The following is a 122,059-nucleotide window of genomic DNA, read 5'->3' as shown; positions in this document are numbered from 1 at the left end:
TCACTAGTAGTTTTAAAGTCATATTTTAGCAGAGATATCAATTGGGCAAGGTTCTCCCACTGAAAAACCCTGGGGCGTGGTGGAAAAAGTGGCTTCGGAAAGTCAAAATAATCAGATGCAGGTGGGAACATACTCGTTGGCAACAAGGAAAGTCTTTAAACTCTCGGTTTCTCCTTTTGTGAAATGAATGTTATACAGTACTAACAACTTCATTTGCTGTGAGGATTACAAAAGCTAATTTATAGAGCTGTACTTTATACTTTAAAAAAATTTTTCTCATGTTGTAAAATGGGGAACCAAACTACACAGTACTAGAGATACGTATTTCTAACCTAGCACTCTAAATTATATTGAGATACAATGCTTCAGGACTCCATTTCTTTACTGGAATACCAGTCACATGTCTCTATCACTTTTGGTACCAAGTTTTATAACATCCTCGCTGGTAATTCTTGAGTTTACTGAAAGGTTAACTGCACTATAATTTTTAAAACTAATTTTTTCTTGCCCCTATTATTGGGTCTGTCACAAGTGGACCAAGCACTTCAATTGTTACATCCCTGTTAGGAGAAACACCTGTTGGATGTGCACATCAGCACACTTCATGATGTAATGAACAATTCTGCAGGAAGCAACCTCATACAGACAGGGGCAGGAGAGCATAGAATTTAAGAGAAAAACCTTTGAAACCACAAGCTTGGTTAATAATCCCAGCTCCACAAATAATCAGGGGTGTTATCCTGGACAATTCACTAAGTCTTGTTTCTTCGTCTGTATAAAATGGAGACAAGAGCACTTACCTTATGGTCATTACCAGAATTGAGTCACTATTTGCAAACTGATTACAAAGCGCTTGGCAAAAAGTACTCACTTGATATATGTACCTAGTTGGGTGCATTAATTTCAGATACGGTCAAATCTCTAATATGTAAGTTGTTTCTCCCTATGTCCCATTAGGCCAGTAATTTCCTAGTGTGGCAGATTGCTGAATGTTACTCCAGGTCTTTCCTCCATTTCTTTTGTGGTAATATTTTGTTGTGCTCATGACCACACAGCTATGCTTACTCTGCAGCTAAAAAATTTAGGCCTCAAGACTAAGAAAAAGCTGATCAACAGGATATGAGAATACAATGCCAATTCCATGTATTATCCTAAGTATTTCAGCATATACTTCCCTGGAGCTCTCTTCTGTTTCCTCAGGATAGATATGCTTGCAGAACAAGCATCTTTGGACCCAGAAATGGAAACTAACCAAATACTTACCTCTGGACTGCTACCTGAAAGAAAATAAAAGCTGATTTAGTTAGGCCAGCAATTTTCAACCAGTGTGCCGCCAAGAATTTTTAAAATATGCAAAATCTGACTACTTCATCAGGGGCACTGACCTCTTTTCCCTTAGATTGCCAATTAAAAAACGACAACGGCCCCGGGTCCGGGTGAGGCCGCGGGCCCCTGGATCCGGGTGAGCCTGGCCCCGGGTCCGGGTGAGGCTGCGGGCCCCTGGATCCGGGTGAGCCTGGCCCCGGGTCCGGACGAGGACGCGGGCCCCTGGATCCGGGTGAGCCTGGCCCCGGGTCCGGGTGAAGCCGTGCCCCTGGGTCCGGCCGAGACCAAACCAGAGGGAGTCGGACCTGCATTACCACCATTTGTCCACCATCCAGAGCTGAGGGGTCAGTGCCGACATGTACTCATAAGGAACTGGTGGACATTGATATTGGGTCTCAAAAGAACTGTTGGTCCAGAAAGAAACTCACTACAGACTGATTCATTTGCCTGTCAGCATAATATTATTGCTCGTCGCACATTCAATTCTTATAAGTATATCTCCAGTGACACATGATTTTGCTCATCTAGGGGAAATGATGAACAACATGGACTGATGAACAAGAACAGAACCAGAAACAAGGAGGCACCGATCGGACTATCGGGCCTCAGAGGGAGGATAGGGGAGGGTGGGGGGAGAAGGGAGAGATCAACCAAAGGTCTTGTGTGCATGCATAAGAGCCTAACCAATGGTTAAGTTCAACAGGGGGTTGGGGCATCCAGGGGGAGGGGTGTGGGATGGGAATGGGGGGATGAGGACAAATATGTGACACCTTAATCAATAAAGAAATTTAAAAAAAACAAAAAAATAAAAAATAAAAAACGACAACGGTCAACACAATAGCTGTCTGGTGTGAATGCCCTGCCTTGAACCATAGGTAATATAACAAGAGTTGCATCTTATTGGCTACATTGCATCTGATTGGTTAATTCTTGGTACCAGGCATCCTTTTATACAAGTATAAGCACCTAATATTTTTTAAAAAGTCACCTTGGAACAAAAAAGGGTAATTACTATTAATTTTTCTTTGTATAAATAAAAAGTATACCTATTTTTTGTCAGATTGGCAAAAAACGTATTTTTGTTGTGACACAGAATTTTAGTAGTTTGTGTGCCATGAGATGAAAAAGGTTGAAAATTGCTGACTAATGTATTTTTGTGGGTCCCTGTTAACTGCATTTTATAATCTGAAGCCTACTATGCCAGTAAATAACTTAAGATGAATGCCAGAGACAAAAGAAATAAAGCATGTGCCAGGGAGGGAAAAGGGGGGTGGGGGAAGTCAATATCCAGTTTGAAACCATACTTTATTTTTAATGTAGCTAGAAATATCCAACAACCATTTATTTTTAAGCAGGAAAAACCGTTTACTTTTTTCTTCTTACAGCATTATTAGCACACAAAAAATAACATTTGTTTAAAATGATATAGAGTTTCTATGAAAATGAATGTATTTTTTATTTGTGGAACTTAAAAGTCTAAAAGCACAGAACACATTTTCAGAAGACCAGTTTTAGTTTCACCCATTTATGGTTAATATTTGCAATGTTAGAATATACTTAGGTAATGTGTAGTCAAGTAAGTAAATCAAATAAGGAATTCAAAACCAACTGGTCTTCTTGAGTTATTATTCACAGCCTACATTGGAAATTTTGAGAAAGGAGAACACACATTAACAAAAAGAACACTGGCAAGCTCAAACGCTAGTTTATATGCTGAGTATTTTTAAAGGGTTTAAAAAGCATGCTCAATTAGCATACAGCCTTTTCTCACTTATATAAGATGCATTTCTAACTGCTTGTGTTCAGCAAAGGATTAGAATCTGAATCGACTTATGATTTCAGATGTGTGCTATTTAATAAATGTATTCAATGGAATTACTTTACTGTTCCTACCACTGATTCTTCAAATAAGCAAAGTACATTAGCATTTAATTGAAATATAGGTAGAAACCTAAAAATTCCTTGTACAGTGCCTGGACTTAGTCTCATTTAGTATAGGAACTGAATATACAACAGAAAATTTATCATTTTCTTTTATCCTTGGAGAGACAAAAAGAGGTGAAAATATGGTTGCAGTATTTAAGAGCTGATTAGGAGAACAATGAATTATTTATAATACCAACAACTCCACAATAAAGAACCATGGATCTCATCAAGTTTATAATTCATGATGGAGCAAAAACTTAGGTTCCCCTCTATGTATCTCAAGTAATTCAAACCTCAGACTCTCTCCAAAATACAAAGATAAACTCAACTGATATTTCCTAAGTAAAAGACCAAACACCAAGGGAATCCCTCCTTCCAACATCTTTTGATATAAGATTTCACAAAAGTAGAAATCTAATACTTAAATATGAATTCTCTTGGCCAAGTAGGAAACTACAGCTGTTGTGGGTATTACCCTACATAGTCAGTCACTATATGTATTACATATTAAATTAAACCCAGCATTAAATATGCTTGCACAATTATGCTGTGAATTATTCACTAGCAGTGATGATGCTAGTGAAAAAGGACTATCTTTAGCCCAAGAGTAAGGGGGGAAATGTAAAAACAAGTAGAAAGCTGACAAAGAGTTGGGTATTTTCTGACCAGAAAAGGTAATTTTAAACACAGAAATATAAAAAGAAAAGTATTCCTTATTTCCCCTACGTGGAAATAATATGAAACATTTATCTATCAGACAAGAACAGAGCTAAGTAATCCAACTCTACTGCAGCATTATAAAAAAATCACCCCTTCACCACAGTGTAAGATTTAAATGCATCTGCACAAGGGTATGTGTTATATAAAATGTAGTAAGATTGCTGCTGCCCTGCTTAGTACTTCCAGTCCCTACCCAGGTCCTAGTACTTTTATCGAAGTAAATCATTTTTTTTAAAATAAAGCATTTAAAAAGAGAAATCGAAATGGTTACAATATATGGTTACTGAGGTAAGCCATATATCTAACTCAAACTTTATTTAAATGTCATATTTGCTTTCCACTAATAAACCTTTACTTCACTCTGAGCAATAAATCTTCCATCCTGAAGTATCTTTTGCCCAATTAATTCAAAAGAAAACACCAAAATGATTAGTAAAGAAAAATGTAGGGTTTAACACACCCTTTTAATTTGTCTTTAAGTATTTTTAAGATTTAAAGTGTTTAAACTTTGTAATTCCTAGTAGGAAAACATTATCTGAACGAATACCATAATGGCAAACCACTGTAAAATGTTACAGCTGCATTTGGGACAGAGGGGTAGGGATTCTCTTCAAAGCACCCCAGCTTTCTTCATGAGAAGGTCAGAGGTACACTGGTTTGTATTATTGCGACATCCATTGGGTGATCCAAGTTGCTTTTCCTTCAGCAAGGGCTTTATTTGTCAGAAGGGCATTATGCTTGACCTCCAAATTTGGCTGACAATTTACTGATGAGATTCATAACCTTTGGGTTGCTCTGATATTTTGACATATTTGCTGGGTTCTGAGCCACATCCTGGAAGGCCACCATAACTTCTGGATCCTGCAAAGAAAGGTTTTCTTTTTAAGTACTTAAGAATTTTATGGGTCAATTAAGTCTTTATATTAAATCCTACCTATTTATTTAGACCTATAATTTTGTCATGGTCAAGTTATTTGGGATTTGGACAAATCCCCAAACTAAAAATATTATTAAATGTGCACGTCAACCCTAACTGGTTTGGCTCAGTGGATAGAACATCGGCCTGCGGATGGAAGGGTCCCAGGTTCGATGCTGGTCAAGGGCATGTACCTTGGTTGCGGGCACATCCCCAGTAGGGGTTGTGCAGGAGGCAGCTGATCGATGTTTCTCTCTCATCGATGTTTCTAACTCTCTATCCTTCTCCCTTCCTCTCTGTAAAAAATTAATATCTTTTTAAAAAAATTTTTTGAAAATGTGCACGTCAAAGTCAAACTCAACTATATCATTTTACTTAATGAAAAAAAGCATATAAAGTCTTGATATAAAGAAAAGGACAACAACCAAATATAATTACCAACTATTACAAAGTATTTCCTATAAAACAATTTTTAAAAATTTAAATGCCCCGGCAAGTGTGGCCGTTGATTGAGCATTATCCCGTACACCAGTAGGTTGCTGGTTCGATTCCCAGTCAGGGCACCTGTCGGGGTTTCAGGCTCCATTCCTGAGAGGGCCTGCAGAAGGCAGTCAATAAATGTTTCACTCTCAGATCAGTATTTCTCTCTCTCTCTCTCTCTCTCTCTCTCTCTCTCTCTCTCGCAGTCAATAAATGTTTCACTCTCAGATCAGTATTTCTCTCTCTCTCTCTCTCTCAAAATCAATAAAAAATCTTTAAAAAAAATTTTAAGCTACTCATTCTAAAAGAAAATGAATATCACAAGCTATTTGGCAATTCAGATCAATACAACTTGGCTAACAGAGTAACCTTTGTCCCCACACAGAATTATGAAAGAAATGCCTTAGTGATATAAAGTTCCACTCTGTTTTTCTAAGTCTTACCTGCATGGCTGCAAGAACCTCTGGATCACTAAGAATTTCATTGAGCCCAGGCATTCCTGCCATTCCAGGCATGCCGCCTCCCATTCCAGGCATTCCTCCAGGAAAATTACCAGGCATTCCCCCAGGAAAGCCACCTACAAAAATAAGTGAAAAGATAATATAGACACAAACCATGTTTCAAAGTAATCTAATAGTGTACTATTTTCTACTATGGATGAAAAAGGGGATTTATAGAAAGTAACTTCACAGGGTGATCCAATCATAAATTCCTAACTGGGTAGGTCACAGTGGGTAGTTAGGCCCCAGGTATGTAACTTCTTTAGTAAAAGATTTATCTTTGCCCTAAGCCAGCCCTTTCTAGGTTAAGATACCTTTGAAGTAAGTAGCAACCTTGCACAAGAGAGCACATAATTTTTGTTAACTCTCCTGTAATCCAATTCCCAATTTTGCTTTTTCCCAACTTCATGTAATGTTCCCTCAACTTCAGAAAAGAAATGCATAAAAGAAACTACAAAACTGTCCTTCTCCAAAGCATGAGATGAGCAACTCTCATCAGTTTTGACTCAAACACTTATAAAAAAGTCTCTACAGGTTTGGCTAGAGAATTATAGTATGGTTCAGTTGGTTTGAGCATCATCCCATACATGGAAAGGTTGAGGGTTCAATCCCAGTAAGGGCACACACCTAGATGTTTCTCTCTCACATCACTGTTTCTCTCAAAATCAATGAACATGTCCTTGGGTGAGGATTAAAATTAAAAAATTCTCTACAGGTTTGGGCGTTTCTTACGTTCACTACCAATTAAAATAACACACACGTACATGCACAAAGAAAAGGGATATTACGCTACTAAACACAAAGTAGTCTGAACATTCTAACTGGATGTAACAAGATAAAATTTTTTTGATTCAATTTTTTTTCTAAAAAATGAGGCTGTAAATCAGACTTTGTTACCTTCTGGGTTCATTTTTTCCCTGGCAATAATACTCTTAAAAAAAAAGAAAGAAAACTAATCTTACCTTAAAATAAAAAGAAAGCTAACAGTCCCTTGGAATTACAAAATTTCTTTAATATTATTTCTGTCTCAATTTAAAGTTAATTCATTCAAGTTTAGTTATTCCTTAAAAAATAACAAAAAACTATATATTCCTCAAGAGCAGTTATTCCTTTAAGAACTATATGGAATGCTTGTTTTAAAAAGCTGTGGACTTTTATCTCCACAACAGACAGAATCAAAAATTCTCAAAGTGAAACTGAAAATCTGCATTTTTAACAAGCACTCCTGGTGTTTATTCTTTACACTGAGAATAATGCTCTAGCAAAAAGGATTTAATTCTCCCAGCATGTTTTTTAGATTATAAGCCAAAATTATTTTCTATTCAGTTTTTCACTATCTTTAAGTCCACTGGAAGTATTCTGAAATAACAATTATACCAATATAATTCTAAAGGGAAATACAGGTAACATCAATGTATTCTACAGATCAAGAGTCACTGTAATAAAGCCAAAAAAATAATAAAAAATATGGATCACAAAGTCATTACTATCTGGCTTAATAATTTAAACATGTGCATAAATAACTAACAATCACAGATAAGGAGATCTAAACGGTCTAAAAGCTTCTCTTCCTGCTCCTACTAACTGAAAAACTAGATTATACCCATAAAAAAATTATTGATCCAATGCAATAATCGTTAACTAGTCTGCTTGTCAATCTAGGTAATAAAAACTACTAACAAAAATTATCTCTACACTAGTCTACATTAGTGGTCACTTTCTAAAACAAAGGTACCTGACATAAAATCATTTATTTTAAACAGGAAGTAAACTATGAACTAAAATTTTATTGCCTTTTCTCCAAATTGCACTCAGCCCCAGTATATGTTCTTTCTTTTCAGTTGTTTGGCACATGACCTTTTAGAATAGAGGCTACCTGTTTTAGCCAGTGGCAGGCATATAAGCATAAGCAGTATATGGCTGCCTTTAACCCCCCTTAAGAGGAAGCTGGTTACTATTAAACAGTTGATTCCCCACTAGAATTATGAATGTTAAAAAAAAAAAAAAATCTCTTCCTAGTTTTTATATAAATTTCAAACTGTCTCATTAAGGAAGTATTCATTCATTCTGAGTGTCCTTTTAATTGCTCTTCTACTTGTATTATACAGGATTGGTATCATTCAAGGCTTTGTCTTGCTGGTAATTTCAGATCACATGACATAAGAAAGGGAAGAGTGTGTATTATTTTTACACTGGACTTAAAAACATTTTTTGTGCTTAATTCCACACAGCACTTTTACTTACTATCACACGAATAGACAAAATTCCATTATATTTAGAAATACTTTGAATCCATCACAATCATTATAGTCTTAATAAAGGTACAATGCTTGGGCCTCAATAATATAATAAACATATCAGAGCCCTCAGATCAGAACATTCTCCAATTATTTACAATACTAATAGGCTTAATTTTTATTTAAAAATACCTGGAAAAGAGCCAAACTGAGCTCCTGATTGTCGTCTGGCTTCTTCCTCCTTTAATAGAAAAACAAATTATGTAACAGGGAGGGAAAAAGTCCTGCTGTCCACCCCTACCTTATCCATGCAGAATCATGGAAAAATTTGTAAAAATAAGGTAGTTATAGTACTTACAAGAATGAAAAACTTCAAGTGGAAATAATGAACTAAAGGATACACACCTTCACAATCCCCCCCCCCCCCCCAAATTTCCAATTGAATTTCTCAATGAGCATTACTTTTGATAATGATTCCAAGTAGTGTTTTCCTTCTACTTGGAAAAGGAAAAAAACCCTGGAAATTTATAATACTGATTTGTTGGTCCATGTTTATAAAAACTACATTCTTATTATTTTTAAATTCCAAAATAAAAGCACATGGTTAGATTACTAAAACTGCCATAACTTTTGTTTCCCAGGTTCATCTTTCCTATACTCTCTCGATGTAATTCAACAACAAATACAACTAGAGATTTACTGAATGATTTTTGTTTTCTTAAACACAAAAAGAAATATAAATAAACTTCCCTCATAACCAATTATAAAGTCACTAGGAGATATATATAAATGTAAAATTACTTTTGAAGATTATAAACTATAATCCCCAAAATCAAGTATGATGCTTAAAAATATTAAATGATAACAAAAATTAGGGTATAATCTCTATATATAAAAGCCTAAGTGATCAAGTGACCAAATGACCGGTTGCTATGATGTGCACTGACCACCGGGGCAGATGCTCAACACAGGAGCTGCCCCCTGCTCAGCTGACCGACCAGGGCCAGACGCAGGGCACACAGCTGGTAAGCACTGCTCGGGAATGACTGGGTGTGAGCCCGCGGTAGGCACAGCGGGGCGGGGATGAGTGGGAGCAGCAGACAGGAGTGGCAAGCAGCGCTGCACTGCCAGTTTCGGCCCGATCCCCACAGGCCATGCCAAGGGACCCCACCAGTGCATGAATCCATGCACCAGGCCTCTAGTGTTATCCTATCCTATATAATAAAGAACCAATATGCTAATTAGACCGAACAGCAGAACGACTGTCTGGACACCTTCCGGACAAAGCCAGGACTGCGAGGGCCAAGCCCCTTGCACGAATTTCATGCATCAGGCCTCTAGTATAATCATAATACAGCTTTATGTTCTTTTATCTAACAACTAGAGGCCCGGTGCACAAAATTTGTGCACAGGGTGGGGGGGGCGCGCCCTCAGCTCAGCCTGCACCCTCTCCAATCCGGGACCCCTCAGACAACCCTCTCACAATCCGGGACCACTGGCTCCTAACCGCTCACCTGCCTGCCTGCCTGATCGCCCCTAACTGCCCCCCCCCACTGGCCTGGTCACCCCCAACTGCCCCCCCTTGCCGGCCTGGTCGCCCCATGCAGCCTGCTGTTTGGTCATTGTGTGAGGGTGTCCCAACCAATTTGCATATTACCCTTTTATTAGTATAGACTAGAGGCCCCGTGCATAAAATTAGTGCATGGGTGTGGTCCCTAGGCCTGGCTGGCGATCGAAGCGCAAGCGTCTGGCATGGAAGGGCAGGTGCCAGCTGACCTCTGGGCCCTGGGCGGGCCCTGGGCAGCACCTGGACCCCCTCCACACCCACTCCACCTGAGTCACGGCGCCCAAGTCCCCACACACAGATGCGGTGAGCCTGGCCAAATGCTGAGGGCTAAGGCGCAGTGTGGGTCTCTGGGATGCCTAGTGGCGCCGCATGGAAGCCAGGCAGGCAGTGCACTCTCTCCTGGCTGGCCTTGCAGACCAGCTCCTCCACAAACCCACGAGGAGCCTGACCAGCCCCTGCGGTCCCGGCTCCTCACGGGTGCCTGGCACCTGAGCACGGGGGCTTCCCCGATGCACAAGCCCTGGCGTCCTGGGGGAGGTTAGAAGGGGGAGTGAGCGAGCTCGGCAGACACCCCATATTCTCACCACACCTCTGTCCCTGTCACCCTCACCCCCAGGTAGCCTCAAGAGGTCGCAGCACGTTGCCGACGCCTGCCATGTTCCATACTTCCCCCTGGTGGTCAGCACACGTCATAGAGAGCGGTCAAACTCCTGGTCTCCTGGTTGAACGACTGCTCGAGGGGACAATTTGCATATTAGGCTTTTATTATCTAACTATGTTAAAAATAAATAGATGAAAACTGACAGCATCAATGCAAAAGGCTAGTAATATAGAAAAGGACCAGGAGAAATCTTAATAACAACAACAGTATTTTATAGATAAATTATGGATAACTTTTTTTTTTCTTTTTTATATAACACTAATGGCCCAGTGCATGGATTTGTGCACAATGAAAGGAAATTAATTAGAAGAAATATTTTAATATCGCTATTTGCCCTTTTCTATAATAGAAATGTCAACAAAAACAACCAAATTCACGATCGACAACGACAGATCGAAACACACGCACGCGACTGGCACTAGCGAGAGCTTTAGAAGTATTATGCATGCGTGAGTCAACGTTTATTTTTAAATTGCCAGTTTGTGTCATATGTATCCTCCAGCCAGTCAGACATATGTACATACATATGGTCGATCACTTAGCCTTTTATATATATAGATGACTTTGTAATTAAAAATAAACAGCTAGCATCAATTTTGAATAGCTATGACTAAACAGCTGGAATAGGAGGAACCACAACATCTACACATCAGGGCAAGCATCTTCAAGAAAACAAATAATTACTGACAAGTTTTCATTATTTGACGGGGGAAAATTCCTGATTTTAGGAGAACACCAGAATATAATTAGTGAAATACAAACTCACTTAAGAATTTAAAGACTAAAAGTATTCCCACAAATTTGCCCTAGTTGGTTTGGCTCAGTGGATAGAGCGTCGGCCTGCGGACTGAAGGGTCCCAGGTTCAATTCTGGCCAAGGGCACATGCCTGGGTTTCCGGCTCGATCCCCAGTAGGGGGCGTGCAGGAGGCAGCCAATCAATGGTTCTCTCTCATCATTAATGTTTCTATCTCTCTCTCCCTCTCCCTTCCTCTCTGAAATCAATAAAATATATTTTTAAAAAATAAAAGTATTCCCACAAATTAAAAGGAAAGAAAACCCCCTTTATCATTATTGTACAGAACTGCATGCAGCATGAAAGAAGAGCCAAGAATTAGAATGATATCCTAAAAGCTCTAATCTACTGTATTTTCCATTAATGGTTTAGTTATAGAAACTTTACCCTCTGGGCTTTCTCATGTTCTTCCCGAGCCTTCTTAACCCTTTCCATTCTTTCTTTGATCTCTCGCTCTTCCCGTTTCCGCTCATACTTTCTCCGATGTTCTGCAATTTTCTGGGCCTAGGAAAAAAGAGGCACAGAAAAATGTTCTAAAAATTGAATAAAGTCAATACACATCTACAGTTTTGTTAAAGAATTACTTTTCTTTGTGGAGAGGTGTTTGACATAGTTTTGACTAATGACAGATTTGCCAGATAGAAAAACATGTGAGGTAACTCAGGCTTTAACAAGTCCACTGTGAAATAGTCTAGGATTTGAAGTTAGAAGTATTATAAATCTCAAACTATTAAATATGGCCAGGAAGACAATTAGGTTTCAAATTGCACAACAATTTTCATCTATACCTGCCCTGGGAAGGCAGAAACTGGAAACACATATACCAGTTATTTGCCAGTCTAACGATACTTAACTTGCCTCATCCATAAAATGAGGGGGAAAGGGGTAGAAACATGCAAGTCTTATAGAAATGCTGTAAGAACTAAGAGAGAGCCCTAACTGGTTTGGCTCAGTGGATAGAGCGTCGGCCTGTGGACTGAAGGGTCCCAGGTTCGATTCTGGTCAAGGACATGTACCTTGGTTGCGGGCACATCCCCAGTTAGGGGGTGTGCAGGAGGCAGCTGATTGATATTTCTCTCTCATTGATGTTTCTAACTCTCTATCCCTCTCCCTTCCTCTCTGTTAAAAAAAGAAAAAAAAAAACACCAATAAAATATATTTTTTAAAAAAAGAAGAACTAAGAGAGCCCTAGCCAGTTTGGCTCAGTGGATAAAGCTATGGCCTGCAGACTGAAGGGTCCAGAGTTCAATTCGGTCAAGGGCACATGCCCGGACTGCAGGCTTGATCCCCAGTAGGGGGCGAGCAGGAGTCAGCCGATCAATGATTCTCATCATTGATGTTTCTATCTCTCGCTCCCTCTCTGAAATCAATAAAAATATATTAAAAAAAAAAAAAGAACTAAGAGAAAATATATGTACCAGGCACTAGTACATCATTCACAGCAAATTCTTGAAATCTATTCTTTATTCAGAGAATAACACTAATTAAATGATATTCATATTCAACCATTAGTTTACTTGTGATTTTTAAAGAACCTCACGTTCTAGAGTATCTCACATAATAATATTGCTGAGGTAGCCCTGTTATGAGAAAAAAAAAGAAGTAACAGTCTCTAATAGTAGCTAAATTAAATAAAATTTGCACTACCTTAAAACCTTTGGGAATGAATTCTGGATAGTATACTACCCACAAAGCTGAAGGATTTACCATGTGAATGCATTAAAATTAATTTCACTGACAAGTTTAGACAGAAATTATCTTGAAACAATATTCTAGCTTTTGGATTCAATATTATCATTTTTTCAAAGGTTGAACTTGTTAACTATCACAGGGTCCCCATATTTTATAATGTGGCTATATATACCTATGATAAATAAAGACAGATCAAACTCAATCTTGGCTCACATTTTATACATTTTTCCATTTGTCCCTTTTCATTTGTTTTTAGTTATAATTCTATTGAAGGCGTGCAAACAAAGTAATAGAGCTTCCTATAATGCAGAATGAAAAAAAAGCATGAAAACCAAATAAGATTTCCTGAGTTGAGCAAAGTTCAGTGATTACAGATGGTAATTTCCAAATGTTTGTTTCTTTGCATATGTTTTGCAGATAATTTACTGCCAGGGGCTAAGTGCTTAGAGCCATGGAGCATTACAGTAATGACTTTCCTTTCTCGATTTACCATACCTTTGGCTGAACTTCTTTCAGCATTGCACTAGCATCTTCATCATAATCCAATTTACATGCAAGGGCAAGATCATGGGCTGCTTCTTCCCAGTGGCCCAGAAGTCTGAAACAGATTGAAATTCATTTTAGAGTATTTTATACATATTCACTTAAGCAGCTCGGTGTCCTTGTTTCTCATTATGAGAAAGGATTGTTACAGCCTGGCCAGTGTGGCTCAACAGCTGAGGGACAACCCATGCACTGAGAGGTCTCTGGTTTGATTCCTAGTTAGGCCACATGGCTGGACTGTGGACCCAATCCCTGTAGGGGGCAGCCAATCGATGATTCTCTCTCTCTCATCAATGTTTCTCTCTCTCTTTAACTCTTCCTTCCTCTCTAAAAATCAATAAAACAAAGTTTTAAAATAATAATTCAAGTAATTTAAAGGACTTTTCTCAAAATTATCTCCAGGAAAAGAGATAATGACATATCTTCAGTGGGATATAGATAAAAACTGCAACAACAAAAACTTTAAACTTTAAAGATTATATTACCTCCTAGGGTATGATTTTGAAAATTTTATGTATATGGTAGGATAACACCAGTAAGTAAACATATTAGGGACAAAAATTTTGACTTTAGGATAACAGTATCAAAAATACAAAGTACATTTAATATTGAATTTTAATGAAAAATTATCAATATAAATTTAAAATTTATAACTTTTCCCTTAAAATTATTATTTAAAATTTTTTTTTTCTAATTCTGTCCACTGAAATGACAGAAAGTAAGGACATTTGGTGACCCAACTTTAGTTTCTATAAAAATCCCCACTAAAATTAACTAATGTTTCTTGAAGAAATGGTTTACTACAAAATCTGGGACAAGCAAAGTACAAGATGAGCCCATTCTATGTTCTACCAGAAGACAAGGAAATGCTCAAATACTATTGGGATCTCAAGGATCAATGGAAATGCATAAGCTTTCCTGTACTAACGGAGCATTAATACATTTTATTCCAACATTTTACCTATATCTTGACATATGTCTTAAAAATCTCTAAAGCTACTTTTTTGAGTCACCTAAGCACAGTTGGTCCAAGCATATCCATCTTCATCTCCACTCACAGTTAAGTACTTTTTCATTCCATGAAAGATGTCAATGTCAATGGACATTTCATCTCAAACCACAAATACCCATTTGTATACCACTGTTTCGTTTCCAGGAATGATTGCTAATCTAGGCTAAATTCACCTCTTTATTTGCTCCCTTTCCTGATATTTCAGATGACGTAGCATTGACTGAAGTAGATGGAGACTAGTGAATTCCTTCTTCTATAATATACTGGTTATTTAAAGTTGCAGAGAGATAATCTGAAAATAAGAGAAAATCTGATACCACGTGAGGAATAGAGTGAAGAAATAAAATGGAGTCACTATGATCAAGCTTCTAAATTATTAACTTCAAGTGGGCTGAGGCACAAAGAAATAATTATTCTTGTTTTAACTGACTCTAGGAACGTCCCATAAGATGCTTGAATAAATCTTTGTCATTTATTTCCAGACAAAGTCCTGACTGTGAGTTTGGTCGATAAAGGCCACTCTCCTTTCCTGGAGATAATTTTTTTTTAAAATATATTTTATTGATTTCTTACAGAGAGGAAGGGAGAGGGATAGAGAGCTAGAAACATCGATGAGAGAGAAACATCGACCAGCTGCCTCCTGCACACCCCCTACCGGGGATGTGCCCGCAACCAAGGCACATGCCCTTGACCGGAATCGAACCTGGGACCTTTCAGTCTGCAGGCCGACGCTCTAGCCACTGAGCCAAACCGGTTTCGGCCTGGAGATAATTTTGAAAAAAATCCTTACCTTAAATCTGGCTATATGTGGTCAAAAACTGTAACAGTGGTTTTCTTTGAATAAAAGGAGTAAAGAATTTTTTATTTGTTCCTTACGATATGAATTCTTCATGTTGAGTACATATAATTATTACTTTGAAATTAAATCTTTAGGCAATTTTGTTTTTATAAGAAAGCATATTTAAAAACACCAGATTTAAATAAAGAGTTCTGAAAATAAATAAATTCCATTACTTACCTGTGTGCTTTCCCTCGCCACTTGTAAGGCTGAGCTGAATCAGGATTTATTTCAATAGCTCTGTCACAGTCTCGGATAGCAGCATTTGGCTTCTGTAATTTGATGAAGACACTAAAAAATAAGTGTGATATTAAAAAGTACTCATTTAAAACAGTAACACCCTTGGGATTGCTACAGAAGCAAGTCTATTTAAATAAATGATCAGAAATTATTCAAAGGGGCTCAGCCAGTGTGGCTCAGTGGTTGAGTGTTGAGCTATGAACCAGGAGGTCACAGTTCGATTCCCAGTCAGGGCACACATGCCTAGGTTGTGGGCTCAATCCTCAGTGAGGGTCGTGCAGGAGGTGGCCAATTAATGATTCTCATTATTGATTTGTCTACCTCTCTCCCCCTCTCCCTTCCTCTCTGAAATCAATAAAAATATTTTTTAAAAAGAAAAGGAAATTATTCACTAGGGGATGCTATTTTGTTTAGCACTCTCACCTGGCTCTCTTGGCATACAGAATGGCCAAACGAGGATTCAGCTTGATGGCATCTGTGAACAAGTCTATGGCTTTCTGTAGTTCACCTAAAGTGAAACAAGAGTTATTGAGAAATAGTCAGAGGATAAAAAATATTAAGAAAAATTATTGATCTCTTGTCTGATTCATCTTTCACATACTTTATTTAGACCAGAAAAAAAGACTAGTTTCTAAATTAGTATACAAAATGGGCTCTTCAAAGCAAACCTTTACCAAACCTATACTGTAAATCACTCAACACAGAGACAATAGCACACTCTTAGGTCTCTTATTGATTTTAATTAAGAAAAAATGGATAAAATTTAAAGAATAAATCAATTTTATTCCATTAATTAAATTTTCTTTTATCCATTAAGTTAAAAGGATAAAATTTAACTTAACAAAAAAAGTATTCTTACTAAATTCACAGAGCTTATGAAAAAATTTGAATTCATAAGAATGTTATAAAAATTCAAGAAAACTAGAACTCATTGAAGACCATAACCCTCATCATTATATCTATTCACATAGTTAGCTTCTTTATTAGTTCGTTCAGTGAAGTCATTCAACAAATAAAATGTACTATAGAATTAGAACAGTTCTTTGCATAAAGTCTAATTTACTTGGGCATAGAAAACATGGAAGGCAAGATAAAAACCAAATTTTAAAGTAAATGCACAATTCACTTTGAAAATATATTGTATAAATAACCTTAACAGAACTCATGAAAAAATGTTCAGTTTTATTAGTTATTACAGATGTCTAGTACAAGTTATTACTCTGGGATGTCTAACAAGCAACTCACATCAGGATCTGTCTATGCCCTGAGGCAAGGTGATTGATACTTGAGTGATTTCAGCCTCTTTATTAATGGGGAAGGGTTGGGTGGAAAATAAGCACTTTCTTCTCCAGTATAAGATATTCAATAAATTTAAAATCCTTTTCCCTTTCCCACTATTTAACAGTTACTACTGTATAGAAGAGAAAATCCGGAATATCACAGAAATGTAGCAAAATATAAAAAAAATCACTCACCATCATTTAGGGCATCAATGGCAGCCACTTTTTTATCATTTGCCTGATCCATCATCTCGTCAGTTATCTAGGGGAAAATTGAAGGCAGACTTAGAACAGTAAAGAGAGCAAACAGAAGAAGAAAACAATTTGGACTTTTAGGAAGGAGGTAGTCACAAACCCCATTTTTATTCATTTTTCTCTAGTCTCCAGAAAGCCAAGAGAGTAATTATGACAACTGAATAACATAGTATACAGAATGAGTTTTAATCTTTTACATGAAACAACACAATTTCCTCCCTACATTCGGCCTTAGATATTACCTTTGCTCCCCCCCTCCATCCCAACCTAGCAGGTTGTTCTGCCCTTGTCTTACCAAGTCCTTTTTAGTTATTCACAAATACCAAAACTCAATCTCCCCACAAGAAGTAACTAAAGCTAGTTCCTTTTAGGTTTGAATTTTCAGAAAAAGAAATACCTCATAATTTGTTTCAACAAACATCTATTGAGTACCTATACTAGAAAGAACACACACTGTAAAAGATGCTGGCAGTAAATGATTAGTACAAAAACTTATAGCAAATATCCTACCTAAAATGGAAAGTCAAGTAGTTTTTTTTTTCTTTTTTTTGTTAATCCTCACCCGAGGATATTTTTCCATTGACTTTTAGAGAGAGTGGAAGGGAGGGGGAGAGACAGAGAGAAACATTGATGTGAGAGAGACACATTGATTGGTTGCCTCTCTAACGTCCCTGACCAGGGCCAGGGATCGAGCCTGCAAACGAGATATGTGCCCTTGACCGGAATCGAATCCGAGACCCTTCAGTCCATGGGCCTATGCTCTATTCACTGAGCCAAACTGACTAGGGCCAGAAGTAGTTTCTTTAACAAAAAGGAAAAAAACAACTCTATCACCATCACTGTGTAAAACATTACTAGAGGTGCTGATTAATTTATTACAATAACTTGATAGGTTTAAGAACTGGAAGGAAAGTACTCAGTTGTCTTTATTTGTATTTCCTAGAAAATTCAATGAAGTGACAAGTTACTAGATCTCCTAAGATTATTCAATAAAGTTTGCAGAAATAAGAGCAACATAAAAAATAAACCCAGAGTTCCTCCAAATCAGCAAAAATCAATTACAAAATAGAACAAGATATCATTCTAAGATCACACAAAACTTTCATAGGGGGAAAAAGTAAAATTCTATAAAAGGACACCAAATATTTATAACATGTTCATGAAAAGATTACTTCGAATATTTCAACCTATCCCCAAGTTACTCAATAAATTCAAAGCAATTCCAACAAAAATTCTTTTTAAGTTTTAGACAACTTTAAAATATTTTTTAAAAGAACAAAGGAAGAAACACTTTACGAGGTAGTAAGACAGCCTACAAAGCCAGAGTAATAAAATTTTTAAAAATGATGACGTCAGTTTGACATGCTTGGTTTACAGCAACATGGTACCCATGATACTCTGAACAAATCTAAAAACCATCTTTTAAAAGCAATCTTTAGAAAACAACAGCCCACAAATCTAAAAACCATCTTTTAAAGGCAATCTTTAGAAAACAACAGCCCTGGACGGTTTGCTCAGTGGATAGAACATCGGCCTGTGGTTCGATCCCTGGTCCCGTGTGGGAGGCAACCAATCATGTGTCTCTCTCACATCGATGTTTCTCTCTTTCTCTCTCCCTCTCCGTTCCAGTCTCTCTAAAAATCAATGGAAAAATAGCCTCAGGTGAGGACTAACAAAATAACAACAACAAAAAACCCCATAACAAACAAAATTAAAAAACAACAAAAGTATATACAAAAAAATAAATGTAAAAAAAAAAGGAAATAAAAGCAATCTTTGACCTAAGAATGTAGAAATCCTCAAGGAACAAGATTAAATAAAGGCTTGAAATCCAGTGAGATAGCCAAGTGCTCCATCTGCTTTCACCCGTGTGGCAGGTGTCAAACCTGGTAACCGTGCAATTCTGTTTTTGAAGGTAGTGCGGGACACAGGAAACAAACGTTAGATTTAGGTGAAGAGTATATGTTGTCTAATCAGATACCCTCCAATATAAATCTGGAACCCCAAATGCCTATAGCTATAAGCATAATGGTAAATCAAAAATAAGCCTACCAAAGAAAGGGACAGTCAAATAGAAAATATCACCTTTGTAAATTCATTACCACAAGCCTGCCTTTCCAGTGCAATTCACATTACTTATGTAAACAACAAAAAAGGCATGCTGAGAATTAAAAGTCGTCCTTGTGGCAGTGCCATCTCAGAGTCTAGATGAAAGCAAGTCTTTTCCTTTTTGAAGGAATATGCCTTCTACCCATACCTCAAAAACTTTCCACAGTGACGTTTCAAAGAACTCACAGTTTAAATAACACACACAAAATCCAAAAGTAAACAAGGTACCTCAATTAGCAAGTGTCAGGAAAAATCATAGAAAAATCAGCAAAAAGAAAGACAAAGTACTTAATGTGTTTAAGAGAATTAAGGCAAGTTCTGAAATGAATAAGGAGCAAGAGATTTATAAATGAACAAGTGGACTTAATTGTTTTTATTATTATTTTTAACCTTATCTGAGGATATGCTAAGAGAAAGAAAGGAAGGAAGAGAGAGAAACATCAATCGCTGCCTCCATATGCCCTCGAGCGAGGAGCAAACCCACAACCCAGGTATGTGCCCTGAACAGGAACCAAACTGGCAACCTTCCTGTGCACAGGACGACACTGTGCACCAACTGAGCCACTGAGGCTGGGCCCCAGTGGACTTTAAAAAGAATCAAAGTGAAATTATCAAAATGAAAAACATAAGCATTCCAATTAAAATATCAATGGAAAAAAAGACAAAGAGAGCATATATAATTCAGCAGAGTGATAGAGATGGAACTTAGTGAAAAAATCTAGCATATATCTAACTAGGACCCCAGGATGACAACAGAGAGAATGAAAAAGAGGCAATATCTGAAAGAGATAGTCACTGAAAATGTTCCAGAGCTAAAGAAAGTTAACAACCCTAGATTTAAGATGACTAATAAATCCCAAGCAAGATAGAGTATTATAAATCTAGACACTCTGAAATAACACAGCACCACCAATAAATGGAACACACAATTTTAAAAATTCCTTTTATCAATAGTGACATAAAGCACTTACATTTGTTCTTTAAGATGCACAAGACCTTTATGGAGAAATGTAAGTTACTGAAAGATGCCAAAAAAGGACCTAAAAATTAGATACTGCCCTGGCCGGTTGCACAGTGGTTGGAGCATTGGCCCGCAGACTCAGGGTCTCGGGTTTGATTCCCAGTCAAGGGCATGTACCTCAGTTGCAGATTCCCCAGCCCTGTAGGGGTGCAAGCAGGAGGCAACCAATCGATGTATCTCTATCACATGGATGTTTTGCTCACTTTCTCACCCCCCTCCCTCCCACTCTCTCTCAAAATCAATGGAAAAAATATCCTTGGGTGGGGATAAAAAGAAAAAAAAATTAGATACCACAGTGATGGATAGTTAATCTCAATAGTGAGATGTATCTTCTTCCTAATTCGATTTAAATTTTAATGCAACTTTAATGGGGGGGGGGAAATCACTTATGTGGAAAAACAAAGAACAGCCAAAATACTACTGAAGTGTTGGGGGACTTTGCCCTACCAATAATATTTAGCATAAAGCTATACTAGACAATGTGTTATTAGTACATGGGAAAATTTAGACAAATAGAACAAAAGATCACCAAAACAGACCCACACACATATGAAAACATTATTGAGGAAAGGAATTCAGTTATAGTGCTGACAGGTGGATAAGGCTTAAAGGCAAACGTATAAAACTTTTAAGAAGGAAAAAGCAATATATTACAATTATAACCTTGAAGTAATAAAGCATAATATATAAAAGAATTATTTAAATGCGCTAAAAAATTTTAAGAAACATAAAGAAAGTGAAGACCGGTGTGCTTCAGTTGGTTGGGTGTCAACCCCTGCACTGAAAGGTTGCCAGTCCAATTCCGGGTCAGGGCACATGCCCAGGTTGTGGGCTGGATTCCAGAAGATGTGCAGGAAGCAGCCTATCGATTTCACTCTCACATGAATGATTCTTTACCTCTCCCTTCTCCCTTCCCTTCTCTCTCTCAAAAAAAGCAGTAAAAAAATCTTAAAACAAAAAGGTCACAAAGACAGCATTTCACTCAGTAAGATCAGTAAAGATGAAATCTAACAGTATCAAGCGTTGGTGAGGATACAGACCAACCTTTTAAGCTGCTATTACTACATTATAGTGTTTCTCAACTCCCAAAGAGCCTTTTTAGAAAAATTGTTCTTAATTTTCACACCCTCTATTTTAATACCACATATTATTTTAATGTATTATGTCTCTTTGGAAGACCAGTAACCATTTTAATATCTAGGTTTTTTTCAATCCCCCTTCCCAAGAATAATTTTTCACCACCTTAAGGGCATGAAAATTAGGAAAACAATTTGGTATTAGACATCCCATTAATAGACAATTCCACAGTCAAATAAAATGCAAATGAAGAAGTCAGGTAAAAAGAAAACAAGGATTTCAGAAATTATTAAAGTATGATTAAAAATAATGGGAATTTTCACAAATATTCTCAGTAAAATAAAATGCTTTCCTAAGTACTTTAAGTCAGAGAAAAATTTATTATGTGCTTCTCCTGGAAGAATTATGTCATAAAATCACTGCAATAGGTGGGATCTTCACATTCCTTATAACAAGCAGAAAATAAGCCATCGAACTTACCTCTACATTTTCATCTCCCATTTCTTGAGGGGCGTCAGTGTCTGGTTCAATCACACCCTCATTGTCGATTTCTGCCCAAGAAAAAAATGACACAGGAGACTATTAAAAACTAATGAACTATAGTTACTGCAACTAATTAACTGAATATTTTACTTTATGTTAATTTTATTTAAACTAATACATTAGGAAATATTTCTCCATTAAACACAACTTTAGCGTTTTTTGTAAGACGACATTTAATTTCAACTGTTAAATTACATTAAGGTGCGCTAACCCAGTGGTCGGCTAACTCATTAGTCAACAGAGCCAAATATCAACAATACAACGATTGAAATCTCTTTTGAGAGCCAAATTTTTTAAACTTAAACTATATAGGTAGGTACATTGTTATTAACTTAATTAGGGTACTCCTAAGCTGGCCTTTGCTAAAAACTCAAGGGGCCAAAGAGCCGCATGTGGCTCGCGAGCCGCAGTTTGCCGACCACCGCCCTAACCGGTTTGGCTCAGTGGATAGAGCGTCCGCCTGCAGACTGAAGGGTCCCAGTTCGATTCCGGTCAAGGGCACATGCCCAGGTTGTGGGCTCAATCCCCAATGTGGGGCATGCGGGAGGCAGCCAATCAATGATTCTATCTTATCAGTGATGTTTCTGTCTCTCTCTCTCCTCTCCAAAATCAATAAAAATATATTTAAAACAAACAAACAAACAAAAAAACAACAGAGAGAGAATAATTTTTTTGGTTCTCTATGCCATTACTGGAAAACTTTTACCTATGTTTGGAACAACTTGGGTACCTGACCCAACTTTTCAACTTCACATTTCATAAAGTCTGAATACAAATCTAGCACTTCAACTAAAAATGTAACATCTGCATTGAGATATGCTAGAAATGTAAAAATATATTCTGGATTTTGAAAACTTAGTATGAAAAAGATCTCATTAATTATTTTTCCATATTGACTACATGTTAAAAAGTTAATATTTATTTATTAGTTTAAATATATTATTGCAGTTAATTTCACCTACTTTTAAAAATGTGGTTACTAGAAAATTTTAAGTTTCATATGTAGCTCACATCATATTTCTAATACACAGCACTGATTTAGTGCTATTAGAAAAATCAACACAGGATCTTATCATGAGGGTTATCAAATACAAACTACCATCTCACCTAGATCACTTTCCTCACTTGATGGTTCATCTGTCTTTATGTCTTCCTCCACCTTCTTACTATCTGTTTTTTCCGCCTAGCAAAGGGAAGGCACACAATACTGTCAGTATGCAATAATACACCCAATATATTTATACTAATTTATACAATTTTATGTATAAACTATTCACATGCATTAGATTTCATGCACACTGCCTTTCTTGTTTTGTTCTGGTAAACGAGTTTTGGTTTTCTGTTTTCATTTCTTTTAACATTTTATGTAGGTTCACCCCTCATCCAAATCGTTTAGATAATGTTTTAGGATTTAAAATACTTTGAATTTTAGAAAGCTAATACAGATGCATATACAATTATAACACCTTCAAAAGGCACTGAAGCCCACAACTCCCCATAATCAAACACATCACTTCTGCAAAATAAAGTTTGAAGTTTGAGCATTCATAATAAGTGGGATTAAAACTATAAATAGCCTCGCCCTGGTCGGGTGGCTCAGTCAGTTGGAGCAACGTCCCGTACACCGAAAGGTTATAGGTTCGATTCCCAGTTAGGGCACACACACCTATGTTGTGGGTCTGATCCCAGGTTGAGGTGCGTATGGGAGGCAATTGATGGATGTTTCTCTCTCATGTCGATGTTTTTGTCTCTCCCTCTCTCTAAAAATCAATAGGAAAACATATCTTGGGAGTGTGCCCTGGAAGGTAGGGCTCAGTTGGTTGAGCATAGTGCCGTGGGCTGGGGTGATAGGGGGCATGCAGGAGGCGGCTGGCTGATGTTTCTCTCTTCTCTCTCTCCTTTCTGTTCTCTCAAAAATCAACAAACACATATTTAAAAAATAATAATAAAATAAAACGTTAAGTAGCCCCACGTTTATTCAGAGGTTTTATGGTCAAACAAATAAACTAAAAAGTTTTACATTTTCAAGAGTTTTTTAGTTTTGGAATTCCCAATAAGGAACCATGGAACTGTAATACAAAAATGATGAAAATTCAAAGAATTTAAAGAGCACATCCAAATTTTCTTCCCATCCTATAAGTAGCCAGTGTGGTTTGACTATCCATTCGTTGAGTCTCTACCATATACAAGGTGCCAGATGCTGTACCATATACTGAGAAACAGATCAGTCATAACTTCTAAGTCAGAATGTTTTCATTACAAAATTTTCTTTAGCAGAGCAGAGGTATAGGGTTAAGTATACTTTTGTTTTAATACATGTTTATCACATGGCAAAATAATCTTACCTAGGGCTCAGAAACTATTAAACTCTGACAAATGACTTCTCTAAGAAAATAATTACTTTTGGAGCTTTGGGCTTTACTTCTTTCATTTCACTTGTTCAAAGATATAACTTCTACTTACATATAAAAATAGATAAACCTAGTTTAGGATTCTAAATAACACAGCAACACCATGAATCATACTCAAAAATATCCCTCATGTGGTAGCACAGAATAAATTGGGAATTACTGATTTTGACTATTTGTTCATTTACTTTGCAAAATTAATAAAGTATCCACAATGCATAAAACACTGTGCTAGATGCTAACTATACAATGTTGAAGACTAAAAATGCACTCAATCACTGAGCTTGCCACTTACAGGTCATGCATACAAAGAGTATTTATTTTTATTTATTCTAAAACACAGTGAACATTCAACCCAAAATTCTCAGTTTTAAATCAGTTTCCAGAGATTTGATATCCAAATAGAAATTTTACAAATATCTTATTTCCAAGTGATCTTGGGGAAATCAGGAGTGGTAATTTGAGAGCAGCAGTTAATCCCTAGGAGCCCTAGCCAGTTTGGCCCAGTGGATAGAATGTTGGCCCACAGACTGAAGGGTCCCGGGTTCGATTCTGTTCAAGGGCACGTACTTCGGTTGCAGGATCAATCCCCAGGCCCAGTCTGGGCTCATGCAGGAGGCAATCAATCAATGTGTCTCTCTCACATTGATGTTTCTCTCTCCCCCCCCCCCCATCCCTTACAATTTAAAAAACAAAACAAAAAACAAAAAAAGGAAAAATATCCTTGGGTGAGGATTAAAAAAAAAAAGAAGAAGTCCCTAAGAAACCTTATAGTAGTTTACTACTGAACAAACAAATAAAACTCATAACTTACCTTATTTTCTTCTGATTTACTTTTATGAGTAGCAGGTGGTATTTTACCTCCCATACTGAGGAAGATGAGAAAAAAAGATATTTGTTTAGAAAAGTAAAATTCACTAAGCCAAGCAACATTTTTTATGCTAGGAAAAAAAAAGTTAGACATTCAGATGATTACCCTTTTCAAACTTTAAAGCAGGGGTAGGGAACTTTTTTTTCCTGCCAAGGGCCATTTGGATATTTATTACATCATTTGAGGGCCATCCAAAATTATCAATTTAAAAATTAACCTGCTATATTTGGTGAAACCTTTAATTAACTCACCCCTTAATGCCCTGGCAGGGCCAGACTATACAACGTTACCCACCCCTTGCTTTAAAGAGTAAAAACTCAGATTAATTTGAATAATTCAGTATTATGAGTTTTTTCAGCTTAAAATTTCATTTTTTAGTGTACCGGTTAATGAAAATTAAGCCTAATGAACAATCACACAGCAAAAGAAAAACATACAATGACAAAATCATTTGAACAAGTTGTTAGTTTAGAATTCAGAAGGTATATTGAAGTCCAGTTAAGAGCACAATTAAATTCAAAAAGGCCATTTAGGAAATAATTATGAAGTCATTGTGTAACAATTCAAAACTTTTGTTTCCTTTGGGACCTATTAAAGATTCTTCTTGCTTACATTCACATGCCGCTCAGATTATAGATTTTCTCATCTCCTCTAAACTTTACCCATCAGTACTTCGTCTTGGAATTGGCAAGCCCTTTTCTCCCAAAATGTTCCAAGGCAAGACCATGAATTACAAACAGCAGGTCTTCACGTAACATTGTTATAGGTGGTGAGATGCTGTAGAAACTTAACTCTTGTTTACATCAATTAGCCTATTGAAAAATTGATTTCATTACATGTCCTCTTGCTTAAAGTTGAAGAATCTATTGCCCAGCCAGTGTGGCTCAGTGATTGAGCATTAACCTATGAACCAGAAGGTCACTGTTTGATTCCCGGTCAGGGCACATGACTGGGTTGCGGGCTCATTCCCAGTGTGGGGCATGCAGTAGGCAGCCAATCAATGATTCTCTCTCATCATTGATGTTTCTTTCTGAAATCAATAAAAATATATTTAGCCCTAACTGGTTTGGTTCAGTGGATAGAGCATCAGCCTGTGGACTGAAGGGCCCCAGGTTCGATTCCGGTCAAGGGCATGTACCTTGGTTGCGGGCACATCCCCAGTTGTGCTATAGTTACTTAAGCACATGTTTAAAAAAAAACAACCAACAATGGATGCTATATTCTAAATTAATTGAGCCCGGCTGGCTATTAACTGGGAGGTCGACACTCAACCACAGAGCCACTATCTCTCCTCTATGAAATCAATAATTACATATAAAATAAAATAAATTCATTGAGGTTAGAGGTTTTCTGCTCATGTCATTTAAAATTTTTACTGAAGCCTTGGCCAGGTAGCTCAGTTGGCCAGGTAGCTCAGTTGGTCAGTTGGGGGTTCGATTCCCAGTCAGGGCACATACAAGAATCAACCAATGAATGAATAAGTGGAACAATACATCGATGTTTCTCTTCTCTCTCAAATCAATAAAACTTACTAAAAAGCACACACAAGATACAAAGTAGACCAAGCTGTTAAATGGGAGAAAAACGAAAATATGCCAAAACATATTTGTTAAAGAGAATATAGTCTCCCTGAACCCCCATTGTCTATTGTGCCAAATATTTTTTCTTTATGTTTTTGTCAAATTTAAAAGCTTGTTAAATTAACAAATTCTCAACATCAACTAAAATGTTAAGCTATAAACAATGGTAGACATGATGACAAGTAAGCCAATATCCTTTGCTGTCTAAGCTTGGGCATCTATGACTAATTTAGTATGGAAAGAACTTTGAAACAGTTTCAACCTGAAGAACCCTCATAGTAGGATTAGGCCTAGGAATATTCCTAGACTAGAAGTCTCCACATTCAGGCAGATCTCCTATAATCTTGGACTGCTTTAAGACTGCTATGAAGGCACACAAGAGAGGAACTAATACATCTCAAGCAAAGGCCTCAGAGAATACAAAAGTTTTAATTTTGATTGAAACACAGATAGCCAACGTCTATATTAATATTTCAATCTAAGTTCAGAATAAGGTTCCTAACACATGCCAAAATGTTTCATCCCATACTTGTGCCATCCCACAATTTAGGACGACACAAAGAAAATATAAAAACTGGAATTACCTATGGGAAACATTAAAACAAAACACATGGTTAACTTTTAGAAATAATGCCTGACAATATTTTCCAGAACTTAAAACTGGAATTCTCTTCATAGCCATAAGCACTCCAAGCATAAGTTACAACATCCTATCCTATATAATAAAAGCCTAATATGCAAATTGACCCAATGGCAGAACGACTGGCCGCTATAATGAGCACTGACCACCAGGGGGCAGACACTCAATGCAGGAGCTGCCCCCAGCCAGCAGGCCCCAGGCCAAACAAGGTGGGTGCGAGCAGGCCACCCCCAGCCGCCCCCCATCACCCCGATGGTCGCCCCCCAGATCAGCCCTGATCCCCAGCCAGGCCTAGGCATGAAAATCCTGCACCAGGCTTCTAGTTGTTCTTACATAAGTTTTAACATTTTCTTCAGTATCCCCTTTTTCTCTCTAGGAATGGAACAAAACATTGTATCCTCTCAGTATAATGTTCATGTTCACTCTAAGTGCCAGCTTTTTCTTCCTGTGGTATGTGTCTGCTTTACCTGGAATTTTAGGAACAATTTATTAATTGTAGGCACTTTACTCGAATGAGTAGTTATAAGAGGACAAAAGTAAGTGACCCTTTTGGATCAAGTTTTATTAACAGTTTATTTAGTTACTATAGTAACAAATTTTAAGTGTTCTCAGAATTTCATATATATATATATATATATATATATATATATATCATGAGCAAAAATCTTATAGTGCCCTGGCCGGTGTGGCTGACTTGGTCAGAGGCTGTTCACACATTGTGGTTCCAGTTCCGGTCAGGAGACATACCCAGGTTGCGGGTTCGATGTTTCTCTCTTCCTTCCTCTCTCTCAAATCAGTTAAATAAATAAGTAAATAAATAAGTAAAATCTTAATAGTAGCTAGAAAACTGGTGAGGGGAATAAGGGCTTAAAAACTTCTTACAGGAAATTATACCCTCATAGACAACACTGAGAACAAGCTTGTTGGAGGAAATAGTCTTTCCAATACTTGTTAAGTATGGGTTCATCTTCCCCTATGAAAACATTACTAAAGTAAACAGACCCATGTTTAGGGTATTACCTCTTAGAAATCGTATTGCCTTGCACCGTCGCTATTTACCACCATGAGGCACAGTGTGTAGGTTATCTCTTTTAAATTCCCCACCAGTAGTAGTGATTTTTAAAAATCATTTCAGGGAAGATCTCCTTTCTGTATTTATTCATCTGTATCCCTAGAGTGTGCTGTTTCCTAGCATCTGGCACAATGCCTATGCAATTAATTGCGTGCACTCTAAAGATAATAAGAACAGATCATGGAAATACACCGGTCCTTGAAAATTCCTTTTCTTCCCTTCTTTTTTTTTTTAGTATTTGGAGTGATGGCACTGCGGAGATAGAAGTGATTCCCAAAATAATTCTACGCGGTTAGAATCGCTGTCGTTTTAAAGGCAATTAAACAGCTATCGTTTTTGCAACTTAGGGAATAAGGAACCAATGTTACAACACGATTTGAAGGCACAGTCCGTAAAGGAGCTGCCGTGTGGCACTGCCACCTGAGCAGGACACTAGAGATTTCAAGAAAAACAACTCCATGCAACTCGTAAGCCTCCCCTCGTGACTAGCGCCCACGTCCCGGCAAACCTTCTGCATTCACATTGCGCCCAAGACACACCCCCGGCGACCTGAGCGCGCAGGGACCCAGCTCGGCCTCGGTGCTAAGGGGCCCGATTCCCCATTCGCCCCTGGAGGGGGCCTCCCTTTCCGGGCCAAGGGAGCGAGCCACCGGGAGGCGGCGACTCCGCGGGTCTCCGCCGCGGCCCTGCCCACGCCTCCGCCCCGCGCCAGCTCCGGCCCAGCTCCCCCGCCACTCGGCCCGGCTCCCACCCTCAACGGCCCTCAGGCCGGGGTCTCACCTCTCCACCCACTCCCTCAGGAAGCGCAGGTCCTCGGTGTGCAGAACGCTCGGGTCCTGCTTACACATTTTCACGAAGGCCCGGAGCTCGCTCACTTTGCGGGGGTCCATGGCGAGGCTGCTGCAGGACCAGGCGCTGCCTCGGCCAGAGCGTGTGGAAGGGGGCGGCAGCCGCGAGGCAGAACAGACTAGAACTTCCCCGGCCGCCGGCTCCTCCCACCAACGGTCTCGTGACCCCGGGTCCTTCGCCGGTTCCTTCCGACTCCCTTCACCTCTACTCCAGCGCACTGGTTAGAACCTTCTAGAAGTGTGGCTGTTCGCGCCGCTGCCTGCCCCTTTCACGCACGCTTGCTGGCATGCTCAACTCGGAGCCAATTCTCTGGGTAGAACAACCGGCTACAGGGTGCCTTCCAGGAGGCGGGAGACAGCAGCCCCTGCCGGGAGTCATTTGGAACCCGACGTCCTGTGACTGGGAGCCCTTAGTGGAGCGTGACGTCATGACGCCAACCAGGCCATCTGGCCAGCGCGGCGGTCACCCACAGCCCCGGCGTGACGTAAGCCCCTGCGCCGCCTCGGGAGAAAAGCCCGGCGAGCAGCGCCGGCCGGAAGGGGCGGGGCGCTTGGCTCGGTTTCCTGGCGACGCAGCCCTGCGGGCCGCCGCTTCCCCCGCCGTTCTCCTCCTCTCCTTCCTGACGCGTGTGCGCGGCCGGCATGCCTCGGCTCCTCTCAGCAGCGAAGCTGGTTCCCGCTGTAGCGAGCGCCCGCAGCCTCTCAGGTTAGACTCCCCTCCCGCGGGGTGTCCTCCCAGGTTTGCTCTGTGCGAAGCCTGAGGCGCCCCAGAGGGACCCAAGTTGGTCTCAGGGCGATCGCTGGTTCGGCGGACCCTTCTGCTGGGGCCCCCACGCCTAAACCCTCTGTGCGCCCCTCGGATCTCTTTACCTGCGGCTCCCGGGAACCGGTGGGCCCCGTGTTCTCTCTTCCGTTAAGGTATTCTGGGAAGCTGACATGACTGCGGAGAGCAGTGTGGCCATCCCCTAGAGGGGCTGTCTTCAAAGTGACGTGGACTCGGGAGCTATGTCAGTTACCCCGTTTGCTTAGGTGTCAGAGTGACTCCTGTCAAGTAGCTCTTGTTTCTGCTAGGTCAACCTAAAATTCTGTTTTCGTGTTGTTCAAGAGTTTGACTTAAAAACCGGGCCCAGAATGTGCAACAAACACGGTTAGAAACACCGATCCTTTGAGCAATCCCTCTCAGAAGAGGTAACGTTTGGAAATAGTCTTTTTATGTCTGAACTCCCTGTTTGTAAAGACAAGGTGAAGAAGTCTAGGAATAAGGGGGCCAATCTTTTAGGGTGTACCTAGAGCAGTTGATAACATGAACATAAAACTTGGTCAGTGAAATCTGAATCAACTACGTTGCAGGTGGATCTGCCATTGGATCAAATTTTGCTTTTTTGGGGCCGATGTGTGAACAATGAGTGAACCAGAACATATGGTATTTGACGTCAAAGCTATGTCTTGGCATGTGTTTCTGATTCTGGTGGTATACTTGAATTTATTGAAGATGGAATGGTAATTAAGTTAAGACTTGCTCTGAAAAATAAAAGGTAATCATTGTCCAGTGCACAGACCTTGCTTCAGTTCTGCAGAAAGCTTCCCCATCTGTGGGAGTGGGTGAATAGATGCGTAGTTAGTCTTTTTTTTTTAAATTGAATTTATTGGAGTTAAATTGGTTAATAAAATTATATAGGTTTCAGGAGTACAATTCCATAATACGTCAAATGTATATTGTATTGTGTGTTCACCACCCCAAGTAGTCAGTCTTAATCACAGAGGCCACAACCTAGGATTTAGAGCTGGAACCATCCTTTGCTTGTGACTTCTTTTGTATTTGTTAAGGCTTTGTGTAAAACCCAATTAATCAAGGTTTAGGACTAGATACTTTATTATACACATCAAGATCTTTCAGAAAGATATTTATTACGCTTCATTTTGCCTCAATAAAATAAATTTAACCACCTCTTATATTATCATTTTTATACTATATACATAGGCTTTTTGAATAAATGAGTGATCTACTTGGTTCTTCACAAGTCCAATAAATTAGGGCAGATATTCTTGTGTTTCGAACTGGCAACTGAAACTAAAGATCACAAGTAGCAAGTCAGGAATGTTGTCAGCTGGTCCTTTTTCCGTTATATCACTGGGTCTTACTCTGGCTTGGTAGAGTCCTTTTGGAACTTTTTATTGAGCCACAATGACTACTAATTCAGTAACCTTTGAGTTAGTAGTCATTGTGGATGAATCTCCACTTCCCTGGAGTTGCTCAAGTCTAGCCAGAGTGATAAACAATAGATCAGTGACAGTATAGCCAAGAATGGTAATATAGAGTCTTGACTCAGGTGACATGGGAGCTCAGAAAAGGCACTAATGGGTTGCAAATCTTATGTTATCCTGAGATTTTACTGAATTCTAGAATTTGAAAACTCCTCTGACTTGAGGTGCTCATAAACAGAACTTTTAATGTCTGTGGTGCTCTTGGTTGCCCTTTTCTAGAAAGGCTTTGGGTACAAAGTTTTAAGTACCATCATAGGAAACTTTCTGTGAAAGTCATGCACTTAAGAGTGTGATTTAATTGGTTGGTATATGTAAATATTAACACAATCTAGTCATCTGAGAAAAAGCAAAATAAAGCACTAATGGTGCATAAATAAGTTGTATTTTAAAATACTACATCTAAGATAAATATAAGACTGAGATGGGGAAGGAAAATATTGAAAATATTAAAGAAGAGCTCTGGCTGGGTTGCCCAGAGGATTGTCCCAATACTCCAAGGTGGTGGGTTTGATCTCTGGTCAGAACACATAGGAGAATCAATAAATGCAGGCATAAATAAGTGGAACAACAAATCAGTTTCTCTCTTTCCCTTTCTCTCTCTCTAAAATCAATAAATTTTTAATAAGAAAATATTAAATAATTTTTAAAAGACTATTTGCAGTTAATTCATTCAACAAACATTAATTGAGCACCACATATGAGCACTGAGCACACCAAGTTTTTACCATCACAAGAGACAGACAAATAAAAGTAAGTAATTATGATATAACATGAAATTTAATCATAGATACCCAGTGATGGGGAGAAGGAAAAAGTGATGGATATTCTCTGGGAGCAGGGAGGGGCTAAGCGGAAATGTGGGCATGCTTTTAAAAATTAGGAGATAATTGATTTAAGACCTGAAAAAAGGCTTTCGCCAAGCAGACTAGAGTAATGGATCTATCCTGGCAGAATGACCATGCAGAGGCACAGAACTCATACAGAATGGGTGTTGCAAAGCTTTGCAATTGTTAATAAGCCTGGAGAAGCCTTTTTTGAAGTATGTTCCCAAGTACATTAATAGGTGTTACACCAAAATGGTTCTGTGGAATAAGTACGGGGAATGCTGCATTTCACAGTGCCCACTTCTGGGTCTCTAAGAGGGAAACGTATTTGGCAGTAATTTGCAAAATGTATTAGACCATGGAGCCCTTTTTCTGTGGTGAGTCTTGAACTGGTATCCCTTGGAGCACATTTTGGAAAAACTTGGGCTCAAGCCTAAGATGTGTAGGAAGAGGTGATAAAAAATCAAGCTGAGAAGGAAGCTGGTAGCTGGTTCCTGGAAGACCTTGTATATTATGGTAAGAAACAATGAACAGAGCCCTGGCGGAATAGCTGTTGGTTAGAGCAGTGGTCGGCTAACCGCAGCTCGCGAGCCACATGCGGCTCGCAAGCCGCGGTTTGCCGCTCTGTTGACATTATAATGAGTTTGCCGACCACTGTCATATACTACCCTTTACCTCTTTGCACACAATATGCCACAATTGCCTAATCCTCACAGCTTCCAACTACACGGTAACATTTAGTCTAGTCCAGTGGTCGGCAAACTCATTAGTCAACAGAGCGGCAAACTGCGGCTCGCGAGCCACAGTTTGCCAACCACTGGGTTAAGAGTATCATCCCTGTACACCAAAGCTTAGGGTTCAATCCTTGGTTAAGGCACATGCCCAGGTTGTGGGCTGGATCCCCGGTAGAGGGTGTGGAGGAGGGCAGTCAATTAATATATCACTATCACGTTGATGTTTCTCCCTCCCCCTTTCTCTTCCTGAACATCAATAGAAACATATATTATAAAATAACCTAGGCTTTTATGATTTTACTAGTGACCCGGTGCACAAAATTCATGCATATTAAAAGGGAATTAGAGGAAATATTTTAATATTGCTATTTGCCCTTTCTCTATAATAGAAGTGTCAGAGATGAAAGAAAATTAGTAAAATGTATATGAAAATCTTTCTCCTGTCAGAGTCTGGGGCACACCACGGGAACCAGAGTCAAGTCCCCGCCCATCCACGTCCGCCTTGAAATCGCACGAGACCCAGACCCAACCAGCCCCACTCCCATTGGGCTATATCCAGACCCGACCAGCCCCACCCCTGTCAAGCCCCGCTGGGTGGAGGGTGCAGCCTCAGGTCTCCCGGCCCGGTGCCGGGGCGGGGTGCACAGCCTGAGGTTCCCAGCCTGGGCCGAGCAGGGGGCACACCTTGAGGTCCCTGTCAAACCCCACCAGGCAGGGGGGCACGGCCTGAGGTCCCCCGTCAAGCCCTGCCAGGCAGGGGGTGCACCCTGAGGTCCCCCATCAAACCCCGCTGGACTGGGGGGCATGGCCTGAGGTCCCCTGACCCAGCCCAGCTCCAGGCAGCCTCAGGTCCCTGCTGATTGCTTGTTAAGGCTTGTTATGGGAACTCAGCCTCCGCTGTGGATGCATCCATCTTGTGTTATGGGATCCCTGCCTCTGCTGTGGGTGCAGCCATCTTATCACTGCATGATGGTCAATTTGCATATTCCCTCTTTATTAGATAGGGTTTTCTGAAAATAAGTTTTAAGTGCTAATTGTCACCAGTACCTCCTATAAAATAATGACCTTTCCTTCTCACCCACCTACCAACTTAAAAATCAAACATAACAAAAATCTTACACTACTATAAATCATTTAAAAATAGTAGAGCCCTGCTGGTGTGGATCAGTGGTTGACTTGACCCAGGAACCCAGGGGTCTCGGTTGGATTCCTGGTCAGGGCACACACCAGGCTTGATCCCAAGTAAGGGGCATGGAGGAGGCAGCGGATCAATGATTCTCTCTCATCATGATGTTTCTATCCTCTCCCTCTTTCTGAAATCAATAATAAAATATACGCCGAGACCGGTTTGGTCAGTGGATAGAGCGTCGGCCTGCGGACTGAAAGGTCCCAGGTTCGATTCCGGTCAAGGGCATGTACCTTGGTTGCGGGCACATCCCCGGTGGGGGGTGTGCAGGAGGCGGCTGATCGATGTTTCTCTCTCATCGATGTTTCTAACTCTCTATCCCTCTCCCTTCCTCTCTGTAAAATATCAATAAAATATAAAAAATAAATAAATAAATAAATAAAATATAAAAAATAATAGATATTATATATTTTTTTCTGGTTTCCAAATTTGTTGCACTGCTAAATACCACTGAACTTTCTTGTGCCAAAGGTGATTGGGTTTTAGTGCTGCTAGGTTATTTGCTCCTTTTACTTACATTAAAATTTAATAATAATTATAGTTCTAAGGGCTAAAAGATTAAAATTATATCAGTAGGTCTTATTGCTTAAAAAGGAAGAATTCAGTGACAAGTAACATGCAGGATACAAGTCAGTGCAGCATTTCTTTCCAGGTGCTTAATAAAATTAAGCGTCTCAAATGTAGCCCATCCACAACTTAACACCTGCAGCCCTTTTCTCAGATAATAGCAACTCCCTGCTTCCAGTGACTAAGGCCAAAAACCTTGACTCTTACCATATTCAACATGCAGCCTGTTAGCAAATTCTGTTTGGCCCTACCTTTAGAATATGTCCAGAATGTGACCACTCTTCACCTTCACCATCCTGGACCAACCTACTATAATCTCTTGCCTGGATAGTGGCAGTAACTGGATGTCTCTGCTTCTATCCCTGCTTACTTTGGGCCTTTTCAATGCCAGCAGCCAGATTGGGCCTGTTTAAATGTGTCAGATTACGTCACTCTTCTGATCAAAGCCTCCAATGGCTTCCTGCCCCACAGATAACAAAGTCCATATTGTGATATAGCAAACACTGCATGACATTTCTTACTTATTTATTTGCTCTTTTAATCAGCTACCACTGAACTTCTCCATTTCCTCAAACAGCTGCCTTAAGAATGTTTCATTTGCTGTTCCTTCTGCCTGGAGTTCTATCTCACCAGGTATACACATGGCCAACTCCTTCACTCTTAACTCAGATTTAACTATCACTTTTCCCTGGCTACCTTAGCTAAAATATCAGCTCTTGGCCTGGCTGGTGTGGCTCAGTTGGTTGGGTGTAGTCCTTTGCACTGAAAGGTTTGATTCCCAGTCAGGGCACATTCCCAGGTTGCTGGCTTGAGCCCCGATAAGGGGGCATGCAGGAGGCAGCCAATCAATGTTATGCTGTCACATCAGTCTTTCTCTCTTTCTCTCTCTCTCTTCCCCCCCCCCTCTAAAAATCAATAAAAGTGTTTTTTTATTTCAGCTCTCATACTTCAAAACCTCTGTCTCCTTCCCCTACTTTATTCTTTTCCTTAGCAACTATGACTAACATTATATATATTTAATATTTGTTTATTGTTTCTCTCCAGTCTGTGACAACTAAGATTTTTGCTCTTTGTTCATTATTGTACCCCAGGTATCTAGAACACTACTTGAAAAACAGTAGGTACTCTCTCTAAAAATCAATCAAAATTCTTTTTAAAAATACTGTTAAATGAGTAGAAGCAATAGGCTGAAATATATTTTAAAAATTAAATAATTGAAGGAAGCTAAGAAGTCATCATGTTGATATTCAACTAAGTTCATTTGAAAGAACGTATTCAAACATTTAGCTCAAACCACTTGGCTCAGTGTCTAATGTGTCGGTAACTTATTATTTATCTTCTATCATAACCCTAAATTATAATGGCTAAAGGTGGTATTTTAGAGTAATGTATCCATAGATCCTGTGTACATACCCAAAAAGAAAATAGAGCCTTGGCCGTTGTGGCTCAGTGGTAGAGTGTGGCCTGTGCACTGAAGGGTCATGGGTTCAATTCCTGGCCAAGGGCACGTACTTGGGTTGCAAGTTTGTTCCCCGGGCCCGGTCTGGCGTGTGCAGGAGGCAACCAATTGATGTGTGTCTGTGTGAGTCTCTCTTTTCTCCCTCCCTCCCTTCCACTCTCTAAAAATCAGTGGAAAAAAATAATCTCAGGTAAAGATTAACAAAAAAAGAAAATAGAAAGTTTCCTATCTGGAGTGATTCACTGATGGCCTAGAACACATGATATAACCAGGTTGCTCTGAGGAATCCATGGTAAGTCTGGCCTTTATTTATTTTTTTTTTTTATTGTAGTAAAATACATATAACATAAAATTTACCATGGCCCTAACTGGTTTGGCTCAGTGGACAGAGCGTTGGCCTGCGGACTCAAGGGTCCCAGGTTCGATTCTAGTCAAGGGCATGTACCTTGGTTGCGGGCACATACCCAGTAGGGACTGTGCAGGAGGCAGCTGATCGATGTTTCTCTCTCATTGATGTTTCTAACTCTCCATCCCTCTCCTGTCCTCTCTGTAAAAAATCAATAAAATATATTTTTTAAAATTTACCATGTTAATAATGTTTAAATATACAGTTGTGAAGCAGATCCCCAGAACTTTTTCATCTTGCAAATCTGAAACTATACCAATTAACAACTCTTTCTTTCCCCTCCCCCTACTCCCTGGTAACCATGATTTTTTCTGTTTCTATGAATTGACTTCAGATACCTCATATAAATAGAATCATAAAGTGTCTTCCTGTGACTGGCTTATTCACTTAGCATAATGTCAAAAAGTCCGTCCACGTTGTAGCATATAACAGGATTTCCTTTCTCTTTATGGCTGAATAATATTCCACTCTATGCCTGTATGTACAGATATTTTACGTATTTACTAATTGGTTGACATTTGGATTGGTTGTACCTCTTGGCTATTGTGAATAATTACTGCTGTGACATGGCTATATAAATATAAGTCTAGCTATTTTTAATTTAAAATAAAATACTTTATACTTTAATTTTTAATTTATAATGTCTTTAAGTTATGTGTCAAATGCTCTACCTCTATTGGGGGAAAAAAGTCATTTCATGAATAATTATATGATCTGAACCTGTATGTCTCAATATAGTTTTAGTTCCTAATGCTATACATATTTCAGAAGTTTGTATAGTTTTAATTAAAAGAAAAATAATGAAATAGATCATAAACTATTAAAAGCCTAATATATAAACATTTAGCTCAAAAACAGAAGCAAAATCATCTTTGCCACTTTCCAAATTCTTAACGTAATTGTCACCACAAATACATCTTTTTCAGACATACCTCCGAACAACCAGACCACAATCCTGCTGATAAATCTTACTCTAGAGTTAAACAAAAGTTACCTACAAAACTGATAAACCAAAACACACAGAGTCGTGTTCCAAATGTTATATGAACATAATGTGTCTGAAGAGCCAATTTAACGATTCCTTTTGGTTGACTTCTTCTTGTGCACCTCTTTATGCTTCTTTTTTTTCCTCTTACCACCTTCTTTGAATCCTGCTGAGAAAACAGGGGGATCCTTGTTGCTGGTGACCCACGGTATACGTTGCTCATTTTCCACACAAGTGTATGGAGGTACATGTTTGGAGCTGTAGGACTTTGGTGAATAACTGTCAAGTGACTGTCTTCTCCAGCTGTGTTCTTCTGCAAAGCCCTCTTCATCTGCCACATCGTTTATAATGAGGAAGGACTCTAACTCGCCATCATCTTCACCTTCTCTTTCCTCAATGATTCTGCTTGTATTGGTCTTTCTGCCGTTAACAGTTTTATGTGAAGTGAAAGGTGTGTAGTTGTCCATCCCACTGTCATCAAACGCCAGGGAAGAGAAAGAATGAATGTCTTCATGGCCCAGTGAATCATATGGTGTATATCTTGTATCATATTCATAAAACCTCTCAAAAACTGGATAGTCACGGGAGGTTGAGAAAAAGGATCTTGCACCTCTGTTTCTACTTCTATAGGAACTTCTTGGACTCCTTAAAAGGTCCTCAAGTGTGTCTTCAAAGAAAAGACATAAAAATGAGTCCCTTTCACCAAAAATTTCTTTAAAGACATCATCTGGCTTATGGAATGTGAAGCCATATTCAAAAGAATCATCAATATTACTTCCGCCTTCGCCATTTAATCCTTCTTTGCCATATTTATCATAAATGTCTCGTTTTTCATCATTTGATAATACCTCATACGCTTCAGCTACTTCTTTGAATTTTCTCTCCGCTTCTTCTTTATTTTCTGGATTTTTATCAGGGTGCCATTTAAGTGCCACTTTATGATAAGCCTTTTTAATGTCCGCACATGAAGCATATCTCTGCACTCCTAGAACTTCATAGTAATCTACCATGTTTTAACGAATTGTTAGAAGGGGGTGCCCTGGGTAGTAAGAACCGTGGTTTCCTTTCCGTCCCGGCTCTGCTGGTGGTGGTGGTAGAGTGACTGCAAATAGGCACATTTTTACATTGAAGACAATGTTCCTGTGGGTCGCTAGGAGATGATAGGGTACTGATTGTGTGGCAAGCAGAGTTACAAGCTTATGTCAGAGAGAGCTGCATTATGGTGTCATTCTGGGGTTGGGGTAGGGACTTGACCTTCTAAATGGAGCTAGTCCAGAGTCATACCAGACCATCCTGAGCCCTCTGGATGATTTCCCCTATATTTCTCTGGAAGCCTCAAACAATACCTCATAAATCAGTGGAACCTGTTGTTACTGGCCACAGCATGCCACTTGCATGATGTGATCTCTAGGTTACTAAGTCTTAATAACTTACTTCCCAGTTCTTGCATGTTTTGGTTTGGAAAAATGAAGTCTAAAAAACATATAAAGATTTTGAAAACTGTGTATTTATATATTCAATACATATTATTGAGTGCCTACTTTGTGCAAGGCTCAGTTTTAGCCACTGGTAATAACAGTATTGAATTGAAAAATGCCAGTTTTCATGGTGTTTACATTATCATAGAGTACCGTGGTCGGCAAACTGCGGCTCGCGAGCCACATGCGGCTCTTTGGCCCCTTGAGTGTGTCTCTTCCACAAAATACCACGGCCTGGGCGAGTCTATTTTGAAGAAGTGGTGTTAGAAGAAGTTTAAGTTTAAAAAATTTGGTTCTCAAAAGAAATTTCAGTCGTTGTACTGTTGATATTTGGCTCTGTTGACTAATGAGTTTGCCGACCACTGATAGAGTACAACGAATAAATGGGAGATAATGTGATACGTGCTTTAAAAAAAAAAAGTAGCGTGATGGCAGAAAGCTACCTTCAATTGGTTTTACAAGGCCTCTGAAGAAATGATATTAGAGCTGTGATGATCCAGTATAATAGCTACTAACCATGTGGATGGACATGTTGGTTTTTCCACTTTTGACCCATTATGAATAAAGCTAGCATTCATTTCTAGTGGGAAGCCAATTTGGGGGGAGGGGTGAATGCATCAGATTTACATTTTTAATGGGTCAGTGTCTGCTATGTGGAGAATCAGTTGTATGTGGGAAAGTTAGGATTAGAAAATCCAGGCAGACACTCTCCCTCTCCCTCTCCCTCCCTCCACCCCATCCTTTCATTCTCTCTAAAAATCAATTTAAAAAATAGCCAGTTAAAAGCAAACTCGACCAAAGTTGCTTTTCTTTGGGGACAATTTAAATTATCAATAGGCTAGGCCTGAATTAAAAAGATGTACTTTCTATTCCTGGCTCATTTTATTGTCCTAGGAAATTGCCTGTGATGATCTGTCTCTGTTTCTCCTCCTCTCTATATTATTTGTTTTATTTTTCATCACACATATAAATAACTTGTTTAAATGATATTCTAGTGACATAGAAAATAATAGTGTACGTTTCTAGCCAGTCTTTCAAGACCATTTGTCAGCTTTGAATATTTTTTACTTTTTGTTTGTATACCAGTTGACTAGAAGTATTGCAAAACTCTTAAACTCAAATCTTTTCAATTCTCTCCAGTATCTGTGCTTATACTATGTATGGTATACATGTGATTTTATTTGCCTGCCATTGAAAATAAATAACAGTGCCGAAACCGGTTTGGCTCAGTGGATAGAGCGTCGGCCTGCGGACTCAAGGGTCCCAGGTTCGATTCCCGTCAAGGGCATGTACCTTGGTTGCGGGCACATCCCCAGTAGGGGGTGTGCAAGAGGCAGCTGATCGATGTTTCTCTCTCATCAATGTTTCCAACTCTCTATCCCTCTCTCTTCCTCTCTGTAAAAAATCAATAAAATATATTTAAAAAAAAAGAAAATAAATAACAGTAATAATAATATTGAACATTATTTGAGTACTATCTTTGGGTTACACCCTGTAGCAAGTGTCTTACATGCAGTTTCTCATTGAACTGTCACAGCATTCCAGCAAAATAAATATTTTGTGTCCATATGAAACCTGAGCCTCTGAAAAATAGTAATTTGCCTAAGGAAACCTAGCTCATTAGTGAAAAATCTGATATTTAAACTTGGGTCTATCTGATTCCAAATTCTACCCTTTCCAACTCTATCTCATTTCTTAGACCAGGATTTAAGAGTTTAGGTTCTAGACATTGCACATTATGAGCCCCCTATGGGGGATTGAACCTGCAACCTAGGTATGTGCCCTGACTCAGAATCGAACCCTCAACTCTTTGATGTACAGGATAAAACTACAACCAACTGAGCCACCTGGCCAGGGCTCTTGTAAGAACTTTAAATTTTTACTCTTTTAGCAACTTTCAAATATACAATATATAATTGTTAACTATAGTTACCATACTATACATTACATCCCCAGAACTTATTTATCTTGTAAATTCACCCCTTTGGGTTTCTATCTTCTATACTCCACTAAAACTGTTCTTGTCAGGGTCTCGAGTGACTTCCATGTTGCTAAATCCAGTAGTTGTCTTTTTGGTCTCCTATTTAGCAGCACATGGCACAGTTAAGTACTTCCCCTCTCATAAAACACTTGTTTCTTTAACTTCCTAAATACCACATTCTTACGGTTTTCTTCCTTTCTCCTGTGCTTTTTCTTCTCACACCAAAATAATAGAGTACCTGGACTTCTCTATACCATCTTCATAGGTAATAATTCAGCCCCAGGACTTCAGATACCACCCATGTGCTTATGACACCTTAATTTATATATCTAACCTATTCCCCCACCCCCCACCCACCGAACTTAAGACTGTTTGACCTCTCCATTGGAGTAGCCAATAATTATCTCAATATTTTCCATTTCATTTAATGGCATAACCTTCCACCCACTTGCAAAAACCTGGGAATCATCCTTAATAAGCTTTTTTTACTCCCTGCATTTAATCAGAACTCAGATTTGTTGGCTTTTTGACCTTCAAAAATATATCCCAAAACTCATCACTGGGAAAAATAAAGTCAAATAACAAATAATCTCTATCTTCCCAAAGTTCATAGCAAACTAATTTAGCAATTATGTGCAGTGTAGTAGGTCTTAAAATAGAATTAATCCCTGGTTGATGTGGCTCAGTAGATAGAGTGTTGGCCTGCGCACAAGGGTCGCAGGTTCGATTCCCAGTCAAGGACTTGTACCTGGGTTGCAGATTCTATTTCCGCCTGGGTCAGGTGCATACAGGAAGCAACCAATCGATGTTTCTCTTTTTGTCTTCCTTCCACTCTCTCTAAAAAATCAATGGGAAACATACCTCAGGTTAGGATTAACAACAATAGCAAAATAGAATTAAGTGCAGTAGCGTTGAGGAGGGGCCTTCATATCAGATGCGGTAGGGATGGGGAATTAAAATCAGGCTTCCTAGATGTTGGAGCTGATTTTTGAGAAGTTGAGTGATCAGAAACAAGCAAAGGCCATTTTAGACTAAGATAACTGTGTACTTAAAGGCAAATGCTGTTACAATACAGACTAATTAGCTGGCTCTTTTCGTAGTTTAGTGCGGTTGCAATAATGTTTTTTGAGGATTAGGCCAGCGAATAGAGGAGTGAGCAGGGGCCAGATTAAGAAGGGTGCTAAGCTAGAGTTGAGCATATTTTGAAAGATAGAAAAATCTAAGCATACGTAGTAGACCAAAGTCACTAAGGGTTAAAATGAGATCACTTCTGTGTTACCAGGGCTCCACACAGGCTCTGGCTGGCACAGAGGAAGGTTCATATATATATTGAAGGTGAAATTAATTTGCATTTTTCTAAAACACCCAAATGCTGGAGAAAGATAAATGTACACCTGTACTGTGAGGACCTTCTAGATTCCTTCTCCCATTTCATCCTCTTCCTTTCTCCTTAGGATGCATATCCTGTTCTCAGAGAAGGTACTCCCTCCAGCCCATCCCAGACAGGAGGGTTCCAAATCGATACTTGGGCCAGCCCAGCCCCTTCACACACCCACACCTCCTCAGACCAGGTAAGGATTTTAACCATAAAAACTGTCTCTCTCTCAGGTGCTTTCTCTAGAGCTGTGCTGTTCAATACAGGAGCCACCAGCCACAAGTGGCTATTGTATACTTACTATGTTGCTAGTGCAACTAAGAAACTAAATTTTTAAATTTTATTTTAAATAATTTAGATTTAAACTTAAATAGCTACATGTGGCTACTGGTACTCCACGGACAGCACTATCTAGAGCCATAAACACTTTATTAAGCCTTACCATTCAGAATTATCAGTGACATATGTACTTAGGATTTTCTTAAAGAAAAGTTCTATTGCTTTCTAAGACTTAGTTTCTACAATTGTGTTCTAACTATTGATTCCTATTGAACTACTATGTTAAAGATTTTAGAAAACATGTTTTTTTTAAAAAAATATGGAATACTTCATGAATTTGTGTGTTATCCTCAAAAACATACTTTTCTTGAAAGTGTTAAATACTCATTTCAAACGTTTAACAAAAATATTCCTGTATAGATTATGCAAGATTTCCAGATCTGACTGTCGTGGCTTTGAGAGGTAACAGCACTGTAAAGATGAGGCAAAAATTGGTGTTTATTTACTTCTCTGGTTTTTGTACTTGATAAAAGTTGACCTCCCCAATATTTTTTTCTGCTATGAGACTCCAGTGTTGCTACTAGATATGTCATCACTATCGCTCAAATTCATGCCTAAATGTTTTTATTTTGTTTTATTAAAAGGGCATGAGGGATGTGAGTGAATATCATCCCAAAGAGGTAGGTAGAGTAAAACCACATGCTTTGTAAAAAACCAGCCCGGGTTTCGAGGGAAATGGTTGCTTCTGCCATGAGAAGTTAAATCTGTATTTTCTGTGTAAGCATAGATACTAATAATCTAAACTGCCTTCAGAAATATGTTACTCTTTCACTGTCTCCACTCAGTGAACGATACCAGTGTGTCTCTCAGTGAGGGCTTCTTTTTGCTGATTCTTCATGAGACTGGAATTCCTGCTGGAAAGTCGGCTGAGACTCAGGAAATGCAGCTCACCACTGAAACACACGAGAAATCAGAGTTTTTCAAAGCTGTAAGGTAAGCTTAATAGCAATCCAGCTGATATAAATTTAAGTATTTCTCTACCCTATCAACCTACCTTTGGCGTCAATCTTTTTTTAAATGTAGAACTGATACTAAGCTTTACCAGCTTTGAAAATTATTGATTTCTTGTGGTGAGATACTTTTATGTGGTGAGCTGCATTTTCCAGGCCTTGAAACTAGTAATCATATTGTCAAAATGATGGTCTCTGTATCTAGAATGTTTGCTATGTATGTTATATACATGTTAGCAAAATAAAAAATGAATGTAGCCTTGGCCAGTGTTCTCAGTGGTTAGAGCGTCGGCCCACACACCAATTGCTGGTCAAAGGTTTCGAGTTCGTCCCTGGCCCAGTCAGGGCACGTGTTAGAGGCAACCAATCAATGTGTCTCTTTCACATGGATGTTTCTCTCTCTGTCTTTCTCTCTATCTCTGTCTCTCTCTCCCCGCCCCCTACTCCCTCCCTCCCTTCACTCTCTAGAAAACAATGGGAAAAATATCCTCAGGTGAAGATTAAAAACAAAAAATGAATGCAAATAAATATACACACATACATGTTCATACACATTCACGTGTTCATCTCAGCTATATGGGGAAGGGATGCCTATCATAATTTTTATTCTCCTAGACATAGGCTTTGGACATTGGGGTAAGTGAGAAGGGAGAGAAGATAAAATTTTAAAACAGAATTATCAGTTATACAGTTTTTAGAGGCAAGAACTATGTAAGTATTCAAAGTATTAATCATTTGTCTTTCTCCATGTAGAGATGCAAAACATATGTGTTAAAATGTTTGTGGGGTGAAGAAAGAGTAAATTACTAAGAAAAATTAAAAGGCATGTAATACTGAAAAAAAAATTTTTTTTCTTTTACATAGCCAATTTGTTAGTTTAGGATATAAAATTGTGTTGTCTATACTTCAGTTTGCTCCAAAAGGTTTCATGTTTGGCTTAGTTATTTTCTCAATACTTGCCAGTACTTAAAACTTTTTGAAACTGTCTCAATCCCATTCCTAATTATTATACAAGTTTTATATATATTATAGAAAAACTAGAGAATACAGCTAAGCATACATTTTTTAAAAATTATTCATAATCTGCCCTGGTTGGGTGGTTCAATTGGTTGGAGCATTGTCCTGTACACCAAAAGGTTGTGGGTTCAATTCCCAGTAGGGATGAGTATGGGAGGCAACCAATCAATGTCTCTCTCCTCTCAAACCAATAAACATATACTTAGGTGAGGATAAAAAAAATTAATCATAATCCCACCACTTCGAGAAAACCACTGTTGAGATTTTTGTATATGTATATTTCTAGACTTATTTCTTATATAAAAATTGTGTGTGTGCGTGTACATTCTGTATAATGTTCAATTATTTTCTTAAATTCTTAAAAGTGAAACTGCTGTGTCAGTTCCTTCTGAATTTTTGGGAGCTGATTTCTCTTGGCCATACCTACTCAAGTTTCCTGGAGCAACAGTAACTTGGAAAATATTCAGTAGAATAACATGGGAGATAAAGGGACTCTGTTCTGGCTTTACTACTACTATTTTAGATGGAAATAAAGAGTCAGGTTGACTCACCCAGGCCCTCCTAGTGACCTTTAAAAGTTATCATTTTCTTAAAGAAATCTGGGCATTATAGACCATTTCTTCTTTTTCATGACATTGCCATCCCTGTGTCTGTAGAGACAGAAAACATCAGTTCATCTTTTTCAATCACTAGTATTCCCTCCACTTACCACCTGGGGGAAAATAAAAATGTTCCCATGTAGGAAGGCAAGTGGCATTCTGAGCTATATACTATTATGAGCTGTGAGTCTCCTTTTTATATCTGTACCAGAGAGACACTTACATAGTTCCCGGACATTGCCACAGGAGTATGGCTGTCACCAGCACAACAGCAAGGTGTTTAGTTCACACAAACACTGAAACTCATCAGGGGATAGGAAGATTAGTGCCTAATGTAGCATTTGTTCCAAAAACCTGTATTTCTAAAATTTATACACTTCTAACCAAAATAAATTTTAGAATGTGAAGTACAGTTTGGAGTGCTTTACAAGAGGACTATTCAGAAGCTGAGCTGTCAGAATGACTTGTCAGACATATCCAGAACCACTTTTTTGTTTTCCTATCAAGTGTAATATTTAAAATAATAAAAAGATTGGTTCTAGCCTGGCCAGTGTGGCTCATTGGTTGAGCGTTAACCCAGGAGGTAACGGTTCGATTCCCTGTCAGGGCACATGCCCAGTTGCAGGCTTGATCCCCAATTGGAGTGTGCAGGAGGTAGCCAATCAATGATCCTCTCTCATCATTTCTATCTCTCCTTTTCCCTTCCTCTCTCTGAAATTAATAAAAATATATTCTAGATTGGTTCTAGAATGATTTAAAGATAATAATCCCCAAATCTTCCCTTAAAAGTTTCATAATCAGTTAGGTGTCCATATTTCAGTGATTGTTTAGTTGTAGTTTTTTTTGTAATTTTTATTTATTGATTTGAGAGAGAGAGAGAAACATTGATTTTTGTTGTTCCACTCATTTACGAACTCACTGGTTCACCTTTGTATATGCCCCAAACAGGGATTGAACCCACAATATAGGTATGTGTCCTGAAAGGGAATCGAACACGCAACCTTTTGGTGTACAGGACAATGCTCCAGCCAGCCAGCCAGGGCTTATTATGTCCACTTTAAAGATGATGAAACTGAGGCATAGAGCAGATTGGTAGCTTTCCCCAAGTCAGTTCTTAAGCCAAGATTTCAATTCACAACAGTCTGACAGAGTTCACACTTAACCACAAAACAGTATAGCCCCGCTGTTGTGGCTCAGTGGTTGGGCGTCGACCTATGAACCAGAAGGTTTGGTTCGATTCCCGGTCAGGACACATGCCTGGCTTGCCGGCTCGATCCCCAGTGGGGGGCGTGCAGGAGCAGCTGATCATTTTCTAACTATCTTGTTTTTTTTGTGTCTTTGTGTTTTTTTGTGTGTGTATGTGTGGGTGTTTTTCAAATTTTTACAATAGAATAGAAAATTTAAACCCGGGTTATCCCGTAATTCTCCATATGCTATGAAGAGATGTGGCCTAAATTGAAGAAATGAACTTGGGTATCTTTATCTAATATTAACTACCTTGCATACTTTGGCATTAATAGAAATGCAAAGCATCACTGTTGTTTGTCATTTCTAGGGGAGGTGACTCCAGGACTATCCCAGGTGGAATATGCACTTCGCAGACACAAATTAATGTCTCTGATCCACAAGGAAGCACAAGGGCAGAGTGGGACAGACCAGACAGTGGTTCTGCTATCCAACCCTACATACTATATGAGCAATGATATCCCCTATACTTTCCACCAAGACAACAATTTCCTGTACCTGTGTGGATTCCAAGAGCCCGATAGCATTCTGGTCCTTCAAAGCCTCCCTGGCAAGCAGTTACCAGCACACAAGGCCATGCTTTTTGTGCCTCGGAGAGACCCCAGTCGAGAACTTTGGGATGGCCCTCGATCGGGCACTGACGGAGCAATAGCTCTAACTGGTGTGGATGAAGCCTATACGCTGGAAGAATTTCAACATCTAGTTTCGAAACTGAAAGGTAACCACTGGGAGCAGAAGTCAAATGATAGGCCAGATTGGGATTAAGACCTTCCTTACCTATTTAGACACAGTTCTTAATGTCCTAAAATGATTATCCATAGCAGTGGTTTCTCTTAAGCACCAAGAAAGGAACATAAATTTTTACCACAAGACTGGTCTACTTTAAAGACTTCATTTATTCATTTGCTAAATCTTACTAGAGTATTCATTCACATAGACTGTTAACTGTCCTACTGTGAAATCCCAAAGAGTGAATTTCCTTCTAAAGTGGAGGATGGGCCACTCTTTAAGATTACTGACCAGTCTATTGACCTTTGATCCCTGCTTTTGCCAATACTTCAAAATGAAGTAGTATTCTCAAAAAAGGATCTAAGCATCACCAGCATCAGAATCACCTGGTGATGCATATTAGAATTACAAATGGAAAAAAAAAAGAATTACAAATGCATAGTAGATATTGGAAATGTAAAATCATAGGCCCCCATTTCATACTAACTAAATCAGAATCTACATTTTAACAAGATTCTTAGATGATTTACATATACAGTTCATACTTCTCAAAATAGTCACTTTCTCTACATTAATTCTGGTGAAATTATGATCACTCAGAATATTTTGGGATTCCTTTTCTTGAACTTTGCAGAACCTACACTACAATATAAACTATCCTTAGAGATTTTTGTAAATCTATAGTTCTGGAAGCATTTTTAAAGTATCCAAAGTCACTTAGAGCCAAATGTGTTAAATAAGATAGATGATCAGGTTGGAAAATACTGGTTTTAGACAAAATAATGCAGGATTGTCAAAAAAATTTTTTTTAAGATTTTATTTTATTTTTAAGAGAGAAAAACATCAATGTGAGAGTGAAACATCAATCAGCAGCCTCCTGCATGCCCCTACTGGAGATCAAGCTTGCAACCCTGGCATGGGCCCTGACCAGGAATTGAACTGGCAACCTTTCAGTGCACAGGACGGTGCTCAGCCAACTAAGCCACACTGCCAGGGCAAGGATTGTAAAATTTTAGTCTGATTTTTCTTATGTGGTTTATAAACCATTTCTGAAGTCAGTTTCTAAAACAGAATTCTAAAATAGTTTCCAACATACATGGAATTTACTGGACTTGTTTCCTACTAAGACTCCCTTGAAAGAAAATACTTGCTCAAATATGCACGTTCTAATATGTTTCAATTCTTTCCATTACTTTATAAAATATTTTGTATTTTGTAGAAATGATTACCCAACTAAGCTAGTGGAACTTTCATAATCTTCAAAGTCTTCATGAATGTGGGCATAGAATCATTTTCTTTGTAGCTATTCTATTTCTTGAAATTACTTTGTCCCTTGCCCTGGCTCAGTTGGTTGAGCATTGTCCTTTGTACCGAAAGATTGCCAGTTTGATTCCCAGGTAGAGCACATGGCGGGCTTGATCCCCAGTAGGTGGCATGCAGGAGGTAGCCAATCGATGTTTTGCTCTCACATTGATGTTTCTCTCTTCCTCTCTCTCAAAATCAATTTTAAATCTTTTTATTAAAACACACAAAACAGCCATAGCCGGTTTGGCTCAGTGGATAGAGCGTCAGCCTGTGGACTGAAGGGTCCCAGGTTCAATTCTGGTCAAGGGCACATGCCTGGGATGCGGGCTTGATCCCCATTGTGGGGCGTGCAGGAGGCCGCCGATCGATGATTCTCTCTCATCATTGATGTTTCTATCTCTCTTTCCCTCTCCCTTCCTCTCTGAAATCAATAAAAATATTAAAAAAAAAAAATGACAAACAAAACATACAACCCTTTAGGCATAGTTTGAGAATGCAGTAGTTCATTAGCTACTGTCAGAAAAAAATAAAAGAAAGGTATTATAGAATTGCATACCTGAAATCTATAATAAAATAAAAATGTAATATGTTAATATGCTAATTAGACCGGACGTCCTGTCCTTCCAGACGAAGCCGGGGCGGCAGAGGCCCCCAGCCACCACTGTGGATGGGGGCCGAGCCCCTTGCGTGAATTTCATGCATCAGGCCTCTAATATAATTATATTAACCATGTCACCCCAATAAATTCTACTTAACAAAATAAATAAATAAAAAGAAAAAAATGAAAGGAAATGGAGACTTGGTGTAAATGGAAATCATTTTCATAATGAGCCTACTTATTTTATGTTAGGCAAATATAGTTAAAAGATGAATAGTGCTTGTCTATAATGAAAATAGCACATGGGAAAGAAAATGTTTCCTGGATAAGAGTGGATTAGCACATACTATCAACTATAGCATTTCTATAGCCGTGAAGAATTGCTCCTAACTGAGAGAACTTCCTTTTACCCATGCGGAGAGTGTTGGCGAAGAGATGGAATGCTTTTAACCTTTTAATGATCTGAGTACAATTTTCTATCCTTTTCGTTCAGTTATTCAACAGTGCCTCTGGCTCGGTGGTGGTGTGGAGAACAATTATTGTAATTTTTCTTTAACAGTTAATAAATAAAACCAAAGCTTGAATAAATGTTTAATTCCATCTAGGTAGTTCCAAAACTTTGTATTGGGGCAGAAAAGCTGTCAGTTCAGTCTTAGAATATCTTGCTATTTTTCAGGGAATGGCCTTCCCAATGATTTATGATCAAACCCTTCAATTACTTCAGTCCTGCGAGAGTTTGTGCTCAACCCTTTAGAGCAAGCCGCGAGTTTGACATTCTCGTGTTAGCATTTCACACCACATATTACAGTTTTGACTCTTGTTTAAGTCATCATGACAGTTGGTATTTGTTGTTGTTGCTGTTAGTTTTATTTTACATTGATTTTTTGGCATCTTACTTTAAGCCGAGACAAATACACTTTGGTATGACTGGATGAGGCCCGCTCACGCACAGCTTCACTCGGACTATATGCAGCATCTGACTGAAGTCAAAACCAAGAGCAAGAACAAGGTTCGGGCTGTCCAGCAGCTGGTACAGCGCCTACGGCTGATCAAATCTCCTGCTGAAATTGAACGAATGCAGATTGCTGGAAAGCTGACGTCACAGGTGTGATTCCTACTGCAAAAGCTGTTTTCAAATGAAAAAATTCTAAGCTCTTCGGGTTCAGTGGGCACTTTGAGGTTGTGTACTTAATGCAGTAATTTCATGGCAGGTGAACATCCAGCTTCAACCTTGACATTTAGGGAACACGTCTAGAGACTTGCTCAGTACCTTGCAAGGCAAAGTAAATCTGCCGCCTTGCATTTTTTACTCATGATCTCAGTTGTTTCTCCTTGGAGCAACGTAAATTAATTTTATTTCCTTTCCTGACAATAACTGCAATAATAGTAGCAGTTTGATGGTTAAAAAAGAATCATAGGACCCAAAATGATAATACTTACAAGTCTACAATTAACAGGAAAAGGGTGTAGTATAGCAACAGCATTAACATAAGAATACCTGTCACATCCAATGGCTGTCTTACAGCCAGGAACCAAAGAAGCCAAGTTCAAGCTCCTCTTGTCCTGTCCGCTCTCAGTAAGAGCTGGACAGGATGCATTTTGTCTCCTGGACCAGGAACCACAGATGCCTGCATGGAACACCTGGAAACCAGGGAGCCCAAAATGGAATCTCAACTAGAGATTTTTCTGGTTTGGATCGTATTGGCAGATTCCTGCTATGTAACAACAAAGCCTTTTGGAGTTCTCGTGGAAACCAAGTACAAACCATTAATCTCACTGTCACCAATACTGACAAACTGATACAAACTGCTCTGAAACTCCTCTCAACACTATTAATCAGTATGTTTCAGGCCTTAACCAGGACCCATTACATGCAGGACCTTGAACAAAACAGCTCAAGTTAATTCCAGGCCTACTAGAATTGACTTCATGGCATAATAGCACACAAACATTTGAAGGCTATTTTTCTGAGTTCTACCTATAGTCTTCCCAAAGTTAAACATTGTTTCCTGAACTATTCCCTCATCTGTTTCATTTTACCTCATTTGGTGACTTCCTCAGTAAGTGCTCTAGTTTGTCTAGTACACTGTACAGTGTTGTAGCTATGGCTAGACCAACAAAGACAACTTACAACTAATTACAAATGTGTAAAGTATATGTCTTTGTTTTCCCTCAAATCATTGATTTTTAAAATAAGGAAGAGAAGTAGCTAAGAATAGATTGGGATAATATTTAGGGCTCCAAGAAATCGGTGATGAGTGATCAGATGTCTTTGCATAAGATGTAAAATCAATTACGAATTTACCTGGGAGTATTCTGATCTGCACTTCTGTCACTTGTCCACACTGTTAGTGAGAGACTATTTTAAATGTGCCAAAATTTAGAAGTATTAAATCTGAGGTATTGTCTTTAAGTATTCCCAATTCTGGTGTAGAATTATTCTGTAAGATTTTTTAATATTTGGGCAAAATAGTTTTCTTAAGAATAATGATGCTATATTTGTGTTTTTCAGCCCAAATGAAAGTTTCCTATCTTTTGGGGAATAAGCCAAATATAATTTCTGTCTATGGATCAATTGGATTTTCTTGCAGTCTGATTTGGTTTACTAGGTGTACCAGTTAATAATGTGGATTTTGTAATCAAAGAAAACACGATAATTTCAAGAGAAACATCAAAAGTGCTTCATTCAAAGTAATGTCCATCACTAGCTACACATTTCCCCCATCTTCCAGGTAATTTGTGGATACCGTCCCAATAGAACTTTTCTTGTTTTGAGGCAAACCATTCAGAGACCCAATTATCCACTTCTTCGTATGTTTTGAAGTGCTGCTCAGAAAGTGTGTGTGCCATCGATCGGAACAAGTGATAATCTGAAGGAGCAAGGTTTGGTGAATACAGCGGGTGGGTTAATGCTGCCCAGGCAAGATCTTTAACTGGTTTTGAAGTGTGTGATGGTGCATCATCATGAAGCAAAATTACTTTGCCGTGTCTATTGACACGTTCTGGTCGTTTCACGATCAAAGCGTGGTTCAAATTGATTATTTGTTGTCGGTAGCGATCAGTATTAACTGTTTCACCTGGTTTTAGAAGCTCATCATACACCACACCTTCCTGATCCCACCAAACGCACTGTCTTCTTTCCGAAGTGATTTGGCCTTGCAGTCTATGTTGATGGTTGACCTGGATCAACCCATGATTTTGTGCGTTTGGGATTCTCAAAATAAATCCACTTTTCATCGCCAGTCACAAGTCGATGCAAAAAAGACTTTCTTTCGTGCCTTTGAAGCAACATTTTACTGGTGACGTTTCGGTTTTCCATTTGTCTTTCGTTCAGTTGATGTGGCACCCATTTTCCTTCCTTTAAAATCTTTCCCATTGCTTGTAAACGATCGGAAATTGTTTGCTGAGCAACATTTAATCTTCCTGCAAGTTGTTTTTGAGTTTGAAACGCATCTTCATCCAATAATGCTTATAATTGTTGGTCTCCAAACTTTTTCGGTTGACCTGGACGTTCTTTGTCTTTCGCATTGAAATCATCACTTTTAAAGCGTTTAAACCAGCGTTCACAAGTATCTTGAGATGGAGCATGTTCACCATAAGCTTCCCGAAGTATACGATAACTTTTTCTTCAAAATAAAGTAATGAATTAAAACTTCCCTCAAACGCTCTTTTTTTGGCACGAAATTGGACATTTTTAAGTGTAAAAATATCTGTGATGTTAACACCGTCAGCAAATTTGACATATGAAGTTTTGAAGCTTATTTTGCTGTCAATATAACAAAATAGCATACATATTAAATCGCATATATATCAACATATGTGTAACTCCATCTATTGAAAAAATTCGCATTATTAACTAGGTACACCTAGTACAATAAGTAAAGGGCCTTGCCATTAGAGTTAAGTAACCTTTCAAGAGAGGAGAATTGGTAGAATGTATGGGCAGAAGTAAAAGCAGGGTGAGTCAGACCTATCCAGGCCAGATCTCTCTTATGACTGAACGTATATCCTGCCTCCTGGACATTTCTACCTGAATTTCCTGTAATGGTCTAAACTTGTGCTCTGCCAGCTCTACCAGACCTTCCTCTTCTCTTGTATTCTATTTCGTGGTTAATAATAACAACATCAACCCAGCAACCTTAGATAGAAATATGGAAGTTACCTAGATAATTGTTCTCCCAGCCCTTGAATCTAATTAACTGGTCCCCAAGTTCTCTTCTCGGGAGGCAGAAGAGTGTAGTGGAAGACAGACCTGGGTTTAAATACCAAGCTGTGTTATTTCGGCCTGTGCCTAGCACAGTAGGACACCTAGTATCCCTTTGCTGTCTCTTTGCTTCTGCTATTGCCTGTGTCTAACTCTACCCCAGCCACAGTGATCTCTTCCAATCTGACTGCCCTTCTCGTAAAGTTCTTTGGTGGCTCCTTGTTGTTTTTAGGATTACATTTCAGCATGCTCACGCAGGGCCTTTCATGATCTGGCCTCTTCTGCCTTTCCCTTCCAGCTTTATATCTCGTTCTTCCACAGGTGCTTGACGCATACTGAACAGTCTCAAATGTCACAGGCTCCCTACTCTCACGTCAGCTGCATGTGGACATGCACACAAGGCCCTCAGGAAATCATTCCTGCTTTTTCTCTCCACTGTCCCTTCCCCGGAAGCTGTACAGTGTCGACTCATGATGTGTCCTGGTTATAAGATGCACAGAATGAAATGCAAAGAAATCCCATTTTGCATCTTTAAAGAATCAAAATACAAACATTTAAATAGCACCTGGTGAAGTGAGAAGGTCAAGTGTTAACTGAGAGTATGGGCTACGCTGTGATAAGACAACCATAATAAGAAGTGGCAGTCATAAAGTTTGCCCTTGATCTTTATAGGAAAGACAGTGTTTTGAATATTTGAGTAAGCAGAGTAGTTAAAATTAGACTTCTTTTCATCCTCCATTCTATTTGCAGGCTTTCATAGAGACCATGTTTGCCAGCAAAGCGCCTGTGGATGAGAGCTTTCTTTATGCTAAGGTGAGCTTTAAATGATTGGAAAGCACACGGAAAGTAATTTCATTGATTTGCAGGTGGCATCTGGTTGGCTTTTATGGAAGTGACCAGGAGATCAGTGGAGAGGATTTGGTTCTTAAATGTGACTAGTAATTTATTAAATGAGTCTAAAATATGTGGAGTAACAGTTAAACGAAGAAAATCCACAGAGTAGAGCTATTGAAGAAGAAAGGGTTTACATAAATGTAAGATGAGAAGGCTAGTACTGTTTAAGTAAATGTAAAGGAAGAGACTGAGGTCGAGCTGTAGATAGTAGCACATGGTTGCCAGTCTCAAGCTCCATCCTAGGACATAATGAAATTCATAGAGTTTACCATTTGCCTAGCATATTTTTATTTTTCAGAGCTTGTAGGTCAGTAGCTATTTGAAAGGTTGACATTAGTCATTTAGAGCTGTTGTTAAAAATGCAAGCCATATTCCAGTGTTTATCTAAATAAGAATAAACAAACAGTAACTTCACATAACTGTTATCTTTTTGCTCTCCCTTGATCATAGGTTTTCTGTGTCCTCTTTGGACTTAATTTGAAAATCAGAAATTTAGAGTACTCACAAGAAAACAGATTTAGTAATAGGATTGAATAATAGGCTTGGGTGAGACTAAAAGTGGCCTGAAGTTACAGCATTGAAAGTGTTGTTAGGTATGATGAATAGTTTTCCAGTAGTGACTTAAATGGAGGTGAGTGCTGTTGAGGAGAGCCTGGGCTGGGACAGCCCTAAAGAAATCCTTTCTTTTTTGCCGAAACTCGTTTGGCTCAGTGGATAGAGCGTCGGTCTGCGGACTGAAGGGTCCCAGGTTCGATTCCGGTCAAGGGTCTGTGCCTTGGTTGCGGGCACATCCCCGGTGGGGGGTGTGCAGGAGGCAGCTGATCGATGTTTCTAACTCTCTCTCTCTCTCTCTCTCTCTCTCTCTCTCTCTCTCTCTCTCTCTCTCTCTCCCCCTTCCTCTCTGTAAAAAATTAATAAAATATATTTTTTTAAAAAAATCCTTTCTTCAGTCATACTTAGAGTCACACTTTGCTGTGTGTTTTTTTTTTCCCCAGTTTGAATTTGAATGCCGAGCCCGGGGAGCAGACATCTTAGCCTACCCACCTGTGGTTGCTGGCGGTAATCGCTCAAACACTTTGCACTATGTGAAGAATAATCAGCTCATCAAGGTACAGTACTAGCCATCAGCGCTGCTTCCTCTGGGTCCAGATGCCCTAGTAGGAAACTCACTAACGTCGGGTCCCCTAATTTTCAGCTTTAACAAAATGCTTTTACAGACGTTCTCTCATTTGATCCTCACGTTAGCGCTATGAGATTGGAGCAGTTATTAACATGCCTGTTTAATAGGTGAGGAAAATAAACTTTTAAAAATGAGGCAATTAGTAGTGCAGAGGCACATATTCTACCCTAAAGCCTCTGCTCATTTTCCCCTAAGGACTGGTAGCTGCAGTGGGCTAAGCATATGGGAGCAGACAGACTTTTTTTAAAATGTTTTTATTGACTAGGAGAGGAGGGGAGAGGGCGAGAGATACAGAAACATGGATGAGAGAGAAATATCAACATGGATTGGCTGCCCTCGCTGGGGATTGAGCCCGCAACCTGTGCTTGTGCCCTGACCCAGAATGGAACCTAGTGCATGGATCAGTGCTCAACCACTGAGCGACACTGGCCAGGCAGATTTTAAGAATGAATACCTCATTAGCTGTGAGAGAATTTCTCTTTTACGGTTTTCTCCCAAAGTGACTATATAAGTAAAGAATTTTGTACTCCTTTGTTAAGTCCACTTTTAATTATCTATTTTAATATTTGGTATATTCAAAAGACTAAATATAGCAGATGTAAATTATACAGCGTATTTTTAAAGTGAATACCCATGACTTACTGGACTTAAAAGATAGAATATTACCGCCCTGGCCAGTGTGGCTCAGTTGGTTGGGCGTTGTCCCATACACCAAAATGTTGCCAGTTCCATTCTGGTCAGGGCACATGCCCAGTTCGATCCCTGGTAGGGGGCGTTCAGGAGGCAGGTGATTGATGTTTTCTGCTCACATTGATGTTTCTCTCTCCCTCTCCTTTCCCCTCTCTCTAGAACTCAATTTTTAAAATTTTTTTAAAAAAAGAAAAATTAGTACATTACAAATACTCTGTATCTGCTTGTGTGCCCTATGCTCTCCATCCTGCTGCCTCCCTCCCTCAGGTCACTAACTGGTATCCTACATTTTTTGTCATTTCCTTGATTTTTTTTTTAAATACTTGTATTACATGTACATAATAAGCAGTATTATTATGTACATGTAATACATAATTCTGCTTGCTTATGAAGAATACAAATTTATATGTATTGTTTTATTTTACTCATAAGTGTATGATAATATTAGTTGTTTTCTAATAGTAAATTTATTCTACCATTTTGCTAGAAATAAAACCACATGATTCTTCAAAGTTACTGTTACTATATATGCACTCCTTTGATCATTGCGGTGTGCCAGGTTCCGTGTTTATTTAGATGTGAATAAGATATGCCCAGTAACATGACATGTAGTAAGATAGAGATGTACCCAAAGTTTTCTTCTTCCCCCACATGCATTTTGATGGGGAGCAGAAAGGGAAGTAACATTCTAAAGTTAAATGGTTACGCCCTAGCCAGTTTTGCTCAGTGGATAGAGCATCGGCCTTCGGACCAAAGGGTCCCGGGTTCAATTCTGGTCAAGGGCAAGTACCTTGGTTGCAGGCTCCTCCCTGGCCCAGGCCCTAGTGGGGCTCATGCAGGAAGCAACCAATTGATGTGTTTCTCTCACATCGATGTTTCTGTCTGTCTTTTCCTCTCTCTTACACTCTCCCTAAAAAAATATAAATAGTTAAGTGGTTAAGAGTAATTGTATTTTTAATAAGGCTCTAGATAAAATACTTATCTAAGGTTATGTTAATTAATAGTGATAGTGATAATGGTAACATTATGTTGTGCTGATGTTTGCACCTAGTAATTTAAACCCAAGCAGGTTCCAGAGCCAATGTACTTAACCACTAGGCAATGGTACCTTCCTATTTTTTTTTATTAAAAGAACATTTTTATTGATTGATTGATTTTTAGAGAGAGTGAGGAAGGGAGAGAGAGAAAAAAACATCCACTTGTCCACTTGTTATTCCACTTATTTATGCATTCATTGTTTGATTCTTGTATGTACCCTGACTGGGGATTGAACCTGCAACCTTGGCATATCAGGACAATATCTAACCAACTGTGCTAACTGGCCAGAGTGCAATGGCACCTTTCTTAAGCCAATGTGAGTTCATTTGAAACATTTAGATGCTGTTTCTTTTTTTTTCTTTTTCTTTTTTTCTTAATCCTCACTGGAGGATATTTTCCCATTGATTTTTAGAGAGAGGGAGAGACAGAGAGAAGCATCGATGTGAGAGAGACACATGGATTGGTTGCCTCCTGCATGCACCCCGACCAGGGCCGGGGAACCTGCAACCAAGGTACGTGCCCTTGACCAGAACCGAACCTGGAACCCTTCACTCTGCAGGCCCAATGCTCTATCCACTGAGTTACACCGGCTAGGGCTAGGTGCCGTTTCTTATGAGAAGGAACCAGAGAGGATTAGTCTCTTTTAAATTAGAGCTTTTAAAACCTATTCTATGTATATAAAAGCCTAAGCCACCGGCCGATATGCTGACCGTCTGGTAGCTATGATGTGCACTGACCACCAGGGAGTAGACGCTCAATGCAGGAGCTGCCGAGCTGCCGTGACTTGGCAGCTGCGGTTCTTAGGTAACACACCCGGAACCAGAAAGGAGGGAGCCCGATTCCGGGACCCTTCCGGGGATGTGGGAGAGCCGGGTTTGGCCCAATCCCCACAGGCCAGGCTGAGGAACCCCACCCGTGCACGAATCCATGCTCCAGGCCTCTAGTATATATATAACATGAAAGGCCCAAAGGGCTCAAGTTAAAAGAAGAAACAACTGACAATCCAGGGGTCACCGACTTTGACCTATTTTGCTTTTTTTCCAGGATGGGGAAATGGTGCTGCTGGATGGAGGTTGTGAATCTTCTTGCTATGTGAGTGACATCACCCGTACCTGGCCTGTCAATGGCAGGTACGTCTTCTACAGATCCCACTGCTTCTCTGGAGTGTGGTTATATTTGGAGTAAATGGCTAACGAGACAGACAGGTCCCCTTTAGCTCAGGTTAACTGCCTTTGCAAAGCTCCTGATTTTTTCTTTTTAATATTTTTTTATTGATTTCAGAGAGGAAGGAAGAGGGAGAGAGAGACAGAAACAACAATGATGAGAAAGAATCATTGATCGTTGCCTCCTGTACACGCCACGCTGGGGACCAAGCCTGCAACCCGGGCATGTGCCCTGCCCGGGAATTGAACCGTGACCTCCTGGTTCATAGGTTGACACTCAACCCCTGAGCTACGCCTGCTGGGTGCTCCTGATTATTTTTTTAAGACTGTTTAGTCATCATCACAGGATCAGGCACCTAGAAACACCTAGTTAACCCTTTGCACTCGCTTGCTTTTTTCTCAGTTCCTTTATTCTAATGCTAACCGTGTCGAGTCACACTCGACATCCGAGTGCAAAAGGTTAACATTCACACACATACATGTATGTGTATATATATGTATGTAGGTTGGTAGGTAGATTGATTGATAATGATTGATGCATTTAAGGAATTGACTCACGCATTTGTAGGGCAGGCTGGAAACTCACGCAAAAGTTGATGTTGCAGTCTTGAGGCAGAATTCTTTCTCCAGTATACAAGGCAGTTCTGGCATTTGAATTCATTTAGTATAGGGTACCTTATGGCCCATGTTTCAGCCAACCAACCAAATAAACTGTTGGCGCCTTTTTGAACCCTTGAGCTATAACATTGAATCCAGAATCTCTGCTTTGTGGATATACACTGAGTGGCCAAATTATTATGATCTCTGAATGCATAATAAATAATAATCTGGCCACTCAGTGTGTGTGTGTGTATATATATATATATATATATATATATATATATATATATATATATATATGTGTGTGTGTATATATATGTATGTGTGTGTGTGTGTGTGTGTGTGTGTGTGTATATTAGAGGCCCAGTGCATGAATTCGTGCATGGTTGGGATCTGGCCAGCCTGGCCAGGGGGAGGGAACATGGGCGGTTGACTGGCCTGCCTACTGGTCAAATTCCTGGTCAAGGGGACAATTTGCATATTAGCCTTTTATTATATAGGATATACACTGAGTGGCAGGATTATTATGCGTTCAGAGATCATAATAATCTGGCCACTCAGTGTATATCAATAAATTCAGCCTGATCCAACTTTGTGTTCCTTCCAATTATCCCACACATTACTATCCATTTCCACACATATTCTCAGATTTTTATCTATATAAGTAGGAAAAATCATGCAGTTCTCTTTGGATTATCATGCACTTCCTTGTGGGTCACACTTTGTACCTAACCTTTTGGGGCCTGCTAGGAGTACAATCTAGTTAAAAGTCCAGAGGCAAGTACCAAGGCAACTACCTAAGGGGAGAACCTGTAGGTTCAGTCCAAACTAGATTAGTCTCAGATGGTGGTAGAAGGGCTGCTTCTGCCAGCAAAGAAGACTCAACAGAATTTAGGGGGTCAGTGTCCCTAGCTTCATCAGGATCGTTCAGAATTGCACAACTCAGATTTGTGCATTCCAGTGTATGTAAAATTTACATTTAAAAAAACTTTAAAAATAGGTACTAGTACTGTGGTGGCATGGAGTATGGGTATAAACATAATGTTGATAAATTTGAACCTGGCAGTTGGGTATGTAGGTGTTCATTATAGCATTATATTTTTATACTTAAATATTAGCAGACATTTAGATTGTATCTATCCTCCTATATAATAAAAGGGTAATATGCAAATCAACCAAACGGCAGAATGACTAGTCGCTATGATGCGCACTGACCACCAGGGGGCAGACGCTCAATGCAGGAGCTGCCCCTTGTTAGTCAGTGTGCTCCCACAGTGGGAGTGCCACTCAGCCAGAAGCCAGGCTCATGGCTAGCGAACGCAGCGGCGGTGGTGAGAGCCTCTCCCACCTCCGTGGCAGCGCTAAGGATGTCTGACTGCGGGGAGCGGGCCTAAGCTGTTGGTCATCCCCTGAGGGCTCCTGGACTGCGAGAGGGCACAGGCCAGGCTGAGGGCTCCCCCCCCCCAAGTGCACCAATTTCGTGCACTGGGCCTCTAGTTATAATTATAAAAAAACATTATAGTGAACATTTTTGTACATATAGCTTTTTTTGTATTTCAATTATTTTCTTAGGATGGATTCTTAGAGCAGAATTACAAGCTCAGATTTTATGAGCATCTTTGAAGGCCTATGACTTCATTGGCTGTCTTACTTTATGGGAGTGTAAAATAGTACATGGAACTACATATCATATGCCACCCCATTTTTTCCCATCTTTCCTCATGATTGCTGAAGAAATTATTATTCCAAGGACACCTAGAAACTAGTAAATTACTAGTAATCGAAGTATTGACTAGTTTATCCCATGACATGGCTTTGCCTCTAAGAAATAGGTCCCTAAGCTTTTTTTTTTTTAATGGTAAAAAATGGAAAGGATCAAGAATGACCTGGTCTGCCGAAACCGGTTTGGCTCAGTGGATAGAGCATCGGTCTGTGGACTGAAAGGTCCCAGGTTCGATTCTGGTCAAGGGCATGTACATTGGTTGCGGCACATCCCCGGTAGGGGGTGTGCAGGAGGCAGCTGGTCGATGTTTCTCTGTCATTGATGTTTCTAGCTCTCTATCCTTCTCCCTTCCTCTCTGTAAAAAAAATCAATAAAATAAAAAATAAAAAAAATAAAAAGAATGACCTGGTCTGGCCCTCTGACTGCATTCAGGGCTGGGTGTGTCCTCTAGCCTCACCTCATGTATGTCTGCTGACTGAAGGACTGTTTCTGCTCCAGTTTGAAGGGTTATTGCTCTTCCTGTTGAGCATCTAGGGTATGATTAAGGTCCTGTCAGTAATGCTATGTTGGTATGATTAAATATCTACAGTGCCTCATCATCATCGCCTTGGAGTTTTTCTAATGAAACTGAGAAGCAACTGTTAAACAAAACATAATCACACAGCTGAACATTTTTTGCTTGCTTTTTTAAAAGAAAGGGTTTATTGGGCCATGCTGCTAGCCAGCAAAGGACCAGGTCCTGGGGCATGAAGTCTAAACCACTAGCAGCAGGGTTTGGTGGAGAAGGCAATATGTTCGCCATCCTAGAGTTGACGGGCGCTTTTACACATTATGTTTTGGGGAAGAAAGATGTAAGTTGTTTTGAAAGAACTTACATTGGCTATAGATAAGGGTTGGGGGGGATGCAGGAGGGCGTTTAGGATAGGAGCACAGTCTGGAAAAAGAAATATTTACTTCTTTTGATTGGTTGCAGGCAGCAGCCCTGTAAGTTCATGCACATGCTGGCTGCCTTGGTGGCTGGTGGTCAGCTCATAGACCCTGGGAGCTGATTCAGAGCTCTAACATGCATCCAAATATGAGCGGTCTTTGTTAGTTGGCACGATGCCGTTAACTGGTTAACTATTCCTGTCCCTTCCTCTCACTCTCCCACTACTGTAATTTGATTTATAACATCTCAGAATTATTTTCTTGTCACAAACTTCCTGCAACATCAGTCAGTTCCAAATTTGCGATCTTTGGTTTTCCTGTCCCCAGGTTTACGGCACCTCAAGCAGAACTCTACGAAGCTGTTCTAGAGATCCAGAGAGATTGTCTGACCCTCTGCTCCCCCGGAACAAGCTTGGAAAACATCTACAGCATGATGCTGACCCTGATAGGGCAGAAGCTTAAAGAGTTGGGGTTCCTGAAGAACATTAAGGAAAATAATGCCTTCAGGGTACCGCACTTCTTTTGACTCACTTCTCAAGAACACCTTACATGCTGCTCAGTTTTTATGGAAAGCTAATTAGATTTAGAAATGGTCTTTGTGATTCTTCATCTATAAAAGGGATTTACATTGAACCGGGATTACAACAAAGGGAGACAGTTCTTATTTCTCCCAGAAGGTGGCAGCACATTCTGGTTCATTGCATACTGCATAGTGCGCGACATAAAATGAAGTCTGGTGCAGAGGGTGGAAAAGGACACAAAAAGGAGGAGAGGTTAACTCTTGATTCTTTTGGGGTAATTTTGAAAAGGTAGAGGTCGAAGGGGAGGGTGTTTGTTGCTTCAGTGACACTGTTGAGACTTTAACAGTATCCTCAAGGGCATGTCTTTAGTGAATTTCATCTGCATCCAAATGTAATGGTATTCAGTAAAAATGTAAAGCCTCGGCTTTAAATTAAAATGCCGGGTGGTCAAGCCAAACAGACCATTAAGGCATCGCCCATCTCCAAGGTTAGGCTGCCAGGGTTTCTTTTATCGATAGGAAAGAAGCTATAAATTCCTCCTGCTCAGGCCAGCAAATCTTTAATTAATGGATAGAAACATCCAGGCCAGTAAATGCCTAGTAATTGCAGTGTTATTTGATGTTTCAGCCTGCTCCACAAGTTGCTGTGAGATACTTGGGGTCTCCAGAGTAGACTTCCTGAGAGGGATGTGTGAACGTTGAAAAGAGAACTATTCTAACATAATCACCCTCCTTCAAGAAAAGAGATTTTCATTAGCCACAGTCATTACTGGGCTTACCCAAGTCGGCGTGTGTGTAGTATGTTAAATACTGGGAATGGAAATGTGGATTAGTTAGAATGCATCGGCAGAATTTCATTTGAGAGGTGGCAGTGATCAGGTCTCTTAGTCAGTAGCCTAGGGACAGATTAAACATAGTGGCAGATCCGTGGGGGAGCTGTTAACACCTATCTTGCTGACTTAGACATGCCTGACTTCCCCTCAAGGGGCCATTGCTCTAATAATACTGTGGCAATTAACTTTTCCAGGCTGCTCGAAAATACTGCCCTCACCACGTTGGCCATTACCTGGGGATGGATGTCCATGACACTCCAGACATGCCCCGTTCCCTCCCTCTACAGCCCGGCATGGTGATCACCGTGGAGCCAGGTAAGGGGATAGGGAGCATTAGCAGCCTCTAACCCCTTGGGACACGTAATAGTGTCAGGTAGAAAGATAAACACCATGGTGAGAGTGAAGATTGATATGGCAGGAGTCAGTTTTAAATACTGATGCTGTTTTTATAATGAAAACAGATCTCATTCTTAGATTTCAAGTGTTTTTATCTCTAAATTAAGTAATTATAGCTGGGACACGTCTTTCACACCACCCTTTGAATGCAGGTAAACGTTACTCTCTGGCCTTGCATACCACTTAGTCCAGTCTAGTCAGTATGTGGGTGCTTCCTTAGACTTTGACTACAAAATTCTTTGCTGACCTTTTCTTTTTATCACGGAGAAGAAGGTGAATCTGTCTGACTTCATAATTAGAGAGGGTACCTTGGGCTCTTAGAATTTTCCAAATGTTTATTAAAGTTTTTTAATTCTTTTTACTTTACATTTATGGCTTATTAAGAGGGCTTATTTGAGTATTTCTACAGCTTCTGGTTGTTCAGGCCAATCTAAATAAGTGATATTTAAATATGTTTTCAAATACTTTATGTCTTTATTTTAGCAAAGTTCCCTTTTTCCAGGGGACTATTAGGCAAAGAAAGAATACATTTATATAATCTACTGGTTCCCAGAATATGCTGACATACTCACAGTTTAAGTAACTTCAGTGGCCTGATTGAGCCACTAGAATATGACAGAATCATGATCAGCATTACCATATGGAGCCTTAGTCTACTATCCTATATAATAAAAGGGTAATATGTAAATAGACCAAATGGCAGAACAACCAATCAAAGTGTAATATGCTAATGATATGCTAAGGCTGCTCAACCACTCTCTATGACATGCACTGACCACCAGGGGGCAGACAGTCGACCGGTCGACCAGTCACTATGGCATGCACTGACCACCAGGGAGCAGATGCTCTGACTGGTAGGTTAGCTTGCTATTGGGGTCCAGCCGATCGGGACTGAGCGAGATGGGCCAGACACACCTTGGTGTCCCTCCCCGGCCTGATCATGCACCGGTGGGGTCCCTCAGCCTAGCCTGCTCCCTCTTACAATCCAGGACCCCAGAGAGCCGGTTTCAGCCCGATCCCGCAGGCCACTCCCCATGGGAGGATGCCAGACACAGGGCTCATGGCTGGCAAGCGCTGCTGCGGCAGAGCAAGCCTCTCCCAGTCGGGACTGATTGGGCACAAGCCCGTGGCAGGCACAGTGGGGCCGGGATGAGTGGAGGCGGCAGGTAGGAGCTGCAGGTGGCATTGGACTGCGGGTTTCGGCCTGAGGCTTACTGGCCACCCAGAGGGACCCCACCCGTGCACGAATTTGTGCACTGGGCCTCTAGTACAAAATAACTATAATAATAGTTATAATAATGATAGTCAACGTTTATTTAAAAAAACAAAAACATTTATTGACCATTATACTAGACACTTTTATCTGCATTATCTCATTTAATCTCCATGACTCTAGGTCAGTGGTTGGCAAACTCATTAGTCAACAGAGCCAAATATCAACAGTACAATGATTGAAATTTCTTTTGAGAGCCAAATTTTTTAAACTTAAACGATATAGGTAGGTACATTGTTATTAACTTAATTAGGGTACTCCTAAGCTTGCCTTTGCTAAAAACTCAAGGGGCCAAAGAGCCGCTTATTGCTCACGAGCCGCAGTTTACCGACCACTGCTCTAGGTGGATACTGTTAAGATCCTAGCTTTACAGATGGATTGTAACACAGAGAGGTTAACTTACTTGCCCCAAATCATTCAGTTACTGCCATTTATGAACAGCACATTCTTTTTCCTACTTCTCAGGCATTTATATTCCAGAGGATGACAGAGATGCCCCAGAGAAGTTTCGTGGTCTTGGTGTACGGATTGAGGATGATGTAGTGGTGACGCAGGACTCACCTCTCATCCTTTCTGCAGATTGTCCCAAAGAGATCAGCGACATCGAACAGATCTGCAGCAGGGCCTCTTGACCCTCATTGCAGCCCACATGCACCTCAGGTTCAAGGGTGTGCACTGGCATCTGTGCACCTGAGCTTTCTGAGTGCTGTCTGTGTGGGTACGTTTATGTGTGTGTTTCACTTGGGAGTGTGGGACCTGTATGAATGTATGTAATTGTGTGTGTGGTCTTTTCTTTGTTTTAAGTAACTAGAAATCTGGAAAATTGAATTTTTGGACTGTATGTTACTGCAACTTTAGTTACATTAATTCTATAGAATTAATGGCCCAAGGCAAGTTTAACTTTTAAACAGAAAGGTAGATCTTGGTTACATATGTTCATGCATTCCAGTTAACACATTTAAATGTACAGAACATCTCCTCTCCGGGTCTTTTCCTTGCAGTGCTTTTGCTCAGATCCAGTTAATATCATATGGTATTTGTATGATGCTTATATTACACTAAAAACCAGTGATTGTGTGAGGCGGCCCGTGTATGCCTTTCATGCTGGTGCCGACCTATTCCAGGGCCTGCACAACTACCGGAGCCACATGAGCCTCGTGGGCACGGGGGTCCGGCAGTCCCACCCTTCAGCCACCCTCCAGACTCTAGCAACAGTGTATCGAACAAAACAGCTCTGAGCCTTTCTTGCTACTTGGTTGCCTAGGGCCTGGAAAGTATTTAGATTCTTGATAAGGAAGGACATGGAAGAGAAAGAAAAGTATATATGTGTCTGTACAGATCCAGACCTCCATGCATCTGTTCTCAATCTAAAGATGAATCCTGTCCTAGACACCCATGCTTCCTGTATAGATTCTTAGTGCACTGCTCCTCATAGCACATCCTTGAAGCTGCTGCCCTAGCCAAGGGCAGATCCTCTACTTACCCAGTTGAAGTGGGCACCCAATTTTCAGAGAGCTACCCTTGTTATCGTTCTGTGATTTCTAGTGCTAACAAAAACAAAATATGCCTATGCCACCAAGTGCCTAGAAATAGCCTAAGGTCCTTTTCTTTCTCTGATGTTAGCACTGGAAGCATCGTATTTCTCTCAACCCAGCATTGGACACAGTTATGCAAGAACTCGGTTGTACAAGTTTGCAAAGTGAACAGGGCTAGATTATTGCAGATGGTTTATTTGAGACCTTCTGTCAAAAAGGGAAGCTTTTAAGAACTAGTGTGTCCCCCTCTTAAACTTAGGTATGAGCCCAAAATGTATAAAACATGCTGATTGTGGAAATATAAATTTGAGGGTTTTTAAGAAAATATTTGTATTAGCAAAGCACAGGCTCAGGGATTAACACTCCCTGCAGTGATACAGGCTTGCCTGTCTTATCCCAAGGTGCAGAGCTCAAAGCAGACAGATTGTGGCTTCATCAGGAGACAAAGATAATATTATAAACCAAAGTGATGGAGATCGTGTCCTGACAGCATCATCCACAAGTGCTTGCTTTGCTCACCGTATCTCAGCAGCTGTGGGAAGGGATGGCTGCACAGCTGAAGTCATCATCCCGTGCCTGCCCTCCCGCCAACCTCTCAGTCCTGTGCTACTTTCCAAAAGAAGCGGACTTAGAATGAATCCGCAGCTTGGCCTCTCACCCCAGGGCCTCTGTGGCCCTCACGGCCCTTGGGTTGGGTTTCTTTTGTTCATTCACCATCCTGAGAGGAGGTCTTTCCTTTTCCTATTAAATCATTTTCTGTGGTCTTCACTGTTTTAGCTAAACACTTAGGCAGCTTTTATGTACAGCAGCATACTTGGACATGAAACAGACTCCTTCCAGTTAGATTCCAGTGAAACTGTGCAGGTGTTATGAGTAGTTAGAATGGCTGTTGTGGAGTCCCTGATCCAAGAATATTGTCCTTTGAGTCCCAGATTAACCACCACAGCTGAACATTTGATTCAGAGTATCGGAACCATCACAAGATGACATAGTGAACATCTCAGAGCATTGTCTTAGGGGCTGTCGGATATATCCAGGACCTGTGAGCAGATAATCGTGCACAGTGCAGGAACTTCATCCATTCTTCGCCACACCACAGACATACCCCCCTTTCCCTTCATGAAGTATAATAAATACTTAATATATATACCAGGCTCTCTCCTATAATGAAAACTTTAATTTTTAAAAATCATTCAGCCCTAGCCAGTTTGGGTCAGTGGATAGAACATCGACCTGTGGACTGAAGGGTCCCAGGTTCGATTCCGGTCAAGGGCACATGCCAGGTTGCAGGCTCGATCCCCAGTAGGGGGCGTGCAGGAGGCAGCCAATCAATGATTCTCTCTCATCATTGATGTTTCTACCTATCTCTCCCTCTCCCTTCCTCTCTGAAATCAATAAAAATATAAAAAAACAAAAAATCTTTCAAATGTTCCACTGGGATTTTTCTCCCTGAACTGAATAGATGAGATTGGATCTTTAACAATACCATCTAAATGAAGGAAGCATAGCTAGTTCTCTCTGCCACATACTTTGTTGTTTTTTATTAATCCTCACCTCAGGATATTTTTCCCATTGATTCTTAGAGTGGAAGGGAGGGAAAGGGGGAGAGAGAGAGAAACATTGATGTGAGAGAGACACATTGATCAGTTGTCTCCTGCACACACCTTGACCTGGGCTGGTCGGGTCCGGGCCTGCAACCTAGGTATATGCCCTTAAATGGGAATTGAACCCAGACCCTTCTGTACCCAGACCAACACTCCAACCCTGAGCCAAACCGGCCAGAGCTGCCGCATACTTTTATGTGTTTATTTCAGGAATCACTTATTATTACCCTCAAAATCAGGAAATGGACTGTGGAGTAAGAATTCACCCTTCCCATAGTCATAACATCCAAGTTAGAAAGTTACTTCCGATGGTGACTCTTAAGTTCTTGGTGTGGGTCTTCTTTCAAAACATTATTTTCTTACTGATTTTTATAAGGTCGGAAAGAGAAAACTCCTAACTAACATAGACATTATATCTCAATTGAGTTTAAGATCCATGAAACAGCCCTGCTGGGTGGCTCAGTTAGTTGGAATGTCATCCCGTACATCAAAAAAATAGGGTTGCAGTTCCATTCTCGGTCAGGGCACATATCTAGGTTGCAAGTTGATCCCCAGTCGGGGCATGTACAGGTGGCAACTGATCTATGTTTCTCTCTCCCTCCCTTTTTCTCTCTCTCAAATCAATAAAAACATCTCGGGTGAAAAAATCCATGAAACAAGTTAAATTCTCAGATAAAGACATCGTAACTAATTAAATAGAAAAACTGAGTTAAAAAATTTTTTTTAAACTTATGTAACCAATGCCCTCTTGAGCTTTCTTAGTAGTAGATTACAAATATGATGCATGAGATCTGCTTCTCCCTCTCCTGTACCCATGACAGAGATCACAAGTAAAGCATAGTGACTGTCCCATCGGCCCATATGTGACCTCAGTCCTTTGTAGCACAGTTTCCAACAGTTGCTACCAATAAAACCGTTGGAGTAAGACCCTCTCTGCCATCCCCCCACTGGCATATAATAGATGACAATGTGACTTGTTTGTGTGTGTGTGTGTTGGAAACTGAGTGACAATGTGACTTGTTTGTGCGTGTATGTATTGGCCCAGGGTGGTGGCAGCATGTGCTTGGAAGAGGTTTTTATGGTTTGGTTAATTTTTTAAATTTAAGCTGTTAGGGTTAAGTTTTAAGCCTGGGCAAATATGCTTCAAGGTAAAGTGTTTTATGCCCTTAATAAAATGAGGAAGTGAATACATCATGAAACCCTATCGTTACAGCAGAATTCCGTTGTCACAAAGCTTCTGGGTTCTCCTGGCTGCTCTTCTGACCTCTGCCTCTGTGTCACGGAGGAGCTTGGGGTGAGCATCACTGATGTTCGGATCAGGGGTCCCCATGAACTCAAGGCCTCTTGGGGTGTGCTCATGAGGATCTAAGAGAACTGTAGTCTTTGTGAGCATTTCTTAATGCTTTGTATGACTTTTGTGCAATTATATAAATTCGATTTGGATAAAACGCTGTTACTTTTAAGGCCCTTGCCATTGAAAATAGTTATCTCATTCCCCAACAAGGGAAAAGTATTTGTTACTGCCATTTAAAAAATAAATCATAAAACAATAAAAATGTATGGCACATGTGTGTTATTTTCAAATCTAGAGTTTACTGCTTTAACTTTGAGAATATTCTTATTTACAAAATATTTTATTTTACAGAGTGTTCATTAATTTCTGTCGCACAATCATGATAGCGCCCGGCCGGCATGGCTCAGTGGTTGAGCATCAACCTATGAACCAGGAGGTCATGGTTTGATTCCCAGTCAGGGCACATGCCTGGGTTGCGGGCTCCATTCCCAGAGTGGGACATGCAGGAGACAGCCGATCAATGATTCTCTCATCCTTGATGTTTCTCTCTCTTTCTCCCTCTCCCTATCTCTCTGAAATCAATAAAAATATATTTTTAAAAAATCATTACAAAGCAGTGAGTATCATGTCATAACAGAGTTACAGGGATGACACGAAGGAGGAAGGATGGGCTGCATTTGTGAAGGGAGTCGAGCCCATTGGTCAGAGAAGATACCCCATGAGTTTTATAATGAAATTGCCCACACGTTATAGCACTTTCATTTATACATTATTATCTCACTTATGCTTATGTTGAGTCTGTGAGCCACGTCACTAACCTCGTTGTACAGATGAGGAAAATGGGCTCCCTGAGCATGCGACTCACCCAACGTCATATCGTAAGTAGATCTGGATGGAATTCAGTTCCTTGAACTTGAAACTGATTTGTAAACCTAACACTCACTGAACTCTCATTCGGTCATCAGAGTGCATTATCTCATTTAATCTGTGCAGCAGCAATTCTTATCACTCCTTATTTTATTTTTATTTATTTACTTTAAAGTATGTTTTTATTGATTTCAGAGAGGAAGGGGAGAGAGAGAAACATCAGTGATAAGAGAATCATTGATCAGGCATATGCCCTGACTGGGAATCGAACCATGACCACCTGATTCATAGGTTGATGCTCAACCACTGAGCCATGCAGGCCGGGCTCACACCTTGTTTTATAAATGAGGAAAGCGATACTTTCAGAAGTTCAAGTAATTTGTCCAAGCCAGGATTTGAATGGAACTACAACTCAGCACCTGAGCCCTGAACAGCCCTACTGCACTGTGCTATTTCCCACCTTCTGCAAGTGAGCGCTCCAATTTTCAGTTATCCTGACTGCCATGGTGCAGCCGGTGTCAGACACACCTGGGTTAGAATCCCTCCTTGGCCATGGACCAGCTCTCTCACCTTAAGATAATTTTCTTAACTTTCTCTTACCTGCATGTTCCTCGCTTATAGAATAGGAATCATATGTATCTGGCTCATAGCATCTCCACTTTTTCTTTGATTTTGCCTTTAACCCAATATATCATCATTACTGTTGTCTGCCTTTATCTGTAGGACATAAGCTACGTGAGGAGAGCCTAGGACTATCTGTACACATCTTGTTCACCATTGTAACTCCTACATGCAGGACCAGGCCTGGCACATGGTAGGTATCCAATAAATATCCTATATAATAAAAGCCTAATATTCTAAGTGTCTGGTCATCTGTTCATCTGTTCAACCAATCAAAGCGTAATATGCAAATGATATGCTAAGGCCACTCAACCGCTTGCTATGACTTGCACTGACCACCAAGGGGCAGATGCTCCGACCAGTAGGTTAGCTTGCTGCTGGGGTCTGGACAATTAGGACTGAGCAGGATGGGCCAGACATGCCCTGGAGCCCTACCGCGGTCCCTCCCTGGCTGGCCAACCTCCCGTGTCCCTCCCTGGCCCTGATCATGGGTCAGTCAACCAAAGACCATCCTACCTAATAAAAGGCTAATATGCAAATCGACCAAATGGTGGAATGACTGGTCGCTATGATGCACACTAACCACCAGGGGGCAGATGCTCAGAGCAAGAGCTGCCCCCAGGTGGTCAGTGCGCTCCAACGGGGGCGGGGGGGGGGGGAGCCTGGCTCATGGCTGGTAAGCGCAGCCGCAGTGGCGGAAGCCTCTCCCACCTCCGTAGCAGGGCTAAGGATGTCCATTGGACCTCCCCAAAGGGTTCCTGGACTGCAAGAGGGCGCAGGCTGGGCTGAGGGACCCCACCCCCAAGTGCATGAATTTCATGCACTGGGCCTCTAGTCTGTTGAATAAACAACTCATCCCAGAGGGGGAAAAGTTCCTTCTTTCCCAGCTTCATTAGATATGACTTCCCTGGAAGGATTCTGGTAGAAGTAACCAGGGTAATGAGATATGAATGGCCACCCTTGGGTAATTTGGGACCATCTCCTGTCAAGGGGGGTGGGAGGGTGATTGGCAACCCTACCAGAATCACAAGTGGGGCCAGCATCACAAGAGTGTGACGGGTGAAGTCACACAGGCCTCTGGGCTCAGAATGGCCCTGCACATGGGTTAATGCTCTGCTGTTGCTCTCTTGGAATTCTTAATAATTTTTGAACAAGGACCCTTGCATTTTCATTTTGCATGGGGCCCTGCAACTTATGCAGCTGATCCTGATCACATCCAATGGGTGGTGAGGGACAGACAAAGGGGAACAGGAGGAAGTTTTCTACCAAAAACAAGGTTGGAGAATGATAGAAAGTCCCAAACTGGAAACATTGTGTCTGTGTGCCCAGCTCCTCATGAAATAGACTGTGAGCTCCTCTAAAGCAGAGATTATACCTTATTCAGTGCTGTTTGTAGCTTAAAATGGTGCCTCCATTTTCTTTTAATTAAGTTTATTATTTTGAGATAATTTGTAGATTCTACATATGAGATCCTGTGTGTGCTGTACTCAGTTTTCTCCAATGCTAACATCTTGCAAAACTATAGTGCAATATCACAACCAGGATATTGACAGAGATATGGTCAAGATACAACACTGCCATCACCACAGGGATCCCTTTTAGAGCCACACCCACTTCCCTCCCACCTCCTACCCTACTCCTGGCAAGCACTAATCTGTCCTCCATTTATATAATTTTGTCATTTGAAGAATGTTACATAAATAGACTTATACAGTATGTAACCTTGTGGGATTGGCTTTTTTTTCACTCAGCATAATTCTCTGGAGAATCATCAGTTGCATGTAACAAGAGTTCATTCCTTTTTACAGCCAAGTGGTATAGATGTACCCCAATTTAACCATACCCCCATTGAAGGACATCTGGATGTTTCCAGTTTGGGGCTATTATAGATAAAGCTGCTAACATCTGTGTATGGATTTTTATGTGAATAGAAGTTTTTATTCTTTGGAATACATGTCCAGGACTGCAATTGCTGAGTTGTACGGTAGTTGCATGTTTACCTTTGAAATATACTGCCAGATTGTTTTCCAGGGTGGCTGTTCCATTTCGCATTCCACCTGCAATGGATGAGGGATCCAGTTTCTCTGCATTCTCAACAACCGTGACGTTGTCACGGTGTCTTGTTTTGTTTTATACTTTAGCCATTCTAATAGGTGTGGACTGACATCTAATTGTAGCTTTAATTTGCATTTCTGTAATGGCCATTTATGTTGAACATCTCTTTCTGCGTTTATTTGCCATTTGTATATCCTCTGATGAAATAGCTCTTTGTCTTTTGCCCATTTCCTAACTGGATCATTTGATTATTGACTGTTGACTGTTAAGAGTTCTTTCTATATTCTGGATATTAGTGCTTTATCACATATGTGCCTTGCAAAAACTTCCTCTCTGTCTGTAGCTTGTCTTTCCATCCTATTAACAGAGTCACAAAGCAAAAGTTTTAAATTCTGATGAAGTCCAACTTATCAATTGTTCCTTTTATGGATCATGTTTTTGGTGTCAAGTCTTAAGAACTCTAGCCCTACATCCTGCAAATTTCCTACTGTTTTATTCCAAGAGTTTTATATTTTATATTTATACTATGTTTTATATTTAAGTTCATGATACATGAGGAGCTAGTTTCTGTATAAGGTGTGAGGCTAGGTCTACCGCCATGTGTTGTTTTCTTTGCCCATGGATGTCTAATTGCCCCAGCAACATTTGTTGAAAATGCAACCTTTCCTCCGCGGAATTGCTTTTGCGTAGTTGTTAAAATTTAGTTGAGCATATTTGGGTGGACCTTTTCCTGGGTTTTCTGTTCTGTCCCATTGACATATATGTCTGTTCCTCTACCAATAGCACACAGTCTTGATTACTGTAGCTACAAAGTAAGTCTTATAGGCAGGTAAAGTAACTCCTTTTCAAAAAGATTCTTGATTTTCAAAATTAGTGATTCTTCCTTTTCAAAATTATTTTAGCTATTGTAGTGCTTTTGCTTTCCATATAAATTTTAGAATACTTTTACCTGAAACTACAAAAAAAAAAAAACCTTCCTGGGATTTTGAGAGGAATTGTGTTAAAACTGTATACTAATTTGGTGAAAGCTGAACTTCTTACTATGATGAATCTTTTCATCCATGAACATGGTATGTCTACTTATTAAAAGTCTTAAAAATAATTCTCAGTGTTGTTAGTTTTAAGTGTAGCAGTTTCTATACATGCTTTGTTAGGTTTGTACATATTTAATTTTTATGATTATGATATATTATTTTTAACTTCTATTATGTCCACATATTTATAGCTTGTATATACAAATACAATTTTTGTATGTTTATTTTGTATCGTATAAGCTTTCTGATCATACCTATTAGTTCTAAGAGGGTTTTTTTTAAGATTCCTTAGATTTTCCACATAAACTGTGTGTCATCTAGAAATGGGACAGTTTTATAACTTTGTTTCCAATCTGTATGCCTTTTGCTTTCTTAATGCACAGGCTACAAGTTCCAGTGCTACAATAAATAAGAGTGGTAAGAGAGGCCATCCTTGCCTTGTTTCCAATTTGAGGAGGAAAGCATTCAGTATTTCACCATTAAGTATGTTAGCTGCAGGTTTTTTTGTTCTTGTTTTGTTTTTTGTAGATCCTCTTTATCAAGTTCAGGAAGTTCTCCTCTATTCCTACTTTTCTGAGAGTTTTTATAATGAATGGTTGTTGAATTTTGTCAAATGTTTTTCTGTACCGATTGTATGATCATGTGATTTTTCTTCTTGAACCTGTTAATATAAGTAATCCATTGACTGATCTTAAAATATTGAAACTTACATCCCTGGAAGAAACCCCCCTTAATCATGGTAAATAATACTTTTTGTTGTTGTTAATCTTCACCTGAGGATATTTTTCCATTGATTTTTGGAGAGAGTGGAAGGGAGGGGGAGAGACAGAGAGAGAAACATCGATGTGAGAGAGATACAGCGATTGATTGCCTCCCCCACACGTCCTGACCAGGGCCAGGAATCCAGTCTGCAATCAGGATGGTATAGGTCAATTAAGGAGCTGGAACTTTTATTCCTCTGCCTGAGAATGAACTCCCCTACCCCTATGATGCCTAAATGTCGCTCCTCACAAAGACCTAATCACCCGATTTAATGTTGCTTCCATCTCCCCCCAACCTCATGACCTTGTTTTGTCTTCTTCATAGCCTTTAGGGATGCCAGAGATTATCTGATGTATCTGTTCATTGACATGTCATTTCCTTACTAGGAGTTTGACACCTTAATCACTGCCTCTTCTCTTTATGTCAGGACCTGGATCATACTCAATGAACTCGTTGAATGAAGGATAAATATGCCTTCAATATCTTAATTTACTAAAGGTTTCTAGTCTTCATATAGGGGCCTGCAAGGACACAATAAATAGATGACAGAAATCTTAACATGGTATCATTAACAAAACTTGAGCTAAGAAAAACTTTGCAGGATTCCTTTCCCTTCCAAGTCTCGTTAAAGCTGTAATGTTTTCACGGATTCGTTGTACCTGTTTATGACTAAGACGGGAAACAAATTGCAGTTATTCTGGTTTAGCAATGGAGTCAACACACTCCATGGCTCTCCGATTTTCTTTCAAGAGAAAATATGAGACTTCAAATAAGCCAATACAAGATTTAGAAGTGATTGGAGTTATACCTCTGCAAGGTTAGAGATACAGAAAGAGGTCCTGGTCTGAGGGTGACATGAAGTACAGGTGTTTGGGCTGGGAAGGGATGTCCGGTAAGAATAAATAGCTGAATGGGTCACACAAATTCAAGACTAAAGATATGGCTATGGCTACAGAAGCGGAAAGAGGATCGAATTTAGGGAGAAAGGACCCCATAGATGACCAATTGAGGTCCAGGAAACGTGTGCTCAAGTGCGTCAAATCGTGCGGCGGGCTAGCGATGGCTCCTGAGTCTCCTTCCTCGTTGTTTCAGGTGGGCAGGTGACGGCGGAGCTGCAGAATGCCTGCTCGGTCTGTCCCTGGCGAGGACGTTCCGTGAGCTTCCTGAGCATTTCCCGAATTGGACTCGAAACCAAACGATGCCAGGGCCCCGGCTCCCCCGGCCTCAGGCCTCCAAGGGAGGCAGCATCTCGGGCCTGGCTCGGGAGCCGGTCACGATTTGCGAACGGCCCGAGTGTGGACTCGGGTTTCGGCAGCAAGAGGGAGGCCGCCCACCCTCACCCCTTTCCCGGCAGAAGGAGGAGGAAAACCCGCCGGCACGCGAGCGCCGGGTGGCCGGGGAGGCGGGGCGGGGCCGGGGCCGCAGGTCGCGGTCCCGGCGGAGGAAACAGCCGCCGCCCCAGCTGAAGCTGTGTGGCCGGGGCCTTCCCGCGGGAGGGCGACGAGAGCGAGTCCTTTCGAGCTTTTCCACCCCGCACGCTCACGTCGGCCCGGCCCCGCCCGGCCTCGCCCCAGCCGCTCGGGCCACCGCCTCCTCCCCAGCCGACGCAGGAGGGGGGAAAACCTCCGCCAGCGCCTTTAAGGGGCGTGGCCACGTGTCCCGCCCACACACCCCCTCCCGCCAGTAAGGGGTGGGGCGTAGAAGGAGGAGCCGGGGCGGGGGGAGGAGCCAGTGCACTGGTGCGCAGGCGCAGTGGCTGGCCGGCAGACCGTGTGTTTCCAAAATGGCGGCAGCGATGGATGTGGACACCCCGAGCGGCACCAACAGCGGCGCGGGGAAGAAGCGCTTTGAAGTGAAAAAGGTTGGGTCTCGCCAGCGCCTTCCTTAGGGAAGTTAGAGAGGCGCGGATATGGCTGGCAGGCCCTAGGATGACCGAGGCGCGGGGGAAAGGGCTTCATTTCTGGGCGTTCCTAGGACCGGGTACCACGAAAGGAAGCTGGGGGGCGGGTTTTAGGGTTGATCGGCATGACTGTGGCCCACTGTCTATGTCAGTATTGGTTTCACTTAGAGCCTGAGGGGCCAATCACGAAGGTGCTTATTGAGATATGCGGAGTTGCGAGTGGGCTGAGGGAGCCAAGCGTCTGAGCTGTCACTGGAGTGGTGGTGGTGGTGGTGGTGTTGGGGGAGGGCGGGGTGGGTGGAAGGGGGAGTCGGAGCGGTGCGGAGGGTGGAGGATGGGGCAGTGCAGCGAAAGCCGGGAACCTGAAGTACTACCGCCTTGGAGGCCTCTGAGGAGCCGGGCTGATTTCCCTGCCCCGCCCCTTTCCGAAATTCGGGGCCCTCACCCTGAGGCACCCATACCCGGCCTCGCCTAATCGAGGCGTCCAATCCCATTAGCTCCTTCTCTGTCCCGCGCCCCGCCGAGTAAGTGTCTTGAGTGTAACTCTTGCTTTTGGGAGGTGTGTTGGTTTGTAACAACAAGCCACCCCGGTCATATCACATCCAGAATCCCCCTCAAAAAAAAAAAAAAAAAAAGCCTGGTGGAATTCGTTAAAAAGAAAATGCGAGCCCAAATTGTATCTTTTAAGGAAGGTTTGAGTAATAGTTGCGAACGACCTGCTAAAAGTGGGAAAGCAAAAAAATATGGAACGTGTCTTTTTGCATGAAATGCCTTATAGTGCTGGTTTGCTAAGAGACTGGGAGAAAAGTGCCGGGTCCTGCCTCAGATAAAATGAATCTGTTGGAAGTGAAGATTGTGAAACAGGGACGGTGTTATTCCTGAACCATTAGGCCAAACGCAGACAGTGTCCCCCCTCCAGCTGCTGCTGGCGTTTCATTGTGGGCACTGCGTGCTCAGTTACAGCCAGCAGCCATATTGAAGAATAATAGAAGTGGGATCTTTTTCCTCCAAGTTGAAGCTATCGCGTGAAAAGTGCTGAAGTTACTGAGAACTGGATTGAAAAAAGATGACAGTTTGGAAAGCGGCCCCAAATTAGTGGGTAAAAAGGAAGTTTGGGAATATTTATAATTGCAGAAGCCAGGAGGTTGAGTTACTTCAATGCCAATTTAAATAAACTCTTATTGGGGAATTTTTCTTAATAGAGTCTGAGTGTGAAAAGTTGAGAACATCGGGTTATTTGATGGTAGGAGCTAAGTCAAATTCTAGTGAATTCTAGAGTTTGTTATGAAGTAAATCTTGTAAGATTTAAGTGATGACCTTGTTCTGTGTACTGACACTGGGTAATTACATCCAGCTTATCCCACGATTACCCATTTTGTGATCCAGTCAGCATCTTAGTTCATTCTGTACCTAGCGTTCACCTCCCTACTCCTGCATCCAAAGCCGCCTGGAAGAGCAGATACTAACTTATGCAGACATTGATCTCTTCCGCAACTGCACAGTAATTCAACTCGGTGCTTATTAAACCTGAAACAGGCACTTAGAAATTATTCCTGATTTGCTTAATGATGAAATTATTTTAAGCTGTAGAAAAAAGGTAAGATTAAATGGTGACTCATTGATTTCTATGTTGATACACTCAACCATTTGGAGAGTGGTTGAGCATATGTGTAGCTTGCTGTTGCCATCTAATATAAGACTGAATTAATGTGCCAAAACTATGTAGCATGAAATCCTACAGTGTGTGTTGGTGCATTACAAGGAGAGTGTTTTGTTCCCCCGTTTTTCTCTTTGCAGTGGAATGCAGTAGCCCTCTGGGCCTGGGATATTGTGGTTGATAACTGTGCCATCTGCAGGAACCACATTATGGATCTTTGTAAGTAATTGCAGGAGGATGGGAGGAAATTGAGAAGGTTACAGAGATTGTGGCTATCCTGATGTGACCAGTTTTATTCTTCACAATGAAATATAAAGCACAGGCAGAGCACTGGGGTCTTCTGCATCTAGCCCATTGGTATGTTTGAAATAGAGTAGTTTTTTATGATGTTCTGGAGGCATACCCATCTCAGAATAAATCTGTCCAGTCTAAAGACGACAAGGCCACACTTAGAATGAATTGTGGGCCCAGAGGCACTGTTGAGTCCTCTACATTTTCCATCTCATACACAGACTCAAAAGCAAAGGTGAAAGGAAGAAAGTAAACTTTGAGCTAAAATATTCAATCAGAGCTAGTTTTTTTCTGGGCAAGATATATAAATAAAAAGCCTATAAGAAGTAAGAATTTTCAGTCTTAGCCCCAATCACAGTTAAGAGGACATCACTGCCAACATCTAAACAGACAATTAATTACACTAAAGACATTTTGTTCAAATCTCCACATATTCAACCACACATTGCAGATTTGATTATAGCTATTGGTGGACTAACTTAGAAATAGGGGCCAGAATGTTGACCACACCAGGAAGAGTTGAGATTACTTTTCCATCCAGGTACTAAAATGGTTTGTTATTGAGATCAGGAATGGGACAAAGAAATTTCAACTTTCTAAAATTGAAATTATGGCAGTTAGTTTTTAAATCACTCACCTGCCTCTCCAACTTCATCTTAACTCACTCTCCTGCTCCCTCTGGTAGTGTCTCTGGCTTTCTATTCTTGAAGTATCCATGGTCTTTTTTAGATCCCTTACATATACTGTTCTTTTTGCCTGGAATATGCTCTGCCTCTTCTCCCCCCTACCTTGGTCTAACCCACCACTATCCAATCTAAATGTGAGCCACAAATGCAAGCGGCAGTGGCAGGTGCAGCGGGGCCCAGGGCCCAGATGAGCGGGAGCGGTGTGGCGTCCAGCCTGGGCTCGGGCTCCTCCCTGGCTGCCAGCCGCTTTGCGCACTACTACATTCCTCGGATGGGGCCGAAACCGGCCAGCCGACATCCCCTAAGGGGTCCCAGATTGCGAGAGGGCACGGGCCAGGCTGAGGGACCCCACACACTGGGCCTCCAGTTGAATACTAAAAACACAGAATTGAGGGATAGTTTGTGATCATTGCAGTTTGGAAAGCACACATCAAATACTTTGTGATGGAAAGCTATCATAGCAGGTGTTGGTAGCTTATTGCCCATGGTTTCTTTGAGTTTTGACCCTGTTTGCCTTTTCACACAGCAGTCCAAGCAGATCAGCAGCTACCATGATGTTTAATACAGATAGAAGGATCTCATCACAGGAAAACACACGCACGTTTTTAAATGTGTTTGGGTGGGGTATTTGATTACATGCTTGCCAATTTCTTGGCCATGCATTTTCATGAGGAGTTACGCCCAAGAAAATTTTACTTTTGGGGGGCTCTCTGCTGTAAATAGTTCATGATTTTATATAACCCTGATTTTTTTTTTTACCTCTATATTTAAGTTGTGTGTCTGTTTGGGTGGAAGAGAATGCACTTCTTGGAAAGATGATGACAGACAAAGGCCGTTGATACTCTGTCTTCTCTTAGAGTTGACCACTTAAGGGATCAATGTAGGCTTCAGTTAGACACCTGCTTTATCATATATTTTAAATGTCAAATGAAAAAGTAGAACACTGAACTCCTATAACAAAAAATTATGAAAGTAGTATTTTCAAGTTGTATCTTTTATTTATTCAGTAAATAATTATATCCTGGACCTTTCGCTAGGCACCAGAATAAAACAATGACTGAGATCAAATCTGTATCCTTAAGAAACATACCCTTTTGTTTAATACAGTCACTAAAGAGAAATCTGATTGCCACAACTGGACTTGTCTTCCTTTCAAAAATAAATGGAATATGATTCTTTTTTTCTTTTTCTTTTTTTCGGGGAGGAAGGGAGAGGGGAGAGAGCGATAGAAACATCAATGGTTGGCTGCCTCCTGCACGTCCCCTACCGGGGATCGAGCCCACAACCTGGGCATGTGCCCTTGACTAGAATCGAACCTGGGACCCTTCAGTCCACAGGCTGACATTCCATCCACTGAGCCAACCTGGTTAGGGCTGGAATATGATTTTTTTTTCTTTCCATTTTTTTAATTAAGGTATTATATGTGTACATATCTTACCATTGCACCCCCCCCCCCAATGGAATATGATTCTTGAAAAAGACATTTTATTAAAGATGAGAATAAGATTCTTGGTTTACAATGGCCATTTTATAATATATTCTGGTCTGGCATTAAATGAATACGTAGATACATAGCTTTAAATAAATAAGAGTAATTATGGCTATGCCCCAGTTGGACTCTCCTACAAAGCATTCTTGGTCTGAAAACTTCCTTTTTTGAGTCCAAATTGATACTACATGCCTGTATTTATTTTATATTGCCCCATTTTTTGGTGGCTTACAGAATTGATTAAATACACAGTCTACTGGGTGTTTTTTCTCCACTACCTCAGCTAATCTAGTTCCAGATGAAGAAGGCATCCAGAGAGGCTTAGACCCAGCCTTCGTCTATAAGAAGTTAGTCTCTTCCTAAAACCACAGCTTCATCAATGTTTTGAAAGTGTGGCATCTGTTCACTTTCAAGATGATTACTGGTATCTTTTCCCTGTTCTTGACAAACGCTTCCTTGTAGGCCCTCAGAACACCCAGGCTTCCCACGTGAAGCTCCGAAGCCTAAAGGAGTCAGGCAGACACATGTGAACTGGGACAGAAGTGATAGAAGGGGGTGAAGAGACCTGCAGCAAGCTATACCCGCTCTGCACGAAGACGTCAAATCTTAAGTCTTTAAAACACTTAAAGCTTTTATTGAAGTTTAAAAATTCCCAAGCTGCCCTAACTGGTTTGGCTCAGTGGATAGAGCGTTGGCCTGTAGACTGAAAGGTCCCAGGTTCGATTCTGGTCAAGGGCATGTACCTTGGTTGCGGGCACATCCCCAGTAGGAGGTGTGCAGGAGGCAGCTGATCGATGTTTCTCTCTCATCGATGTTTCTAACTCTCTGTAAAAAAGCAATAAAATCTATATATATATATTTTTAAAAAGAATATCATGATCTCTAAAAAAAACAAAAAAACTCCCAAGCTTTGTATGTCACATGAAATAAGCTTCTGCCTTTGCCGGGGGTATGATAGGAACCCTTTACACGTTGCTTGTCTGGTGCTTTTGGTTGACTGTTCCCCTGTTCTGGCCATAAGCATCACTAAGTGGCAGGCCCAGATCACTAACCCACTGGCAGAACAGATTTGCTGTGTTGAAGTGTTTTAAAGACTTAAGATTTGACGTCTTCGTGCAGAGCGGGTATAGCTTGCTGCAGGTCTCTTCACCCCCTTCTATCACTTCTGTCCCAGTTCACATGTGTCTGCCTGACTCCTTTAGGCTTCGGAGCTTCACGTGGGAAGCCTGGGTGTTCTGAGGGCCTACAAGGAAGCGTTTGTCAAGAACAGGGAAAAGATACCAGTAATCAGAACAGTAAGAGTTATGAGGTGTCTTTGAATTTACAAGATTTACCCAATTAGGAGGAATCACTTTCATTTGGACAAGTCAGGCTATGTTCAGAATTAAAAAGTACCTTTTCTTTCATTACTCTGTTCTTGAACAAGGGTAGGAAATCATTGCAAAGCATACTGTTAAGTCACATCTCTGCCTTATCTGTTCTTCACTCCTTTTCACATTCATTAAAAAAACAAGCCTAATTAATCACTGGAGATTTTGTTCAGTTTTACCCCACCGCTCCCTGCACCCTGCTCCAAGCATGTCATTGTGTAATTGTGCAGGTAGGACTGCTGTAGATGAAAAGGTTGTTGCTCCTGTGGTCTGTGATCTTGTTGCTCTTGTTCCCGCAGGCATAGAGTGTCAAGCTAACCAGGCATCTGCCACTTCTGAAGAGTGCACCGTTGCGTGGGGAGTCTGTAATGTAAGGAAACATCTTTGCCTATCAGCATGGCTTGTATAAATGTATTACCACTTTTCCTGCTTTGCCAGTCTTGAAAATAACTAGAAAAAAAAATGACTAGCCCAACTTTCTCCCAAAAGCTATACGAATAGTTTAACAGATTAGCTTTTGTGCTATTCACCTGTTACAGGGTAAGAATTATTAGTTATTGTAGAGGCACTCGTTTGTCTTAATACAGGGTGGGCCCACTTTTGTTATCCACATTTTGGAGATTAATCTTTGGGAACTGCTTTCAAGAGCCTATGGCACAGGTTTTGGAATATTGTCCTGTTAGTGGAAATCTTTACCTTCTGAACAGATTTATTTATTTTTTAATGTATTTCTTTATTGATTTCAGAGAGGAAGGGAAAAGGAGAGAGAGATAGAAACATCAATGATGAGAAAGAATCATTGATCGGCTGCCTCCTGCACGCCCCCTACTAGGGATCGAGCCCGCAACCCAGGCATGTGCCCTTGGCCGGAATCGATCCTGGGACCCTTCGGTCCGCAAGCTGACGCTCTATCCACCGAGCCAAGCTGGCTAGGGCTAAACAGATTTTTTTTTTAAGGACAGGTGTCTTGTGGAACTAAGTTTGATGAATAAATTGAGTGTTTGTGTGTGCGTGCATGCTTGCGTGTATTTTAAATGTGGCAAATGTACTATATTCGGATTTTTTGGGGGGTGTTCTTTTTTAAACATGGCTCATGCAAGAAATGTTTTGTGCAGCATCGTTGGACTGAATGTACGGCCTTCCAGGATGTGACAGCTGTGAAGGATAACATACATCAAACATGTTATTTCTAGCATGTGTTAAAATTCATTTATAGCCATATAGTCCCAGTCAGATGAGCTAAAATTGTTCTATCTGGACCTCCTGTGCCAAGGGTCCAGAGGACCCACAGCCCCCTGCATGGCACAGACCTACGAGGCTTGGAGTCAGACCACCCTTCCCTTTTGTTGTGACTTGACTGACTAAGTGACTTCGGGCAGGTATTTGACATCTCTCAGCGTGGGTTCCCCCATGTAAAATAGGGCTAACCGTAGACTGCATAGAGTTTAATCAGAATGAAATGATTTTAAATTTACAGTGCTTAGAACACCTCCTAACACATAGTAAGCTTAAGTGTAGACTGCATAGAGTTTAATCAGAATGAAGTGATTTTAAATTCACAGTGCTGAGAACACCTCTTGACACATAGTAAGCATAAGTGTTTGCCTAATAAGTACCAATTGGGAGTAGTGGTGTTTACTGAAGAGATAGCAGCTATCAGTGCTTGAGGCTCACATGCAGCTTGTGGTTACCCTCTTAGTTCTGTCAGGGCCTTCTGGGCAGTGTCACGCGGGCCTGTATTGGCTAAGGAACAGCGTTTGTTGCTTATGGGGATAAAGAAATATAATATATCGGGCTCTTTGCTCCCCTGGCATTCAGGCATATACTAAGAACCAGGTACTCTGTGGTAGAAGGAAAAGAGAGTGAGCTTCCCCTAAATTTGGCTAAGAAGAGACTTACTCAGCCTGCCATAAAGAGGAGCCAGCATGGCGTGGCAGAAACCTTTGGACTAGTCATGGGTTCTAGTTCTGGGTCTTTTACTAAAACCAGTTCCATGAAATAGGCAGGTCACTTATCTGGGTTTCAGTTTCCTGTCTATAAAATGGAGATGATAATACCCGTCATGCTTGCTTGCTAGAGTTGCTGTAATGCTCAATGATGGAATATGTTAACATCTGCTGTAAACTGGGAAGACGGGTCAGTGTACTCTGAGACTGCTCAACATTTCCATAATATATCTTAGATTATTAACAGGAAGAAAGTTGGGGTCAGGCAGGTTCAGGGTTGCTGTCACCTGCTGTGTAGCCTCATTTGCATCCCCTCTTTCCCTCATTTTCTGAGGTGATTGGGGCATACAAGGACCCTGGACTGCTGCAGAGTGCCTATTGGGGAGGTGGGAGGTGGGAGGTGAGAAGGGTGTCTTGGATACCTTAGGTGAGTCTGTCCCCGTGATTGAGGAAAATGCCTCAGCTTTCTGCCTTTTATAAGTTTTGAGGGTTTTTTGTGTGTGTTTTTTTGTCCGTAATGGGTTGTATGAGAGTCAACAGGAAAGGGATCTTCCAAAAGCTGTCACTCTGTTGACTATCCATAGTGAACTAGCTATGGATTCCACTCTTAATTACAGAATTCTGATTTTGTTAGAAGACAGTTCACAAGATAATAATCCATATTGTGATTCTTCTTTTAAGTTCCATGCATGTTATGGGAGACATAACTGACCAGATTTCAAGACTGTTATTAATCCAAGCCTGCGAAAGCTTTCATTGTTGGGTTGAGTGTCAGCGTTTCTCCCCTGTCCCCACCTCAGCTGCCCATCACACAGTAGATGAGGAGGGACACTTGCCTCTTGTACCTCAATACTCTACCCATCTGAGCAGGGGAGCGATAATGGCCGTTGCAGAGGTGCTGTGATTAGCATCTGCAGGTCATTAGGGTGCAGGGCACACAGGCTGTCCTTTCCCCAATATGAAAGCTAACTCCTAGCTCCGTGTCAGTTGCCAGTATTCTTGGTACTCTTGCCTTTTTACTTCCTATCTTGATCGTGAAATAAGTCCTTTGATGCTCTTTCAGCTGCTTATGGGCGGTTTGCCCATCATAATACTTCCTTTTACCTTAATTTTTTTTACGTCATTCCCTTAAAAGACAAAACCCCTTGCCCATTAAAGGCGTATTGAGTACTCAGGTCCTGTAATAGCACTGTGTTTATGAACAAATCTGGAAATCAGGTTCTTCTAACAGAGTTGAGCTGGGTGTGGGAAGGTTGGAGACGTATCCATCTCAGCTCTGGGTGGGTGGCGGTGGCATTGCACTACCAGGGGCTGAGAAGGCTCTTCTCCTGGGGTTCTTCTCCAAGGAGAGGGGAGTCCAGCTGGGGACCAAGAATGGGGAGGTTTGACATCTGCATGTGTCCAAGGAGTGGGGAAGCATCCTTTACGGGCCGAGTAGGACTAGGGAGCCACCGTATCTTTCCTTAAGAAAAAGGGAGAGTCCTAAATAGTTTCCTCCTGTAGTAGTAATGACATTTCTAGCAACTGTTTCATTGGAAATGTCCTTGTGCCTAGTCAGTGTATGAGTGTGACCTTTGCCTCTCATTGTTTTTTATCTCCCATTGTTCTTCTCCAGCCCCCTGTGTGTAACCACCCACTGCATTTGAGACATAATGTGAGTAGAGGGTTGAGCCTACACACTTATTTTTAATAAAATGTATCTTTTCTTCCAGCATGCTTTTCACTTCCACTGCATCTCTCGCTGGCTCAAAACACGGCAGGTGTGTCCGCTGGACAACAGAGAGTGGGAATTCCAAAAGTAGGTGTCTCTGGCTGTTTCGATGTTGTAAACCTGGGCTCTGTGGTCAGTGCTGTTCTTTGTCTCACCTCAGGCTGAAGGCTGCCTAGTCGTAAAACATTCTCAAGTAGAGAATTTCATAGGATCTGCAAACTATTAAATATTTTCAAAATCACATGGAAATACCTTGTTTTATAAACTAGCTTTTGGTTATTTAAGGCACTCATTTGTATGGAAAATCCACAGAGGTGTGGCCAGTATTAGAAGTTTGCAGCCTAGAGTTTCCCAACTGTCTTGGGTCTATGAAAGGAGAGAATTTCATAGGATCTGCAAACTATTAAATATTTTCAAAATCACATCGTGATGGAGATAACCATCAGCAAGGGCTTCTTAGCTTTCCTGATTATACATATATGCACTTGTTATGTTGTATATGGGTGGTTATACATATATAATTTTTTTCCTTAGCATAGATATGAGCATCTTGTATAGTAATTTACCTTCCTTTTTCATTTCATTTTGGAGATTTTTCATATCCACACATGTCAAACTACCTCCTTTCAATGGTTGCAGAGTATGTTTTTGTGTAGATGTACTGTAATTTATTTAATCAATTCCTGTTGATAGACATTTGGGTTTCCAGTTTTTCACTGTCAAAAATCATGTGTAGGGATGAGCATCCTTATACATGAACCTTGGTGTGTATATGTGAGTAATATATATCTGAAACAGTAATTCTTAAAAGAGGTATTTCTGAGTAATGAGTACATTTTTATTTTTGATAGTGTTAGATTTTCCTTTCCTCAGAATATGTACTAATTTACACTCCCTCTAAACAGTGCATATACACCCCTATACTAGTATATGCAAGTTCAAATATGGAGATAATCAGGAAAGCTAAGAAGCTCTTGCTGGTGGTTTCCTCCAGGAGTGAGATTAAAAAGACTAGGTGGGAGACTCATTTTCCATCTTAGCTACTCTGATAGTTGGAAATTAGTATTTAGTTACATTTTTTACATTTTTATGAGAAGGGAGATTTTTATTTCAATATGAGTTTTGATTAATAGGATATAATTATTTTTAAAAACAAAAGAATAAGATTCTTTAGTTTGTTACGTGTTTAGAAATCCCTGATTGATACAGTTATTTTGCTTTTAGACTGGGTTATTTACGTAGGTGAAGAGTTTCGGAAGTCATCAAATGCATATTCATTTTTAAGAAACCTGCCAAATACTCAGTATCTAACTCATACCATTGCTCTCTGTTCAACGAAGTGCATGCTGGGTAATGTGTAAGGTATACAGGTGTCTGAGCCGGCCCTTCCCTGTTCTTGGGGAGCTTGCGTTCTGAGTGGAACCATGACAGTAATGCATGCCCGGGCGGAAGCACTTTTCTGAGTGCTCAGGAGGCCTTTGTGACATGCTCTTCCCTAGAGCAGGCTCAGGGTTCTGTTTTGGACCAAAACTGTTTGTGTTGCCCCTTATATACGCCCAGGGCTGAGCCCAAGCCCCGGGGAAATTCCGAATGTGAGGCTTTCACACTGTCACTGTATCCAGCCAGCGACTTAGCCACGGAGTGGTTTTCTCTTTCTTTTTTTGTTAATTCTCACCTGAGGGCATTTTTTCCGTTGAGAGAGGTTGGAAGGAGGGGAGGAGGTGGCAAGATAGGAAAGAGACACATCAATTGGTTGCCTCCTAGACGCACCCTCACCAGGGCCAGGGAGCGAACCAGCAGCCCAGGTACATGCCCTTGACTGGGAATCGAATCTATGACCCTTTGGTTCACAAGCCAGTGCTCTAATTACTGAGCACACCGATCAGGGCAGGCAGTGGTTTTCAGTGCATTCGGAAAACACTTCCATAAGGAACAGATTACAGCAGTCTTTAATCCGATGGGCAGCTCCTGGGTGTTCTCCAGCTCACTAGCAAACACTAGAGCTCTTCCCTGTGTGGAGTTGGGCACAACTTTCTTTTAGACAATATTCAAGTGGATTTCTTATGAAACGAGCCTTTAAGGACCTACTAGCCTTTCAGAATGATCGAAGCAGTGATCTGGAGTTCACGTACTGGCTTTCATCCATATAATGAAATATTTTAATCAGAGGCTAACTGCCCAGAAAGAACCAGGACAAAAGATTAAGTAAGATAATGAAGAGTTTTTGTGTTCAAGAAATCCATTTATATGTGAAGAAATTTCCTGGCCTTGTTTACTTTTATAATCTTATTAGAGCCACATTTGGGCTTCAGGGGAAATCGAAAACCACTTGAAATTCATGTTTAGTTTTCCACATTCCGTAGTGGGGTTTTTGTGTGTGTTCTTTTCCTCTTTCTGATGCTGAATACAATCATAGCTGCAATGGCCCCTGGTGGTAGATTTTGAAAATGAAGGCCGCCCTGGTACTATTCTCGTACTTGCCTTACCCCAGCCTTGCCTGCGTACTGGAGCGGAGGTGCAAAAAAGGCTGCCATGGGTAAAGGGAGGTCAAGAGCTCAAACTGTCTGAGCCTCTGACTCGAGCCAGCAGGTCGAGTTCCCTTTCACAACCACCAGTTCTGACTTCTTCTCACCTCCCTCATACTGCCCAGCATCTGTCGGGTAACTAGGAGGAGAGGCCGGTGGGCATGGCTGAGTCCCAGGGAGGGACATTCACTAAGGGGGTGGGGGGTAGGCAAGATATTACAGAGGATGAGAAGATGAAAGGGGCAAGAGACCAGTGGCATAACCCAGTTTAGGGAGCACACTTACATCTCTTCAAAGTTTTCATCCAATTTGCTCATATCTTTAAACAGCTTGTATAGTCTCAAAACAGGAAATTACTGAGGAATTAATAAAATAATTTACTTTGTCTTTCAGGTATGGGCACTAGAAAAAGAATATTCTCCATCAAGCTCAACTGTTTTGTTATTCATTTAATGACTTGCCCTCCTGTTACTTAATTGTAAGTTAGGTAGAACTGGGTCTTTTCTGCTTTGTCTTTTCAGTTTGCTATTCCTGCAGTCCTGTTGTGTTCTGTGTCAAATAAAATCCAGTTGGATTCTATAATAGATGCTGTCTCTTGTGTATGTGAAAAAAAGTGAACATAAATATAGGGTCCCCTCTTCTCGGTCGGACAGCCAGCTTGTGAAAGTGAGACGTTTGTTCACTAGAGCCAGAGCAGAGGTGTCCTGCGCGCACATCACTCGGTCACAAGGCTCTGTCCACATCCTGGTTCCTGATGGCAATCTTGGGCAAGTCGCCTCTGCTCCAAGCTTTCCTCCTCTATAAAGTGGCTTCTAAGGACTCACTGGCATCATGTGGGCACAGAAAGAGGCTTTGTAAACTGTAAAAGCGCTATACAAATGTTTGCTCTGTGTATGACATACTGCGTTCTCCTCTTAGTTTAGAAAAGTAAACTTAAAAAAATCTAATGGGTAATCTTGGCTGGCAAAAGAATAATACATGAAGCCGAGTTAAAAATTGATGTCACTTAAAACTGAATTAACAAGATAACTCAAGTTTCCTTCACCACCATCACTTTTGGAAATTTGTTTGAAATGTGTTGGCCCTGGTGGACTTGCCAGTTATAATATTCAATGTCTGGGTATTGAATCTTTACCTGAGAAGCAGTCTAGTTACTGTGGTGGTTCTCAAAGTGTGGTCCAGAGCAGCGGTCGCCAAACCAGTGGTCTGCAGAACCAACCACTGGTGGTTCGTGAGGTCCGAAAGGTTGGCGACCGCTGGTCCAGAGGAGTTCTGGTGGCACCTGAAATGCTTTGAGGAGGTTCATGAAGTTTCTTTTCCAACGGCCTGTCTGTATGAGGGTAGCTTTTCTTTATATGATTCCATCAAAGCAACGCACTGAATGAAGAAGCAGACATGAGGATGCAGCTGTCTTCTATTAAGTCAGATACAGAGAGGTCTGCAAAAATGTAAAACAGTGCCACTCATCTAATTTTTTTGTTTTTAAAAGTAATTACTTGTAATAAAGATATTTATTATGTTAAATGTGATGGGGTTTTGTTTTTTATAAATCTTTTAAATTTCTCGATTTTGATTTCCATTGTGGTAACTATAGATATAACCCATACAAACAAAAATTCTTTAAGGTCTTCAATTTGTAAGATCATAAATGGATTCTGAGACTAAAAAGTTTGAGAGCCTCTAAGTTAGTAATAAAGAACTTGAAGTCTTGCCCTGACCGGTTTGGCTCAGTGGATAGAGAGGTCCCAGGTTCAATGCCGGTCAAGGACATGTACCTTGGTTGCGGGCATATCCCCAGTAGGAGGTATGCAGGAGGCAGCTGGTCGATATTGCTCTCTCATCAATGTTTCTAACTCTATCCCTCTCCCTTCCTCTCTGTAAGAAATCAATAAAATATATTTAAAAAAAAACAAAAAAACTTAAGTCTTGATCAACCTGGACCCAACCCAGCTTCCCCACTTACTATAGCTACCACACACACCTGGCACGGAGCAAGCACTCACATGGAGGTAGCTGCTACTGTTGCTGTTATTTTAGGGCTTCCACCTGGGACAGAAATACGCTGGTCACTTAAACTGCATGAATACTTTCAGTAGCGAAAACCACGTTAGCTTTTCGCACAGATGACAACATTATACAGTGTATATTTGGTGAGTTCCCGGGTATTTATCAGGACTCGGTTGTTGAGTACAGAAACTTAGCTCCTGCCTAGGTAAAGGGAAACTTACTGAAGAATGTGGCTATGGAATGGATCAGAAGAAAAGGCTAGGGATACAGCCAGACCTAACGGTGTCTAACCAGGGAATGACTGCCGGTATTCTCACTGCTGCTCCTCCACAGAGGCCAACACCTCTGCCACCCCTTCTCCCACCGCTCCTGCCACTTGAGAGGGACTCCCAAGTTCTGATTCTGAAAATCCCAGCTGGGTCCGGTGCCCATAACTGGACGAATTGGTAGATGCATGTAGAAAAGAGGGACTGCCTTGAGAACCTCGCAACTGGAATGTCGGGTAACAGTTGCCAGGAGAACGGGAGTGGTGCGGGAACGACAAAGCAAGAGGTGTCTAAACACTCGCTGGGAAGATTTACCTTGAGCCAGAGTGTCTTCTGGTAACATACGTACTCAGTTATTTTTGTGTTGCCTTATGCAAGTGGTGGACATAAATCTTCCTCAAGAAATTAGTGGAATTATTTGCTGAATGCCTACTATGTGCTCTACCTAGAGGACACAGCTAACTTAGACAAAGTCTCTGCCCTCAAATAGCTCACAGTCTAGGACAGTGATGGCGAACTTATGACACGCGTGTCAGCACTGACACACGTAGCCATTTCTGATGACACGCGGCCGCTGAGGCAGCCGCATGCCAAGGATGAAACATTTGCTGCTCCTGAGGATGAAACATTTGCGAAATAATGTTTTTTCCTCAAAGTGACACACTACCCGAGTTATGCTCAGTTTTTTGGCGAAGTTTGACACACCAAGCTCAAAAGGTTGCCCATCACTGGTCTAGGAGGAGATGGTTGCAAGAATGAATGAATGATGGGAACATCCTGGAGAGCTTGGCAGGGTCCAGACTAGGCTTGATCTTGAAGTGCCCATTCCCTCTTGGTTTTCCTTCTCACAGCTGTGCCCTGTAGGAGCTTCTCTTCTTCAGTCTGCCCCTGAAGGTTCTGGTCGTGGTCCTGCTCGGTCAGGGAGACCTCATCCTCACCTGTAGTCAAACGGTGTACCAGACCCTCAGATGGGCTCCTGACAGCTAATTGTGTGCCTCTCTTCCCAGAGTCCCTTTCAGGAACCTCCGGTTGGTAGCTTGGAAGTGTATTCATCCACAGAAGTGGGATGAATCAAAGTGTCTCTTCCCTAGAGAGCCTGTTGTTAGTCATTTACCAGCAGACCGCTGCACAGTTGCGTCCATTGTCTATCCCTGATGGTGTATCTCGGACACTCAAACTCAGCATGTCAAAAATAACGGACCTGTGATCATTTTCCCGTATTAATGTCATTGTCAGTCATCCCATTCCTGAAGCCACAGGCATTTCAGATACTCTCCTTTGCCTCTGCATTTAATTAATCATTAACCTCTATTCATTCTACTCTTGTACTCTCACTAAAATCAGCGTTGTGTTTTCCATGCTCACTGCCAGTGACAGAACCCAACCCTCTTCACTTTTTTAAAAAAAATACGTTTTTATTGGTTTTAAAGAGAGAAACATAGATGTGAGAAACATCGATTGGCTGCTTTCTGCATGCCCCCCCTACAGGGCACTGAGCCTGAAACCTGGGCATGTGCCCTGACCGGGAATCGAACTGGCGACCTTCAATGCAGAGCACCATGCTCAACCAACAGCTACACTGGCCAGGGCTCATTTTTCTCAAAGAAGGTTGAAGTTCCCTGACTGGCCGTACTGTCATTAGTCTCCTTGCTACAACCTGAAGTGAATCTTTAATTTGGTCTGATGCCCCTTCCGCTGGTTGAGAAATCCCCCACCTTGATGGAAGCAGAGTTCATTTCCCATCGTAGACTTTGAACATGCTGATCTTGGCTCTCCAGCAAGGTGGGTTACCTAACTTCCACCTCTCAGGGACACTCACCCTGCCACCCATTATGACCTTGGGCAGCAGCACATGGCCCAGTGCAGGTGGAAAAATGGATTATGAAATCCAGTGTTAAACAGCATCAAGAGCCAACACCTTCCCAGACTAGTTTTGTGGCTTGGTGTTGGCTGTGGTCCCCATGGCTGCCCTTTTTCTGACCCCAATTCTCCAACACCCCTACCTACTGCTCCCATGAGCTCTCCAAGACCTTTAATTGTTTTTGTTCTTAATCCTCACCTGAGGATATTTTTCCCATTGATTTTTAGAGGGAGTGGAGTCGAGGGAGGGAGGACAGGAAGAGAGTGAGAGAAACATTGATGTGAGAGAGACATGGATCAGTTAGTTGCCTTCCATACCGACCGAGGCAGGGTATTGAACCTGCAACCCAGGTATGTGCCCTTGACTGGGAATTGAACCCATGAGTCTATACTCTTAACCACTGAGCAACACCAGCAAGGGCTCTCCAAGTCCTTTTAGTATTGACTCCACTATAAAAAATCAGCCAGCTCGCCGAAGCCGGTTTGGCTCAGTGGATAGAGCGTCGGCCTGCGGACTCAAGGGTCCCAGGTTCGATTCCGGTCAAGGGCATGTACCTTGGTTGCGGACACATCCCCAGTGGGGGGTGTGCAAGAGGCAGCTGATCAATGTTTCTAACTCTCTATCCCTCTCTCTTCCTCTCTGTAAAAAATCAATAAAATATATTTTTTTTAAAAATCAGCCAGCTCTTTGGAGCCCACTGCCCACTCTCTAACCTGGGCCCTGACCCCATGGTCTGCAGAGCCTCACACAGCCTGTCGTGTCACAGAGTGACCCTGTTTCTGCCTGTTCTTTCCAGCTTTGCATGAGTCCCTCAGCCCATCGGCAAAGCTAACCTCAGTTTGGAGAGCTCGGCCTGAAAACATTGACTCTTTGTATCACCTAACTAACTTTAAAGAACCCGCCACTGGCTTCTCCTTTAACTTAAAATTGGAACTTCTCACCCAGGCTGACTCATCTCCAGGTGAGCTGGCCCCTCCCTGCCTTCCTTCCTGATCTCATCTAAGAATGCCATTCACTCTGGTGTGCCCAGAGCTCCAGCCACCCTGAAGGCATCAGCAGCTGCCTGTGGCCTTGGCCAGGACTCCCCCACGTCTCCAAATGGCTGGCTTCTTCAAGTCTCAGAACACACCTTCACAGTCACCTCCCCGAGGCGGACTCCCCCCCCCCCCCCTTGTGGAAATGGCCATCCAGTTCACTCTATCCCATCAGCCCATTTTATTGTGTAGAAAGCACTTAGTGTGCTTGGTCCCTTATCTGATCACTTGCTTGCCTACCTTCTGATTCTGAAGCTCCAGGAGAGCAAAACCTTCTGTCCTATTTGCCCCTGAATCTTCAGCACCTACCCCTGTGCCTTCATTGGATAAAGAAAGAAAGAACAAATGCACCGCCCTTGGTTTTATTTCGTTCCTGCCTGCCAAGCCAACTGATCAGGATTGGGGGTCCACTAGGAAAGAGTATTAAACTGATGGTGTAGATGTGAGTATTTTTTCTGATCCCTGTAATAGTTCACTTTGAACTTATTTTTGTGTTATATGAGCTTAAGAGTTTAGTAATTATTGTTGATGTTTATTATTATTATTTACTATTCATTGACTCTCAGTGATGTGCCATCGATGGGAACTTGACCATTCACTGAGTCTTCACCAAAATGGAATCTGAATGCTGTTACTGCCCCATGTTACAGATCAGGAAACTGAGGCTCAGAGAGCTTAAGTGACTGTAAGTTCTCATTGTAGGGAATGGTGGAGGCAAAATTTGAATCGGGGTCAGTCTGACTCCTACCCCTGGGCACAGGGTTGACACCAGGCCCTTTCTACTCCCCACCCAGAGGATTCGGCTCACCCTCTCTTGGTCTTTGCTGATAATATTTCCAACTCACCCCACCCCTTGCACAGGCCTGCCCACGCTGCAGTGCCGTCACCCATAGGCAATCTTTTCATTCTAAACTGTAGCTTTTTTTCTCTTCAAAAGACATGAACTTTAGGGAAGGAGTGAAGACATCACCTGTTGTTTTTCATTTGTTTGTTTGCTTTGTTTTGTTTTTAAGAACCCCAAGTCTTAATATATTAAAGGTCAGAGTTGAGTGTACAAATCAATAATAATAATGCTCTTCATCAAATTGAGGCTGAAGGCACAGCCACGTTCCCTGATTAATAAGGAGCCCTGACATTTGTGCAGCCCTTACCTGTTTACCGAGGGCTTTCACTCCCTTCTCTCATTTCCCCCTCACTAGCCCTCAGAGAGGCAGCGTGGTGGAGAGGAGGCCATCTTGGAAGGAGATAAACCTGCCACTGTGGCCATGTGACCTTGGGCAGGCCACTCAATCTGTCTGAGTCCCTCGTTTATATTTTACTTTAAATTACCATGCAATAAATTTGACTTTAAGAAAATTTTGGTGAATAGTCCCATGAATTTTAACAGAACATGGGTTATTATCATCGCCACCACAGTCAGCATACAGAGTAGGTCCACCTCCCAAATACCCCCCTTGTGCTATCCTATATAATAAAAGGCTAATATGCAAATAGACTGAATGGCAGACCAACCAAACAACCAGTCGCTATGATGTGCACTGGCCACCAGGGAGCATATGTGGAACATGGCGGGCGTCAGCCGTGGTGGGGTGGTGGAGCAGGTGAAGGGGGGGCGCCACACCAAGGCGGGGCTCTAGTTGCTGTCATCGGAGTGAGCCTCTGGTGGTTACTGAAAATTCTTTGCTCCCGAGTACCATGGTCCTGTCCTGCTGCCAGCACCAGCCCCATTTGCACCTGCTGCCAGTGCCAAAGCCACCGCTTGCACCCACTGCCAGTGCCAACCCCGCTTGCACCTGCTGCCAGCACCGGAGCCGCTGCCGGTGCCCAGCGCCTGTCCCAATTGCTCGGCACTATCAGCAGGTGCGAGCGGCAGCTGCCGGCCCTGATCACCTCGGAGGGCTTCTGCACCTCCCCCTGCTCCTGAGGGGCGATCAGGGCAGCAGCCGCCGCTCATACCTGCTGACTGTGCCGGCCCCGCTCACACCTGCTGCTGGCACCAGCCCCAATCACTCTGCACCTTCAGCGAGTGCGAGCAGGGCCGGTGCCATTAGTGTGTGGGAGCAGCTGCAGCGGGAGCGGGACTGTCGGCAGACAGGGGATGGGGTGGGGTGGCCCCGAGACCTGCCCCTGTGCCTACCGCAGCCTCGCAGCCCACAGTTCCTTTCAAGGTGCACAAATTTGTGCACTGGGCCCCTAGTCTCTTTATAAACACACTTTCCCCACTCCTAACCCCTGACCACCACTGATCTGTTCTCCATCCCTAAAGGGTTGTCTTTTTGAGAATCCTATATAATAAAAGCCTAATATGCAAATCAACCGAATGGTGAAACGACCGGTCGCTATGACACGCACTGACCACCAGGGGCAGACGCTCAACGCCAGTCAGTGTGTTCCCACAGGGGTGGCACCACTCATCCAGAAGCCAGGCTCACGGCTGGTGAGCACAGCAGCTGTGGCAAGAGCCTCTCCTACCTCCGCTGCAGGTGGGTGGTAAGGAGCGAGGGGTCCCAGACTGTGAGAGCCCTAGACTGTGAGAGGGTGTAGGCCAGGCTGAGGGACCCCCCCCCACACCAGTGCACGAATCTCGTGCACCGGGCCTCTAGTATCATATAAGGGAAGCACACAGTATGTCACCTTTTGAGATCGGCTTCTTTCACTCAACATAATGACTTAGTGCTTAACCAAGTGGTTGTCTGTATGACTTATTTGTTCCATTTTATTTCAACATTTGGATGATAACAAGTTGCTTATCCATTGAAAAACATTTGGGAAACATGTTTGAGTCACTTGTCTTGGTTTTTTGATAAATGGTGGGAAAATATACACACTATAAAATTTACCATTTTAAGTATACAATTCAGTAGCATTAAGTATTACATTTAAAAAGTTGTATAATCATCACCAACTATTCCCAGAACCTTTTCATCACAAACATAGTCTCTACCCATTAGACAATAACTCCCCATTCCTCCCCAGCCCCCACCCCAGCCCTGGTAACCTCCATTCTTTCTGTCTCTATAAATTTTCCTGTTCTAGGGACCTCATATAAGTGGGATCATACAATATCTGTTCTTTTGCATCTGAGTTCCTTCACTTAGCACAATGTCTTAAAGATTCATCGATGTTGTAGCTTGTGTCAGAATTTTATTCCTTTTTAGACTGAATAGTATTCAATTGTATGTTTATACTACATTTTGTTTGTGCATTCATCTATTGGGTGTTTTCCACCTTTTGTCTATCATGAATACTTCTGCAATTATATACAAATATTTAATTATATACAAATACAAATTACTAGTATATACAAATATTTGTATATAATGTATACAAATACCTCTTTGAGACCCTGCTTTCAATTCTATATACCTAGAAGTGGAATTGCTGAATCATATGGTAAATTCTATACTTAGCTTTTTAAGGAACTGCCAAATTGTCTTCCATAGAGGGTGCACTATTTTTACATTCTGTGGCTTAAACAGAAATGTATTATTTCTCACAATTCTGGAGGCTGAGAAGTCCAAGATCAAGGTATTGGCAAATTTGGTTCCTGGTGAGAGCTTTCTTTCTGGCTTATAGATGGAGGTCTGTTGGCTAGGCCCTCACATGGCCTTTCCTTGGTATTGGTGTGAGTGCTCAGGGACAGAAAGAGAGAGAGAGAGCCCGACCACCATGGCTCAGTGGTTGAGCATGGGGCCCTGAACCAGGAGGTCATGGTTCGATTCCCGGTCAGGGCATATGCCAGGGTTGCGGGCTTGATCCCCAGTGTAAGGCGTGCAGGAGGCAGCCAGTCAATGATTCTCTTTCATCATTGATATTTCTCTCTCTCTCTCTTCCTAACCCTTCCTCTCTGAAATCAATAAAAATATATTTTTAAAAAAGGGAAAGAGCTCTTGCCCTTCTTCTTCTTCTTCTTCTTCTTCTTCTTCTTCTTCATTCATTCATTTATTGCTGCAAAAATCTTTTATTTTTTAAAAAATATTTTTTTACTGATTTTTTAACAGAGAGGAAGGGAGAAGGATAGAGAGTTAGAAACATCGATGAGAGAGAGAGACATTAATCAGCTGCCTCCTGCACACCCTCTACTGGGGATGTGCCCGCAACCAAGGTACCTGCCCTTGACCGGAATCGAACCTGGGACCCTTCAGTCCGCAGGCCGACGCTCTATCCACTGAGCCACACCGGTCAGGGCTGCTGCAAAAATCTCTACTGTTTCATTTGGTCCAGTGCATGGGAGAGGGCTTCAGGGTGGTTAAAGAATGGCTGGTAGTTTCGGGGAGAGGCTCAGACAAAAACCAGACACCAGGGGAGTGCTGAGGGGCCGCTCAAAGGCCTCTGGGCTCCAAAGGCTCCTAGTCGTACTTGAGGATGAGCCTTTCGAAGAGATACTGGCCCAGCCCAGCCTGGGGGCCAGCCAGCCTGCGGAGGGGAGTCAGGTGTCGCCCATCTTCTTGATGAGTTTCACCTCCTCGCCCCGGAAGTGGTTCTGCAGGAAGTCGTAGAGACGAGGGCCTGCGGGTAGAGCCCAGGCCTGCAGCGCCACACGGGCCTGGCTCAGGCTCCTCTCCCAGGCCAGGGCGGCTGCCACGGCGTCCTGAGTTTTGCCCACTCACCTGGGGAGGCTCCTGCACGTCCTGGAAGAGAATGCGGCCACCTCGCTGGTTTGGCAGCTTTCAGATGCTCAGCGCCCTCACGCTTCTTCTCCGCCACCTGGAGGAAGAAGTGGCCCAGCCCTGGAGAGAGAGCCACATGGTCCCCATGGAAACAGAAGCCCAGGGAGAGAGGTGGGTGTGGGGGCCGCAAAGGCAGGGGGCCAGGCGGTGACCGCAGCCTCCACCTCGGTGGGATAATGCTGACGGATTTGGGAGCTCATGGTTGTTGGGCAACGAGGAGTTCAGGTAGAAAATAACCCGGTGTGTCGGCTGGTCCTGGGGGTGGTTCTGAAGGTGGGGACTGGATAAGACGCAGGAGAGTGGCCGAGGCTGGGAGAAGGGGCGTCCCTGGGCCCGTTCCGTCCAAACGCTGTTGAAGCAGGAGACAGACCGGCCGCCGAGGGCGCCTCTTTGTCTTCTTATGAGGACACCATCACGTTAGGAGCTAGGGCTTCAACATATGACTTTGCGAGTGGGGAGGAGACACAATTCAATCCATTGTAACATCCTTGCCAACACTTACTATTTTCCGTTTTTATAAAATAGCCATCCTAGAGGTGTGAAGTGGCATCTGACTGTAGTTTTGATGTACATTTCCCGAAGGACTAATGATGTTGAGCATCTTTTCATGTGCTTATTGGTTATTTTTATATCTTCTTTAGTAAAATGCCTTAAGTTCTTGGCCCATTTCTTAGTTGGGTTGGTTGTTTGTTTGGTGATGATTTGTAGGAGTTTTTTTTTAATATAAACTGGATATTAAATCCTTATCAGATAAATGATTCACCAAATTTGTTCCCATTCTGTGGATTGTCTTTTCACTCTCTCTCTTTTTAAAAAAATATATTTTATTGATTTTTTACAGAGAGGAAGGGAGAGGGAGAGAGAGTTAGAAACATCGATGAGAGAGAAACATCAACCAGCTGCCTCCCGCACACCCCCTACTGGGGATGTGCCTGCAACCAAGGCACATGCCCTTGACCGGAATCGAACCTGGGACCCTTGAGTCTACAGGCCAACGCTCTATCTACTGAGCCAAACTGGTTAGGGCTCTCTTTTTAAAAATATATATTTTTATTGATTTTAGAGAGAGGGATAGAGAGATGGAAACATCGATGAGAGAGAAACGTGGCTGCCTTCTGCATGCCCCCCACTGGGGCTCAAGTGCACAAGCAACCCGGGCATGTGCCCTGATTGTGACCTCCTGGTTCATGATCCGACGCACAACCTCTGAGCCTCACCGGCCGGGCTCTTTTCCCTCTCTTGATAATGTCCCTTGATACACAAAAGTTTTAAATTTTGATTAATTTCAATTTATCTGTTTCTTTTTTTGTTGCCTGTGCTTTTGGTATCATATGTAAGAAACCATTGCCAAATCCAACATCATAACTATTTGCTCTTATGTTTTATTCTAAGCGTTGTATAATTTTAGCGCTTAGATCTAGCTCTTTGATCTATTTTGAGTTACATGTTGATCTATTTTGACTTACATGTGGTACGAGGTGACGGTACAACCGCATTCTCCTGCACGTGGATATCCAGTTTTCCCAACTCCATTTGGGAAAGAGACTGGTCTTTCCCTCCAAAACCAATTGACTTGATATCTGAAGATTTTCTTCTGGGCGCTCTAACCCATTGGTCCACATGTCTATCTTTAAGCCAGTACCACACCGTTTTGTCTGTTAGAAGAGAATAGTACCTCCTTTGCGAGCTGTCACGAGAATGAGAGAGCATGCCTGGCGCGGAGCCTGACACACAGTAGGTGCTTCGCAAACAGCTGGCATCCCCAGGAGGAGTGTGGTTAGGTGCTTCCGGGTTGAGAGGAGCAGAGACCCCTCAGGTTCCCTCAGATACACTAATGGGAAACCCTCCCCGGCGGCACCAGGGGCCTTGGCGCCCGGACTGCCCCTCAGGAGGCAGCGGGCCCTCCTCTGGCTGCCCCTGAGCCTCTGTCCACAGCTCCTCGGCGCCCGAGTAGGTTTTCCCTTTCTGCTTCCCCCCTCTAGTGCCCTGTCTAAATTCAGATGCCCCCAAAGACCCTGAGGCGAGAACGTGGTAGTTTATTTTGGAAGAGATTGCAGGAAGCACAGCGAGGGAGAGGGGAAGTGAGACAGGGAGTGAGGGAAGCCCGCGAGTGGGCTACCTCGTGGGGCTCAGTCCCTCTGGGGCCCGCGGAGGGCCCCGCAGAGCACAGCGCAGCCCTGCGGGGATGTGGCCACGGCCTCCCCCGGCCTGGAGCTTGGGAACCTCTGGCCCTTCTGGGCCGCCCTGCACTGCGGGCTGAGCAAGTTCCAGAAAAAGCCCTCAGGCCGAGCAGCAGAGCCAGGAGGGCACTGGAGGAGAAAGCGGTCCGCACACAGGCCGCCGGCTCCCGCGCCTGCGGTGGCCTGAGAAGGACCAGAGGGATGCGGGGCAGCCACCAGCAGCCTCTGCAGCCAGCACGGCCAGCGCCTCTCTGCCCCGACTCCTCCTCGCGGCTCCCGCCTGCTCCGGGCTCCGACCTCTCCTCTGAGCTCCCGTCCCTGTCCCCGGTGGCTGTGTCCCCCCGCTGCCCAGGCCTGTGCAAGTCTTGCTTTTGGCCTGTCCTGTTGAGTCACCGCCTTGACTGGGCAGGGCTTTCCCACCAGCCCGGCCCCTGGGGCTCAGGGAGCACTAACCTCCGAAGCAGGCCGCCTTGCCCCAGGCCCGGATCCTCCTCAGTCCGCATTTCTGAGGGCTGAGGAACCAAGCATAACTTTGGCATGAAAACCGCTTCTGCCTCGGTCTTCAGTGGGGGCCGCCAGGGTTTTCCCCGATGGCTCGCCAGTGGTACAGTTAGTTATCTCCCTTTACAAATGAGGAGATTGGAGCTCAGAGCGTTTTAGAGACTTGCCTAAGGGCACACAGTTAGCTAAGGGCAGGCTTGGACTAGTACACAGTCTCCTGAGTCTAAATCTCACGCTCTTTCCATGCCATCGTTTTATCTCTCGCACAGGAAACCAAAGCTCCAAGTGCTGAGAGCCCTGGGGATCTCCCCATCGGGCGGGTTATCTCGCGATGGGAAGGGATCTCAGACTTTCAGGAGATCCTGGAAGTATTGGGGTTCCTGGACAGCAGAGCACAAGATTGGGGTTAGCGATAAGAGGACTCCACATCGCTCTGAGAGACAAGCCCCTGATTGCTCTGCTGTGTGAGCCTGAACCAACTGCGGCCGCCTGCCTGTCTCTGTTTTCGTCGTCTGTCCTTCAGTGTGCATTGCCGGGTGGCCTTTGCTGGAACCTAGGACCCACTAGGAATAGGTAAATAAACCCTGTGTGATTGCATACTAAAAAAAAAAAAAAAAAAAGATTGGGGTTAGTACTGACCCCGCAGTAAGAACCGTTCCCTATGGGCCAGATCAAATATCACCCTTTGTGAAATTCCAGTTGAAGCAAGAGGTAGCAGACATCAAAGATTCCAGAAAAAAATTTCAGGAAGAAAGCATGAGATTGAGGAAGCTTCAGTTCATTCCCTTCAATATTCCTGAGAGCTGGGGAAAGCTGCTTGGACCAGTCATGTTCTTGGTGGCAAATGCAGGAAACCAACCAGCTGGCTTGTGCAGGAAAGGGATTTATTGGTAGAATGTGGAATGGCTCACAGAATGGCAGGAAGGCTAGAGCAGCAGCTTAGAAAACAGGCCTGCCCGGCAGGCGTGGCTCAGCGGCTGAGCATCAACCTGTGAACCAGGAGGTCACGGTTCGATTACCGGTCAGGGCACATGCCCAGGTTGGGGGCTCGATCCCCAGTGGGGGATGTGCAGGAAGCAGCCAATCAATGATTCTCTCTCATCCTTGATGTTTCTATCTCTCTCTCCCTCTCCCTTCCTCTCTGAAATCAATAAAAATATATTAAAAAAGGAAAAAGAAAACAGGCCTGAACCACGAGGGCAAAGGGCAGCCAAGACCGAATATCAGAAATGGTCGCTGGCACAGCCACTCCAGGACAAGTCACCTTCTTGGGGGCCCGGACGGCCCCGTCTGGGTCATACGCCCAAGTTGGGTGCCCAGAGGGTGGAAGCGGGTAATGTCTGAGCCATTTCTGTTTCTGTGATGGGAGGTGTGGGTGTAAGATAATTCCCCAAGTTGGAGGAGTATTTGGAGGCTGAGCCGCCAAAATGACAGATATTTTCAGTCTTGCTGTTACTCAGCCTCAATGCTGGGCACTCCTGGTTCTCTCCTCAACACAGAGCTACAGCCTCTTCCTCCTTACAACACCTTCCCTCGCAAGACTGTCTCCTGCAGCCCGTCACCCTTTGCCTCCAGGTTTCTTGAAGGGACTGTTCACACTCATGGCGCCCCATTTGTCACCATCCCTCCCAGAAGTCTGCCATTTCTCATCCCCTGGAAGTGCCCACTTCAGTGACTAGGGGCTTGCAGATGACGAACCAACTTGCAGCCCTTCTCGGCGAGAATCCAGGCACTTGGTGAAACCCTCCCCCTCTAGGTATCTGCCTCCTTTGTTTTTACTTATTTTTATTTTATTTTTTAAATAGACGTTTTATTTATTTGTATGTAAACTTATAAACCAACCAGCCAAACTGGTATTATTGTCATGACACAGCAAATTACGTGAGTAATAAATTAAGGGTTGTAGTAAAACGGCAAAAGGGGCAGAGGAAATCAGTGAAGCATACGATAGCTTAACCATTCACCTGAATTGAGGTTTTTAACAAGCCTCCCAACCCCAGAAAATAGAAATAATCCTTTCTCACACACCTTTGTAGTTTTACTTTCTATTTTTGAGATTAAGATTCTCAATCTAGAGTTAGTTATCCAAATACTAGATCTAGTATTGTATCTAATTCTGTATAATAAAGAGGTAATATGCAAATTGACTATCACGCCCTCACACAAGATGGCTGGGGCAGGGGAGGGCAGTTGGGGGTGATTGGGCCTGCAGGGGAGGGAGGGCAGTTGGGGGGGATCGGGCCTGCAAGGGAGGGCAGTTAGGAGTGACCAGGTCGGCAGGGGAGGGCAGTTAGGGGTGACCAGGCCATCAGAGGAGGGCAGTTGGGGGCAATCGGGCCAGCAGGGGAGCAGTTAGGTGTCGATCAGGCTGGCAGGGGAGTGGCTAGGGGGTGATCAGGCTGGCAGGCAAAAGCGGTTGAGAGCCAGCAGTCACGGTTTGTGAGAGGGATGTCCCAGATTGGAGAGGGTGCAGGCTGGGCTGAGGAACACCTCCACCCCAGTGCACAAATTTTGTGCACCGGGCCTCTAGTTATCTATAGCCAGAGGCATCTTTTACCATTTGTCTAATAGCAGCAAGACTACAGAAACCTCTTTGCTTAGACTCCAGTCATTACCCCCACCCCCTCCAAATTGGCACAGTAGGCATAATGAGAAGCCGCATATAAAGGCAGAGATACATAGAAAAGTCCTAGGAGAGGTAATACAGCCACTGCCCAAACTGAGATTGAGTAATATACCCATCATCACACTGTGTTCATGGCTATATGTTTGTGGACTCAGGCTATATGTTTATGGAGTAATCTGGGAATGAATCTGTGGTTTTCTGGGTACCACAATACTTAGGGGCTTGCAGTATTGCATCAGAGGTTTCCCCAGCAGTTTCCAAGGTGGCCTCCAAATCACGGACAGGACTTTGCTGGAACTGGATCTGGGGCTGCAGGGATTCCTCTCCATAACTATAGAACTGGGTGTTCCAAGCCTGGTTGTTCCAAACCAGGTTATCCCAGGCTTGGGGACACCAGGTGTGACCATTCCAGGCAGGGTTGTTCCAAGACGGGCTCTTCCAGGAATGGTTGCTCCATACGGAAAGATTTCCAGAAACGTTCGCCAGGCATCCCCGGTGACAGCAGGAGAGGCCCAGGTACTCTGCAGTTGCTGAGCTCATCTGGGTCACACGGCGGCTATTCTTTGGCCAGTTGTATTTCTGCCACCTCTTGCATTTCGTTCTCTGGTTCTGGAATCAGGTCTTACTCTGTTTGTAGCGAAGGTTCGGGATGTTGGAAAGTTCTTGCCTCTGCTGGAGGCTGAGATATTCCTGTCTCTGGAATCTCACTGAGTACACAGAGCTGGGTCTGTGAGCAGACGGTTCCGATTTTCTGTTTCTTGACCTGGGCTTTCTCCTCCGCCCCTGTCCTGTTCTCTGCAGAAGTGGGTAGTGTTGTGCTGGGACTGGTGGGAGAATCGAGGCTGTCCTGAACAAGCAGGTCCATGGAGGGAGGAAGAGAAGAGACTGCCGTCTCCGTGTGGAGCGTCTCAGCAGGTGACATTCGCAAAGATGCAGAGTTTTCCTCAGGCTCATAAATCTCAGGCATGGGTGAAGACTCCTTAGAATTGGATGATCGGAGCAGGGCAGGCTCTGGGGATAAGCCGAATCCACACTCATGTTGCTGAGTTGAAGGAGAGAGAAAAACACACCAAAGAGCTAGATTGTAAGAAAGACTCAGCCCTGGCCGCTTGGCTTAGTGAAGTGGTCTGCAAACTCATTAGTCAACAGAGCCAAATATCAACAGTACAACGATTGAAATTTCTTTTGAGAGCCAAATTTTTTAAACTTAAACTTCTTCTAACGCCACTTCTTCAAAATAGACTCGCCCAGGCGGTGGTATTTTGTGGAAGAGCCACACTCAAGGGGCCAAAGAGCCGCATGTGGCTCGCGAGCCGCAGTTTGCCGACCACCGGTTAGTGGATAGAGCATCGGCCTGTGGACTGAAGGTTCCTGGGTTTGATTCCGGTCAAGGGCATATGCCCGGGTTGCGGGCTCAATCCTTAGTGGGGGGCATGCAGGAGGCAGCTGATCAATGTTTCTCTCTCATTATTGATGTTTCTATCTCTCTCTCTCTCCCTTCCTCTCTGAAATCAATAAAAATATATTTTTTAAAAAGAAAAAGACCCAGGCTTAAGTATTTAGCTAGAAGAGCTTAGAGAAATATGAAGATCTCCAGATGTAAAAGTATCAAAAAGAAGGGAGAAAATAGGTCAGCTTTGGAGTAACAGGTACCAACCAGCCAATTTTGCAAAAAGATCTGTTTTTATTTTTTTTACTTATCACCCTAGCTGGTTTGGCTCCATGGATGGAGCATTGGCCTGCGGACTGAAGGGTCCCGGGTTTGATTCTGGTCAAGGGCACATGCCCGGGTTGCGGGCTCTAGGCAGCTGATCAATGATTCTCTCTCATCATTGATGTTTCTCTCTCTCTCTCTCTCTCTCTCTCCCTTCCTCTCTGAAGTCAATAAAAATACAAAATATACAAAAATATATTTTACTTATTGATTGAGAGAGAGAAACATCAATTGGTTGTTTCACTTACTTATGCATTCATTGGTTGATTCTTGTGTGTCCTGACCGGGGACTAAACCTGCAACATGGGTGTGTCAGAATGAAGCTCTAACCAACGGAGTTCCTGGGCCAGGGCTGCCTTGTTCTTTTAAAACTGCTGTCATGTGTTATAAAGTGTAACGGGGGCAGATTCAAGTTTTATGGGGCCTGAAGCTTATGCATTTGTGGGGAACCTCTTTAAGAAAAATAGTACAAAGTTACCTGGAGAAATTCCTAGAGCCCCTCAGGGAATTCAAAGGAGCCGCTGCAAGTGAGGGGCCCTGGAGCTTAAGCTTCCTTAACTTCACAGGGAATCCTCCCAAACCCGTTTTTGTAACATTCTCTATCAATGGACGGGATGGATCTGTCGGCTTGTGCTATTACAAAACTACTGCCAAGAACATAACTCTTTTGTAAGCACATGTCTTTCTCCATGATAGAAAGACCAGGAATCTCGGAGTTCTAGGTCATGGGCCTTTTGACTTTTATTTGATGGTGTGCTGCCAAGTTGCCCTTCAAATAGGTGTCGGTAAACCCCACTCCAACCAGCAGTTGCGTGGGAATTTTCTCACATTCTTGCCAGCACTGGATATTAGAATCCTTGTGTGTGGTTGTGTGTGTGTGTGTGTGTGTGTGTTGTGTGTGTGTTGTGTGTGTGTGTGTTGTGTGTGTGTGTGTGTGTGTGTGTGTGTGTGTGTGTGTTGTGTTTCCCTTTTTGCCAAGCTGATGTTTTAATTTACTGTATTAGTTTCTAGGACTATTGTAACGAAGTACCACAAACTTGGTGACTTTAAAGAAACAGAGATGTAGGTCTGGCCGGATGGCTCAGTTGGTTGTCCCATACTCCAAAAGGTTTCAGGTTCAATTCCTAGTTGGGGTGTGTACAGAAGGCAACCGTTTGATATTTCTCTCTCACATTGATGTTTCTCTTTCTGCCTCTCTCTTCCTTCCCCTCTCTCTAAAATCAATAAGAACATATCGCCCTAGCTGGTTTGGCTCAGTGGATAGAGTGTCAGCCTGGGGACTGAAGGGTCCCAGGTTCAATTCCAGTCAAGGGCACATGCCTGGGTTGCAGGCTCGATCCCCAGTAGGGGGCATGCAGGAGGCAGCCGATCAATGATTCTCTCTCATCATTGCTGTTTCTATCTCTCCCTCTCCCTTCCTCTCTGAAGTCAATAAAACATATATGTATATATATTTTAAAAAGCTGGTTCTTCAGAAAAAAAGTAGTAAAACTAATAAAACTTTAAAAAAAAAAAAGAACATAAGCTCTGGTGAGGATTTTTAAAAATCCGTGTCTTTAAAAAACAGCACAAATGTCTCACAGTTCTGGAGACTAGAAGTGCAAGGTCAAGTTTCCAGAGGGCCATGCTCTCTCTGAACTCAATAGGGGGATTCTCTCTTCCCTCTTCCTAGCTTCCGTGAGGCTCAGTCTTGGTTCTTCCTTCCAATTCTCTGTCCTCACGTGGCACTCTCCCTGCGCTTCTGTCATCAAGTGCCTTTCATTTTAGAAGAAGGACATTAGTCATTTTGGATTAGGGCACAAATCTACCCAAATCTGAACTCATTTTAATTACTTACATCTGTGATAACCCTATTTCCTCAAAAGGCCACATTTTGAGATACTGGGTTTTAGGACCTCAACGTATCTTAGTTGAGGGGACACAATTCAACCCAGCACATTTACATCCCTCTAAATCCTAGGGGCATTGGGCATCTTTTCATACGTTCACTGGAGATTTGGACCCTTTATTCTGCATATCACCTTCCATGTTAGCTGCCCAGGTTTCTATCAGGTCATTTGCCATTTTCCTATTTCTTTCACGATCCTCTGTATTTTTCATGCTGAAGCTGTTGTATAGGTGGCCAAGGTTTGCTCTCAGCCCATCGCACATGCTTTAACTTTGGTTTTGGTGTTTGTTCTGTGACACTCGGGGTAGCCCTCTTCTCTGGTTCAGCCTCTGTGGTGCTTCCTCCTCTGCCTCTTCACTCCGAGTCCTCCCCGCCACCCACCCACGCTCCAGCAGGAAGCACGGGTGTCTCCTTGATCTTCCTTCTCCCTCATCCTCTGTATCTGACTTATCACCAGTCTCCATCAACTGAACTCTTAATACTGGTAAAATGCATGCATTTCGCACCACCTTCCTCACTGGTCTAAGGCACCATCATCTCTCACTTAGCCATTTGCCAACAGATTCCCTGGTTTCCCTGCATCTTCTCTGCCCACTCCAATCCATTCTGCCAGGCTCTGTTTTTTACTTTTTGTTGTTGTTCCCCTCCCCCCCCCCAAAAAAATATTTTTTTTTCTTGAGAGAGACAGAGAGAGAGAGAGAGAGAGAGAGAGAGACATCGATGTGAGAATGAAACATCGATCTGCTGCCTCCTGCACATCCCTTACACGGGATCGAGCCTGCAATCCGAGCATGTGCCCTGACTGTGACTTGAACCCGAAACCTTTTGGTGCAAGGGATGATGCCCAACCAACTGAGCAATTGATCTTGTCACATTTTGAAAGGGCTGCTTCTCACCCTGAGTCAAGTTCAAACTTGTTCTTGTAGCCCACAGGGCCCTGCCTGGGCTGACCAGAGTCCCTTTTCTCTCCCATGTCACTCTCCAAGGCTCTCCGGCCATAGCAACCTTCAGAGTCAATCTGCCTCGCTCCTGCTTCCTGGAGGCCTTTTCCCTTGTGGTGCCTTCTCTCTTGAAAGCTTCTGTCCCCACCCCTCTTCCTTCAGATACCGCATTTCACTTTCTCAAACGAGAATGACCTTTCTTCTCCCCCAGCCTCACGTTCAGGTAGAGTTCCCCCACCAGGGTTCAGCCAGATGAACACTGATGTGCACCAGCCCCTGGACTCCAAAAGGCAATCCACGAGTGGGGTGCAGGCGGCTGCTCCAACCCTGCTTCCTTGCTCTTTTCAGAGGTCACAGAGGCTCAGGCCATGGAAGACAGAAAGTTGTTCCTGACCTTTAGGAAAAGGGCATGTTTGTTATTATGCTGAGAAATGCATATTCTCTTCCTGTCCTGCCCAAGACCTCGTATCGACACCAAAAATAAAATATACATCGACAAGCTCTTCACTGCTGCTCCTCCCAGACCCTCTGCCTACCGTAGAAGATTAATTACCTCGGAGGAGAATTAGAATTGCTACGGCAGGAATGCATACAACAAACGGTCAGGATTCAGCCTTTGACAGTCACGATGAGCTCTTGAGGCCCATGTCACATAGAATAGCCTTCTTTAGTTTACCTTTTTTTTTTTTTTTTAACAAATACTTATTACGCCCCCACGGTGAGCTGGGAGCAGTTTGAAGCAGAGTGTGGAGATACAGCCAAGAAAACGGTGGGATGCCCTCCAAGAACCCACTCCAGTGGAGACAGAAAATAATCAAATAAGCAGGTACAGTATTGAGCTCTATGGAGTATGTGGTATATGTGAAGAAAAACAAAGCAGAATAAGGGACAGAGTTGGGGGAGGGGGGCTGTATGGGGCAGAACGGACAGGGAAGGCCTCTCTGAGAAGGTGACATTGGAGCAGAGCTCTGAAGGTGGCAAGGAACGAGCATTCCGGGCAAAGACCTCAGCTGGGGATGGCTCGAATGTCTGAGAAGGACAAGGAGGCCAGTGTGGCTGGGGTGGAGTGAACAGGGGTGAGCACAGTGGGACTGGGGTGCAGAGTAGCCGGATCTTCCACGGCTTGGACATGGGCCCGAGGTTCTGCTATGGGGACTGTGGGACGCCAAAGGAGAGGAGTCACTGGCTTTGATGTATGTTTTGGAAAATTCACTCTGGCTGCTCCATGACAATAGACTGAGGGGGCAGGTGTGGCAGTGGGGACCAGGTGAGAAGTGACTGCAGCAAGGATGACAGCAGCAGCGGGAAAGGCCATGAGATAGGGGTTTGGGGGGCACTTTGAAGCTAGGGCTTTCAGCACTTGGTGATGGTTGAACAGAGAAGGGTAAGGAAATAGAGGTTCCTAGGGTGATGCTTAGGCCTTTGCCGAAAAACAAAAGGCTGAATGGCAGCGTTGCCTTTTATTTAAGGAAAAGTGAATTTATAGATTCATGCCTCCAATTTGGAGGGTCTTTTATTTATTATTATTATTATTATTATTATTATTATTATTATTATTATTATGTTTTAAACAAATCATCCCAAGCACTTTATTGTTGTTGTTAATCCTCACCTGAGGATATTTTTCCATTGATTTTTAGGGAGAATGGAAGAGAGAGGGAAAGACAGAGAGAAACATTGATGTGACAGAAACACATTGATTGGTTGCCTCCTGCACAAACCCTGACCAGGGCCTAGGCGGGGGAGGAGACTGCAACCAAGGTACATGCCCTTGACCAGAATCGAACCCAGGACCCGTCAGTCCACAGGCTGACGCTCTATCCACTGAGCCAAACCAGCGAGGGCTTGCAGGGTCTTTTAAACACCCAAGTGGAGATGTCTACAGGCGATCACACGTGCTCATCGGAGCTCTATGGAGAGGCTGAAGGTGAAGATGTAACTGGGACTCACTGGCAGAGAGTGGTTCAAGGCGTGACATTGGGTTAGATCACCGATGGAGTGAGTTTCAGGAGAGAAAAAGAAGGGGTCTAAGGAACATGCAGGTAGAGGAAAGGACCCCATCATGCTCCATCCTGCCCCACACCCATGGCTCCCACCTCGTCCCCTGGACCCCAACCCCATATGACTCTGATCATCCCTAATCTGCCCAGTCTCACTCCTCATCTGCCAAATGCTCCCACCATGTCTTGAGACCCACAGCCTACCCCCAGCAAAACCTTCTCTATCCCCAACTTCTTTTCTACCCACCCGACTCTCTCCTGAGGACACTGCTTCCTCCAGTCCTTAAGGAGGAGTGGTTTTATCCTCCAAGATCCATGCACCAAAGACCTGGCGGTGGGAGTAGCCTCTTCCATGTTCCTCGTTGCCACCTCCTGGCCCTTGTCCCTCTCTCCTCCCTCAAACTTCCCAACACCTTTGGTGCAAGGTGGAGAGCGAAACATGGATGTGAGAGAGAAACATCAATTGATTGTCTCCCATACATACCCCGACCCCAGAGATCAAAACCTCAACCTAGGCACGGGCCCTGGGGACGATGTAGAGGGCCCATAGGAAGGGAGGTGACTTGCAATCAGGAAGATCATTCAGCTGTTCAGCAAGGGATAGATCAAAACGATGGCCCTGGCTAGGAGGCTCAGTTAGTTAGAGCGTCATCCATACATCAAAAGGCTGCAGGTTCGATTCCTGGTCAGGGCACATGCCTAGGTTGAGGTTTTGATCTCTGGTCAGGGCATGTATGGGAGACAACCGATGGATGTCCACCTCTACTCCTTCCCAACTTTCTTCTTCATGAATTCTGCATCCATGTAGACAATTAATCCAAAACCTAGGCTCTCAGTTCCTTGACCTCCATGCTGCCAAGGCCATCTGCTGCCCTTGTCATACCCTGGACCTCATCATAGCAAGAGCAGCACCACTTCCAGAATTTCCATGTCTGACACCCCAGTCTTCAACCTCTACCTCCCACTGTATTTCTAGCTCCTTCCTTTATTCTGATACGACAATTCTTCCTCACATTTGGGACCCCTAAGCCACTGGCCCTCCATCTTTTAACTGGTCATCACCTCCTTTCCAATCATCACATCCCTTCTTGCTCATATTTTTCATATGTTTTTATTGATTTGAGAGAAAGGGAGAGAGAAACATGGCTGTGAGAAATATCCATCGGTTGTCTCCCGTACATGCCCCGACCAGAGACTGAAACCTCAACCTGGGCATGTGCCCTGACCAGGAATCGCACCTGCAACCTTTTGGTGTACAAGATGATGCTCCAATTAACTGAGCCTCCCGGCCAGGGCCATCACTTTCATCTATTCCTTGCTGGACAGCTGAATGTGGCTGGGGAGAAAACACTCAGTCGTGCTGAAGGTTCACACTTTGACTTTGTCACACAAAACTCACGTGGGGCCTCAGTGCTGCTCAGCAACCCAACCCTCTCCCCCAATGCAGGTCCATTTCTTCCCCCACCTCTCTTAGAGATAGAGCAGTAATCAATGCTAAACACAGCCTCCTTCTCGACACTTTTTTTTTTAGGCATTTTGTCAGGGGGTAAGGAGATCTGAGAAACGCCCACCTGCTGTGGGAAGGGCTGAGGCAGAGAGCCAGAGTTTTGATTTACGCAAGCTGGGTTTTGAGACTACCGAGGTAGCCCATGAATGGGGAAGGACATGGTATTTATCCATCGACAGTAGCTTGGGAAGAAAAGAGATAAAGGGTTAGGCTTCACCTAGCGTGGGAGGAGATTATATCTGGGGGTACAGGGGGAGGAAGAGAGTCGGGAGGAGTGTGGTGGAGCCTTCCTGACCCAGGAAAAGAGCAGATGTTGGAATCCTCTCTGGATGCCCACACTCTACAGGGAACTAAACCAACTCCTGGGACCATCAGACACCCATCACTCGAGTGAACACTGCATGCCACCTCTCACCTGTGTCAGGGAAGACGGAGCTATACATCTTGCTCTCAAAGGAGGCTCTCCCATGACCAGCTGCCTGCTTGATCCTGACTGTCACCCCCTCCCCTGAGTTCCCACTGGCCTCCCATTGTGCTGACCTTCTGCCTCAAAGCCTTGCTCATTTTACCCTAAGTATTCCACGTGAACAATGCTCTTGTCAACAGCCCACAGCACTTGTAAGCACTCCCCCAAACTGAGAGAGTCTCTGGACACCTACGGGGCTCATGGTAGTGGAAAGCCCAGGATTTCTTCTTGGGGAGAATCTACCCAGAAGTAGCTTGTGATTATTCCCATTTGTGAAGACACTGGTGATACCTACTCCCCTTACCCTGGCTTTTAGGGATCACACTTTTTCCCAGGGAGCGAGGTAGGAAGGAAAGGTACCAATCCTATTTAATGCTTCCCCTAATTAGGATGTGGCAGGGGAGCTTTCTAAGCCCTCTCTGGCACAGTCTCTCCCTAATCCACCCCCTAGCTCCATCCTCATGGCCACTTCTCTAGTTGTTTATCTTCCCTCCCAGATTGCTTGCTCACCAGTCTCTTCGGCTGGCATACTTGCTCCCACTCTGATCCATCTTTCTAAAAACCAGTTCCAATTATGTCACTCTCTTGCTTTCCATCAGAGTTGGCCAACTTCAGCCTTTGGGCCAAACCTAGACAGCTGCCTGTTTTTGTATAGCCCGTGAGCTAAGAATAGTTTTTTCATTTTTAAGTGGTCGGAAAAAAATTCAAAAGAATAGTATTTCCTGACATAGAAGAAGTATATGAAAGCCCTAACCGGTTTGGCTCAGTGGATAGAGCGTTGACCTGTGGACTGAAGGGTCCCAGGTTCGATTCGGGTCAAGGGCACATGCCCGGGTTGAGGGCTCAATCCCCAGTGGGGAGCGTGCAGGAGGCAGCCAATCAATGATTCTCTCTCATCATTGATTGATTCTCTCTCTCTCTCCCTCTTCCTTCCTCTCTGAAATTAATAAAAATATATAAAATAAAAAGTATATGAAATATGAAATTTTGTTTATTATTATTATTTCTAGCAGGCTTAATTCACTTTATTTTCTTGTATAAAATTATGTGGTGCCACAGCTGGAGCCTGGGCCCTCTGCACAGAAACTGGTGTGGGTCTTTACAAGATGGCCAGTGAGTTCCTGATAGGGAGACTTGGTGAACACTGTCTCTTTCCAGAGATCTGGGGTGAAATAGCTGTAGGTCTTAGAAATGGCATCAAAGGTGGCCTTGGCGAAGTTGCCCAGGGTGGCAGTGCAGCCCCTGGCCAAGGTGTAGCAGAGGCCAATACTGGCCATCATCAGCAACTTCTTAGGCACTGGCCAGCAACTTCTTATGCCAGTGCCCCTGGGGGCAGGGATGAGGCGCACCAGTACAGAGCCACAGCGGCCAGTCACCTTGCAAGGAACGTTGACCTGTTAGCAGTTTCACAAATTCTGAAAGTCCTCCCACTTTTTAAATGCTCTTATTTCCCTTCTTTGCTTGGGCAATTTAGACATATCTTCTCAGGCTCTGCCCTGATGTCATCTCCTTCAAGGAGCCCTCCCTGACCCTCCCCAGGCTGGATGAAATGTCTCTCCCATGAGTTCCCACAATCTCTATCGCATCACCTGCCACTTTGCAGGTCTACGGGGTGTTCGATGCTGTGGAGAAGCCAAACAAGTGAATGACTTGGTTAGATTGGGCAACAAGGACGTTGGGGGTGGTCTGCAAGAAATGTTTCCGTGGAATTGCGGGCAGAAGCCAGGTTGCTTTGGGGAGCGAGTGATGTATGTGGAACCAAGGCAGCCAGTGTGGACCACTCTTTCAAACCTTCTTTGGCTTAGCAGGGGAAGAGGCTAGTTGCTAGCAAAGGTCAGAGGGTGGGGGGCCGGAGGTAGACATATGAGGATTCTTGTTTGCTCTTGGCCAGGAATCAGCGGAGAGATCACCGAAGCCTGAGAGAGCTTCTAGGAGCAAAGGGTGGAATTGGGGGCATGGGATCTAGCACAGGGGAGGGCTGGCCTTAGATGACGTCAGTCTGTTCCAGCTGCTGGAACCAAGCACCATAGACCGGGTGGCTTATAAACAACAAACAGTTGTTTCGGTTTTGGAGGCTGGAAGTCCAAGGGCAGATTCAGTGAAGGCCCTGATCAGGTTGCAGACTGCCCGGATGGCAGAGGGGCAAGGGGTCCTCCAGGGCCTCTTGTATAAGGGCACTAACCCCATTCATGCCCCCATCACCTCCCAAAGACCCACCTCCTCCTACCATCACACTGGGCATATTTGTATTATAAATACAAGTATTCAGACCATGGCAAATAGAAAAAGGACATGTCTTCCCCTCGGGAGGTGACAGACAAGCGGGTGCAATCAGCCAGGTGGGCATCTTGATGGCAGGCCGATGGGAGCGTTCCTGTCGGAAAACTTCGGTTTCTGTGTAACAGAGGGTGAAGTCAGAGGGCGGGGGACAGTGGAGAGCGTTTGAAGTAGCCACTGTGGGGGGTGACAGGGTGAGCTGATGAGGGAGGCAGGGTCGCTGGTGTGCAGTATTGATGGCTCAGTTACAGTTGATGTCTGTGAATTAACGGCACGGGATTCTGAGGCCACGTGACCTTCCCCAGCGTAGCTCAGGGCCCAGGCTGACCCGACTTGGGTTTTCCAGGCAAGTGCAACCGAGAGATGCGTCAAGAGAAGCGAGGATGTTGTCAAGAGAGGGGTCAAGGTGAGGAACTGTGGAATCCCTGTGGGAGGGGGAAGGAAGTGAAGACAGGAGGAGGGGAATCAGAGACCAGCGGGAGGTCAAAGACTAGGAAGTGTGAGCCATGAGCAAACAGCGGGAAAGGAGAGGCCACAGTGACTCAGGCCAATGGCAGCTGAGATGGAGGGAAGGTGAAAGGACTCGAGGAAGGCAAGGAGCTGAGCAGAAAGGTTGTCTGTGGTGTGGCCCCACAGACATGGACAGTGGGACAAAGGCGGGACCAGGGAGGAGAGGAAAGGAGTAAGTTTGGGTCTGTGGTTGCCCGTGAATGTTCGTGCAGCTCAGGGGCAAGGACTTCAGAGGAGACAGGGTCTTTGACAGCCAGCCAAGGATAGAGGTCGGGAAGAGGCCTTGGGGCGGTTGCAAGAGGGAAAAGGAAGGGGAGGAAAGAAAGCCGACAGGAGGGAGGGGGGCTGAGACGTGATGACTTCAGAGAAGAGCATGATTTATGTTGAAAGCTTCGGAACTGGTGGCCTGCAGGCCAAACCCTAGTTTGCTTTGCTTGGTCAAAAAATAAGTCAAGCCGAAACCGGTTTGGCTCAGTGGATAGAGCGTCGGTCTGCGGACTGAGGGGTCCTAGATTCGATTCCGGTCAAGGGCATGTACACTGGTTGCGGGCACATCCCCGGTGGGGGGTGTGCAGGAGGCAGCTGGTCGATGTATCTCTCTCCTCGATGTTTCTAGCTCTCTATCCCTCTCCCTTTCTCTCTGTGAAAAATCAATAAAATATATTTAAAAAAAAATAAGTCAATACGAAAAGCATCCCACGGTCCTCACAGAGATCCAGATTGTCGGGTTCTTTCTACTTTCTCTGTTTGCTTGCTTGTTTCTTTTCTTTTCTTTTTTTTTTTTCAGAGAGGAAGGGAGAGGGAGAGAGAGGTAGAAACATCAATGATGAATGAGAATCATGGATCGGCTGCCTCCTGCACGCCCCACACTGGGGATCGAGCCCACAATTCGGGCATGTGCCGTGACTGGGAATCGAACCACGACCTCCTGGTTCATAGGTCGACGCTCAACCTCTGAGCCACGCCGGCCGGGCTGCTTGCTTGTTTCTGAGATAGAATTCCCCTACCGTAAAATTCATCATTTTTGCATGTACAGGTCAGTGGTTTTTAGTATATTTGTAAAGTTGTCCAACCATCGTCATGATCTAATTCTAGAACATGTTCTTCATCTCAGATCGAAAGCCTGTACCTGTCAGCTATCACTCCCCTCTTCCCCTCTCCCCCAGCTCCCCCCACATCTGCTTCCTGTCTCTATGGACTTGCCTGTTCCAGACGTTTCACCTGAAGGAGTCCCACAGTGAGCGGCCTTTCGTGACGGGCTCCTTCCACTTGGCGTCACGTTCCTAAGGCTCATCCCCGTTGCAGCATGAATCGGTACCTCGTTCCTTTTTCTGGCTGAGTAATATTCCATCGCCTGGCCACACCTCTTGTGCAGACATTCAGCCACTGATCGACTTCCAGGCTGTTTCCACTTTGGGGACGTCATGAACACTGCTACTAGGCACATTCTTGTACAAGTTTTTGTTTTTTTGTTTTTTAATATATATTTTATTGATTTTTTACAGAGAGGAAGGGAGAAGGATAGATAGTTAGAAACATCGATGAGAGAGAAACATCAATCAGCTGCCTCCTGCACACTTCCTACTGGGGATGTGCCCGCAACCAAGGTACATGCCCTTGACCGGAATTGAACCTGGGACCCTTCCGTCCGAAGGCCGATGCTCTATCCACTGAGCCAAACCGGTTAGGGCAGTGGTCAGCAAACTCATTAGTCAACAGAGCCAAATATCAACAGTACAATGATTGAAATTTATTTTGAGAGCCACATTTTTTAAACTTAAACTTCTTCTAACACCACTTCTTCAAAATAGACTCGCCCAGGCGGTGGTATTTTGTGGAAGAGCCACACTCAAGGGGCCAAAGAGCCACATGTGGCTCGCGAGCCGCAGTGTGCCAACCACGGGGTTAGGGCCATTCTTGTACAGGTTTTTGTGTGAACTTTTTTCAGTTCTCCCAGGTGAATACCGAAGAATGGAATTGCTGGGTCGTATACTAACTCTGTGTTTAACCTTCTGAGGCACTGCCAAGCTGTGTCCAAGGCGCTGCACCGTTTTGCATTCCCACCAGCAGTACACGGGGGTTTCTTGCCTCTCCTGAATCTTCTGAAGACCTGGCCATGCTCGTTCCACATTCCCCCACGGAGCTGGGCCAGGGCTCTCCGCCTGCCAACTTCTCACCACGCACCGTGTGGGCACAGGCATTGACCCCTTGCCACGAGCCCTTCACCCTTCACCTATTTTCCTTACCTGCCTGGCCCCAGAGTAAACCATAGTCGGGGCCGGGAAAAGAGTAAGAGTGATTTTTACCCAAGAACTCGTTTTCCAAAGGGCCAAGTAAAAAGAATTGGAAAAGTAAAAAACGGTTTGGAAAGGTGGGAAGCAGGGGCTTGTTCAGACAAGAGGGATTACAGAGCAGTGGGGAGGGAGATGGCCGAGGGGCTGGTGTTGGGGGCATGCAGGAGGATCACAGGAATGGCAGGGAGAGCATCCTTGCCTGGGCCTCCGAGGGCTGAGGCCGGGCGTCTCCCACGGCGGTCCCGGTGGATACGAAGGACCAGGCCTCTGGGCCCTGAAGCTCAGTGACTTAGCAGCGCAAGGGAACTTTGCCTCAATCTAGCTCAGAACTATCTAATAACAATAGATCACGAGCCAGACGTGTTATCAGCAATACTAGTTTTATCTTTGCCAATCATTGAGTCTAAGCGGCGTCTCTTTGTGGCTGTAAGTGAGGTTGAGCATTTATACAAGCTGTTCTTAGGCTACGAACTTCGTCTCTCACTTGTGTTGCATCTATTATTGTTCGGTCATCCTTTGATTTTCTTTTTTTCCATGGAAAATTTGAAAATGTTTATTGTGGTCAAAGTTGATGACTTCTTAGTTATGAGTCATACTTAAGTAAACCCATCCCAAGAATATAAAAAAAATTTTTTTTAATCTGGTACTTTAATGCTTTCCTATTTTAGATTTATATCTTTGAGCTGTTTGAAGCTTATTTTAGTGTAGTAAGGCAGGAAAGATACAAATGTGTTTCCAAATATTCCCCCAAACAATTTATTGTGTAATCTATTTCCTGTGTGTGTTTGGGTCTGTTTCTGGGTATTCTATTCTATTGATCTGTCCACTCATGTCCCCAAACAAAAAGTATTTTCAAATTGTAAACCATAGTTGTTGTTTTTTAAAATATTGAAAAATATATTTTTTTATTGATTTCAGAGAGAAAGGGAGAGGGAGAGAGAGATAGAAACATCGATGATGAAAGAGAATCACTGATTGGCTGCTTCCTGCACACCCCCTACTGGGGATCATGTGCCCTTGGCCGGAATCGAACCTGGGACCCTTCAGTCTGCAGGCCAATGCTCTATCCACTGAGCCAAACCAGCTAGGGCTAAACCATAGTTTTACAATGTTTTAATGTCTGATTGAACTAGCCCCACTCCTTATTCTTCTTTTCAAGAATTTTCTGCCCAGCTAGCATGGCTCAATGGTTGAGTGTTAATCTATGAACCAGGAGGTCACGGGTTCAATTCCTGGGTTGCAGACTCCATCCCCAGTGTGGGGCGTGCAGGAGGCAGCTGATTAATGATTCTCTCTCATCATTGATGTTTCTCTCTCTCACTCCCTCTCCCTTCCTCTCTGAAATCAATAAAAATATATTATTTTAAAAAAAGAATGTTCTTAGCTCTTAAAAAGTAGTTTTTCTGCCCAGCTGGTATGGCTGAGTGGTTGAGTGTCGACCTATGGACCAGGAGGTCACGGTTTGATTCCCGTCGGGCATGTGCCTGAGTTTCCAGCTTGATCCCCGGTAGAAGGGATATGCAGGGGGCAGCCGATCAATGTTTCTTTCTCATCAGTGTTTCTGTCTCTCTATCCCTCTCTTCCTCTCTGTCTAAAATCAATAAAATACAATATTTTTTTAAAAAGTAGCTTTTCTGTTTCTTTTGGGGAACCTGTATTAAATTTATAAGTTGAGAAAGAATTGGCATCTTTCTAATATTGATTTCCCCCTTTTCTTATACAAAGCCAACATACTATATAATCTGTTTCACTCCTTGCTTTCTTTTGTTAAGATTTTTAAATGATTTTGAGAGAGAGAGGAAGGGAGAGGGAGAGAGAAAGAGAAACATCGATGTAAGAGCAAAACATTGATGGCCGTCTCCTGCATGCCCCTTACCAGGGATTAAGCCTGCAACCCAGGCATGTGCCCTGACCAGGAATCGGGTCAGCAGCCTTTCAGTGTACGGGATGATGCCCAACCAACTGAACCACACTGGCCAGGGCAACGCCTTGCTTTTTTTCACTCTCCAGGGTGTCCTGGAGATCATTCCATGTGACATCATAGAGACTGTCCTTGTGCTTTTGGATAGCTGCATAGTATTCCATAGCCATCCCTTGTCTGTTTAACTGGTCCTCTTCAGATGAACACACATCCCACGAACCCTTTGCTATTACAGACATAACTCATTTTGTGTGTACACACCAGGCTCAACCCCACGCCAGGGACCTTGTGCTCCCTCATCGCACCTCCATATCCCCATGGTTCACGCATTTGCATTTACCTCCTTCCTTCTCCAGGAGTCCCATCCCGACCACCCAGCTTTCCCAGTCTCCCTGTCCTGCTCAGTTTCTTTTCTGATAGCACACTTTATTATTTACTTTGTAAATTATGTTTAATATGTGTTTCCTACCGCCAGATTGTAAGGGTTTCATTATTGCTATTGTTTGTTTTTTGTCTCATTTGTTTCCTCCTGTATTTGTGGCACTCGGAATCCGAACACTGAATGAGTAAGCATTCAATAATAACTGCTGAATGAAGGAATGGATAAATGAATGAATATACAAGTATCTTAGTAAGGTAAATCTCTATAACTGGGATTTCTGGATCAAAATGTAAATCTTCCATTATGTTTTCAAAAAATATTTTTAAAAGATATTTTTATTGATATCAGAGAGGAAGGGAGAGGGATAGAGAGATAGAAACAACAATGATGAGAGAGAATCATTGATCGGCTGCCTCCTGCACGCCCCCTACTTGGTCAGAATCAAACCTGGGACCCTTCAGTCTGTAGGCTGACACTCTATCCACCGAGCCAAACCGGCTAGGGCTTTCCATTGATTTTTAGAGAGAGAGGAAGGGAGAGGGAGAGATAGAGAGAAGCATTGATGTGAGAGAGATACATCAATTGGCTGTCTCCCGCACACGCCCGATCCAGGGCCAGGGATCTGGGATTGGGCCAACGCTCTATCCACTGAGCCAAACTGGCTAGGGCACTAGGTATCATTTTTATTTTAATTAATTAATTATTTTTAATCCTCATATTTTTCCGTTGATTTTTAGAGACTGGAATAGAGAGGGAAAAACAGAGAGAAATATCAGTGTGAGAGAAACACATCGATTGGTTGCCTCCTGCATGCGCCCCGACCAGGGCCCAGGCCAGGGAGGAGCCTGCAACCAAGGTACCTGCCCATGACGGGACCCTTTGGTCCACAGGCCGATGCCCTATCTACTGAGCCAAACCAGTTAGGGCAGTGGTCGGCAAACTCATTAGTCAACACAGCCAAATATCAACAGTACAATGATTGATATTTCTTTTGAGAGCCAAATTTTTTAAACGTAAACTTCTTCTAATGCCACTTCTTCAAAATAGACTCGCCCAGGCCATGGTATTTTGTGGAAGAGCCACACTCAAGGGGCCAAAGAGCCACCTGTGGCTCACGAGCCGCAGTTTGCCGACCACAGAGTTAGGGCATTTTTATAAATTTTTTTTATTGACGTCAGAGAGGAAGGGAGAAGGAGAGAGAGACAGAAACATCAATGATGAGAGAGAATCATTGATTGGCTGCCTTCTGCACGCCTCCCACTGGGGATCGAGCTCGCAACCCGGGTATGTGCCCTGACTGGGAATTGAACTGTGCCCTCCTGGTTCATAAGTGCTCAACCATTGAGCCACACTGGCTGGATTCATTCTTAAACCACAGATCTGTGGTAAGGTGACAACGGAGGGGCAGACAAAGGGCCCCTGGTTAATAACCACGGTCAAGAGTAAGGCAGGTGTGTTGGGAAATCTCTCTCTAGCTCTTTGCTGCTTTGTGTTAACCCTTGCCAGCTTTTTCTCTTTTTTTAAAAAAAAAAATATATATATATATATATATATATTTTTTTTTAATTGATATTAGAGAGGAAGGGAGAGGAAGAGAGAGATAGAAACATCAATGATGAGAGAAAATCGTTGACCAGCCTCCTGCACACCCTCCCCTGGGGACACAGCCCGCAACCTGGGCATGTGCCCTGAACTGTGACCTCCGGGTTCATAGGTCGGCAATCAGTTACTGAGCCACACCTGCCCGGCAACCCTTATCAGCTTTGACAGAAAAGCCTTAACTCTCTAGTTTATCAAGAAGAGGGTTCACTGGTTTTGTCCTGGACTGCCTGCAGCTGTTGTTGCTAAAAGTTCAGTTACCATGGCAACGAAGCGAGCGCCCCAGGGCATCTGTTAACTTTGAACAGGGAAAATCTGGATGAAGGTGTGGGAGAGGGGAAAGGGCTTGGTGTGCCGCATTCATGCTCTGGCATTGGAGACGCATCTGTGAACAAGGCGGATCACGGTCTACCAGAGGAGTCAGGCAGACCCATGTTCAATCGCCAGCCCTGCCTGTTCAGAGCTGGGTGATGAAGGCAAAGTCACTGAGCCTCTCTGAGCCCCCTATGCAGCATGGAGCGACTAACACCAGTTTTGCAGGGGGGGTTGAGACAGTTTGGCGTAGGTGCCATGGAACCGTCCGCTCCCTTCAGCCCTTTCCAGGCTGCGTGACTTGGGAGGAGGTCTTTATCTCCTTGGAGCCTCCAATTCCTCCTAGATGATCTCTCAAGTCTCTTCCTGCTCGGGAGCCTTGGGCCCTGAGGATGGGATAGGGAAGCCCCGAGGAGCCAGGCTGGCTGCTCCTGCTTCTTCCTTCCCACCCGGAACAAACCGGAAGGACGGAGAGCAAGCCCCAGCCACAGGTTCCCCAGGGCAGGGCTGATTGCACCTCTGAACCCCGTGCCTGTCAGACCAGATTTCCTGGTTTCGGAAACCCAGGTGTCCTGAACTGATCTCGCAGGAAACACATCCCTTTGCTTCTCTGAGGTTCCCTTCTCGCAGGGGCACGGCCTCACGGCCACAGACTGGTGCCAAACAGCCGAGGGAGGCCCTGGCCGTGCGGAGCCTCCCACTGGGCTCTCCGCAGAGGTGGTGAGTTTTTGTTGTGGTTTTTTTATTTTTAATTTTAAAAAAAATATATATTTTATTGATTTTTACAGAGAGGAAGGGAGAGGGATAGAGAGCTAGAAACATCGATGAGAGAGAAACATCGATCAGCCGCCTCCTGCACACCCCCCACTGGGGACGCGCCCACAACCAAGGTACATGCCCTTGACCGGAATCGAACCTGGGACCCTGCAGTCCGAAGGCCAACGCCCTGTCCACTGAGCCACACCGGTTTCAGCTGTTGTGGTTTTTTTTAAAAGTTGAGGTAAAAGTCGCATAATAAAAAAGTGAACCATTGTAAAATGTTTACATTTACATTCGGTGACATTTCGTACATTTTCAGTGTTGTGCAACCATCACCTCTATCTAGTTCCAGAACGTT

General features: G+C 42.7%; 4 protein-coding genes and 1 pseudogene across 10 annotated transcripts; 2 read left to right on the top strand and 3 right to left on the bottom strand.

Annotated features, from left to right (window-relative positions):
• Positions 1–2,612: 2,612 nt before the first annotated feature.
• On the bottom strand, positions 2,613–29,348 carry ST13 (ST13 Hsp70 interacting protein). The gene is made up of 12 exons (XM_079775087.1): positions 29,089–29,348; positions 24,960–25,014; positions 22,845–22,920; positions 21,675–21,745; positions 16,928–16,994; positions 15,876–15,960; positions 15,393–15,503; positions 13,315–13,417; positions 11,515–11,631; positions 8,298–8,346; positions 5,812–5,945; positions 2,613–4,833 (listed from the first exon to the last, which is right to left on the bottom strand). The coding sequence occupies exons 1-12, from the start codon at positions 29,196–29,198 to the stop codon at positions 4,705–4,707; spliced, it is 1,107 nt and encodes a 368-aa protein (XP_079631213.1). The 5' UTR covers positions 29,199–29,348; the 3' UTR covers positions 2,613–4,704.
• A 337-nt stretch (positions 29,349–29,685) lies between these two features.
• Positions 29,686–69,342, top strand: XPNPEP3 (X-prolyl aminopeptidase 3). Of its 5 annotated transcripts, none has more exons than XR_013813708.1 (11): positions 29,686–29,862; positions 42,496–42,612; positions 46,877–47,284; positions 50,101–50,303; positions 54,153–54,215; positions 55,292–55,405; positions 58,249–58,334; positions 61,945–62,125; positions 63,165–63,285; positions 65,105–65,357; positions 68,995–69,340. XR_013813708.1 is itself a non-coding variant. In XM_079775084.1 (10 exons), exons 1-10 carry the CDS (start codon positions 29,799–29,801, stop codon positions 65,269–65,271), a joined length of 1,524 nt encoding a protein of 507 aa, XP_079631210.1. In that variant the 5' UTR covers positions 29,686–29,798; the 3' UTR covers positions 65,272–69,342. The 5 variants fall into 5 exon arrangements, 3 of the variants coding, with proteins under 3 accessions (XP_079631210.1, XP_079631211.1, XP_079631212.1); XR_013813709.1 differs by having other exon boundaries at positions 68,992–69,340; XM_079775084.1 differs by having other exon boundaries at positions 65,105–69,342.
• On the bottom strand, positions 37,252–39,273 carry DNAJB7 (DnaJ heat shock protein family (Hsp40) member B7). Its single transcript, XM_079775444.1, has one exon. The coding sequence runs from the start codon at positions 38,590–38,592 to the stop codon at positions 37,669–37,671; it is 924 nt and encodes a 307-aa protein (XP_079631570.1). The 5' UTR covers positions 38,593–39,273; the 3' UTR covers positions 37,252–37,668.
• A 6,818-nt stretch (positions 69,343–76,160) lies between the features above and the next one.
• Positions 76,161–88,568, top strand: RBX1 (ring-box 1; the record flags this gene model as incomplete). Of its 2 annotated transcripts, XM_079773685.1 has the most annotated exons (5): positions 76,161–76,272; positions 78,109–78,187; positions 82,104–82,174; positions 85,463–85,548; positions 88,380–88,568. In XM_079773685.1, the coding sequence occupies exons 1-5, from the start codon at positions 76,195–76,197 to the stop codon at positions 88,390–88,392; spliced, it is 327 nt and encodes a 108-aa protein (XP_079629811.1). In that variant the 5' UTR covers positions 76,161–76,194. The 2 variants fall into 2 exon arrangements, with proteins under 2 accessions (XP_079629811.1, XP_079629812.1); XM_079773686.1 differs by lacking the exon at positions 88,380–88,568 and having other exon boundaries at positions 85,463–85,552.
• A 14,719-nt stretch (positions 88,569–103,287) lies between these two features.
• Positions 103,288–104,169, bottom strand: LOC307102025 (homeobox protein NANOG-like; annotated as a pseudogene). The gene has a single exon. The product of its transcript is annotated as a homeobox protein NANOG-like (transcript).
• Between the last annotated feature and the right edge of the window lie 17,890 nt (positions 104,170–122,059).

Source organism: Cnephaeus nilssonii, assembly GCF_951640355.1.
Source record: "Cnephaeus nilssonii genome assembly, chromosome: 6".
NCBI lineage: Eukaryota > Metazoa > Chordata > Mammalia > Chiroptera > Vespertilionidae > Cnephaeus > Cnephaeus nilssonii.
This window is presented reverse-complemented; position numbering and strand designations above follow the sequence as displayed.

Coding starts and splice junctions, on each gene's coding strand:
- ST13 (XM_079775087.1), bottom strand. CDS start 29,198: ATGGACCCCCGCAAAGTGAGCGAGCTCCGGGCCTTCGTGAAAATGTGT. Junction 21,746..22,844: donor AAGTGAGGAAAGTGATCTAG/GTGAGATGGTAG, acceptor TTTCTTGGGCAG/AAATCGACAATGAGGGTGTG. Junction 11,632..13,314: donor TGAAAGAAGTTCAGCCAAAG/GTATGGTAAATC, acceptor CTTTTTTCCTAG/GCCCAGAAAATTGCAGAACA.
- XPNPEP3 (XM_079775084.1), top strand. CDS start 29,799: ATGCCTCGGCTCCTCTCAGCAGCGAAGCTGGTTCCCGCTGTAGCGAGC. Junction 42,613..46,876: donor CCCACACCTCCTCAGACCAG/GTAAGGATTTTA, acceptor TGTCATTTCTAG/GGGAGGTGACTCCAGGACTA. Junction 58,335..61,944: donor ACCTGGCCTGTCAATGGCAG/GTACGTCTTCTA, acceptor TCCTGTCCCCAG/GTTTACGGCACCTCAAGCAG.
- DNAJB7 (XM_079775444.1), bottom strand. CDS start 38,592: ATGGTAGATTACTATGAAGTTCTAGGAGTGCAGAGATATGCTTCATGT.